Source organism: Xenopus laevis, chromosome 9_10S (assembly GCF_017654675.1).
Source record: "Xenopus laevis strain J_2021 chromosome 9_10S, Xenopus_laevis_v10.1, whole genome shotgun sequence".
NCBI classification, from domain to species: Eukaryota; Metazoa; Chordata; class Amphibia; order Anura; family Pipidae; genus Xenopus; species Xenopus laevis.
Window position 1 is genome coordinate 74,124,859 of NC_054388.1, and position 144,179 is coordinate 74,269,037.

Genomic DNA, 144,179 nt, shown 5'->3' on the forward strand with positions numbered 1-144,179 from the left:
TTTGATAAGCTCAAGGGCGCCAAAATTTTTTCTAAGTTAGACCTCCGGGGAGCCTACAATCTTATCCGTATAAGGCAAGGAGATGAGTGGAAGACAGCCTTCAACACACGTGACGGCCATTATGAGTACCTGGTCATGCCTTTCGGCCTCTGCAACGCCCCCGCTGTCTTTCAAGGCTTCATGAACGATATTTTCCGAGACCTCCTCTACTCCTTTGTTGTCATCTATCTAGATGACATTTTGATTTTCTCCCCTTGTGAATCTCTTCATGTTACTCATCTGAGACAGGTCCTTCAGCGCCTCAGAGAGAATAATTTGTTTGCCAAGATTGACAAATGCGAATTTCATCAGCCTAAGATTTCCTTTCTTGGTTACATCATTTCTGCCACTGGTTTTGAGATGGATCCAGCAAAAGTCTCTGCGGTCCACAAATGGGTCCCTCCTTCTAATCTGAAAGCAGTCCAACGGTTCCTGGGCTTCGCCAACTTCTATAGGAAGTTCATTAGAAATTTTTCCGGCATCGTCCTTCCCATCACCGCCCTTACTAGGAAGGGTACAAGGTTTGTCTGGACCCCTGAAGCACAGAGAGCTTTTGATGACCTGAAACAAGCCTTTTCTTCTGCTCCTGTTTTGATTCATCCAGATGTTTCTCGTCCTTTTGTTTTGGAGGTGGATGCTTCTGATTCCGGAGTTGGGGCCATCCTCTCACAACGGTCTGACTTTCATGGCCCGTTACATCCTTGTGCCTTCTTTTCACGGAAATTTTCCTCTGCTGAGAGAAACTATGACGTGGGCAACAGAGAACTTTTGGCAGTTAAATTGGCCCTAGAGGAATGGCGTCATCTGCTGGAGGGTTCGGCTGAACCTATCACCATTCTTACGGATCATAAAAATCTTGAATACATCTCTTCTGCCAAGAGACTGAATCCCCGCCAAGCACGTTGGGCTCTCTTTTTCTCCAGATTTAATTTCATCATTTCTTTTCGCCCTGGTTCAAAAAACTCCAAGGCTGATGCCCTGTCCAGATCATTTTTGTCAGATGAAGCCCCTGTTCTCTCTCCTACTCCAATTATTCCTCCTGAATTCATTGTGGCTCCTGTTTCTGTCTCTCCTCCAGAATGTCCTCCTGGAAAGACCTTTGTGCCTGCCTCCTCTGTCCCTCAAGTCCTGTCCTGGGCCCATTCATCCAAGTTGGCTGGGCATCCTGGTGTAAACAAGACTTTCGATTTGTTATCCAGGTACTTTTGGTGGCCCTCCTTGAAACGAGATGTCTCTTTGTTTGTGTCTTCCTGTGTCACCTGTGCTCAACAGAAGACTCCTCGTTCCCTTCCTTGTGGCCTTCTTCAACCTTTACCCACTCCCTCCCAACCCTGGGTGGACATTGCAATGGACTTTGTGGTGGATTTACCCAAGTCTTCGGGGATGACTACCATTTGGGTCGTCGTGGATAGATTCTCGAAGATGGCGCACTTTGTTCCCCTCAAGAAGTTGCCCACAGCCTCCACTCTCGCTCAGCTTTTTGTCAAAGAGGTTTTTCGCCTGCATGGCATTCCTTCCTCCATTGTCTCTGATCGTGGCGTTCAGTTTGTTTCAAGATTCTGGAGGGCTTTTTGTAAACTTCTGAACATTCATCTGAACTTTTCCACGGCTTACCATCCTCAGAGTAATGGGCAGACTGAAAGGACGAACCAATCTTTGGAGCAGTTTCTCCGATGTTTCATCTCACAAAATCAGGATAACTGGTCTGATCTTCTTCCTTGGGCTGAGTTTGCACATAATAATCTCAAACATAGCTCTTTAAACTGCTCTCCCTTTTTCTGTGTCTATGGTCTCTCTCCCTCAGCTCTTCCTCCAACTGCTGTCAAAGTGGACGTTCCTGCAGCTGACTCCTTGTTTCGGAACTTTCAGAAGATCTGGACAGATGCTCATTCCGCCCTTGCCAAGGCTTCTTCACGCCAGAAGGTGGCTGCCGATAAACATCGTCGCCCTGCTCCCTGGTTCAAGGTAGGGGACTCTGTCTGGCTCTCTTCTAGGAATATCAAGCTCAAGCAGTCCTGTCCTAAGCTGGGTCCTCGCTTCATCGGTCCTTTTAAAGTCAAGGAAATCATTAACCCGGTGTCTGTGAGGTTGGACCTTCCTCCCAACATGAACATTTCCAGCTCTTTCCACGTTTCATTGCTCAAACCTGTTGTCCAGAACGCATTTTCTTCTCTGGAATCACCTCCTCCTCCTGTTTTCCTGAATGGCCATCAGGAATTTGAGGTACAAGATATTATTGACTCTCGTAGGTCCAGAGGAGGAGTCCAGTACCTGGTCCACTGGAGAGGCTTTGGTCCTGAGGAGAGATCGTGGGTGAGTGCTGCCAATACCCATGCCCCCCGATTATTGAGGACCTTCCATAGGAGGTTTCCGGACAAGCCCTGGGAGCCCCCGGAGGGGTCTCCTGAAGGGGGGGTACTGTAACACCGGCAGTGCGCCAGCGCATAAACGCTGGATCGCGTCAACTTAGGCGCCGGCGCATAAACACCGGTGCATGCCAAAATGGACGCTCCCACCAAAACACTTAGGAGCTATGACATCTAATTTGGGCGCCTGGCTTCCTATTGGTCCCTGATCTGTCTGTCTTCCTCAGCCTGCTCCTGATTGGTTCCTGTCCCCTTAAATACCTTCCTCTTCCTTCTCACATTGCCCAAGCTGGCTTCTGTTTCCACAGTTCCTGCTCAAGTCCCGTTTGCCTGCTTTCCTGTTTATTCGACCCTTGGCCTGTTTATTCGACCTTGTACCTTCGCTGCCCGGACCGACCACTGCTTGAACTTGACGACGCTTTTGCCTTATCCCTTGGTACTTCGCTTCTCTGCTTCCTGAAACCGACCACTGCCTGTAATTGACTACGCCTTTGCCTGATCCCTGGATACTTCGCTTTTGGCTAACACGCTTGGCTCCTTTGCTGACTCCGCCGCAGAAAGTCCGGGGCCCCAAAAGGGCGTCGGTGAAGACCGGAGCCGTAGAGGAGTTCCAGTTGCCATCTGTCCGCCTAGGACCAGCTGTCCTCCTCCGGGATCCCAGGTAACAGATCGTTACAGGTTCCTTCTGTCTGCTATTGCTGTACTCTGCACCTTTCAGTATCAAAACAAAAACAAGCATTAAAGAGGTGGTGCACCTTAAAATAACTTTTAATATGCTGTAGAATGGACATTTTTAAGCAACTTTTCAATTGGTCTTCGTTATTTATTTATTTATTTATTATAGTTTTTGAATAATTGGCCTTCTTTGTCTGACTCTTTCCAGTTTTCAAATGGGGGTCACTGACCCCATACAAAAATCCAAATGCTCTGTAAGGCTACAAATGTATTGTTATTGCTACAGTAAATTACTCATCTTACTATTCGGCTCCTCCCCTGTTCATATTCCAGTTTCTTATTCAAACTAATGCATGGTTGCTAGGGTAACGTGAATTCTAGCAACCAGACTGCTGAAACTGCAAACTGCAGAGCTGCTGAATAAAGAGTGAAATAACTCAAAATCCACAAATAACAAAAAATGAAAACCAATTGCAAATTGTCTCGGAACATCACTCTACATCATACTAAAAGTTAATCTGAAGGTGAACAACCCCTTTAAGGGGTGTGATTTTGCTTCCATTAATTCTCTGGCACTTGCAGCAATCGTAACTAAGACCCAATAGGGTTAGGTGTTCCAACAGTGTAGCTAGACTAAAGCTTCTCTGCCTAGAATGATGCCTAGAATGAATTGCTACTCTGCCTAGAATGATTAAAATGCTAGAAGTTATATTTCACAGTTTCATTTGGGAAATGGGGTAAAATGATTATTTTCTAAAACTTTTTACTAAATGTCTAATATGTATCTTTATGAACAACAAATGACAAAACCAGTTGCTTTGCTTGGGCATTGGGTTCTCAATATTTTTTTTATTCTGATAGACCACCTTGTGAAATAAAAATGATCTTTTTGCGTGTGTTATGTGATAGAGACCTTAGATTGTAAGGTTCACTGGGTCAGTGACTGATTTGATTGACAGATAATCTCTGTAAACACTGCAGAATCTCTCAGAACTATATTATAATAGATAATAATAAAATATTCATTGATACATCCTGTAAACAGCAAATATGCATTTGGTCTTCATGCTAACTATACCTTGTCTATATAGAATGTCCCTGTAAATAAATAGATTGCACAATTTTTTTCTTAAAGGGGAACTATCACAAAAATGAAAATGTAATACAAGCTTCATTGTACTGAAATAAGAAACTTTCTAAATATAACTTAAAAGTTCTGTATCGTTTGTGAAATAATCAAGTTCATGTTCACTATTCCTCTCTCAGCACCTGTTTCTTTTCATTCTGTCTTCATGCAGCAGTTTGGTGTCAGATAGTCATTGACAGTTAAGCTGGCCATAGACGCAAAGATCCGATCGTACGAATCGTGGATTCGTACGATTTTCGGACCATGTGTGGAGAGTCCCGACATTTTTCGTCCGTCGGAGATCAGTCATTTGGTCGATTGGACAGGGTAGAAAATTTCTGTCGCCTGCCGATAATATCTCTGCGTGTATTGCCGATCGTACGATTTTCAGACGGAGACTGTCACTAGTGTTGTGAGACATAAGTATCGTACGATTGCTGTCAGGGGCAGAACATTGGGTGATCTGTTCTTATTTGATCGGAATGGTAAAGACTTTGATCTGAATGGTTAGTGGAGGGTCGGGAGATGGGAAAGTCCGATCGTACGTTGATTCGTACGATCGGATCTTTGCGTCTATGGCCAGCTTTAGATCCAATATATCTTATGTGGGGGGGGGCTTTCCTTCAGATGTATTAGAGTTCACTCAAACTGATTTCAGTACAAACAAAATATAACAAAATAACTGCCTTTTGCACAAATCCTGCATGTGAAGAGATATGATTTCTGGTGAATTTAATAGAGTGAACGCTAATACATCTTCTAGGCAAAAGGAGCCCCACCTATAGATGCCTGGAGAGAAATAGTGAATATTAACTTAACTATTTCAGAAACACTACAGAATTTTTGATTGTATTTAGAAAGTTTCTTATTTCAGTATGCTGATAGTTCCCCTTTAACATTTTATTCCATTCAAAGAATGTGTGGAATATAAGAACCTGGTGACACCTGTTACATACTCACACGCAGAGTATATTTGCTCCCTTCTATTCTTCTAAATATCATAGAGGGAAAGCTTGTGTGTGACTACAGGGCTTGGTAAGGGAGGGGTGGTAAAAGGTGTGTTTTTAAGGCTACCCAGACAATGAGTAGCATCTCTCGTTATTCCAGCCTGTGACACAAGCAACACAGGATCATTTGCAAACACACAGGCTACCAAGAAATCACCTCCTTCTGCTACTTATATTCCCTGCATTACTCTATTACCTTATACAGTATCAGCGGAAAAAGATGGCCTAGATACATTTTCTGAAATTATTTGGGTGACATTTTTGTTAACACTAAATGCATCATATTTATACATATTTATTGTTTCAATTAAATTTTTTCCGAAACCACTCTTGAAGCAAGATGGCTTCGTTTTTACACCAACTCAGGGTTCTCTTATGGAAAAACTGGCTGAGCATCAAGAGGCAGCCGGTAAGTAAATTATTCAATTCATTTTACTTTTTCATTAATAGTATTTCAATATTATTCCATATCAAGTACAGCAGACATTTAACTAGTGATTGATTCTGGGCTGCATTATTACAAGAAGAATCATATTTAATTATTGTGAGGGACACTATAGGGTTCATATATATGTTTGTATTTCATTGTCAGGGTAGCTGGTGTTGACCAGTTATACAATATATTTATAATACAGATAATAAAGAAAGGTGGTTTATCAGCTAAAGTGATACTTTATAAACAGGGAAATACATGCCAAGACTAGTTTTTGAAATGCAGAGGAATAAAAGAAAGAACATTCCAGTATGTGTCCTGAAGAGCTCACAATTAGAAGTGACCAGTTTGCAACTTAAATGCTGAATTAATAAGGTGGCAGTTCATGGATGTACCTTAAAGGGCAAAGGTACTTACTTACAAAGGTCTGAAGCAGTGTGAAACAATGGCACAAAATCTGGTGTTTGCATGGTGTAAAATATCACACACTTTGATAAGTTTGCCATTTGTTTTATACGGTTCCAGTGAATTTTGTTTTACACAGCATAATAAATAGGCCCCTTATTGTAAATCAGACAGTGTGTTGCTGCTTCAGGAAGTGGCATTAGCGTTAGCGGCATCAGTTTGATTCAGGGCAAATATTAATTGTGCCATGTCCTTGTGTCTGAAGTTCTTTAGGGACAGTTACTTACAAGAATTTAATAGTGTATGTAATGCTTGTGCTTTGTTAGGCTGTAATACTGTAGAGTAACATAAATCAATGCACATTTTCTGGTCCCCTGTTTCACTACTTATTTTATTGGGGTTATTTAATATAAGTCACTAAGGGTAAGGTTTATTTATGCGGTTTAAAAAAATGGCAATAACATTTGCCACACATCACCAGGTTCTGCCATGTAAAAAACATGTTTTTTTTCTTAGAGCAACTTCCATCTGAACTTACTTACAATGGTCAGAAGTGGTGTAAAACAACGGTGTAAAATCGTGCCTTCATACAGCGGCAAATAAAACACAACTTTTTACACACTGTTGTGTCTGCGAATTTGATTTAACACATCATAATAAATATGCCCCTAATTTGGCCAGGAGCAGTAACCCATAGCAGCCAATCACCAGGTAGGATTTACTGGCCACCTGTTTTGAAATATCTTATTGGTTGCTATGGGTTATTGATACAGGGCAAACATTGTTTCTTGTATTACATATGGGGGTACTTAATGCAAGAGCATGTATTTACAAAAATATGGGTTAAAAAACAAACCTTTAATGGTGGTCTTAAGCCTTTACAAATGGGTGGAGTTCTGGGCAGTCTCTTTTACAGGAGAACTAAACCCCACCAATAATAAAAAACACTACCCACTACCCTACATAGTCCCCCCTCCTTGCTCTCCCCAGGTGATTACCCCAGAAAGTGCTCCTAATTCATTACTCACATATAGGTGCAGAATAAGTGCAGTGGAGCTCATGAGCGCCATCTTCCAGCTCTTCCATTGGAGAGGCTTCAAACTGTCTTTTTTTGCTTTCTTCTGGATCAACTAGCAGTTAGGAAAGTTATATACAGACTTTAGGTTGAACTTGTGTCTTTGTTCAACCTAACTTACGATGTTAGTATGAAAGTCCTGCAGACTATTGATCTGCCTGTATGGAGCAATCTGGTTATGAGTGTAAAAAGTGTTATTTCATTTTATTGATCTTGAGGACTATGGCATATGGGTTGTAATTTCTGCTTTGTTCCTCTGGAAACTAGCTCTTTCCAGACTAAAATGGTTAGCTTGAATTAAGCTAGTGGAAAATATATACCATGGGCCATCAGCTTAAGGGCTGGTTGGACAGAAAGTCCTTATACTTTTGTCATGTTAAATAATTTAGTAGCAGTGGATTTTCTTCATTTAACAAATGAAGGCTGTATTTTAATTAATATAATGACATATTCAATGTTTTTACTTCCTTTACAAAAAGCTACATGCTTGATAGTATAAAATATCAACAAAAACAGGACTTGGTGCAAAACTTAAAGCAATTTTCAATCAAGCCAATTAAAAAGTAAAATAGTTTTTTTTTTTGCAAAGTCCTGTGAGTGCAGTGAATTTGTTAATATTTTATAGGATGTATGACCCTTAAAATGCTAAACCCACTGGAGCTGTAGGTTGACACAACCTGTTTTTCAGGTGGGGGAAACAATACTGACAGTGCCTGGGGTTGCTTACATAGTTGGACTGGGATTCCTAAAGCTTATCAGAGATCCAGACACGGTAGTGTCCATGCTCACAACACTGGCAAGACAGTGTTAAATGATATAAAAACGGGAATTTAAGGCTAAATGCTAGCATAAGTTATGATGCCCTGAACCACAATACCGGGGAACTCATTAGATATGTGCATATATGGACCCAAATTTGCATGGACATAGCAAGATTTAGTTGTGTCTTTTCCTGTAGATTTGATAACAAAGTCCCTGTATTAAAAATATTGTTTTTCAGTGCCCTGTGAAATTCACCTAGGTGTGTGGTTGTTAAATAGAACACTGTATATTTACCTGTTACTTAAAATGACCCATTTTACTTTCTCATAGCATTTTTCTTCTTTTGTTTCTTAAGCTGCAAACTGCACAGATAAAACCTTCGTAACTATACCAAAAAAATGAGCTATTCGATGTAAGATAAACACATACTGGAATATCTTGTTACAGGGCAAGTTCAAAATCACTGTGTGAACAGAAATGATATAGGTAGTTCCTGCTATAACCTGCACAGCCCTGAGGCAATGGTGACTACTATAGAACACATCCTGCTACTGGGGGGGGATATCACTGTATGGTAGTTCCTTCTCCTAGCCCCTTCTGTTACACACATGCAGCCAGCAGAGGGTTGGGAGGGAGCGCCAAAGGAGAACTCCATTCTCTGGGCCCAGGCTGGGTTTTTTTTCTCATAGGGGGCCTAGTCGATGTTTGTTATGCTACTGCGTAAGGGCCATATACTGCATTTTTTTCCTGCTGTCTAAAGTAAATAGGAAAGACATGGATCATAATGCAACAATCTCAATTAGAGCTGTTAGCAAGGAAGCCTTGACCTAACACTTGCTCTTCTGAGTAACCAGCCTTCCTCGTTTTCTCTCTCCTAGGATCATGGGCACATTTACTTTAGAAGTCAAAAATTCATACACCTGGGGCAGCATCCTTAAAAGATTCACTTTCAAAAGAAATAATGGCTATTTACGTAAAGTGTCAATATTGCTGTACTGTAGTCTTGGGAAATTCTGACATTGTAAAATTTGATAATTTTAATAATATTAATAATTAAATAATTAATAAATTTTAACTATGTTATTGAATGCCTTATTCTTAGCAACTTTGCAACTGGTTTTCATTATTTATTTTTTATAGTTTGTTATTTATTTTTTACACTTTTCAAATTGGGGTCACTGACCCCAGCAGCCGAAAACAATTGCTCTGTGAAGCTGAAATGTTATTGTTTTTGTTACTTTTAAATACCTGTCTTTATATGCAGACCCTCTCCTATTAAAATTACAGTCTTTCATTCAAACCACTGTCTGTTTGCTAGGGTAAATAAGAATATGGGTAAATGCCTTTTCTTGCACACAATTCAAAAGGGTATGTGGCTTTTCATATGTCTCCTGTAGTTCTTGACAGTACCTCATGCATATTTCAAGAGTTTAGATTTTCTGTACTCTCTCTCTCTTACAGTATCTCAAGTAATAATTGTAACTTGAATATAAAACTGTCCGAGAGTAAACTTGCAGTAGCGGATCAATGCACTTGAAATAATGTTCAGCAGTACAGATTTCATTCATTATACATCAGTATGTACTGTATGTAATTGTGCTCATATACAGTAAGCTACTACAGTCTTCAAAAGTATTCCCTTACCTTATTAAAGAGGTTGTTCATCTTTCAACATTCAGTTTTGTTCAATCCAGTTGTTTTCAGAACGTTTATCAGAAATAAAGACTTTTTTCAATTACTTTCAGTTACTTGTTTGTGACCATTTTAACAATAATTTAGAATTGTTTTTCAAATTTTTTGTGTCTTTCTAAAGCAACTCTGGGAAGGTGGTCTCAGATTCTGTAACTGTTCTTAATTCATACATTAGTATTAGTCGATACATTTCTTATCTTTGGCCCTGTTTAGCAAATTTATTTTTAAATCAGCTGTTATAATTGATACAATAGTTGCTAATATTGCAGGGAATCTGTAACTGGATTTCTGAGCAGCCAGACTGAAACACCAGTGATGGGAACAGTAAACTTTAAATTTAAATTTGGACTTCAATTTTTGGAAGGCTATATATTGTAAATGTAACATCTTATTATCAAGCAAAATGCCAAGGTGCTTATAAGCAGTATACTGTAGAACAACTAAGCAGAGAACACCTGCATTACCCAAATAATTCAGTAGATGGTATTTTTTTTATCATGAGTGTATTATTAACATTTATATCAGTACAAAGGTACTATATACTATTAATTTAATTCTGTTGTCTGCTTCCATTATTGCTAGAAATGGTCTGTATTAAATAACCTCTAGTACTAACTTATTTTTATCAAATTTTATTTGTATAAAAGTCATTTTTTCAGTTCTTTCTTAATTGCAGGTTTGGTCTTTGGTCCTCATTTTATGGCCTGTGGTTATATTTGTAATACTTGCAATCACCCGCTCAAAATTTCCTGGAGATATGCAGCCAAACTGTAAGTATGATGTGGATAAACAAAAAAATTAACTAAAGTGTGCAAACTACAAAAATACGATGAGTATTATTAAAACTGAAACATTAATGCAAAGGTAGTTATAATAAATGCAGTGAGCTATATTACGTGTGTAACTCCTTTAAAACATTTTGTTCCTAATAGTAAGTGAGGCAAATAGGGGAGTTAAAGCATTGTCCGCTTAGAACTTCCTCCTGAGCTCAAAAAAATTTTTTCATGCTTATTATCACTTATAGAGGGGAATAATGTAACATCTATAGAAATAGGTCAAATCAACTGGACTATGTTTTTTTCTTGAAGACGTTTCACCAGTCATCCAACTGGCTTTCTCAATTCAGAATAACTTGTACATAGGATCTTGCTAAACTTTATATCTTCTGGAATGTTGCTCCAATCAGCATAATCTCATTAAACTGCCTATAAAACCCCCTGCTCTGCACTTCTCATTGCCCAACGTAGGTCTGTTTCCTGATAGTTTGTGGGTTTGATTCTTATCTGATTATCTGTTCGTGACCGTTGCCTGTTTTTGACTTTGCTGTATCGCTGCCTGAACCAACCCTTGCCCGTTTGACCACTCTTCTGGATCCTGACTTTGTGCCATTACTGATTGGGTTTGAACACGGTCTGTTTATCCTGACTAGGCTCCTTGCTCCATATTTTGTACTGCACTGTCTGACTGGTACTGTTCTAGCCTGTTTATTCTGACTAGCCTCCTGGTTCCTGATTCTATACTGCACTGACTGGTTGGTACTGTCACAACCTGTTCCACGACTTCACTCTCTGTTCTCCTTACCTCCTTTATATATTACAGTCCCCTTGCCTGCCCAGAACTTTCTCCCTGGTCCTTTTACTTTAAAGGGGAACTATTGCGAAAAATTAAAATGTTATATAAGCTTCAGCATACTGAAATAAGAAACTTTCTAAATACAACCAATTAGAAATTCTGAATTCTGACCATTTTTTAAACAATCAAGTTTATCTTCACGCTTCCTCCGTCAGCATCTATTTCTCTTCATTCTCTGTTCATGCAGCAGTTGGGTGTCAAACAATCATTGACAGTTAGATCCAATATATATTTTAGGGGGGGGGGGTCCTTTTGCCTAGAAGATGTATTAGAGGTCACTTCTATTAAAATCACCAGAAATCATGTCTGTCTACATGCATAATTTGTGCAAAAGGCAGTTATTTTGTTAGATTTTATTTGTGTTGGAATCCGTTATTTGAGTGAACTCTTAATACATCTGAAAGGAAAGGAAGCCCCCTATAAGATATATTGGATCTAACTGTCAATGAATATCTGACACCCAACTGCTGCATGAAGGCAGAATGAAGAGAAACAGATGCTGGGAGAGAGATAGTGAAGATAAACTTGATTATTTCAGAAACAATGCAGAACATTTAATTGATTGATTAAATCAGTATTTCAGTATGCTGAAGCTTGTATTAAATTTTCATTTTCGCGATAGTTCCCTTTTAAGACCTGGCGGCATCTGAGTAGCGGAGGGCTCCTTACGAAGCCAAAGGCAGATGCTACAGGTGAAATCGTGAGCTGAGGCTGGGACCTTGGTGTTTGTTCTGGGTCTGGGATACCATACGTGACAATATTGTGTTTACTTTTTACACAATCTGAGCGCCCTTGTACCCCCCCCCCCGCTGCACCATAGCAGTACAGGTTTACATGTCTTAACTATACTTTTCTGTTTCCTTTTTGAAAGCTGACCAACTACAGGATTTAAACACAGGGAGCAAGTAGGTTGCATGTCACATGCTGACATTTTAATAAAAACATTACTTAAATTACATCACATTTTTATTCCAACAAATTATGAAAGATCTGAAAGTACCTTTTTAAATCCTGAATTGAAAGATGGCTTCTAAGCTAACGTGTAGAGTGATCCCCTCTACAGCCCTAACCAGATTCCCTGGGGCCTCTATAATATATTGACAGGAAATCTTTTCATGGCTTCTAAAAGAAATGTTGTGTACCGTCAAATATTGTGCGTCATTAGCACCTTAATGCACAAAAAGAACAACCGGTGAATAGAGAGAAGTTTATTAAAAAAATATCACAATTATGTAATAAAATATCCCTTTCACTCAGGATGTCTTTTCTGTTATAAACCCCGGTCTCTTATTGTATGGCAAATCAAAGCTTAGGAGTGGTTCGCCCAAAAAGAATAAAAGAAGCTGCTGACTAGAATGTCACTGAAAAATGCCTGGGTTTGATTCCTGTTTCATACCGATCTTGGGTTTGATTCCTGTATATATTACGGTCCCCTTGCCTGCCCAGAACTTTCTCCCTGGTCCTTTCACTTTAAAGGGGAACTATCACGGAAATGAAAATTTAGTATATACTTCAGCATACTGAAATAAGAAACTTTCTAAATACAACTAATTAAAAATTCTGGACTGTTTCTGAAATAATCAAGTTTAGCTTCACTATTCCTCCCTCAGCATCTGTTTCTCTTCATTCTCTGTTCATACAGCAGATGGCTGTCAAACAATCATTGCCAGTTAGATCCAATATATCTTTTAAGGGGACTCCTTTTGCCTTGATGAAGTTTTAGAGCTCACTCTATTAAAACCACCAGAAATCAGGTTTACATGTCTCTCTACATGCAGAATTTGTGCAAAAGGCAGTTATTTTGTTAGATTTTATTTGTATTGGAATCAGTTATTTGAATGTGCTCTAATACATCTGCTAGGAAACGGAGCCCCCCCCTACTACACACCCTACACACCCAACTGCTGCATGAAGACAGAATGAAGAGAAACAAATGCTGAGAGAGAGATAGTGAAGATAAACTTGATTATTTCAGAAATGATGCAGTATGCAGTATGCTGAAGCTTGTATTAAATTTTGATTTTTGCGATAGTTCACTTTTAAGACCTGGTGGCATCTGAGTAGCGGAGGGCTCCTCCTGAAGCCAAAGGCAGATGCTATGCTATGTTAGGATGCAATACCAAAATATGACAAATTATAAAAGATAAGCTAACATGTAGAGTGATCCCCTCTACAGCCCTAAACAGTGATGAGCCCATAGCACATCACGGCATGACATTTGATTCCCTAGGCCTCTATGATATATTGACACGAAATCTTTTCATGGCTTCTAAAAGAAATGTTGTGTACTGTATAATATTGTGTGTCATTAGCACCTTAATGCACAAAAAGAACAACAGGTGAATAGAGAGAAGTTAATTAAAAAAAAATATCACAATTATGTAATAAAATATCCCTTTCACTCAGGATGTCTTTTCTCTTATAAACCACTCTTATTGTATGGCAAATAAAAGCTTAGGAGTGGTTCGCCCAAAAAGAATAAAAGTAGCTGCTGACTAGAATGTCACTAAAAAAAGCCTGGGTTTGATTCCTGTTCCATACTCATCTGGTAACCCCTTGCAGTCACAACGTGCAATGAGTACAGATATGTGTTGGCAGCAAGTGCTTGTTGAATGAGTATTAAGGGCCACGATTTTGCGCCACTCAGGGCTTTAGTACTTGCATCTGGCACATCTGCAAATGACACAGTTTATGGGAAGGAGGGTTGTTTCCAGTAGTTTTTTTCTTGGGTCAAAAAACATACAGTTAATATCAAGCAGCAACATACTGCTTATTGGGATGTGTCACCTAATGGGTCTGCCTATGAGGAACTCTGTTCTCCATATGTGCACAAGTAAAACTGCAATTGAAAGGGCTAATAGGAAGTTTCATTACTTATGCAATTCTACAAAAATACAAATCAACTACAATATTTTATGACCCCAAATCACTGCTGATTTGCTTTAACACTGTAAAGTATAGTTAATCAAAATTGGTTGCACCATGAGCATTACACATGCTATGTTTAGTACAGTACCTGTATCATCCCATGACCATGATCAGTTGTATTTCAGAAGGCCATGGTCTTGACCTTGAAAGGTCTCTTACAGGCTACACACACACAGTTAAAGCAAATCCTGGAGACAGAGGCCAGAATCCCTGGATATTGGGGAGACCTCACATGATGAGACAGGGAAAAAAGGATACATTGGGGCAGGGAGCCAAACTGAATGGCATCCACACCGAGAAGCAGTTCCCATAAAGCTCAGCAGTCATTAACCACATCCTAGTCAGGCAATCATTAGCACTCTGATTAAAGCACTGCTGTATTTGTTTGCTTTTTAAGGGATTTTTTTCCAAGATGGTAAAAATTTACACTTCCCTAATATTTAAAGGATCAATCATTTCTATGATTTTCTGGACAAATAGTCAATATCTGTTGCTAGACCATTTTACCAATTTCAGTTACCTATATTTACAATCACACACAATTTGAAGTGTCATTGATGTGACTTGTTGCTTTTGGTTGGCCACTTTTCTGAAAGATACCTGCAATAGTATTAGAGAACCTGCAAACCGGGTCACTAACACCTTCATATGAGCTAGAGAGCGCTAATAAAAATAATTTTTATGGTCATTATTGCTTTCACATACTTTCAGTCAGTTTTATCAGTAATCCATTAACCTGCATGTATGATTTTGGAGCATGGGGGCAGAAACTGGAGTACTAAAGGCAAACACATACAATCACCCTGGGACCCCAGGGCTGCCAAACATCATGCATTGTTAAGTGTAGGGAACATAACGTGAACAGATCTTAGTTATGACTCAGCATAGCATTTAGAAAAAGATTTATACGTCTCTTGCTATTGCTGCTGAAATACAGGTGAACAGGATATTCTTGCTTGTAGTTTTATAGCAGCTGCTATAATATAACATAACAATGATTTCCACCCTGAACAAAATTACACAGATTGTTATATTCTCCATAAATCTGTTGAATAAAGCACATAAACAATTACATAAAATGTGGTAAATAATCCACCTTCTGCAGAGAAAATGTGGTTGAATCAATGATGCATCTCCTTTTTTTACTATTATCTATTAAAGGAAGACATTATATAGTATAAAAGGTGTTCCAGGAGACTTTCCATAAACAGCCAAATGCTAATAAACACTGCTATTCTATAAAGGTATGGGATCCATTATGCGGAAGCCAGTTATCCAGAAACTACTGAATTACAGAATGCTTGTCTCCCGTAAACTCCATTTTATCAAAATAATTCAAAATTTTAAAAATTATTTCCTTTTTCTGTAATAATATAACAGTACCTTGTACTAGATCCCAACTAAGACAAATCCAGCCTATTGGGCTTATTTAATATTTTAATTATTTTCTAGTAGATTTAAAGGGATCCTGTCATCGGAAAACATGTTTTTTTCAAAACGCATCAGTTAATAGTGCTACTCCAGCAGAATTCTGCACTGAAATCCATTTCTCAAAAGAGCAAACAGATTTTTTTATATTCAATTTTGAAATCTGACATGGGGCTAGACATTTTGTCAATTTCCCAGCTGCCCCATGTCAGCACTATTAACTGATTCATTTTGAAAAAAAAACTTTTTTCCCATGACAGTATCCCTTTAAGGCAGGGGTCCCCAACCTTTTTTTACCCGTGAGCCACATTCAAATGTAAAAAGAGTTGGAGAGCAACACAAGCATAAAATAGTCCCTTGGAGTGCCAAATAAGGGCTGTGATTGGCTATTTGGTTGCCCCTATGTGGACTGGCAACCTACAAGAGGCTCTACTTGGTACTATACTTAGTTTTTATGCAATTAAAACTTGGTTCCAAGCCTGGAATTCAAAAATAAGCATCTGCTCTGACGACACAGAGAGCAACATCCAAGGGGTTGGAGAGCAACATGTTGCTCGCGAGCTACTGGTTGGGGATCACTGCTTTAAGGTATGAAGAGCCAAATTATGGAAAGATCGATTACCCCAGGTCTTCTGGATAACAGGTCCCATACTTGTACAAAGCTGGTCTGACCAGTTTAGCAAGATGCACATCACGTTGTCTGGCCATTTATGCCAAATCTGCAGGATTCCTGTGGTAGATTATAGGATGGTTAAACTGAAATCATGCAGCCACTGTAGTAATTAGTCGTTAACTGGGAAATGTAATCCAATACATAAATAAGAAAAACCATGTGCATTTCAGGGTGCAATATTCTTCTTAAGACACTTATTACATTGTACAGTTTATTGAGATCTGGTGTATCGTATGATGCAAAGATTACTGCTTTTTCAGTAAGATTAGTTTGCAAACTCTTTTAGGCAGTGGTATTAGTGGTATTTATGTAAATAATTATGTATGTTCAATATATAATCCCATTATTGTACTGGGCTGCAGAATATGTTGATGCTTTATAAATACACATTATTATTATTATTATTGCAGATGATAATACATAATAATTTATTATTATATTATAATTATAATACAATGCAACGTGCAGTCTTGGGCACACTCGAATTATGTCACAGCCTGACGCTGTGATGTCATACCCCTTTAAATGGTATATGACTTTTATGACATTCACAAACACTCAAAAATGAAAAATAGTGTAATTTGACTGTTGGTAAAATAAGGCTTTTAATATAACAGCAGAATAACTGCAAATTAAGCTTTTATTGTGCGTCCAGTGTGGACACACAATAAAAGCTTAATTTGCGGTTAGTCTACTCCTAGTGCGTGATTCCCAAGTTTACAAATGTACTACTATATAAAAATTCTAGTTTTATTTCACAATACTTGAATCCAAAATCAGGCCTAAAATTTCATGTGGCTGCACCTACGAAGACATTTAAAAAATTAAAAAAACAAATACAATGAAATGTTTAAAAAATAAATTGGTAACAAATATCCCAGGGATCAAGTGCTGGGAATGACAATTATAACAGGATATTTAAAATAGTGTCAGTAACTAATACATCTGTTTTGTTGCTGTTGTATTAAACAACCTTACCACAAACGTCACAAAAGGAATTAGGTTATGTGTTCTCTCTCCCCAATCTAGAAAAGCAGCGTCAAAGTTTGGTGCAGATCATTTTCTTCTAAGGATTATGACATAAAACATGAAGGTGGCACACCCATTTTTTTTACCTGGAATTGTGGCCATCAGATGTTTTATTTAATCCTTGTGCTTTATCAGGTCACATAATCATATATGAGGTTATGATATCCGATAATCTAATATAATAATCTATAAATTGCATAAAGTAGTGGTATGTTACTGTGACAATCGTAAAGGGTGCACAGTTCACCTTTTTCTTTTAGGGACTACAGATACATTTTGCAAGATGCACAAACACTACAGATTTGATTAATTCTGTTAGGGAAATTATTTTGCCTAAGGTAATATTAGAATAAATTTCGGATACGTGTTCAGAATTTCCTAGATGTCATCCTCTTCAGTCTCTCTCTTTACCATGAAAAGGGAGCAGCTCATCCTTATTAACATAAGTGGATACATAAATGGAAACATAATTAGGCCTATGACAGGATTACATCTTGCAAGATATAACTACTACCTCACAGTCACTGATAATTAAAAGCTCACAAAGAACTTCTTAAATAAACGGCAACATCCTCAAATACAGAAAATAACTAATCCTATAGGATCATATTATTTAACTAGACATTAAGCCCGTTAAATTAACGGGTGCTAGAACATATGTAGTTAAACATTTATAAAAACAGAATTGTTCTAGTCTAAAAAAAATTCGCCAGAGACGGTCCGTGGGGCACATGCGCAGTAGCGCAATCCCACGGACACAGGGACTGGACGCAGAGACACTTCAACTTTATTAAATTCGCCAGAGACGGTCCGTTTGGCACATGCGCAGTAGCGCAATCCCACGGACACAGGGACTGGATGCAGAGACACTTCAACTTTATTATTCCGTGGGGCACATGCGCAGTAGCGCAATCCCACTGATCACAGGGACTGGACGCAGAGACACTTCAACTTTATTATATAGGATTATGTGGGGCAACAAAAACCGTGAATTTTGGAAAAGCTAATGCCATACAAGTCTATGGGCGTAATTTTTGCGGCGAAACAAGGTGAAAAAATTTGCCCATCCCTATTTACTATGTTACTATGTATTATTACCCAGTCAATGCTATCGACTCAAGTATATCTGGCTGCCTATTTGGTGCCTTTAGGCAAAAGCAAATGGTAGCCTTTCATATTTTTCAACTCTTTTTGTCTACATATTCACTTTTCAGAACATATACTTTATTTATAGCATATACTGTAAAGCTGAGGTGCAGTCAAGCAATTGAAACTGCAGGTCTATGGCTCATAAAGACAATAAAAAACTTAAAGGGAATGACAAATCCAAAAATAATTTTTTGCCTAATAAATGAAAACATAATTCTAAGCAACTTTGCAATATACATTCATTACAAGTTTTCTATGGTTCTTAAGTTATATGTGTACATGTATTGCTATTGAAAGCAATGTTCCTCTGTCTCTTTCTATGCTCTGCCCTTGTGGGTCAGACTGTTGAAACAATGTAAGACAAGGCAGCTGAGTAACAGACCTGACTTTGCTGGGGAATTAAGACTTTTGCAACATTGTTCAAAAAGTGACAACCAGACATTAAAGGAGTTGGTCACCTTCAAATACTTTTTTCAGTTGAGTTGGTCAGATAGATCATCAGGTAGTTCACCAGAAATAAAGACTTTTTCCAATTTCTTCCTCTTTTATATTTGTGACCATTTTCTTATATTGAAGTGGAAATTTTCATTTTTCAACTTCTTATGTCCTTCTAAAACTACTGGGGGGGGGGGGGTTGTCCACTCTAACCATTCTAAATTGATACATTTAGTTGATACATTTCTTATCTTTGGCCATGCTGAGCAGAATCCCCAAGTTTAATTAAGTGGCTGCTAGAATTGATACAATAGTTGCTATTATTCCTAAGAAACTGCTGAGGAATGTATCAACTAGTATGACAACTAATATATCAAATTGTAACAGTTCAGAATCCACACCTGGATCACTGAGCTGCCAGGCAAACACCAGAGACAGGAACATTAAACTTTAATCTTCAATTTTGGAAAAAAGTCCATGTTTCTTTTGAACAATCTGAAAACAATGTAACAGAAAAAAGTGTATGGAGTGCGATCAACCCAGTTAAGTAAATTCTGCTTTCAATAATATATATTTTACAAACAACTTGAAAAGTAATGCAATTTTTTAATAAATGTATATTGGAAAGTTGCTTAGAATGATGTTTTATTTTATTAGGCAACATTTTTATTTTGGGTTGACTTGTCCTTTAAGAACATAGGAATTTGTTTTTATTTCAAAAATGTGTACATTGAACAGATTCTCCGTAAACTTCTATGGAATGAATGATTTTAGGAGGAGGATACGCTTTTGACACATTAGACTCTTAGGGATCAATAAATCTAAATCTAAAATAAGTCTCCCTCACCACAAAACAAGTCTTTTACCAGTTCAAGATCATATTGCAGTGAGGACCTTGCCTAGCAGTGCAGCTTACCAGTGTGGGATTTTAGTAGCAATCTGGTTGTCAGGGTCTAGTTTACCCTAGCAGCTGTTCAGAAGTTTAAATGAGAGAATGGAAGATGCATTGGAGAGGTACTGAAAAGAAAGAAACATAATAAAAGTAACAATAACATTGCAGAGAACAATAGTTTTTTTGGCTGCTGGGGTCAACGACCCTCATCTGGCAGCTGAAAAAACGTGACCGCTAACAGCTGAAAAAAGATGGGGGAAGAAGACAATTAAAAAATGATTAAAAAAAATAAGACCAACTGAAAAGGTACTACGAATAGGACATTCTATAACATGCTAATTAACTTAAAGTTTTACGACCCCTTTAATGACAGTTCCTAGCGAGGCTCTTTCAGAGTGTCATTGGCCTTGTTATGCTTATCAGGCTCATATATTCCCAAATGGAAAAATGGTGTCACCTCTCATTTATTATTTTTTATTTGCAGGCTACTTTGCTCCACGCAACCTGCAGAGCACAGGGATGATACCCTTTATTGAGACCTTCCTCTGTGACGCAGGGTGTGGAAATACATCCTTCGTGACTACCACAACAAGAAAGTAAGAGGAATGTTTTCACTACATAACATAACTTTGGTAAAACAAAAATGTCAGAATTTTATGTAGGTGGTACCTGATCAACATTAACAAAAATCAGCACTACATTCAAGGGCACAAATGTATTGTTTGTTTTTACTGACTGCAGTAAGCAGGGCCAGGTTTAATGTGAGGGCGCCTGGAGGCCGGCTTCCTAGCACCCGCCCAACTGCAGGATTGCGCTCATGGGCATCCTTTATTTCTACCGGAGTGGCTGCGGAATTAAGTTAACTACTTGTGTGGCTGGGTGGCAGGCTGCCCCTTAATTTATGTCACCCTACACCTGAGATTTTGTGACCTCGCCTTATATCCAGACCTGGTATTAGGTGTAGCCACTGCCAAGGAAAATAATAACAGCTCCCTTTCATATGTACAAATACATTAAAGAATAACACACACCCCATAAATTTCAAGTAAGCTTTTTTTTAGAGCAGACAACTGCCCCTCTTGGTTTTAGGCAGTAATGGGTTTAATTTCATATTACTGATGCAAAATTCCACCAATGCTAATGTTAACAAGGTGTTTGAAAAAGTAGAGACACATCTAATAAATATAGTTTGGTAGGCTGCAGTGTTTGCGATTATGATTATATGCAGATATAGATTTTCTAGGAGCAGTCCATTTTTTCATGATCTATTAGCCTTAAATATATACTTCCTATCAACAACCAATTTGTTAGTTGCTTTCATGTTGTATACTTATAAAATTCAGGAGATAGCCAGAGAGGCTCCTTTGAATTCCCAATATTGCTAGGGGGTTAAGTATCTCTCTGACCTTGAAGAACGTGAACAAGGTCATGTCACTAATTTGCCTGACAGATTTGGTTTGTTTGGATTATTTTCTCGGTTATAATGTTTACACTGTTTTGTTGCCAGATTGCCAAAACGTTCAGTTCAATCTGGAGGTGGAGGAGGAGGTGACGCGTTCCTGATGAGATCAGACAGCATATCAGCTTCATTGGGTACATGCTAGTTAACAGCTTGTTACTTTGTTTGACATATAGATAGCAAACCATATGTAGATGTTAATATTCTGATCATGATATACACATGGTTAATTCAACCAGTATTAAGAGACAGTTTTGTACGCCCACTGATCATCAAATATTAAAGGTGCCTTAAAGGGGAACTAAAGCCTAAATAAAGAAGTAGCTAGAAATGTTGTACATGATATTTTGGTCTTCTGTACCAGCCCAAGGCAACCACAGCCCTTTAGCAGGAAAGATCTGTGTCTCCAAAGATGCCCCAGTAGCTCCCATCTTCTTTTTTACTGATTCGCTGCACATGCTCTTTGCTGCTGTCACTTACTGAGCTTTGGGACCGACTCACAATATACAGTACATATAGAATAGAAATGTCTCAATTTAAGACTGATTACTAATTAATACAGATAATTACTAAATGGCAGCACAGAAATCAGTACAACTAGCATCAGAATTTAATAATCAGCCCTGTAGTCATCATCTTATATTACAGGCCAACCTATTTTTTTGCTTGTGAATTTGCAACGACCCCTAGAGCCCACTGAGCATGTGAGCGTCACAAACAGTTTCCAAGATGGTGACCCCCTGTGACAGGTTTGAAGTCCGGGATCATTGCTGCTACTTAGAAGCTGAAATGTTAAGCTGCAGCAATAAGTTCAGTATAGAAAAGATGGCATTTTAGCCACATTAATTTTTAGGGTTTAGTTCTCCTTTAAAGCACCAGATACAGATGAATGGAATTATTGTATTTCCAGGAATATAAGAAGCCACAATGAATTGTTATGTTATGCATGTGCATAGAATACTGTATTGAAAATATTAATAACATTGAATACTTATTCTTCTTCCACATAGGGCAAAAGTCTGTCGACGTGACAAATCAAAATAACACAAATCCTCTAAGCAGTTTCACTGAAAGTGTAAATACTACACAGGTAAACCATTATTAAATCTATTTCAAGGGCTGGAGAACACAACTGGTAATAGCAGATGCAACCTTCTTTCCTAGAAATGAATAGCAACCAATGAAATATTTGCTATCATTATTGTAATCCAAGGTAGAAATATCTGGACGTAATTTATAGCAAAAATGAATTAACATAATGTTGCTGGGTATAACTAACACTGAATACAAATGAAATGCAACAGAACCAATGCATTTTAAATGCAATCAGCTTACCATCAATACAGGCGTGTAAATGTATTTTTCATTTACACCATTTAAACCATTTAAATCATTCTGGGACTATCTCTGCTATACTGTAGATCTCCATCACCTTCAAACATAAATTTAAATTTGCTGTACTATGTCTACTTATTTGTTTTGTTTGTACACTTACGTTTGAGAAGAGCGAAAGGAGAACTATCACAAAAGTAATAAAACCTTTAACTTTTTATTTCCATGAGATGAAGCTCATAACATTTTTTTATTTTCATGATGGTTCCCCTTTCAAGAAAAACCATTCTGCAAATGTTCTGATTGGCCTATAACTGATAAATAACTGCCTGTTGTGTTGTAATTGCTAAACATTTATGAGCTGCATTACTGCCCATTGGGGCTCATTTATCAACACTGGGCACATTTGCCCATGGGCAGTTTACTAGAGCAACCAATCAGCGATTAACTTTTTAAAGCCAGCTGCAAGTAGAAAAATGAATGCAGCAATCTGATTGGTTGCCATGGGTTACTGCCCATGGGCAAATTTGCCCAGTGTTGATAAATGACCCCCAGTGGAAAATAGACCTATTTTTCATAATATAACCTTTACTTTCTGTGTTCTACTGTTTCTAGATGGTGATACAGAGGTTGCTTTCAGGAGATGTGAATGGAGCTCTTTGCCTTTCTGCTATTTCATTATTATCACCCAAACAAACCAGCAGTTCCCATGACATCTGCAAAAATACATCATTGACACAGTTAATAAAACTGACAATAAACCAGGTACCTTGGAAACAATGGCATTCTAGTGATCTTCGATTTCGATGAATATCTGTGAAACGAGAAATAAAAATTATTTTATTGTTAATGATAACATTGCCCTGGAACCTGCATGAGACTAGATGCACACATGCTGTGTTAAACTTGCAGGGTTTAAAGCAGTGGCCAACAAACCATTGGGCTCCCCCTGATGGTTTATTCTTCACTACCATGGCTTCTGAGAAAAGTCATTTCCTGTTTGATTTGCATTGTTTATATGGGAGCGTAGATAATCAGTATATATTTTAAATTTACTCCCATATATTTTCATATTTAATTAAATGATTTTGTTCTCCCAAGCCTTAGTTATTGTATTAATTTGGAATACAATTGTATATTTCTCTTTAATGTATATCAATTACAAACTAAAATTTTATTTTACCCTTGGGCACCTTGCAGAGTCTTAAATGATCACATTTTTAAAGTGCTCTTGAAATTTTTAACCTTTAACATGAGATTTTTTAATTATTAACAATTTGAGGTTTTATATTTTTAGGGAAGGGAAATATTTGAGATGGATGGAGGAGGATAGGCAGAAAGGTGGGTTATGAGTAACAGTAACTAGCCTGACTCATAACAATAGAAATAGTTAATAGACACCACAATGCCATTCAATATGGTTTAATCAGAAGTGTTTAGACTAGGTCAGGTTGTTGTAGTTTCCTTTTTGAACCTTTAATTTCACATTTGTCATAAAGGTTTAGTGTCATCTCCTCCTTTATAGCTACTTTAGTTGGGACAATGGGTTTCTTCCAGTTTTTGGGCAAGAAGTGATCTGCTTGCATGAATGAAATTTAAGATGGTGTATGTTGTTTATTGAGACCTGGTGGGGTCAAGTCCAGAATTGCTTTGAAGAGAGGGTAGGGTACAGTTAGTGAACTGTTCAATGAATTGTGAGGCCTCTGACCAAAAAAATGTTGCGGAAGGACAGGTCAACGATATGTGAAATAGAGTACCAATGTCCTCTTCAATATTTATTTGTGGAGTTTGGGAAAGCTGCATGTGTCTTGTCTGGAGAACTCTTAACATGAGATTCAAATAACATCCATTCAATCTCTGGCTATCTGAAACAGACACAATTTCCCATATGTACCTTTGCTTTGGAGTTATTGTCTTGCACTTCTGGGTGGCAGCAGCTCAGTCTTACAGAACATGCAATGTTTAAAATAATAGGTGCTTAATTGCACATGTGCATTTGCCATTAGCAATTGGTTTCTAACAGTCTGCTGCAAGCTTTAATTGTTTTTTTTTTCATCTTGAACAATCGTAAATCAAACCCTGTGTGCATTAAAGAACTTAAGGCAGGGGTTTTGGGGAAAAAACCTTGTTAGTTGAGGTGCCTTCCGCTCCACGCTTAAAACATTAGCGTCAGAGAAGGTCAAATGGGGGGCCACATCGCTGGCGCAATGAGCAAAAAAGCTCTTTGCACTAGCAGAGCTGAATTTCCGGTTTAAGAACCAGAAATTTGGCTCTTAAAGTTACAAGAGGTGGCTTTTTACTGCCCCTGGTAAGTACTTCATGGATTGAGCAGCCTTGTACATGTGCTGTAAAGTTCATGCAATAAAGAATGCAAGCTTATATAGGCATAAATTAGTTTGATAAAAAATACTACTTGAACATTGTGATGGTTAACCTGAGCTAAGGGTCAGGGGAGGCGTTTAGGAGAACTCGGTTGCTGCACCTATTTGCAAAGGTTTGTGGTCCAAAACATTGTATTGCTTAAATGGAAAGCAAGTGAAATCTATGATATAGCAAAGGATATCATGCTCAAATTCTGGGAAAAAACAGACAAAAAATGGTGAATTCTGCTGATTTTTGCACTTTGCATGTTGCTCACATCTGAACTTAAACAAACAATATGTAGTTTTAGGCAACACACTAACACATGAATATTTTGTTAACTGTGTATGAATATATGAAAGTAATGCAACTGCTGAAATATGTATGTTCTTTTTTGTCTCATTAAAGATTGGCTTAAATATGTCAGTAATCATCAGTACAATGCAGACATTGTCAACTCAGTTTAAAAAAGTGCAGAATAACACTGAGTTTTGGAATCAGCTTCTTATGTTACCACAATATATCAAGGATCCAAAAAGGTGAGAATATAAAAATTGATTATCTGTAATAATGCACCACTTTGTTAAATCTTAGAATAAACTATGACAATTAATAGACCTGGATCCTGGAGCTTCTTCCAGCCAGGTTTTCTTAGGGTTATGGCATATGGTTGTTTAAACCTCAAACCCATATTTATAAATGCAAATGAACCAGAAAGGAATGATTAATTCCCAGAATAAAGATCGGAAATATTTATTTATGGGGAAATAAGCCAAAGAGGTTTACGGTAATAATAATATTTCTGTATGCAAACTAAGATTGGAAACTGCTAACAATTTTACACGTATATTAAGTGATAATATGTGAAATATTAATTAAAGCCATAATTTTCCACCTCTTACTGCTCCGTAGTAATAGTAAACTATATATATTAGCTTACTTTAACCTGCTTATAAACAATACTAACAAAATCATATTGTGTATGTATCCCTCTGGGTTATTAAAGCTAAACACTGATTACATTTTCCCTTTTTTTGTCCCCCCCCTTCTTAGTTTTCCCTTCGATGGCGAGCTGATTGCACAAGTCCCTTCAGTATTCCAGGAATCTGCAGATATCAATTCCTGCATTAAGTTCATCCTAAGAATAGAAAAAATAGGTAAACAAATGAAAATACCAGGAGTAACTGTATGTAGAGAAATGGGCAGCGATGTACCCAGTACAGTAACTCATAACATCCAAAAAGCACATAGTATTGCATCTGATAGTTACTGTGGTTTACTGGAGTGTTGCCAGATTTTCCCAAGTTGCTATAACCCTACTAGGAGGTAGGGCTATGAAGTTAATGTTGTGGAAAATAAACTGCAGCTTTGCATAAAGAGATCTCAGTGGCAATATGAAAGTATACAAGGCTTGGCCATTCAAAGTCAGATTCTATTTTACAGTACATAATTCTGTTTGTAACTTTGAGTTACTCAGAACTTACAGAGAAAGGTGGAACTTTCATATATAAATTAGCCACAAGACACTCATTTTATTATGGCCAGTTTACATGGTTTGCCAGTTACAAATAATCAGCAATTAGGTTGCTGCAGGTAGAATGCTAATACCAAATATCTGATTGGTTGTTATGGATTAATGCACTGAGGCAATTTGTCCCACTGTAAATGAGCTGGGGAGCTGTTATACATTTGTATTTCTAGGTGCAAAGTGATAGCAGGGCAGAAGCATTACGTCTGTTTTTGCTTTGTAAATTTAAGGCATAATAATATGTAGTTTCCAGTCAGGTGAAGTTGAACAGGAATGTCATGAATGTCAACAGCCTTCTTCAGGTGCATGAAGGCTGTTAGGCTGAAACATGGTGTGCATGACATACCGGCACAAAATACACTATGATGCCATAGTGTGGTGCTCTCTGTGTAACTTTTTTTTAAATTTGGAACTTTGTGCAATACACGTGGGGGTAACAAGCCTTAAGGATAGGCTTGTATTCATTTGAAATTGAGCACGTTGTCTCTATGGAAAAAACAGTATTTTCATTTCCATTATATCTCAGGCTGAGGAGTATGTGACAATAAAGTATGAAGTTTAAATCTAATGGCAGGAATAATTATATGCAAAACAGCATCTTGAGTGTTGCATTTTCCACATAGTTGTTATTCCAGTCAGGTGAAGTTGAGCAGGTTTGTCTGTATGGAAAACCCAGTATTTCACTTTCATTATGTCTTTAAATCTAATTTCAGGAATAATTAAAATGCAGTGGAGTTTCTCCATTGCTGTTATTCCAGTCAGGTGAAGTTGAGCAGGTTTGCTTTAATAGAAAAACCAATATCTTCACTTCCATTATGTTTCAGATGGGAAAAACTTCACTTTTTCTCAGTGTAATTAAAAAAAAAAGTTGACCAAACTCCCAAACCCGAATCCCATTAATTTACCAATAAATCTCCTGCATGAAAAAATTGTACAATTCGAAAATACTATTATCGAATGAAAACCAGAATCAAACGGCCATTATCGAGAATCCTGAAGGCCATTGACTTTTACATGATTTTGACAGGCTTTAGCTGGAGTATTTTTGGATTCAGATTCTTAGCAGCTTTCAGAGCATAATAAATCTCGAAAAATATATGTTTTTTTATCCACTAAAAATGTTTTCCCCCTTTAATACTTGACCATAAAAATTTAGGATTAATAAATAGGCCCCTAAAATCTAATGCATGGAATAATTACAGTATGTGTTTCACATCGATAATAGGTTTTTACTAAAAGAAATGTCTTTTCCAGTGCAAAACAGCACCTTGAATGTTTCTGTTTTTGACCAGTGGGAGACACTGGCAGGTCAGAATCTTACTAAGGAGATTGAAGCTTGCATATCATTGTACAAGGTAAGAACTCATTAAGCAAAAGGTTCTTGTTATTCAACCTGAACTTACTAAGCTTTTTGGGGGTTTCCATATAGGTACACTTTTATTTTGTGGATTTACACATCTGTATCTAGTCCTTTTTCACAGTCATTCATGGCAGGCTGGGTTAAAGGCTGATCTAGAACTAGATCAGCCTTTAACTAGAAACGCAATGGAAACCTCAATCCAAAAGGTTTTTGCATGATGATTTGTAAATTTAAATTTTTTCCATACTCAGATATATTTTATTGAAATGTTTTACTGGATAAGTAGCAAGCCTAAGGCCAATTATTACACTGCTCCCTTAAAGGAGAATGAAAGGCTTGCATGACCTTGGGGGTGCTCCTATCAGCAGAAAACTGCACCAGCCTGGGGTTATACCAGTGAGCACCACAGATCGATCTTCTTCCATCTTCCTCCTTCTTCGCGTGACTGCGCATGTGCAATAGAACGAAAAGCTGAACTTTAACTAAAAAGTAAGCTATTTTGTTCAACTGCGCATGTGTTTGTCCCGGGCAATTTGAACACAGAAGAAGACGTAAATGGATCGCTTTGTGGTGCTCACTGTTCATAACCCCGGCCCGGTGCAGTTTTCTGCTGATAGGAGCACCGGCCCAGAGTTTCAGGTAAGTAACTACAATCGCTTGGGGGTGCCTAACATTTGGCACCCCCCAAGTGCTGCAAGCCTTTCCATCTCCTTTAAAATAATATAACTACTGCATGATTGGGCTACAGATAAGTTAACATGATCCACTTAAAAATCTGGGGCACATTTTAAAAAGTATGTGGCTTGACTAGTTATAAACCTTATATGAAATTCAATTAGAAAGTTTAGCTTTTTCAGAAAAATGAATTTTCAGAATAAAACCATAATACACTGTAGTAATCTAATTGCAATTAATGAAGGGTAGCAGATATTTTAACACACCCTACATGATATATTTTTGATATCAATACCTACAAATATTATGCCGTGACATTGAGATGATCATGTATGCAGTTTAAATGCAAGGGAGATGATACAGGGTCCTGACAGAAAGACTTGTGTGATTTTACAATACCTCTAAAAGGGAAAGACAAAGGAGAACAACTGTTGTAGGTTATTATTAGTTTCTGTAAGGCAGAACAGCATTCCAGTTTATTAGTCAAACTTGTAATGCGGCGATGTATAAATGGGGCCACATTACAGAAATATCCTACCAACATACCAGCTGGTTGAATATCTGAGAATTCGTTTATTTCTTGGCTTTGAAAGTGATATTCAATGGTTTGGTAGAAAATACAAAATAGGAAAAGTTCATTCATGTGAATCCAAATAAACATTCATTGCAAGTGTCAGGAAAAAAAGTTATTTTTAAAGTCCAGTTAGAGCCCATATCAGGGAAATTGGCGCAGCAAAAATCTTTGCTTTACCATGAATGCAGAATAATCATGGTTATCTTACCATCTGTCAGCAAAGTGGATCTTTTTGTTGACAAATGATGTATTATGACTAGAGAGTTAGTTTGTATTCAGTGTTTGTGCTATAATATTTCTCTCTCATATTCATTCCACAGCGCTTGCCATGTGCAAATGGGACTTTTCTTTGTTGGCCTGAATTGGAAAACTTTTTCTCAATGGTGATGTCTCTTAACAGTCCATCTATCAACAGTACTTGTAAGTAAATTGCTCAAACGTAGGGCATACATAATGCGATAAAAGAAACACCCTCATTAGTAATAAAAGCCACTAAGATTGCCCAGGAGCAACCAATAAGATATTTGATTTTAAACTGGAGATTGGTTGCTAAGGGTTACCACTTCTGGTCTAATTTGTGCCTTTTATTACATAACCCCCTAAAACACAAATTAGCTAACATATAAGGGACTATTTTCAAATGCCTCAGATGTAAGTACACAACCTATTGGTGCTTATTGACTCAGCACTTGCATCTGGGGCACAACTGTACTCTGCACTGCGCCAGATAAAAGATCCACACATGACTGGCGCTTAACTTATGGAGCGTGTAGGGGTGGAAAGGGTGACACCTTCATGACTCCCAGCCCGGCCCCTCATATATATATAGTTAGCTTTTGGAATTCAGAACAGAAGATGAATAGAAAAACTGACTGACCAGTGATTATAAATAAAAATAATAAAAATTAAAATAATAAAAATGAAATGTCAGTGAGAAATTTTTTCTTTGGTTGGTAATGTCAGTGGCCACATTAAGAGAGACCATTTTTATTGCATGGAAATTAATAAAAATTAAAACTAGCTGAAAGGTCTCTTAAAATAGGCCCATAGCCCCTAAAGCATAAACCAAATTCTCCTTTAATTGATAATCTATTAATTTTTCTCACATGCAGACTACAGACAAAATCAGTTGCTATGCTTTGACAACAAACATTCAACATTTCAGCTAATTTAAATACTGTACAAAGTACAGAAAAAAAGTGTATTTAATTTATAGAACAATGGATACCTTGAACATAAAAACAAACAAAAAAGAGTTGCATGAAACTCAATGCATAAGGGCACCAGAGTTACATTGCTGTTCAACCTCAGGAGCATCAACTATTTAAATTATAATAGGAGGCCAGAAAGAACCAATAAATGTAGTCATGTCCTTAGTGTCCCTAGTGTGCATTACACAAAAAATAAACTAGTATAGGTATGAGATCAATTATGTGGAAACCAGTTGTCCATAAAGCCCCGAATTACGGAAAGGATGCCTCACATAGACTCCATTTTATCCAAATAATCCAAATTCCTTTTTCTCTTTAATAATAAAATAATAGCTTGTACTTGATCCAAACTTATCAAAAGCAAAACCAGCCTATTGGGTTTATTTAATGTTTACACGATTTTCTAGTAGACTTAAGGTATTAAGATCCAAATTATGGAAAGATCCATTATCCAGAAAACCCCAGGTCCTGAGCATTCTGGATAATGGGTCCCATACCTGTAGTAAGGTTTTGCTATGACAAAATGGATGTGTTTTTTCAAACTCATACATCATTTTACCACAACAGCAACATTTTGGGGTGGACGACCCAGGGCCTAAGTGGGCTACTTATCAGTGGGACTTGACTGATAAGTAGTTGCAATATACAGTATATTTATGGAAAATATCTTGTTCACAAAGTTTAGGGGCCCAATGATATTGCTGTGGGGCCAAAGACTAGTCATTGCACAGCTGAAAAGTTCATGCAGTAGTCATAAGTAGTTAATATACATAATTCTATTAAAGTGTTAATAGGTCAGATGGTCAGTGGATTTTTTTTTTTAATCAGTGTGGAGCTAAAACCCTACACACCTGCCACTGGCAAGCTGCTTTGTCTATGCTTGATATGTAAGCATAGAGGCCAAAAAATAGTATCCCCAACCAAAGGTGTGGGGCTAATAGAGCCCGCACTCTGGTTGGGGGTAACAGTACTTTTTTCTTAAAATTGTCCCCGCCAGTGCTAGGACAGTGGGGGGACAATTTTGAGTGGCCATGTTTTGAATAGCGCATGCACATAATGTGCTTCTCAAGTAATGCACATGTGCATAATGACCAAGTCACAGCATTCGCTCATTATGCTGTGGGTGTGTCCTGATATGACCACTCGTACCGGGCACTCCCTCCCAGTGCAGGTGGCCTAGCTCTGGCGGGGGTGGGGCAATTAAAACAAATTCTAACTACTTTCACCCCCAACCGAGGTGAGTGCTCCGCACCTTTGCCCGCACCTTTGGTTGGGGAAATGTTTTTTGTCTACAGATGCCCTTTAAGTAACATAACATTTGGCATTTTGCTTAAATTGTGTTATTTTAACATGTTAAGTAAATTGTGAAAGAGAGCATTGAGAGGACAAACAGAATATAAAAGAGTACATATGGCGAACAAGAGAAAAACTGAATTTACAAATAAACATATAAAAACCTGATTGCTAATTAAAAATTGGCATATTTTTAATTTCCTATAAGCTTTTTTTTACCTTTTTACTGATATTTCACATACTTTGTTTCCTGATTAGGCATGTCTAGTGTCTCGGAAATGGTGTGCAACAGTTCCATCAACGATTTAGGGAATATCCTAAGCAAAATTATATCAAGTGAACCAGCAGAACTTTTAAGGTGGGAAGATTTTAATGCTCTGATTGTAGTAACAAATTTTGCTGACATTGCAGCAAGTTGAGGAAATAAGAGGCCATAATTTACAAGAAAACAAGTCTCCTATACTACATCTCTAAATATAGAAATATAAATTTGTTTTTATCTAATCTTTATCTAATCTTATTTATGATGTAGAAAACAGGACAATAAAAAGCAATAATGTTTTCTCTATTAAGGCCATTTTTACATTGGTTACTCTTCAGGATTATTGGTTACTTTAGTTCTAGCCATGCTGAAATTAAATTCAGTCACCCTTCTCTTACTAGCATATTTGTCTCTAAAAAAGCAATTTCTGTATGTACAAACTGCTCCTGATACAGGTATTTTTTATAATGTACATTCAGGGATTGTCTAGTACTAATAACATAATAACCACATAACAACAGATGCCCATGTATTAAAGGAAATCTGCATTTATTAATTAATAATTAATTAAATTATAAATATATATATATATATGTATATATATATATATATATATATATATATATATATATATATATATATATATATATATATATATTATCAGGCGGTGCCCGCACTCAGTCAATGACAAAGCCAGAGGTGCACAATCAAGTTTGTAGTAATAATGAATAGAAGATCAGCACACTCTGTAATGTTTAGGTGAAAACAAGTGTTGATTTATTCACCTCTGGCTTTGACATTGAGGAAAAGATGTGTGAATAAATCAACACTTGTTTTCACCTAAACATTACAGAGTGTGCTGATCTTCTATTCATTATATATATATATATATATATATATATATATATATATATATATATATATATATATATATATATATGTATATATATATATATGTATGTATATATATATATATATATATATATATATATATATATAATACATTTTATTTAAAAAAATATATATATATTTATATTTATTTACGATTTAAACAATCAGCAGTTGCAAATATTATAAATCAACTTGGTTGTTTGTATAAGTTATTTTAAACAGACTCATGGTTTTCTTATTATTTCATGATTTCAGATATTTGCCACAAACTTGGATGCTTATGAAACAAAATAACATTGATGAACTTATCAATCAGAAACTTCAACAAGCAATTGCCAGCCAGTATCCTGGTAACCTTCAAGTGCAGCGTACCCTTTCTGGCTTTGTGCAGCTGCTATTTAATTCTACTGATGTACTGGTTAATAAGGTCTCAACAAAATCCCAGATTCTCAATATCACTAGTTACTTGCAGGTACTTCAAAATATATCAAAGCAGTTCAACATTCTTTTTTTTCAAAATCAGCAGGCAGAGTTGCTTAACACCACAGAAACTATTGCAGGTGCCTTACAAATTGCTGCTCAGAATTTCCTGCTCTGGAACAATTTAAGTGACTTTACTTTGTTCTATAATGGATCGGATGAAGCCTTGAAAGAGCTCCAGACTTTGATTAATACCTGGATAACCAGGAGTTCAGAAAATGCTCTTTTAAATGACACCACAATATTTGGGATTCTTTCTATGCTTAACCAGTCATCATTCACGTCAATGAAACAAAATGTTTTAGCTTTTTTGAACTTAGACCCAATGGCAACCAACATAACTAATGCAGTGATCAACATTTTAAACATATTAAGCAAGTCAGTATCTGTAACTAATTCATCAGACAGCTCTTTGCTTGCTGAATTTTACTTACAGCAGATTGCACATTTTATATCTGATAATAATCTACAAAAGAAACTTTTATACTTCAAATCACTTTTCAATTATAGCAGCCAGCTTTCTTTTTTGCAATCTGATAATCTGAAGACTGAGGCTATGGATTTCTTGTTTTATTTTACTCCATCCAACTTATTAAACATTAGTTCGGACCCTACTCATGCAGCACCATCTTTGTTCAATTTGATATCTAATCTTATTCCTGTAGAAGGGCAAGGTATTTTTCAAGAACTGGTAAATGCTACACTGACCCTACTTCAATCAGTTGCCACTTGCCAAAAGAGCAACTCTAACTGTACTGGCACTACCGCAATGTTTCAGCAAATGTTGGTGGAATCTATATCTTTTATCAACTCTCTAAAAAGTGATATTCAGCAACAATATAAAAATCTGTCAGTGCTACAATTCAGCATCCCCAGCAGTGCTGAAATAGATGTCATTAATAGCATTTACAATATGGCGCTGTGTTATCAAGGCAAGTCCTGTAACACCTTCAATAACATCTACAATGAAACCATAAAAATAATAAATACACTAACAGAGTATACTTTCGGAAATGGTTCAAAAACCCTGCCCAGTCCAGCTCTCTTAGAAGAGTTAGAACAAAACCTTACTACCTTTCAACAGGTTCTTCATTCTGTAGATACTAATACGCTGATGACTCAGCTAGAGAATTTTATCAATAGATCCACCTGTTTCAACTACACAGATACCCAGCCAATGAACTGCACTTTAAAACTGTTTTCTTTTCTTATGGGACTAATTCAGAGTTGTCCATTGCCTGAACAAATGAATCACACTGTCCATGTGGCTTCTTCTATTGCAAATTTCTGGGTCCAAGAATTAAATTCATCATTAGATCTGACATACATCTACAAATTAACAAAGCTAACATTTCAGAATAATTCAATGATAGTGGACATTAACACAATGATTACAAACATTGCAAAGACTTTAGAAGAAATTGAAATGACGTTAAACACCAACAGCCAAGAGCCCATGATACTCATTAGAAAGCTGGTGGATATTATGAACTCTGCAAACTCAAATAACACATTTCCAACAACCCTCTTTCTACAAATAGACCAAGAACTGACAAATATAAAAACACAACTTCAGATTGCTCAGTGGTATATAACTTATATAAAAAATATAACAAAAACATTTCAGACCTCTGGAAATATGTATCCCATCGTGACAATGACACGACTTATAATAAATAATATTCTATCCACTATGAAGGAAAATCTCTCCTTGAAGTACTTTACAAAAGAAGTAAATAATACAAATTTCTGGTTAGGACAATCAAATATTATACCTGTTATTCATAGTCTGTTGAGTGCAACATCTCAAGATGGCGTTCAAATCATAGACCAGATTATAAACCACACTATGTCTGTAATGCAGACTATATTTCAAGATAAAAACTTTTGGAATACTTTATTCAATGAAACTCAACATTATGATGTAAACTTTCATGCATTTATAGACTCTCTAAATGTGGTTTTTAATGCCCATAACGACTCAGTGAGTTGGAATGTATACACATCTCTCCATGACTTTATTACCTCTTTACAGTCATCTCTAAATGAAGCATTGTCCAATGGAACTATTGGACCACTGGTAGTAGGTGAAAAGATTACTGCTGATGCAATTGGATCACTAAATATCTTACTGAAAAGGCTAAATGTCACACACTATGAGGACATCTTGACATTTACTACTAACATTGTTCAGCTTTATTTCAGAAGCAGAAACAGTTCCTTTGCCTTGGACAACCTAGCTCAAATGTAAGTTTTTTACATTTTCTTTATCTCATAGTTAATAAAAATCTAGAAATTCAGTTAATAAAAATGACAATAAAAGCCCATTTTCCTTATTTGGTAGAGCTATTTTAAATCTTGTTTGTGGCATTTCCTTCAGGTACCACCTGTCATAACTTGATTTCTGTTTAGAAGCTTGCTCCCTCAACTGAACATTTTTCATCTAAGGCATTATAATGTAGACTGACTCAAAGTACACCATATTTTGCAATGTATTTTGTAATGTACATCAAGTTTCTATTTAAGTGGGTTCTGAGACGTTAACAAAAAATAGAGAATAAATGTAAATTGCAAAGAATTTACAATTTACATTTGTGCTTAAATCCCCCTTCAACACTTGGGTATTTCTAGAGTGCTAAATCACTAAAGAACATCAGCATCGGTGAATGATTTGCAGCAGTAAGGTTAAGGAACCTACTGTGTATATAGACATGTTTCCTATTAATTCAATTGCCAGGGAACAAACAGTCCAATCTAATACTCTGTAACAAGGTGTGTAACAACAGTGTTATTCTTCTAAAAGCTCTAAAGGGGTTGTTCATCTTTAAATTAATATTTAAGGGTATATTAACATTCCAATTTATTTTTTTCACAAATTTCAATCAATTTCTAGTATTTCTATATTTCCATAAAACTAAACAACAACAATTCAAGATTTATTAAGTGTAAAGACCACGAAAAACTGTAATACAAAAATTCACCATGTAAAAGTTGTCAAGGTCTTATAGAAGTCAGTGGGAGTTGCCCTGATTATATTGGACCTTTTTTATATCAGATTTTTTTCCCCTAGGAAATGAAATGACGTTTTAGAGATGTTAGAGGTGTTTGTAATTTTTTCAGATTTTTCAGTGCTTTTTTTCATTTATGGTTTTTAAATTTGGTTCTTTTAATAAATTCCATGGCATTTGAAGCTAGTTTTTTTGTGGTTTCAAAAACCTCTAAACCCTCTAAAACTACTATAATGAGACAGTTAATAGGCCTCCCTGTATGCTGTAGAGAGTGAGATTCTGAGATAATTCGCAATTGTTTTTAATTTTTTATTATTTGTGTTTTCGAGTATTTAGCTATTTATCCAACAGCTCTCCAGTTGCAATTTTGGCAAAGCCATTCTATAATATATTAAAAGTTAACTTAAAGTTGAACTACTCCTTTAATGCTGTATCTAAGTTGAACAAGCAGAAGTAGTAAAAAAAATAATGAATTATCAGCATAGGGAATCCATTTGACCACAGCCATTATTACAATGGAACTATGTAGTGTGAAGTCAACTAGTTTGTTTATTTTAGGAACAGTGCCCAATAATTGTCAATATTAGTGCTGCAGAAAAGATCCTATTGCATCCTAGTGATGATGCCAGATGTCTAAAAAGCGCAAATGTAGTCAAGTTTTGCATGTAATAAAGTAGCTAATGGATTCTTTAATAATTGTTTTTTGTCTGCAGGACATGGAAACAACTACTGGCCTATCTACAACAAAGTGGACTTGAGAAGCTACTAATTCACACACTTCAAAGTCATATCTTCAGTTATATCCCTGAAACTCAAGAAACAGCAAAGATCCTGCAGACCTTACTGAATACTGTGTTTTCCTCCTTTGATGGGCCCTTTTCTGATTTTGGATTCCAAACACACTACCTCAATAACAGCATGATTATAGGCATAATAAGGAACATTGTGGCAAAACAAAATAACACCATATTTCAGTACAGTCTGAATATGGACAGTGTTTCACTGGACTCACAATTTACCCAAGAAGGTGAAATAAATGAAATGAAAAATGTCCTTGAAAACCTGGTAAATGACTGGCTATTAATAAGCACAGGAGAACATGAACTTTCATTCAACTACAGCTCGAGCCTTATTAAGATATTTTATCATTTGTGTAAAGCAAGTAATAACACGAAAGCAATGGAGGCACTGCAGTTTTTCTTAAACTCCAATAACAGTATCATAAGCATTCCCATTCTAATTGACGCACTAAAGAATTTTCACAACTTCAGTGAAGAAACTTCTGCTGACACGAGTACTCTTATTGAACTGTACCTGAAACAACTAGTGTTGTTTGTATCCAACAGTCAGCTAAAAAAATCTCTCCTAGAATTAAGTGCAATTCAGGAGATCCCATTTTTGCACTCTAGCGATGCTGTTATGGATATTTTACAATTTCTATACCCTGATAATCTATACAATATTAACGACCGTCAGAGCCTGATTCAAAATCTTCTTACTACTCTATCAAGCTACATGCCTGCGCAAGACAAAGAAGGTTTTAGAAATATCACCAGCTCAATTTTGTCAGTTGTTGGGGCTCTTAACAACTGCACCAAAGATTCAGAGAAATGTCTGACCTTAGTTTCTGAGTTTGAGAACGTGGTTACAGATTTGATAAATGTTCTTAATTCCTTAGAAAACAATAGCCTTCCCATGGATTTTTCCAATAGCTCTCTGCAGAAGTATGCAACATTTGATCATTCACATATTTCCATTATAAATAATATTTATTGGCTTGCTACACAGTCTCAGGGGATATTTTATAATGATACAGGAGACTTTACAGATGTGTACCAAGAAGTTCTTTTAGCAGTTAAACTCTTTGAAAACATCACACAAGAGCTGAACATAACTGAGCATGCAGTTAGTAAATATCTGCAAAAATTGAAGGTGATTCTGCAAGTGCTAAAAAGAAATAATATGACAGAAACCCTATTCCTGTTTCAACAAGTTGTTCAAGACGCTAACTGTAAAAATCAGACAGAAGCTGAATTTCTCTTGTGCACTTTCAATTTAACTTGCCATATTTTGAATATCCTGGGAAAACTACAACTGCCTAACTCACTGAGTGGAAAAATCAATGATTTGTCCTTAATTGCAACACACTGGATGAGTGAAATGAATACAACTGTAAATATTTACCAGCAAATGGTTTCCTTTTACAATATAACAAAAAGTGTCTTGCAAAATCAAGCAACCCTACAAGCAATTCTCACCAGCGTAAATGAAATTTCAAACACACTGCAAAATATTAAAATAGAAAATGGTACTTCTGTCATCGTACAAAATGTAATTAGTCTTATTGATCTGTTGAAACCAGACACTGTCTTCAGCCTCAACAATATTACTTGCAATGTGAACAGTAGCCAGTTGGAAAATGTACATGCTCAGCTCAAAATCCTTAAATGGTACTTAATGTACATAACAAACAAAACAGAATTTAATAATACCTCCCTCAAATTGTATCCTATGTATAGGCTTACACAGCTTATATTGGCCAATGGTATTCCGACCATACAAAACTTGGAGAAGTTTGTAAATCATTCCCACAATATCACAGAGATCCTTAACATAGCCATACAAGAAGACACAGATAGACTTTTTAAGCTGATCACTGATATTGTAACTTCAAACCAAACAGGTTCAGACTTCATAAACCAAATGGAAACTTGGGTTGGACTTTCAGAATTAATGAAGTCCATATTGGCCAGTGAAAATGGAAGTACTTTGGTCTCATCTGACCTTACTGCAATTTGGCAAAGCATAAACAAACTCTTGAGTGGAGAATTGAACTGGGTCCAAATAAACAGCATAGCAAATGCTGTACGCACAAGCATAGCCAAAGGCAATATTAAAACTGATAAAGATATCATGCAACTTCATGAATATTTATTAAATATTTTTAATCAAACATATTCAGAAGGATACATGAGTTATGTAAATTTAGTTATCTATAATTTAGATTCTTTGTTGAAAACAAATTGCCAGAATGCTTCCACTGTAATTACAAACATGTATCCAATTATACAAAATGTGTTCCCTTCCAATTTGTGGCCTAAAAATACCATTGTCCTAAATGCAACTAAAGACATTTGTGAATTGATACAGGGGAACTCGCAAAATAACTTGGCCACAATTCTGCGCATTCTCAGAACAGTTATCACTGCTGCTAAAGCTGTTACACAAAATGACACAAGAGAGTATGTTATTGCAGTAGAAACTATTGCTGCAATGGCAGAAGATCTTATATCTGAACCAACGCCATCTTATAATACTGTTGTAACTGCTATGAAAATGATACCAAAAATTACTGAATTATTCCATGTTGCAGAAAATACAACCAAGTGGGTGGAAAACACAGTTCTTAATCAATTACTTTATCTCTTGTTGGACTTGGCATGGAGCTCATCTTCATCAGAAGACATAATTCTTGCTAAAATAGAAAATGTTACTTGGGAGACAATACAGTTTGTCCAGGACATCCTCAACATGCAGAAGGACTCTTCCTACAACACAATCCTTTCTTTTTCACTGGAGGTAGTTAAACTTTTCCTCAACAAGACTGGCAATACATCTTCTGAAGACTACTCTGTAATGTCGTAAGTACCTTTTTTATATTTCTTTTCTATTCTTGTAGTTTCTAAGCAGCAGAGACAAGTAGATAATGTCAAACAAAAAGAAAATCATATCTTTGATATAAACGTGTTCAGTAAGTGTGTTTTTGTGTGTGTATCTCAGTTGACCCTTTTAACAGCTATATAAGGGACTTAACTATTTGAAGTAGTGGGAAGAATAAAATACTGCAGCCACCTTATACAAGTAATAGAGTTAATGTAATAACAGTTTGTTAAACCCATAGCAGATGAAAATAGCAATTACTTGTTGTCTGAAAGCAATAACTATGATTGTTATGATACCGTAATACAGTGCTGTCCAACTTCTGTGTTATTGAGGGCCGAAATTTTTCTGGCCTACATGGTGGAGGGCCGATAATGGAAGCCGGTGTTGACCACTCCCTGTTTTTAAACCACACCCACTTTAAACCACACCCATGTTACCACAAGACCATATCCACATTAATTATGGTAGCACACCAAAAAACCAAATGGTTGGTGCTCACTGCAGGCATATCACATCATTATAATATATTATGATATAGTAAATCTGGTTATGCCTATGAGGTGTCTGACAAATTTGTCTGAAGAATTATTATATTATATATTAGATACTGAAATCAGAAAAAAAAAACTTTTCTGCTTTTATAGGAATTGTCTTATTAATAGTGGTATAGTAGTAGTAAAATAAAGTAGCAGTAGTAAAGGGTATGTTTTTGCTGTGTTAGTGGTTCTTAGTGTGTCAGTCACTACTGGGTTAATTAAACCATGAATATGTATACACACCTAAACACACACACATGTTAGGAGGTCTATCACAATATTGTTTGTGTACATTTTACTGTATCTTCACTTTGTACTATGCATTATATTACAGGGTTATTCAAATGTAATGTTTTTTTTTCTGCATGTCCCTTTATCATATCAATAAGACTTGCATTTGTCCAATCAAATAGGTCTTTTTCAAGCTCATTAAAGTTCTCTGAAAAGGGACTTACTAGACTTATATAAACCTTTTTTACATTTGCTTTTTTAATGTATTTAAAAAGTGCATGACAATGAAAGTAATTTTAAGATGCATTTCTCTGAATCCCCATTTGATACATTTTCTAATAGTTTATATTGGAAACTTTGCATTAAAACTGTCAACCCAATAATGTGAGAAGCATGCTAAAATGAAATACTTTATCTTCACAGATTTGTAAAGCAAGTTTGGGATCACTTTAGAGAAAGTGGAACAGAGCATTTGATTACCTCCAGTATCAAGCAACAGATTATACATATGTATCCTGACGGCTCAAAAGACTCTACACTTTGGGACACTATTCTAGATGTTATGATTAATATAACAGACCTGATTCTTTCTGACACCACGCAGAGCCAAAACTATAGTAACACCAGCACAACCATAAAAATTCCACCTGTGGTTTTAGAAACTCTCCAAGATTTGCTGCCACACATTGAATACATCACACAAGTCATTATAGAATCATGGGAAATTCTTTCTAATGTACCTCAGACATTATTTTTCACATCTGAACAAAATGAAACCAGACATATTGGGATGCTAATTACCAGCTTAAGTAACCTTAACCTCGGACATGACATTTTTAATGACACTGCAAAACTGGTTGAATTTTTTTCTGCCATAAACCAGACAGAGCTCATTACGGAATTGTTCCACGCTATTTATAATGCATTTGACAATAATAGCCAATCTGATGTGCTTTTCTTAGATGCCCTCAATATTTTCAAAGACCTTGTGCACTTGTATAATACAAGTGACATTGAAGAACTTTCTACAATCTTTGAAATATACTTTCAGAACCTCTCGGATACCGGTATTGATCTTATGTTGTATTTTAATGAGCTCTTATTGCAACAGTCTCAAGAAGTCAGTAACACAATTGGACAAGTGTTACCATATTTCTTGTCTCCAGAGCTGCAAAACAGAAGCCTTAACACTACAAACAATGTTGCAGGACTCTTTCAATTGATGTTTGAGTATGTTCCAAAGGATGATCAGGATATATTCCAGAAAGTTGCAAATATCACTCTGTTGCTTATTGATGCTTTAGAAACTTGCAGCACTAAACCCGAGAGCTGTTCAAATCTTAATGTAGGAATATGGTATATTGTATCTGATATTACACAGATTCTGGAGGCAATACAGAACAAGAGCTTGGAAGGACATTTTGGAAACAACTCTCTCACTTATTATGACCAGTCACTGACAAACTTGGCCAACGACATTAATTTGATTTGGTATTCTCAAGGACAACCAAATTATACCACAGTAGCACTGATACAACTTTTTGAAGACGTCTTTGCAGTAAGGAGCTTGATTCTGAACACATCACTAAGAAAAGATCTCCATTTAACCATTTCTCCACTTCTACAGAACACTCTAGAGGTTCTAGCATCTACCAATATCTCTGAATATCTTTTTCAAATACATAATCTGCTCACATCAAACTGTATAAACCAGACAGATATAGATCCATTAGTGTGCAATTTAAACCTTGCATCAAAGCTTTCACATCTCTTAAATCTTCTTCCGTTAACAGAAATGGCTCATGACAGGCTCTCAGTAATATGCTCAATAGCTGAACTATGGCTGAATAAAATCAATTCATCTATTTCAACATATCAGCAACTTGCTGATCTATACAATGTTACAATGTTTGCATTCAAACACAGACCTGTTCTATATGCAATAAACAGAACAGCAGAAGATATAGTACAGTTATTACAAAAAACTGAGACTTTCCTAAATTTCAGTTTAAATGGAACCCCACTTCTTTCTAGGATCTTAACATGTATTGTGTTTGATGTCAACAAGTTGCATTTTTCAAATGCATCATTGCAATCTAATAGCAGTGACAGCCTTGTGAACATAAGACTGCAGAGGGATATTGTTTATTGGCTCATGTCCCAAGTGAGAAATATTACTGCTTTTATGAAAACATTGGCAGGTGACTATACAAATCAGACAGTTGGACAATGGATAACCGATAATTACCAATACATAAATCTTATTTTTAACAATACAGAAAGTGTGATAAATGCATTTTCTACACTAAAAGACCTAATACCTATCTCCAATGCATCCTCTGAGAATGAAAAATACAGACTTATACTCTATAATGTTCGAGGACTACTCCAAAATTTGTCAAATGCTTACCTATTTGAAAACCTTCAAAATACCTCCTGGAGAAGTGCAATATGGCTTGTTTTCAATGCGACAGAACTGATTGTTACTGAAGCCTCTTCCAACCCACCATATATTACCACAAAGACAATAATGAAAATTCTGCAGATGTTTTTTGGAAATATTAGTATGTTCTCTTTAGAGAACATACTAATGGGAATTTCAGATTTGCTTCTACAAGAATCAAGGCTCTTCAGTAGCACAAGATTTGTAGCAGATTGGTTGGAAAGCCTTCCTTTACAGAACATCTACTTGTTTTTACCAAACTTGATAAAGAGTTTCTCTTTTGTGGACATGACAGCTGCACAGACGGTGGTCTTGAATTTGGTCTCCAAAGCCCTTGATGCCACATCATACACAGAAGTGATCTCTTCCTTATCTAACCTGACGACATATGTGATGGACACCAGCGGAGCCATTGCTTCAAGTAGCCTCAATTTAACCCCACAGTAAGAATTTCACATTCAGTATCTTATAACATCCTTTTGACACATTTGCTCTGAATTTGTTTGGAGATAAGGTACATATGGGGGGATGTAATTAAACTTGGTAAAGAAAAAAATATTCACAATACAAAAAGTTATGCCTTTGGGGAACAAATTTTCCTTTGTGCCAATTTAAAATAGCTTCTGCAACCCGGAAACTGCTAAGTGACCTCTTCCGACAGTGGAAGAAGGTTTGACCCAAAGCAGGTGAGGGTCCAGTATTAGCACCTGATACCTTCACAGGTGAATACCAAAGGGGGTTGAGCACTCCACATTGCATGCATAGTCGAAGAAGGTTTGTGAATTTTATAGTTTGCGCTAGTGAGTAGTGAATGTAATAAAACTTCTAACTGAAAAAGTTATGTTTTCTCCAGAAGATTATAACACTTTCTAACACTTCTTAAAAGTAGTGAAGGCAGAACTAAAATTTGCAATGAAATAACATTTTAAGGAAGAATATTACATTGCAAAATTTTAATTGTTATTCTTATTTGTGCAAATTATTTTGTTCTTTGGGACTTTTATTACTTCCCCCAATAGAGATGACAGTAATGTGTTTGCATATATTTCATGTGTACTGCACAGGCACCTGTGGGTGAAATAGAATCAATGTAGATTTTTTATTACAGGCTTTTGACTCTTATGGAGGAATTGGAACTCTTACAGAATGTATCACTAGCTGGACCCTATGAAAATGCCAGAAGTTGTTTGATGAATGCTGTCTCCAACCAATCATCAGGTACCCTATCATTTTTTAGTTTGTTGTTGGTGTATAATTATTGTAGGCAATTAGCATGAAGACGGCATTTAACATTTTAATGACATATAATAAAGGACATTTATATGTGTTTGTTAAAATGAAACAAACATTACCAGAACTGTATACTAAAGTCAGATAACATTCTTTTCATATCATGCTGGAATCATGAAAGGATATTTGAATAGAAAGATACAGCTTAAAGCAACAAAATACCACAGGATATTTATGGAATGTATTATATGTAATTATATATAATTAGCATTAGGAACCATGTACATCTTGTATAGACAAGAATGATTTGCCAATTATTTAGAAATAATCCATTTGAAAAGTATAGATTTTGTACAATTAGTGCCCTGTCTAGGGATCTACAGTTCTACATTTAAAAAAAACAATGAAATTCAATATGGATTAGAGTTAAGGGTCCCTGATTAATCTTCCAATTTCCTTAGGTCACCTTGAAGAGATGATTCAGCTCATCCAGGCCGTGTTCTCTCAAAGCAATGAATCCTCCAATGCATCCCTGACTCTAGATTTGCTTAAAGAAAAGGCAAGTTAGCAAACACTAAACATTTAATTTTTACACATCATTGCTTGTTCTCATACTGAAGTTTTTGTGATATTATCAGTAGGGATGGGTGAATCAGACCTATTTCACAAAACAGCAAAAAAATCACCAAATACACTGAAGTCAAGAAGCTTTTTTTTGGACAACAATTTTAAACTTCACAACATTTTTGTACTATCCATTATAGTCAATGAATATTTTTTCTTGGTAAAACATTTTGCTCATCCCTAATTATCAGAGCTCTTTTACTGTATGTTTTATATCAAGCAAGAAAAAAAAACATATTTAAGAAGATGAATGTAAATTACTTGTAGCATCTTTCTACCTTGTCTTGACAAGGCTTTTGTCAGGGAGAGGTAGGGGGTGCTGTGGAGCTAGAGGTGCAAGGCAGGAATAGGGTGGAAGAAGAGTCAGAGTCTGGATGAATAATGATGGAGCGGACAAAAATTAGGACAGGACAGAGCGGGCAAAGACTCAAACAGGAATAGAACAGGACGGTGCGGGTGAAGAGACAGGAGCAGGATCAGGATCAGATCAGGACTGTGCGGGCAAAGAGAGTCAGACAGGAATAGGAACAGGACCAAGAAGGACTGGAACAGGGGCGGATGGAACAGGAGCACGGTCAGGCAAGGCAAGATCAGGACAAACCAAGGCAAGATCAGGACAAGGCAAGGAACCAAAGCTAGAGAATTCCACAGTGCTTAGGTTAGGTCAATGCTCAGGCACTGATTGTGAGGAAGGCTGGCTTTATATAGGGCAGGGTCAGCTCCGATTGGCTGACCCCACCCTAACAATAAAGATGATAGCGTTTGAGGGCTAATCCTGAGACCCAGCCGAAGTATAAATAAGAAATTGCAGGCTGCTCTTCTGGCCCAGCGGTTAGGATGAGCAGCCAGTAACCAGGAGGTCTCAGGATCAAACCCCAGCAGAGCCTGACAGCAATGCTCCTTTTCACATCCAAGTGTTCTCTGCTTTAGATGTCTTCTTTACCCAGTGACTGGTTTCCTACTTTTCATCTCATGTATGGTATTTAACATTCTGTTTAAATGCAAGTAGATCAGCACGACACTTAATTATCTTCTCTTGGTAGTGCATGTTCTCTAATGGCCACTTCCCATCAGTGTACAATATGAAGACAGGTTGAAACAGCACCAAGAAGTGGTTTTGATGTTTTTGAATGTTTTTATTGCACTCTTAGGGCATAACAGCAACGTTACAAGCCATGTGCCCTTTTATCAAGCTGACACAAGTTAACAGTCCTATTCATACCCTTTAATGCTATCTAGTGGTTATTAGTATATAAAGCAATCTATAAAGTCTTCCCAATTTAACAAATTGTACACAGTATCCATATATATCTGAAACATATGTGCTCCATATCATAAAGGAGAATAGTTGATAAGATGTCCATTTTAAATAAATCTGGAAGAGATAAAAATATTCATAATCAATAAAGGCTATAAGGATGAAAGGTCGAGGTGAATTTTCGAATGAAAAAAATTCGAATTTTTTGTGTACTTTGACTAGGGAATAGTCCAAATTTGATCTGAATTTGAAAACAATTTGGAAATTCGAATATAGAAATTTATCATGTACTGTCTCTTTAAAAATTTGTCTTCGACCATTCACCATCTAAAACCTGCCGAATTGCTTTTTTAGCCTATGGGGGACCTCTTAGAACCAATTGGTGGACTGTGAAAAATCAAAGTTTTTTTGAGGAAAAACTTCGAATCGAATTCGATCGACTTCCCTATTAATTTCTATTTGAACTATTCTAATTCAGCTGAATACGGACCTATTTGATCGGAAACAGACCTATTCTACCCAAAAAAACGTAGATTTAATTTCGGTTGGTTTTTTAAATTCAACTTCGACCCTTGATAAATATGCCCCTTAAGTGTATTATATTGTGTCACAAAAGTGACATTGTTTTCTCTACTTTTTGACTTTCTTCTTAAAATTCTGCTCTGTCCTGTTTATTAACCTTCTCTAATTGTGTTTTAAGGAGATTATTTGGATAGACGCTATCTTTAAATTTGCCACACATTTCCGTTAATCTTTCTTCCTCTGTCTCACTCGAGGTCACAATCTGCTTTACCCTAAATCGAGACTTAGGTAAAGCCATCTTCAATTGTGGCAGATGAAATGACCTATAGTGAAGCAGCAGGTTATGGTCAATTGGCTTAACAAATCAATTAACAAACTTCCCTGGTTAATACACTTTGTATCAAGGAATAGGATTTGCATTCAGAGAAAACTTAATGCATTGTAGGGCCCTATAATATCTTGGACAAATATGCTCTAATGCCCTAAGAATACAATAAAGGCATTTTAATTAAAACAAATTTGTGGTGTATTCCAACCTGTGTATTTATCAATCTGCAAATTTATTCAGACATTACTTCAGCTCACTAATTACCACGTATCAGTTGTATAGGCCATGATTCTATTCTCTGCACAGAATAGGTACCTCTCACTAGCTGCCATCTCATATGCCCTCCTATCATTCCCATAACATCTTCTTCAACCTCTCACACATACTCCATTTCGGACAAAATCTTTCAGTATCACATATTCTTGAAAATGCAATAATATTATTAAAAGAGCTTATAATGGAGAGACACTAAACCCATTTTAGATTCAGGTGCAAAATATGTGCTCTGTTTTGTATTTTAACAGGCAAGTCACATTTAAGTGGACTTTAGTTAGTATATTATAGAAATGTTTTAATCTGAGTAGCTTTATTTTTTAAGGTTTTTTTTCAATATTTGCTTTACTCTTCTGCCTCTTTGTAGCTTGCTTTAAAATAGTCTATTTGTTGGGGGTCACTGACCCAAAAAAGCTATTGCTCTTTGAGGCTACCATTTTATATTCATTGTTACTGTATATTATTTATCTTTATATTCATGCTTTCTCCTATTCATCCTGTCCTTGATCCAAAGTAAATCATAGAATTGGTAAATAACTAGTTTATAGCTCCAAAAATGTGTGCCCACAAATTGAATTTCTTGCATGACTTTAAATAACTGTGCACTAGTTTCTAACATTCTGTTTGTTTTTTGGGTTTTTTTTTAGATAATTTTATTGTTATTTTTAGTTCAATCACAGGCACAGTGTAGCTCACACTGTATGGCAGCAAATGCATAACTGGGCATCATACCTGGATCTAATTTCTGTTTTGTATATTATTATTTCCTAGATACAACAACTACAAAATCTGACAACCTTTATCTGCAGTTTTGGAAAGTCGGATCAGTACCACAGCTACTGCAACTTTACATGTCAATATCTAGTTATGCTGAAATCTGCTGCAGACCTTGCAATTTTAGTGACCGGTGACAGGGTTACGACTGTCAGCACCACAAATAAAGAGAAAATAGCAGCTTTTTTTAACAGCTTGCTTCAAAGTCTCCAGGAAGCTCTGTTGGCAGATCTGAGTTCTATGTAAGTGGAACTTAGGCAACAATATACAGTTCCTGAACTGTCCTGCATTAGTTAAACCATACCTCCCATCAATTGCAAGATAAAAAGAGGGACAAAATTAACTGGCGCACACAGCAATTGTATGATAGTGACCTCCGAAATACCTTGCACAGTTGACAAAACACACCCATGGTTACATGGTTGGAAAGGAGTAAAGGGAGCACTACAGTGTCGGACTGGCCCATCTGGATACCAGGAAAAGTCCCGGTGGGCCAAGGTGTCAGTGGGCCTTTATGCTGCTAGACAGTTGGCATATTTCATGGTCATTCCCAAATTCTATGAGAACAAAGAGGCTAAATAGATGGAATAATAGATTATAGTATGTAATAGAAAGAGACTAGGAGAATAGAGGTTGAGTGAGGAGAGGAAGAATAATAGTACTGAGAGTGGGCCCCTTGTCAAAATTTTTTGGGTGGGCCCCTGGAGCACTATGTGCACTAGCATTTTATGACCCCCATATTTTATGACACACTGTGGCCCACAGCATTTCATGACACCATTTGCCCCTCAACATTGAATCACACAATTTGGTCCCCCAAATATTTCATGACAGTGGGCCCCCAATCATTTTATGATAGACAGTGCCTGCCCCCACCAAGACCTACACAAATGTTTACTAGAGCACTTACTAGTGTCCACATAGCTGTCGAACAACTTTATAAAATAATGTGAAATGATGTCTTGAGGGGACATAATGAGAGCAGGACATTAGTAAAACTGGGGCTGTGAGGTAGGAAGGTATGGCTAAAAAAACCAAATGTCTATTATTCCTTTGACTTGTTTTCCAATTTTGTTTCAGGTTTCCAACAAGTATATCTAACATGACACCAGCTCTGAATAGTTACATTAATGGAGCATCCTACAGTTTTACGGGTAATCATTGTGGGGAGTGTGGACAATGTCAACATTTGTTCAGCTTGGTTACAGTCTTTGTAATTTATCCTTCCAGCCATCTCTTTATCCAATTACAAATGTTATGTTTCTGGCCAATGTTCCTTAATTTAATCAGTAACCTTTTGTGAGGCATTGTATCAAATGCTTTAGCAAAGTCTAAGTAGATCACATCCATTTTCACCCCAGAGATTAGGCTTCTGCTCACCTCCTCATATAACATTTGCCTGAGGAGGTGAGGAATTTTTGAATTTGCAAATTTGCGAATTTTTTTCTAATTCAAATAGAATCACAATTTTACAAAACTCAAATGTTTCCATATTTATTAAAAAACGTAACCAAATAAAACCACCAATAGAAACTCAAATGCATTGAATCAATGGGTCTACAAACTTTTTTAAAAACGCAAACATTTCAAATGAAAATAATTTGCATAAATAGTAATGCAATTAATGCTTTTTTTCAGCATTATTCAAACCAGGCCCGGACTGGCAATCTGTTGGTTCTGGCAAATGCCAGAGGGGCTGCTATAAGGTGCCATAGAAAGTCTATAGAAAGTATTTAGTGGGCTGGTGGGGGCTGTTTGGGCCTCTGTGTGGGCTGATTGGGCCTCTGTTTACCTGAAATGCCAGGGCTTATTTTAATTCTCAGTCCGGACCTGATTCAAACTGTTAAATTGCAATACTATGCACGAGTGTTAACTAACTAGAGATTATACTGTATATATATATTCTTTAATTTTCTTTATTTAATTTTAAAGCTACCTTAGGAAACCTGTTCACAAACAGCAGTCACATGGACAATGAACTGTGTGACATTGTGAAAATAAACAAAGAAAGTAGAAGTGCTCTTCTAAATGTGCCAATCCCAAGCAACTTCTCCCAGGTGAGTTCTCATCTAAGAAGATTTGTTATTTACATGTTTTAACAATGGTAAAAATATTGATAGTTTGATGGTGCTAAATGGGGATTTTGCCACAGTAGCTCTTTGAGGGCTGCAGTTGTCAGCGGAGTTAGAAAGATTGGGCTACTTCACCCCAGTCATCTCTAATTAATTTATCAGGCTTGCCAACAATCTGATCAAAATATGGTTGAAAAATAACCTTCCCAGTCTAAATGATATATATATATATATATATATATATATATATATATATATATATATATATATATATATATATATATATATATATATATACACAGTTAGGAGCACTCACAGGTGTAGTGATAAAGAAGTGTCTTTTATTGGAGTGTTACAAACTACCCCACATCAACGCGTTTCGGTTCTCTCTGAACCGTCGTCAGGATATGACTATATATATATATATATATATATATATATATATATATATATATATATATATATATATATATATATTTCGAAAAAATGATGATGCACACCAGGATTTGACGAAAAAGGGTTAAAACTCCATTTTTATTAATTTACATTAAAAAAGAACTGGTCAACGTTTCGGTCTAATCCTAAGACCTTTATCAAGACCCATCAAGGGTAAAAATGGAGTTTTAACCCTTTTTCATCAAATCCTGGTGTGCATCATCATTTTTTCGAAATATGCAGTTTGCCATGGAGGGTAGCACCCAGGTTCTTCACTTCAACGGTGTGCGTTAGGAACTTTTTGGTTTATATATATATATATATATATATATATATATATATATATATATATATATATATATATATATATAAAATATAAGGAGAAATCCAAGGGGGGTGCCAAATGTCACACCCCAAGAATTGTAATGACTTACCTTACCTGATACCACAGGTCAGTGGTCCTGCCTGGGGCACGAGTTAATAGCTGGACTGGATACTCTACTATAGTTTATATAAACAAGCTGCTGTGTATCCATGGGGGCAGCCATTCAAAGCTGAAAAAGAAATAAAAGGCACAGGATACACAACAGATAAGCTCTGTAGTATACAATGGGATTCTTTAGAACTTATCTGTTAACAACTGTGTGTCCTGTGTTTGAATGGCTGCCCTATGCTTACACAGCAGCTTGTTTATATAAACTATAGTGGAGTTTCTGAAGCAAACACACCAATTTTACCAATACAGGGCAACATTACATTATATTGTAATTCCTTTAAACAACTTTAATGTTTTGGTTTTACTGTTCCTTTAACAAAAAAAAAGATGTTTTTTTGCTCTACTGCTTTACTTACTGTTAAGTTTGAGCTCTGCAGGTCTTGAAATTTGCAATATACTATAAGCATTAGCATACTCAGTATAGAATTAGTTCTCCTAAGGCTTTTTGATTTGCTCCCTCATTTCAATTCTTATTTGTCTCATGACTTATTCTCTCTCGGTCTATACAGATTGTCAACTGGTTTGTGACACTGGATAATTGTCGACTCAACATGTCTATTGTTTCCGAGCCATTCCAGGTGTTCTGCAATCTTTCTTCAGAGCAAGAATATCAGATGGCCATCATATTTCTACAGAATGTGGATCTTTTTAAATTGTTCTACAGAGTGAGTTCAACAAAACAAATTGACTAGCTACTGCATTTGCAAATATAATCACAAACATCACCTGACCACAAAGTGTTCAACCAGTGCATTGTCTCAAAACAATTCTCAATATTCCAAGGCATATGTTTTAGTTTTCATCCTTTCCAGGCTTACTGCCATAGAACAGATATAAATGGAAGGCCATTGTTAGAGGGCATTTATTAACTTTGGAGACAAACATCACCAATGATGTTGACCATAGTAACCAATCATCAATTAGATTTGAACAGTCACCTACAAGTTAGAAAATAAAAGCAAAGATCTGACTGTTGCTATAGGCAATATCACTGGTGATGTTTGCATCATTAGTAAATACAGTGGGGCAGATTTACTCAAGTGCAAAGTGGCTAACGCTAGTGTCAATTCGCCAGCGTTGCGTTACCGCTTTTAGGGACTTTGCCGAAGGAGATAGACGCTAGCGGTGATTCGCACTCAGACCAGGAAAAGTGCATTTGAGTGCATAGAACTTCCTCAATCTTCAGTTACTTACATCATATTTTTGGAGAAAAACTTCAAAAGTCCAAAAAATGCTGGCGTATTTTCCTTTTTTCAGGGTGATAGACTGCAAAAGTGTTTAAAAAGCATCTAACATAAAGATGTGCATTCAACTTTAAATTTCCTGCTGTATGCAAATTAGCCTGAGATGCGCTAGGCAGAAATGAACACTAGTGTTTTTTTGCTTTGATTTGCTTGAATTGCGGAAGTAACTCTAGTGAAAATTCGCCAGCTTCCGACACCCAGGGTGAAACTTCGCAGTGTTGTGATGGGTGTGAAGCCGTCCCTGTTGAATTTTTGCCCACGAGTAAATGTGCCCGAGGGAGTCCTCGAGTTACACACATACTTACAGACAGATGATATTACAATAATGCACTGTGGTTTGCTTGGTCTTTATTAGCATTTAGCTTTACTAAACCACTTGCCCCAATCCCCTCTGGCATGTGTTGTCTACTGCAGAGCACAGAAAGGTAAAAATAAATGCTATGTTAAGACAAACATATGTCTTGTTGCATTTAATAAGTAAATGTAATTGTCAACTTACATACAAATTCAACTTAAGAACAAACCTATAGACCCGATCACGTTAGTAACCCGGGGGCTGCCTGTACACCCTTTAGTGTGAACAAGAGGAGGATTCCAGCCAGAACTCCCTATGTGTGCAGTGATAGGCTGATCCTATTTGGGTCTATAACTACACATATGGGATAGCAGCAGGCATGACATTATCCAATGGATCAAACAGCACAATTGACCCTAAACAAATTATTTTGTTAGAATTAGTAACCATTAGTATCTAGGGCAAAGGGTCATGTAACATGTTGCCTGCCTCAATATCAATTTACATAAATATAACATTTAAATATAACATTTGCATTATGCTTTGTATCCCTTTTAGTTACTGGTTCCAACAACATTGCAAACAACCCTAGACCTTATCTTGTCTGCACTGAATAAACTGATTAATGACTGGAATGCAATGTTTGCACATATTCCCCCCGAGCAAGAACTGCAGCAAATGCTTGAGCTTATTAACTCTTTTATGAGCATTTCCATAGAGAGTGAAAATGTAAGTATTACAATGATAGACTGTATCACACTTTATATAGGAATGATGGCATATACCGTGTATAATGCATTATACATGGAAGATATAGGTAAATAGGAAGATTTTGTAAAAGTTCCCCCTCCCACCCACATAGCATTTAAGAAGGGTTTTATTATTTTCAAGTATGCAAGTATTAAAACATATTTTGGATGGATTGTGGGCATAAGTGGGCCATCCAGGATGAGAACCAACAGGGAGACTCAATTTATAGGCAATTATGTTGTTTGTATATTTTTACAACTTTCCCAAACCTTAACCATTTTGTTAAGGCAGTAAAATAATGTTCATATTGCAACCCTATATTGGAGCAATTTTTATACATTTTCTCCAGGCTTCTGCTCCAGTTCAGAAAAAAATTGCACCAGTTCGGTAATCTTTCAAAGTAAGCATTGGACTTGCATCTTACTAGACTTGTGTATGTGCAGTTTAGCAACACTGAATAATATTAGTATAGTGTAGATGCACAGCTCCACAAGTCTAAATAAAGTTCAAGGCAGCCTGGAAAAAAACCTAATAAAATGGCATTGTGGAGTTTCAGTATAAAGATCCCCTAATCTGTACAATTTCTACTAAAAAAGATGTTAGCAATTTAATACATTGGGGGTGTCTAGCATATTGACCTTGTTATTAAATTAGATGTGGACCCTATAAGCAGTTTTATTAATAAGCCCTTGGATTTTTAACTTTTTGCAACCTTACTATTGTTATTTCTTTTATCTTTGAATAGCCAGTGATTATTATTTTTGTTATGTATTATTTTCTTTATTACCCCCTAATCTTAATGTAATGGGCACAGTATATTCCCTATATTTTTATGTTCATAAATGATAGCATTGAGTTGTTTGTTTCGGGTGGGGCATGACTTTGCCAAGTTTTGGCTCACAACCAATAGAACTGGTATCATCTGAGTACCCAATTATATTAAACCTCTAAACTTTCCTCCCCATTGCTTATGGCACAATGGGTTAACCAGTCAAATTCCTTTGCTGTCTTGTGCTTCTCATAGGGCCTCCCATTCTCATAAAGTACATTTCCAAAATGGGCCTAAAAACAGCATCACAGATAAAACCTGGCCACAAAGTGTGCAGTCAGAGCACTGCCCCCATTCTCAGTTGTTCATATTCTAAGGATGCATTTCAGTTTAGCTTCTGCCCAGGCATGCTAGAGCACTGTGCCCTAAAAACATGAAAAGTGAAAGTAATTCTGAAGCACTGCCACCAACTGAAACTCCATAATCTTTGATTCCCACAGCCCCATACCTAGATTGTCAGTTCTGCTTCTTTACCACTGAATCTAGGAAATACTGATGTCTTGGACACCTTCAATTAGTGAATTCTTTCAGCAAATGTTAAACCAAAAGCTGATATGTCAGAAACATTTTGCAATGACCCTACCACACTATGACTCCACAACTATGATCCTTTTGGTACTTGGCAAAATCTAGGGAAGGAATACACGCAGGACAGCAATGTGTTACATGTTTTCATTGTTTGTTATCTTTCTCTTTTAAGACTTCGTTTAGGAGAAAGAGATCCACTGGTACCCCTACTGTCACTATTAGTGATATCTCAAAAAGTATCTGCAGTAAAAACCTCACCACCCTCAGGACAGCTCTTCAACTGCTGTACTCTACAAACACTTCCAGTGCAAGATCAGCAAGCCTCACAAATACATTTGACATTCCTACTGACAGTAAGTAATGAGCAAAGTAATCTACTATCGGTTGTGCCATTAGTATCAGATAATAATACTAACACAGGGGGGGGGGTGTAATATATATAGCAAAGTTTCCACCATGCTTAGTGACCCATATTGACTAATCATTAGGCAGTATTTAGTAGTTCATTGGGTAGCCTGTTTGGCAAACATCTAATTGCTATAACAAATGTGGGGCCATGAGCAATTTCTAATACAGCCACTCCTAGCACTTCCATATAATTGCCTTTGTCCTGCATAGGGATGTAGCGAACGTCGGAAAAAAAGTTCGCGAACATATTCGCGAACTTGCGCAAAAACGCGAGCGGTTCGCGAACGGTTCGCGAACCCCATAGACTTCAATGGGAAGGCGAACTTTAACATCTAGAAAAGACATTTCTGGCCAGAAAAATGATTTTAAAGTTGTTTAAAGGGTGCAACGACCTGGACAGTGGCATGCCAGAGGGGGATCAAGGGCAAAAATGTATCTGAAAAATCTGCCTGTGTGTGCTTGGAAGAGATAGTGTAGGGGGAGAGCTGTTAGTGATTTCAGGGACAGATGATAGTAAGTTTGCTGGCTAGTAATCTGCTTGATACTGCTCTGTATTGGAGGGACAGAAGTCTGCAGGGATTTGAGGGACATTTTAGCTTAGGTAGCTTTGCTGGCTAGTAATCTGCTGTTCTCTTTAAACAACTGCCATACGTTGACCTTGTAGGCATTGTTTGCCCAGTTTTTTTGGACGCAGCCACTGAAGCACAGTTGCCAGAAAAAATATGCCATATAAATGCTGAAAATAGTCATTTTTCGCCATACGTTGACCTTGTAGACATTGTTTGCCCAGTTTTTTTGGACGCAGCCACTGAAGCACAGTTGCCAGAAAAATTATGCCATATAAATGCTGAAAATATAAATTTTTTTGGTTGCAGCCACTGAAGCACAGAGGCCAGAAAAATTATGCCATATAAATGCAGAAAATATGCATTTTTTTGGTCGCAGCCACTGAAGCACAGTTGACAGAAAAATTATGCCATATAAATGCTGAAAATATAAACTTTTTTGGTTGCAGCCACTGAAGCACAGAGGCCAGAAAAATTATGCCATATAAATGCAGAAAACATGCATTTTTTTGGTCGCAGCCACTGAAGCACAGTTGACAGAAAAATTATGCCATATAAATGCTGAAAATATAAATTTTTTTGGTTGCAGCCACTGAAGCACAGAGGCCAGAAAATTATGCCATATAAATGCAGAAAATATGCATTTTTTTGGTCGCAGCCACTGAAGCACAGTTGCCAGAAAAAATATGCCATATAAATGCTGAAAATAGTCATTTTTTGCCATATACGTTGAGTCAACGTATGGCAAAAAATGACTATTTTCAGCATTTATATGGCATATTTTTTCTGGCCTCTGTGCTTCAGTGGCTGCGGCCAAAAAAACTGGGCAAACAATGCCTACAAGGTCAACGTATACACTACTACAGCGGTGGATACGGATTACGTAAAATATATTATGGCTGCTTGAAAAAAGTCACTCCGGTGTTTTTTCTGGAGACGGTAATATTATGGATATTTAGACAGAATGTGAACAAGGTCACACAGCTAGATGGCGGGTTGAAGAAAACACTGTGCAAATAATGCCTACAAGGTCAACGTATACACTACTACAGCGGTGGATACGGATTACGTAAAATATATTATGGCTGCTTGAAAAAAGTCACTCCGGTGTTTTTTCTGGAGACGGTAATATTATGGATATTTAGACAGAATGTGAACAAGGTCACACAGCTAGATGGCGGGTTGAAGAAAACACTGTGCAAATAATGCCTACAGGGCAAATAATGCCTAAAAGGTCAACTTATACACTACTACAGCGGTAGTAAAATAAAAAAAAGTAAAATAAAAAAAAAATGAATATTAAAAAAAAAAATTAAAGTTGGTGCTGCTGAACTACTAGGAGCAGCAGATTAGCACACCAGTCCCACTCCCCAACACTGCTAGACTAATAGCACTGGGCTCTTATAGTAGTAGTAGTAGTAGTAGTAGTAAAACAACAAAAAAATAAATAAAAGCAGTCCTTACAAGGACTACTGTTATTGCAGCAGTCAGCAGATGAGATCAGAAGCAGGACAGCTGCCCACTGCAGCTACATACAGAGCACTGCAGTAGAAGGTAGATTACTAGCCAGCAAAGCTACCTAAGCTTAAATGTCCCTCAAACCCCTGCAGACTTCTGTCCCTCCAATAACAGAGCAGTATCAAAACGATTACTAGCCAGCAAACTTTCAACTGTCCCTGAAATCACTAACAGGCAGCAGCTCTCTCCCTACACTATCTCTTCAGCACACACAGGCAGAGTGAAAAAACGCTGCAGGGCTTCGGTTTTTATAGGGAAGGGGAGTGGTCCAGGGGAGAGCTTCCTGATTGGCTGCCATGTACCTGCTGGTCTGGGGTGAGAGGGCAAAAAAAAGCGCCAACAATGGCGAACCCAAAATGGCGAACGTCGCGCGACGTTCGCGAACTTCCGGCGAGCGCGAACACCCGATGTTCGCGCGAACAAGTTCGCCGGCGAACAGTTCGCGACATCTCTAGTCCTGCATCGTGTTAAGAATTTGTGCAGTGTATCCATTGAAGCAGGGGAACCCTGGAAGTAGCACCACCTCTAAAAATAGCTGTAGCTCCAGGCTACCAACAACAGCCTACATCAATAGACACAGCCAACTTTCACCTAAACAATTGAAATTAAAAACTCCCAACATCTCAGCAAGGTATTGGAAATTAAAAATAATCATGAAAAGAATGAGTTTGCCTGTCATAGGCAGAATAATGTTGCACTTGCAACCTTTCATCATGTTCTAACTTTACTCTTTTTCAGATGCATTCTGCACTCAGCTCTTCATGAATTTAGTTTCAACGACCAGTGGGACTGCCTATTGGCTTCTACTGAAGCCCCTGTTATATGGACAGATTCTTTACACACCAAACAACACACTAACACAGCAAATAATGCAGAAGGTATTTCACTGTGCTGGATTTCTGCATATTGTATATACACAGCCACCCCAAATACTTTGGCAATGTAATCCATTAGGTGTTTCTTACTTTGGACTGGTGTTATCCTCTATCCCTATAGTGTATTAAATTCCCAAAACACTATATAGTACATAAATATTGTAATGCAGATCTCATAATTTCAAACTCTAAGGCTCTCCGTTTATTATGTGAGAAGGGAAAATATGCCCTATAGATACTGTAAGTAACAATTATCTTGGGACACTGCAGTATTTCTTCCATATGCTAATGAAATCTTTACTGACCTCAGAAGACATGTACCACTTAACTGCCTTAAATAGATGATGCCAGTCTGCTGATGTCTACAGAGAATGGCTCAGCAAGCTTAAAGAAGTAGTACAAAAACATCACAATAAATTTAATTATTGTGTATACAAGATGGAGCCTCATAATTGTCTAGATAGTATTAGTTACATGGAATATAAAACAATTTCTGATAACAGTATACTATAACAATGTTACTGTAAAAGTATTAAGCCAGAATTTAGAAAACAAGTAGGCTGGAAAATTTAAATCTTCTTACAGTTCTTCGTTCATTTGTAAAAATGATCTTACTGAAAGGTTGTTTTAAAAAAACTGTTTTCTCTTCCAGGCTAATGCCACCATTCAGCAGGTTTTGGGATACAAAGGCAATGTCAGTAGTTGGGTTACTGGCATCCAGCAGTTACTAAATCAATGGGACACATTTCAGACGGCTGAAACTTTTATTGGACCTCTACAGGTAACATCTAATCAAAAAAAAGTTGTATACCAGAAGTGATGTGGTGGCTCTTTCCACCAGTAGATGCACACCTACTAATATTAATGACACTAAGACATGCTGTGCCATAAGCTACTAAAATGACCTCCCCTTTAAACAAAACAGGGATAGTTTGTCCATTTATTGCAATATATTTAAGCTGGACAAAGTCATCCCTGGTCTGGCCAGTCCTACACTCACTTATTTATTTCAAATGCTCTTTGAAATAACAGCTGTACAACATTACCAGCCCTTCAAAACACATTATCCACTAAAGATATTACAGAGCTTACACCCTACCCAGCACACTTAATGCCAAAGGTGGCACTGAGTTTACACCCTAACCTAACCACTTATATCCACTGAAGCTTGCACAGAGGCTTCACTCTGTAAATAAAATTACCAATAAGTGCCAATGGTACACTAAACTATCAACTGACCAAAACATATTCTCTCTCCAAAGTGGTATCATCTCAAAGCAAACTAAAAGTAAAGAGTCATTGTTATTGCACAGGTGTGGTCACACAAATTTCCACACGTCAGTTGCACAAATAAAATCCCATTCATTATAGATAATTAAGTGCCTTCTTCCTGCCTCCTGTTCTGAACTGAGTACAGTTGCACCTATTTATGCAGGGGAACCCTGGAGCTACCAGCACCTCTGAACCAGGCACCATGCAGTTGCACCCAAAAGAACAGGACACACATCACTTGCATTGGCTTTCCAGATATTGAATTACATACACCAGCACAATCCAACTGTGTAGCTAGCCTGCTGATAAAGTGTCTGTTTTGCTTTTTAGGTACTGCTCAGCGATTCTTTTATAAATAACTTTCTTGAGGAGTTTCTGCATACTGACGCATCTCAAATCAATAGTACAATAAACAGTGCCTGTAAGTATGCTCCTCTTCTCACAAACTCCATGCAGACTTTATTTAGGGGTAGTAAATACAAATAAATGCACAAATAAAATCAGCTTATATCCAGCAGTTAAAAAATAATGCTGCTGCCCTATATGCTGAATAGAAATATGAATATCTACATCATATGAATTGCATATACTTGTATAGGATCCCTTATGCGGAAACCCGATATCCAGAAAGCTCAGCATTACGGAATGGCTGTCTCCCATAGACTCCATTTTATCCAAATAATCCAAATTTTTAAATATGATTTCCTTTTTCTCTGAAATAATAAAACAGTAGCTTGTACTTGATCCCAACTAAAATATAATTAATCCTTATTGGAAGCAAAACCAGCCTATTGGGTTTTTTTAATGTTTAAATGAATTTCTAGTAGACTAAAGGCATGAAGACCCAAATTACGGAAAGCTCCATTATCCGGAAAACAAGGGGACAAGTGTGCTTTTAAATGGACTCATGATTATTATGGACACTGTGGACTTACAATTTTCACAATTTTAACAATTCACATTTTGCATAGTGATGAGCGAATTTGTGATGTTTCGTTTCACAGAAAAATTTGCGAAACGGCAAAATGTTTGCAAAACTTGCTGAATACGGCACCTACTAAGTTTATTTCCCAGCACGCTAAAACTTGAACATTTTTTACTTTTTTTACAAAAGGAGCAAGTGGTCCCTTTCATTTTATCAGTGCTGCTTTATTTAACTCAATCTTTCTAAAAGGACTGAGTGCAGAGTTCTTCCTCTTTTTGACTGTTTTCCACGGAATACCAACTGCTAGCTCTGCCAGATGGAGTGAAGTGGTTTAAGCAGCACCTTGCTCCAGTTTTCTCATGGATTACTTTGATTTACTCTAGCTATCCTCAAACAGACTTTTGTGACATAGAGTATACTGCATGTTCCCACCAAATATGCAAATCTGAGACCAGTGAGGGGAAGCCTTTTACATCTTGTTGCTCCAAACCATTGGCATAGAGCATATGCATAGCACACTTAAATCAGCTGCAAGGTATTGGCTGCGCCCTATGGAACACACAGTTATGTTTAATCTGAGCTTATTGTGCCCTTGAAAATTGAATGTTTAATGGAATGGGATACACTCCTGATACACCAGTGGGCTCAACATAGACATACACCGCTGGTTGCCCTGCTTCTTGCCCAACTCAGTTCAGTGTGTCATTTAACAGAATGTTTTTTTTTTCTGTGCAGTAAATGCTATAAATCTGCTAAATACCAACATCAAGAATATCCAGGAATTCCAGCCTATTGCAATTGTGTTAAACAACTTATTGTCCTGTGTGACCTATAACCGTATCCATCCAATGAACAGCGTAGCAGAAATGCAAGCAAAAGCTGAAGAACTGCAGAAAAACAACCAGTTGTTTGCAGGTGATATAGAAATAAATAAATACTGTATTTATAAGTAGACTTTCTTTTATTTTCTCCGACCCTATATTACTGTTAACGCACTCTTAGCTTAAGTGCCTATCTACACCATTGCTTCCCTGTATATTTGGATCTATATATACAGTAAGTAGAAGGTTTCGCATAGTATGAAGAAATCATTGATGAGTTGTCCCAAAGAGACGTAACCACGGATCCAATATGCAACTAGAGTATCACTATGAAATCATTAGTTGGCCTTAAATTAGAGACACCGTTTCTAATTTAGCTTATTAGTGGATTAAACTTTTTCTCCTTGTGTAACCTATGTGCAAGCTATTTTCTAAGGTAACAAATGGTAAACATGTAGAGATGGCATTTCATTTGTGTGGGAACTATGCATATACTGTATCTTTATAAATCCCTTTTCCCTTCACAGCTGTGGCATTTGATCTTCCCTCTGAGATCTCTGGGCAGAATAAAGCATCATCTAATCTACCCAAACAAATAAAGTACACTATAAGCATGGAGCCCATACTCTCAGAGGACACAAGTACCATCAGAGAATCCTATTGGACCCCTGACGCTGCCAGCACCTTGAACAAATACAGTCAAGGCTTTGTATATTTACAAGAAAACATTGATAGAGCTATTATTGAAATGCAGACAAAAAAGAGTGTTGCTAAAGTTGGATTGCAGTACCAGCCAATGCCCTTCCCTTGCTACAAGAAAGACAGGTACGTTCAATTCTCTACTACCAGTAACATTGAGTTGTAACTATTCTTTAGGCAGGATTCAAAAGAGACTTGATATACATCCTACGGCAGTTTGAGCCCCCTTCAAAATAAAGCTATAACAAAGTTACCAATGATGCTGGCAAAGAGCAGGCAGGAAATATTCCCACAAATGGTTTCCTGAGAAGAAAATGATAAATGCTGTAAGGACTGAAAAGAGGGAGCATAGTCTGCTACTCCCCAGTGCCAAAGTGAGGTTGTTGGAATCTGACATTAATCCCAAAGAAAATCAAAAGATTGACTAGTTCAAGATTGACTAGCAGAGTTCAGCTTGATTTACTAAAAAGGGCAAGGTGTAAAGTACAACATTGTGGAAAACACCATGCTTTTTGCACTCTACTCTTCCCCAGCGAAATTGTATATTTTGCCCACTGACTGTATTTGGCAGCACTACATACATGAGTGGTTGGACACACACAATCCCATAGCACCCTCCTAGTTAGAGTGCAAGCAAGTAGTGCCAGGTGACAACTTCATGGAGCCCTGTACTTATTGTTTCTTTTCACTGTAGTGAAAATAGAGATGTAATATTAATATCACCAAAATAAGAAACTTTACAATTATAATAGTTTACAAATTCTGTACAGTTTTTTAAATAATTAAGTTATTCTTCACTATCTCCCTCTCAGCAATCTGTCTTTCTTTATTCTCTCTTTTGATTGACAGTTAGGTCTTTTGGGCGGACTCCCTCTTTATTCTCAGTCTCAGGACTGATTTATGTATGTTATCTCAATGTGTTAAAATTGTGTGCACTTGGCCTGCTCTAACGCATTGTGTTGCACTGTAAAGGGCAAACAAATTAAATGGGTGTTTCACCTTTAAATTTTATAGAATGGCCAATTCTATGCAACTTTTCAAATGGTCTTCATTATTTATTTTTTATAGTTTTTTTAATTACTTGTTCTGACTCTTTCTAGCTTTTAAATGGGGGTCAGGACACTGATCCCATCTAAAAAGCAAATGCTCTGTAATCCTACAAATGTATTGTTATTGCTACTTTTTATTACTCATCTTTGTATTCAGGCCTCTCCTATTCATATTCCAGTGTTTTATTCAAATCAATGCATGGCTGCAAGGGTAATTTGGACTGTGGCAACTAGATTGCTGAAATTTCAAACTGGAGAGCCACTGAATAAAGATCTAAAAAAAACACAAATAATAAAAAAAACTAAAACCAATTGCAAATTGGTTCAAAATATCACTCTCTAAATCATACAAAAGTTAATTTAAAGGTGAACAAATATAAATATAAATGTAAATATCTATCTTGAGGGTACGTTTCTTTAAGTGTTCCCTTAACAAATGCAACTAACTTGCATCCATTGATGTGCACACACTCTAATGCCATTGTTGATGCGCAATGTTAAATGTAAGCCCATTTCCACAAATGCAGTAAAAAAAACATGCACTTTTGTATTTAAATTGCTTTCAATTTGTTGTTGTAATGGGCCTGCAAAAATGCTGGAATTCTGTTATTTTCTATAAAATTCTGTCATAAAAAAATATTTTATTATAACATACTAAGAACATTTTGACAGTTTAGAACTCTTTTTTTAATTTTAACAGTTTCCTGAGAAGCATGGGCTTCTCTCTGCCAATCGCACTGATGATAACGTGGGTCATCTTTATCTCAGCATTTGTAAAGAAGATTGTGCATGAGAAAGAGATGAGGTTGCATGAGGTATAAGCTTTCTTCCAAAGTGTGTATAGAATGCATTACTATTTGTGTTTGTTTTCCAAAGGCTTCTTTAGGGAACACTCTTCAAATATGAATTGCTGTATCACTCAAAAAACCAAAGTTTATTGAGGGGGAGATAACGGAAAGTTTTATATAGTGTAGTAAAATTCAGATCTCACCTTTAGTGGTTATTTATAACTCTATAACAACAGTGCATTTGTTCACCATTTTTTACTTTCTACTAAGTTATAAAACAAAACAATCCGTGATTGAATTTAATACACTTTTAAAACTGTGAAATCATAAAATCCCCACCAATCACATTAGCTCTATGAGCATAAGGTGCTGTGTGCAGTGATTCCCACAGTGTAAGCGCGTAACTAGGGAGGTGGTGGTATAGCAACTGACCTCTAGAGTCCTAGTGCCCCCAGTTGTATGTTATACTCACTAGAAGTGAGATAAGGCGGGCGTTGGTTAAAATATATTTATTCCCATACTGAGGCTTCTTCTTTATCTGCTCTATGTGGAGAGATAAATGGACATGTGCTGAAGCGTTTTTACAAGTTTAATAAATAATTAAATTCACACTCACAAACATCCGTTGTCAAACCGCATTGAAAAAAGTGTCCTGTGCATTCCATATTGCGCTTTCGGTTCCTCGGTGCCCCTTAGAGTCCAATGCGCATATCAGTGAAGCGCTTCTGCAAATTCAGTGCGACGGCGTCCTCGCTGACGCGTTTTGCCAAACTGGCTTCCTCTCAGAGCGATGACGTCCCCTCCTGCTCGTCACTTATTTATCCTCCACACCTTCTTTAGGGAACCATGTACAGCATCATAGTGTTAGAACAGTGGCTTCATTAGGGCAGAATACCTCCGCAAAGTGCATGGCGTTTAAAATATTTGACAGTGACTTATGTTAACCAATCTGAAGTTTTATTTACCTGATCAAAGCAAATTGCAGACTGGTTGTTATAGATATTGATAACTGTACAAATTTGCTTGGAGTCTTTTGTGTTCCCTGTTAAGGTTGGGTACAGGGACCTGAACATTTTTATTGTCAATATACTTGTTGCAGTATGTTGAAATTTCCGTTTCACCCAACCCCTCCCCCCAAAGTGCAGACATAATGCATGTTCTTTCCCTTTTTCCCTTTTTCTTTACAGTACATGAGGATGATGGGAGTCAACTCTGGCAGCCATTTTTGTGCTTGGTTTATTGAGAGTGCATTGTTCCTATTGATAACACTCAGCATCCTAGTTTTGCTTCTGAAATTTGGCAAAATCCTTCCCAATAGCAATGGCTTTATCCTCTTTCTTCTACTCCTGGATTATAGCTTAACAATTATTGCCATGAGCTACCTCATCAGTGTTTTCTTCCACAACACCAATGTGGCTGGACTTAGTGGAAGCCTGATCTACATCATTACTTTTTTCCCTTTTCTTGTCATTTTCACCAAGGAGCCTATTTTATCCTTTTCTGCTAAGACATTGCTGGTGAGTACATATAGGTAATGGGTTAAAAAAGGACATATGCGGTATGATTATAACATATATGTATAATACAGGTATGTGATTCCTTGCCTGTAAGCCTGTTTTCCAGAAAGCTCTAAATTAGGCCATCTCCCATAAAGTCCTTTTTAAAGCAAATGGTTCTAGTTTTTTGCAAGAATCCATTTAAATTAACAATCCTGTTGGATTTATTTAATGTATAAATGCTTTTAGTAACATAAATGTATGGAGATACAAATCATGGAACGTTCACTTATCTCGAAAGCCCCATACTCCAAGAATTCTGTATAACAGATCCCATTATTCATAGAAAAGAATGCTGTATCCAGAATCTGTATTCCCTTTGGTATTACTAGTACTTTAATGGGAGACTAAAAGCAAACCCTGGGCCAGGATCAGTTTGATGTTGTATAACAGGAAAACTGCATTGTGGTCGATAGGGAAATCAGGAATTTAATTGAAAATACATTTTGCTCATAACATTGACTCAAGGCCATTGTCCTTAGAACAAGGGCTAGACCTCTGTGTTTATTATGGTTCTATGCAAGCAGACTAAGTGACTTTTAGCCCTGTAGTACTTTCGACTGATTTTTGTTCAGTTTACCACACCCTCTTAGTGATGGGCGAATTTGCGCCGTTTCGCTTCGCCGAAAAATTTGCGAATTTCGCTCGAAATTCGCGAAACGGCGAAAAATTCGCGAAACGGCGCCGGCGTCTCGTTTTCGACGCCGGCGCCCGGTTTTGACGCCGGCGCCCGTTTTTCCGACGCCGGTGCCCGTTTTTTGGCGCCGGCGCCCGTTTTTGGCGCTGGCGTCCGTTTTTCGAAAAAAAATTTTTTGACGCCGGCGAATTTTTACCGCGAATTTTCCCGGGCGTTTCGCGAATTTATTCGCTCGGTGCGAATCGCGCAAATTCGCCGCGAATTCGCGCCTGGCGAATAAATTCGCCCATCACTACACCCTCTATAACAAGGCCATACAGGTACAGCAGTTACAGATACTGATTGGAGGTATTTGGGAGTAGAAAAAGAGGATTTTAAAAAGAAGATTTTAGACTATATGTTATTATGGCACTAAAAGGGTTAAAACTGGGTTTATGACAATGATGCATGAATATATCATATACTTAAGTTCATGAATTATACATACAGACTACACGCGTGTAGGATTGCTTCCTTTTCTTAAAGGGATCCTGTCATCGGAAAACATGTTTTTTTCAAAATACATCAGTTAATAGTGCTACTCCAGCAGAATTCTGCACTGAAATCCATTTCTCAAAAGAGCAAACAGATTTTTTTATATTCAATTTTGAAATCTGACATGGGGCTAGACATTTTGTCAATTTCCCAGCTGCCCCTGGTCATGTGACTTGTGCCTGCACTTTAGGAGAGAAATGCTTTCTGGCAGGCTGCTGTTTTTCCTTCTCAATGTAACTGAATGTGACTCAGTGGGACATGGGTTTTTACTATTGAGTGTTGTTCTTAGATCTACCAGGCAGCTGTTATCTTGTGTTAGGGAGCTGCTATCTGGTTACCTTCCCATTGTTCTTTTGTTTGGCTGCTGGGGGAAAAAGGGAGGGGGGTGATATCACTCAAACTTGCAGTACAGCAGTAAAGAGTGATTGAAGTTTATCAGAGCACAAGTCACATGACTTGGGGCAGCTGGGAAATTGACAATATGTCTAGCCCCATGTCAGATTTCAAAATTGAATATAAAAAAATTTGTTTGCTCTTTTGAGAAATGGATTTCAGTGCAGAATTCTGCTGGAGCAGCACTATTAATGGATTCATTTTGAAAAAAATTTTTTTCCATGACAGTATCCCTTTAAGGTCTCTACTGCCAATTATGTAATGGGCGAGGGATGGGTCCAAGGAGTGGCAGAGCCCTGATGTTGCATGGGCAAGGATGAGGGATCCAATGCAAAATAAGTAAATTACGTGAGGGTTTTTTGGGGAGGTCTGTAGGTGGGCCAGGGGCCAAACAACTAGAAATTTACCAGCAGCTATATTGCCCCAGCCTTGGCTAGTATTTTATCAGGTGGCAACCTTGCAGATGCATACAGACTTGACTCTGTTAATCAATCTCCTTTTTTTATATTGTTACATAGTGTATTTTCTCTCCAACGGCACTGAGCAATGCGATCCAGTATGTGGTTCATTATGAAGAACAAGGTGTTGGTGAGTTGTAGGGAAAACAATTCCCACTCTTTTGTAATTTTTTTGTAGTTCCAAGACAATATAAAGGCACAAGGCTGAAGGAAGAGTGCCTTTCTACAGCTCATCTAACTCAGTATCTCCATATTTTACAATAGAAGACACATGATTTATTATAATACACATGTTTCAGCAAGTCATGTGACAAATATTAAATCACTAAGCATCAATTATAACTGAGGACTGTTTTTAGGGATATCATTTCCAGGATACTCTGGCTCTTGTGTACACATATACAAGTTTTTTTGTTGCTCTCTGTGGGGAGCACTTGTAAACAGGCAATACGCAGTTAAAGAAATGCAGGGCACTCAAAAAATTAGCATTATTGCATGTTGAGTTATTATGTAATAATAGAATATATTTTATTTTCATATATTGAAACTCCTAAAACTATACTATACTATTATAGCCACATTTTCATTTATTGTGAACTTGTTAAGGTGGGTTGTAAAAATGCTTTTGCTAGCTGAAACAGGGAGTGCAGAGACCTGTGGCAATTCAGCTACAGTATGTGCAAGTCAGGGTGCAAAGTGCAAAAACATAGTGGACTGCATCTGTTTTCTGTACTCTGCATCCTGCCTTGCACATCATCAATGATCCCTATTATGTGTTTTTTTCCTTTTATTTCTTATAAAGTATCAAAAAAACTCTTGTGGTAAAAAGGCATGTTCCAAATCCTCAAATGATTATAAATGAAGATTATGACCTGCTGTTGGTTCAAGCTACAACTTGTATGCAAAAGCTAATGATACATAAGAGGTTGTTTGGCATATACAATGCTTTCAGATAGGGTGACTTAAGTTCTCATGTCAACACAGCATTTGCTATAGGCCAAGTGTGCCTTATAGTATCCAGCTTTACATTTATTAAATTATATTTTCCCACTCATTATTTTGTTAACTCTATATTATTAGTTCTGTAAGATGGCACAGCAAAGTTTGAATCCAAAAAACCTTTCCATGTTGGTACAATTGTATCATGTGAAGATAAATATGTTTTCTAACAACTGGATTTATTCTGCCTCTCCAGGAATCCAATGGAGAAACATGTACATATCCCCACTTCTAGGGGACTCAATGACTTTTGGGTGGTTATGCTGGCTCTTGTTGATAGATGCCATGGTTTACTTTCTTGTTGGCTTTTATATTCAGATGGCATTTCCAGGTAAAATTCATGTCCTTGATATTCTTACAAAAAGCTGTCTTAAAATTTATATACCTTGAAATTGGTCTTGTTAAAAATACAAATTCTCACATTTCTCTTCAGGCAAATATGGAATCCCAGCTCCCTGGTATTTTCCCTTCCAGATATCATTCTGGCTAAAATGCTGTGGACTTGAATCTCTGTACCCCACAAAATCAAGTGGAATGACGTTTTCCAATATCATGGCAGACAACGTATATTATACAAAGGGTAACTAGCTAGGGAATAAAAGGGTGAAATTAGTATTTTTGGCATATCAACTAACCTTTTAGCTTTATGCAGGTGCTGAGAATGATCTTTGTCTGTTCAATGAACAAGAACCCGATGGTCTTACTGTGGGAGTGTCACTTCATGGCTTAACAAAAGTTTTCCAGTCCAAAACTGCTGTCAACAATCTAAATTTAAATTTCTATGAGGGTCATATAACGGCACTTCTGGGTCACAATGGAGCTGGAAAAACTACCACGCTGTAAGTACATACATAATTCATGTAAAATCAATCTTAAGTTAAAAACAAAGTTTGGACATACCATAATCAATGCCCCAAAGGCTTGCAACCCAAGATCAAAGCTTTCAACAGGTTCCTAAACTATGGAAAACATCTTATTGTAAAACTACAATAGTTGACATTGTATTTTACACTATTAGTTCCTAGTTTGTATTTCTTTGGAAGGGGTATGTAGCCCTCACAATCTAGTATATCAATTGTATTCAGCCATGAGCCAAAGTATCATAAAATATTTACTGTATATCATAAACATATTTAGTTTCTTTTAAATTGGGACCATGTAACGTTTGTTATATACTGACCCAAACACCCATGCTTTTCAGGCTAGTTAGGGGCCCAGTTAAAAAGATAATTCTACTATTCATGTGGATTGAGCATTATCTGTCCTGGCTAAAAATTTCTGTTAGTTGGCGAAAGGAAGTGAAGAAAAGAAGCAGGAAACATAGCAAGGAAATGCTAGGACAATAAGCAAACATAGCAGTAATATAGACAAAGATGGCAGTGTGGTACTCTCAGTAGGCTGCAGCAATAACCTATAATCAGGTGTTTTATTTCAGTCTATAGTTAATGCCAAGATCATTCAAGCAATATGAATGTGTAATGCCCTATGCATGTCTATAGAAAATGAATATGCTCTCAATGAATGATCTAATACATTTTAAATGAATATAAATGGAACTTATAGAAAATAGCATAGAATAAAAAAAAAATAAAATGGTGCCCCTACAACAAATGAATTTGTTTTACTATAGATGCATGTTAGTCAGACAGCCATACTGTACACATATAACTCATATAACATGTCAGATCCTTAAAAATTCTCTTAAGGCAAAACTGTAGCCGTGGTATCCTTTATTGGTAACTGTGCTATTATAGTTAACTAAAGACGATATATTCCTGGTGTTTTGTATGTTCACAATGTATTTTATTGGCATGGGTGTACAAAAAAATGGTTAAATGATTCGGGGACATCATGCAAATTATTTTGATTTATCTAACCACTTTTCAATGCTTTGTTTTGTTTTCCCCAGTTCTATGTTGACCGGTCTCTTCAGTTCCACTTCGGGTACTATTTATGTGTATGGTGATGATATCAGAACACATTTGGATCGTGCTAGGAGCAACATGGGAGTGTGCATGCAATATGATGTTCACTTTGATCATCTTACCGCAAAGGAACACCTGCTGCTTTATGGTTCTATCAAAGCTCCACACTGGACTAGGACACATCTACATGAAGAAGTGAAGAGGTGGGTGGCATTAGATATCAATGGCAACCCTCCTCTATCATGATTCTTTATTGGTGAAGTCAGAGAATATGTATTTCATTAAACAATAGGGTACTCTATTCATTTAATATGACACCATATATTCAAAGGCCACTATTCTATTTTTCCTTTCAATCGCATTAATATAAATACAAGTTAAAACATGTTTATTTTTCTTATTTATAAAAAGAAGTTCTCCAGCTTACTCATACAAATAACAACTTAATTTGAACCCCATAAAGTGAAAAGTGCCAGAAAGGCTTACTACTGGAATCTGTGACCCTCTTCATTCTTTCCCCTTTTCCATAAAAGTTCCTTATGTAGCAAACTATCTTGTTAACTGAACCTTCTATTTAGTGGTGAAGAAAAATTATAGATGGTTGCAAACAGCTGCCCCGTTGCATTTATATTACAAAAGAAAGATCCTGTATTGATTGCAAAATGTTAGTGCTACACATACAATTCAATGTTGGTGCTATATACACATAAAATTCAATTTAAACGCAATTCCACTTTTTCAGAGGCTCCTTCCTTGCCCCCTTCATGCAACACAAGTTTACAATTATAGAATATGTTGGAGAGCACAAAGTATGAATGTATCTAAGTTATTCTTTAGAACTCATAGACAAAAAAAATAAACAGCCAGAAATAGACAAGTACAGTATAGGACTCATTTAGTTACTGAGGTGCAGTGAGCAAAAGTGTAATTTTTAAGTGCAATCATCATGTTTGAGGATGCAAACAGGAGTTTCTTGATGCAATTGTGCTGCTCCTACCAATTCCGATTCCATCCTTTGGAAACTCTAGAGCTACTGCCTGGACAGAAGGAGGTGCTAGCTTCAGGGTTCTGCTTTGTCAATAGCCACAGCAGGGCCCAATTTGGAATGTAAGGCAGGACGCACTGAGAGGTGGCAAGCAAGATTTCAAATGCATTTTGATGCGAGGGCCTTTAGGGCACATGACACATTTTTTCGCTGCTACAAAACACCATAAAATACCTACCATAGACAATACTGATAATTATCTCTACTAAAACATTCATACCATGTAACTGCTCAAACATGCATACAAAGGCAATGAGTGATTTGAGTGTTTTAGCAAAGACAAATGGAACCAAATGTCCCATTCAGAAAGTGAATTTATTTCAACATTTCTGTAAAATGTCTGGTCCCCAAGGTTATTCTTAGTAAAAGTGTATTATATACTATATTATATAGATAGATATAGATATAGCATATACCTTGATAAAATGTTTTGGTTGAATAGGATCTTGAAAAAATCAAAGTGGCTGATTTGAGGCAACATTTCTCCTACTGAGTGCAGAACAAAACTTTATTTTTTGCAGGAATTTGAAAGATACAGGTCTATACAATCACCACCACAAGCCTGTGAAGTCCTTATCTGGTGGCATGAAAAGGAAGCTGTCTATTTGCATGGCTCTGATTGGTGGTTCCAAAGTTGTAATCTTGGATGAACCAACCACGGGTGTAGACCCTTGTTCAAGACGCAGCATCTGGGAGGTCATATCCAAACAGAAGAAAGGTTAGAGAGAAGGCCATGTGTGCCAAGATGTCAATAACTACACACTAACATATATTGCGCCTTATCCAAAACTGTGGGATGATGTAAGACAGGGATTCTTAAGCTACTGTATGAAGCGGGACCAAAAATGGGTGCAATTGTTGTATCTCCATGGTTCCTCCAATTCTTTCACATGCTTAAACATAGTGATTAAAACAAAACAAGGCAAATAAGTGCATATTTTGGCCCTTTTTATTACATTTTGAGGATGTTTAAGAAACTTGGTTTATATAGCAATGAAATTGAAATATTTATTAATTTCTCAATGAACCCAGTGTGTATGTGTTTCTATGTTAGATTTGTGGCATACCTGTTAGGGGGAAACATTGCGAATAGTTGAGATAGAATGGCAAACACTTGGAACTTTTCTGTCATTAATGGTATTGCTTTCTTATTTAAACCTTGGTAAATGACATAAGGTATTTTATTACAGATAAAACCATAATTTTATCCACCCACCACCTGGACGAGGCAGAGGTGTTGAGTGACCGGATGGCATTCCTTGAGCAGGGAGGCCTGAAATGCTGTGGGTCGCCCATGTATCTGAAAGAGAAGTTTGGCAGCGGGTACCACCTTACTCTCACTAAAAAGGTACAATGTGGCACATAAACACAAATTATCATCATGCAATGTCAGCAAAGGTTGTAACAATTCCTTAATTCCAATACATTTTGTAATCTGCAAATGTTTTTAGTAAAAAAGTTCATATTATCGTATTATAATAAATAGTAATACTAATACTATGATAGATATTTACAGCATTTAATAGATCTTCATTTAATTAATAAAAGAAACAGATTTTTACCACTTAGCTACAACCAGTCATCAGTGCTTAGCTGATACTTTCCTTGTACAATTATGAAAACAACCATATGTTATGGATTACTAGATTTTGGCACACTCTGCCCATGTAATGATATAATCCCCTAAAAATATATACAGTCTTTCAGCCAAGAAGATTGTGTTGGGCAGTCAGAGAAGGTAAAGCACTTCATATGTACTTATTTTTGCATGTACAGTATTTTTATGAATGAAAAGTAGTTCTGCTGCATCTTTGAAACATCTTTTAAATTTACAAGGCCCACCTTTTATTTCAGTTCCCAAATCGAGAGAACCAAGAAGAATGCAGTGTAGAGATGGTGACTGGTCTCATAAAGTCACATATTCCAAATGCACGGTTAAAGGAGGATGTTGGAGGAGAACTTGTGTACATCCTGCCTCCATTTAATGCTGACATTTCTGGTGCCTACTTATCTCTTCTCCAAGCTCTGGATTGCAGGATGAATGAACTCCACATTGGATGCTATGGGATCTCAGATACTACCATAGAAGAGGTATTATATTAAAGAGTTAGCCTAATATCAGTAATGCTACTTTACCCACAATATTTTCATACATCTTTATCAGACTAAAATTAATTGAGATTAAAAGAAAAGAATATCCTATGAAACCAATATTAGTACATAAAAAGGACCTTTAGTACAGAAAGAGGACCTTACATTTGAATGTTTTGAAGCCATGATCATGTGCTGAATACATGCTATGTAAATAAATCTGTGTACTAGTTATTCTAGATTTATACATACAATATACACACTGCATACTGCACCCTATCATTTTCTGAACATCAGTTACTGATAGGTGGTTACTGTTCATATATTCCTTTCACTTATACACAGGTGTTTCTTAAACTGACTGATGGCCTAGATGAAGATGAAGAAGATGCAATGGCTTCGTCCAGCAAAAAGACAATGATGCCCATACCTAATGAAGAACATTTGTATGTCCAGGATGAGCAGTTTTTAACCAGTTGTAGATTTACAGATAGAGATGGTATGATACTACATAAACATTTTTCAATTTTGGAATTGAATCATGCTTGTAAATGATAGATTCTTCTTAGAAGATTTTGCTTACAAGATAACATGAAACCATTTCTATATATGGAAACACACACATTTGTGTAATCTCTACCGTTAACATAACATTTTAATCACACTGTATCTTTTATTATGTTATATAGACCAGCCGCTGACCAATGAAGAAAAGCTCACTGGTGTGTCTCTGCTCATCAATAAAATCATAGCCATCTTTATTAAGAGGCTCCACAATTCAAGGCGAAACTGGAAGGACCTAATATCTCAGGTTCTGTTCCCTGTAATTTTTGTTGTCATTGCCATGGGGCTAGGGTCACTTTCCTCGAGTGATGTATCTTTTCCAGAACTCCTGCTGACACCCAATCTTTATGGTACATCTTCACAGTCGGTGGCATTTGAGTAAGTATTGAAATCAGCAATAGTTGAGTCAATAATTTAAAAGAGATTGAATTTTACTCTGTAGTAAAATTAGAGAAACAAACATTTATGATAAACCAGGTGGAAATCAAATGGAGAGTATTCACCATCACCATAAAATACCTTTGCTAAACATGAGCAAATTAAATAGGACTTGTGTTGCAATTACACTTTGCCTATTGTTTTCATTTGAAAATGTTCCTTCTCAGTGGGCAATTAATTTGTTTTATTAGTTCTTTTGAAGTTCTTTGGGTCCAGAAGTGACAGGAAGTACTAAAGTGAAACTGGCTTCATACTGTATTCTTGTTCGTGTCAGAAATAGCAGAAACCATAGATATTTCATAATTAAACCAATTTGCAAAAAGGATTTTCAACACAAGCTCTATTCATACAGCTGATATTCAAAAGGGGTACATTGTATATTGTCACTTTAAATAAGAAAGGCACAAAAGGGATCATTAACCATAACTCTAGATAATTTCCAGCAACATGTTAACACTTTCCTGAGAGAGCATTTAAATAGACAAATTTATCAAAACTGTGGATCAGGTGTGGTAGCAGAGAATGGCATAAAGAAGATAAAGTAATTGTAATGTATTTAAATGCTATGGGTAGCTAGAACAGGAACAAATGTTGTACCCATGTTTACATTACCCATAGTAGAATCTTGATAAAGCTGCAGTGTGTTTATTGTATATGTTAACACATAATCATAAAATGAACATACAAATACTGACCAATACAGAAGGTAACTTGTTTGTTAGCGGGAGAAGGGGTTATAAAACACAGGGTATAAGAAGGGATTAAAATATGTCAATTTAAACATTATCATTGGTTATTGTTGTTTTGCTGATATTGTTTTGTATTTCTAACTCTCATCTTGAGGTTCTAAGAAGATATTTCCTAATTATAAATTGTTCTTATTCATCATTAAGGTTGTATAATGGATCAACTTCTAATCTGGTCTCAGAAATGAATTCGTTCCCTGGCATAGACAACTTCTGCTTGAATCAAAATTCGTAAGTATTTATGTATTGTTGTTTGACCCACATTGGTAGCCCACAAATGTAAGATCTACAAATATTAAAGTCCGATGGTCTAAAAACTCTGAATCTGAAATCCGGCATCTAAAAGCTCTTGAGGTCGTGTATAAGTCAATGGGGAAGGTCCCAGTATCTGCGCTTATGTCCGTTCTGATATCCCATGATTTCAGGGTTTTGGCACAAAAAAAAAATCATCGTTTTTGCAGAAAACTCCGAACAGTTTGCCCGACCCTATTTTTTCTGTCTTTTTTCTTCATAAATAAGTGAATTCGGAGTTGCTTGGAGTTGGATATTAGAAATACTGAGATAAAATTGGACCTTGATAAATAACCCCCCAAGAGTATAACAGAATCAGAACCATTTATTTCTGACCTCTACATGCTATGCCTACTTATGTATATTGGCTGATTTGTCATTGTTGGTATATGTGCAAATTTTAGAGATGAACCAAATCCACAAAAACCAAATCCTCCGCAAAAGATTCACATCTACATTTAAATGTGATCAAAATAGCATGCATCACCAACAAAAAATTGGACAGGTACTATAGTGATTGATTTATACTCTCTGTAAAGCACTGTGGAATATGCCAGCATTAATAAGTATAAACTGAGCATGCAGTGATGCCATTCACAAAGGTATTTGCACCCATATATTCTCTGAACACCCTGTGGTAGCACTTATGTGCCCACCCAGCTTATTATGATAAATTATTTGTCAGTATACACATTGAATAAGCAACTGTTGAAATTTTCAAATACCATGCAATCTGATCTCACTTACAGTTATTATAATGCCTGCCTTGTATTTCTGCCCATCCACTGCACCCTAATTGTTGGCGGGCTTTGATCACATTTACATAGATTCTGAGACGTGTTTGCAGTGCATGCATTGATCTTCCATTATCAGTTTATACATTTAAATCTTTGTGGTTGGTTCTGCAGTTTAAGCAATGTTTTGTCAACTTATGTGACCTATTTCTCTAAATATTAAAACACTTAGGGGCAGATTTATGAAGAGTCGAATAGTAAATAAGAATTCGAATTTTTGAATTTTGTTTTTGGTCAAAACGTTCAAACTCGAATTGGGAATAATCCAAACTCGATTTGAATTTTAATTTGAATTAGAGAATCGAGATTTATAAAACCTTGACCCTTGGAACAATTCAAATTTGATTATTTGCCACCTAAAACCTGCCTAGTTTATGTATGTCAGTGACCCATTTGAAGATGTTAATAGCCTTCCTGACATTCGAGTGTTTTTCGGAGAAAAAACTCGATTCGAGTTAAGTCAAATTTGATTCATGTTTTTGAGGCAGTCATATTATTTTGAGTTTTAGACGTTCTAATTTTTTCTTAAATAACCTCTCAATTGAATTTAAAGTATATTCGAATTTATTAGAGTAAAACAAAATTCACATGAATTCAAATTTCGACCTTTAATAAATGGGCCACCCATAATTGGATAGTATCTGCTTTTTCTTTGTATATATTATAAAGGTCATTGCCTTATATTGTTATATTATAAAATAATTATCCATATGTTTTGATATATGATACTTCTGTTTTAGTAATTGCTTGAGTCAAAGTGGTTTGGGTTTATGGACTTCTGACAACCAGTCGCTTTCACATGCGTCATGCAACTGTTCAACTGGTGCACCGGTAGGTGGAACAAAAATAGCATGTATTTTATTGAATGCCACTACTGTATTGACAGTGATAAAAAGAAGCTTTGAATATCATCAGTAGATCCATTTTAATAAATACATATATATTGTATGTATTATCTGTATTGCCATTTGTAAGATTTATTTTGCTTTGTTTTTTTAAAGAATCTTACTGCTCATTTTACTGCAATGTGCATTATATTAGCATACAATAAAGGGGTAAATCATATTCTTTGTATTATGTAGGTATGCAATGCATATCCAGCTTCTCCATCTCATCGCCGGACCTTCTCTGAGCAAATGCTTTATAATGTCTCTGGATATAATATGGAAAGCTATCTCCTGACCACCAATTTACAGTTTGTCCAACAGCGGTAAGACTCAGCTAAACAAACAGGATTATAAGAATTGCTTAGTTCTTTAAGAGTCAGTCATACTGGGTGCTTTTATGTTGCGTTTTTAAAAATGAGTGGTCTAGCGTAAATATGCACAAAATTAAGCCCTACTGAAAATAATGGAATACACATGTAGCAATTCTCACTGGGGGTTTGCTAGACAACATCCGTCACGAGACAACAGTATTTGCATTTTTTCAGCAAAAATGCCAAAACACCAAGGAAACACCATATTATTGAGCTCTATGGGATCCGCAGGTTTGGAAATACACTTTATTGACAAATGCTGCTTATTTTCAGTACGGCAGCCAAACTCTTACAAGATGGATGGCGCATATAAGTATTTGCAGCGTTGTCTACTGGTGATGTAATTACGCTACATATTGATCAATCTGGCTACATTTTGCATGTTAATTGCTTTTCACAAAAGTTTAATAAAATTCATCCAAGCAGAATCATGGGGAATGACCAAACACAGAAATGCATGTTGGGAACAAAAACAACATGCTGAAAAATGCACATTATCATGCACATGAGGTTTCATTGGTGTGTTAAAAAAACACCCCAGGTGACCTCGTCCTAAGTGTCTAACCTTATGATCTAACCTACTGTATATTAAGCAGAACAGTTAAGGCTGGCTTAGAGGTTCAGTCTTAACAAACTAAATTAGCAGTCCAATTAACCACATTTGTCTGTAAATATACAGATATGGAGGATGGAGCTTTGACATCCCATGGGTCTCAAGTAAGCTGGAAACACTTGCACCTCAAAATCCAGATATGACAATAAGCAAGGTAACTAAGTTAGTAATAATTTATATTACATTTATATGAATGTGTCAAATCCCACATACGGCTTTCATGCATAAAAATGGTAAGCTGTAAAGCACTCATTATCAGGGAGGACATGCCATGAAAGTTTTGTATACTGCTTTAACCATAGTAACATTCAAATAGAACTTATATGAAAATGTAATAAACCAAATTTTAATATAGATTTTTTTGTTAAATGTTTTTGTTAAAAAAAATTCCCAAATATCTTCTAGAATAATAATAATGATAATAAAAAAAAAAAAAAAAAATATATATATATATATATATATATATATATATATATATATATATATGTATATATATATATGATAATTGCCTGTACATTGCTACTTACAACATTTCTGCATGCAATAAATATACATATGTGTGGGTTGCTACTGTAGGTATAGTTTCATATCTTTTTGTCTGGTCTCTCTGCTTGCCCAGGTCTGGTTTAACAACAAGGGTCCTCACAGTCTCCCAGCATTCATTAACAGTTTTAACAATTTTCTTCTGAGAGCCAACTTACCAAGCAACGAATCTGACTATTACAGTAAGTAATACTATTTGGAGTCATAGTACAATGCCTGCTACGGTAATGCCACTCTCAGTATCCCTATCATAGTATAGATGATGGGGGCTATTGTTGAGCCAAGGTTAACTATGCATGAACTAAAATATAGCTTGGAAAAATATAGTGAAGAGAGATTTGGGGTTTACATACTTTAGCATCATACAAGATCATTGTCCCATAGCAGAATTTATGTATTGGTCTTGCAACAACTCATCTTAAATATAAGATTCTGACTGTTCTATGAACAGTCAGATTTCACAGTCAAATACTGTATGCATCAAACTTTATGCCTCAAAGACTTTCTATATAAATGAAATTTGTATGAAATGTTTGTGTTTCACAGTAGATCACAGTGGTCTAGGCATTCAATAATAGCCTCCCATTGAGCTATGGACAACAAGTGATTTAATAAAAGCAACAATACAAACAATAGCAAGGGTGGCGTTAATTCTATGGAATATGATCTGTAGACACTGCTTATTTTCCATAAACACGCTAGATTTAGGCTTATATTTATCCTTTAGTGAGAGGCCATTATTCAGGTCCTGCATTCAATTCCACTGACATAGTTAATTATACCACTATCCATCAAGATCATGGCTTTTAGCTTCGTTTAGAGTCCTGTTGCTTGCTGCCACTGTGCCTGTTGCAGTGTTGCTAAAAATAGTTATTCATTCTTTGGAATACAATGTGTATGAATTGATTTTTATTTGTCAAAGTATTACATATGTTCACTGTTCTGCATATACAATATAAATGGTAGGATTCATACTATACACACTACACACTATAACAACAGGTCAAACAAGAAGGTTTCCAGCTTGGCAAACTAAAGCTGGTCATACACTTTAAAATCAACTTGTTTGACAACCTCAGTTTACTGGATTTGGTCAACGATGTGCCCAGGGCCAAAAAATTGGAACATATTGGGTGCCTTGTAAGACTCATCAGGAGAAGGTCACATCAGTGGCTTGATGTGGTGTCTCCCAATGGAAATTTCTAACTTGACTAATATATATCTGGCTAATTTTCAGCCAGATATTGGTCTGACAGTTTACGAAGGTAATCTTAGCTGGACCAACAATCTGCTGACTAGAGTGCAATAAGAGTCTTCTTATTTCATTCGTTCATGAAAAAGGAGAAAACGTAGAGTAAAAACAGAACAAAACAATAGTTATATCGCCTTGAAATTGCATCAGGTCATGTTTAGGAACTGGTGGAGTAAAATCAGTTGAGTTACAACTATTTTAATAATAATTTTCTTTAAATGGATGATCATGTTATACAAAACACAATGTAATTTGGAAACACTTTGCTGCCTTGAGTATATAATAAATACCATGCAGGGTTCATCTTTACATTTCTCTATAGTCATAATAATTTTGCTATAGATGATGCAAACAAAGTGGTAACCTGTTCACACACATATATAAATGCTACCAGGCACAGAAGGATTGTTCAGTGCATGCGCAGCTGTGGTATTTTGCTAATAAAGACCAAATATGGGTAATATTTATTTCTGCAACTACAAATATGCTAAAATGTTTCATTCCAATACTAGCTAAGATCAAGATTCTACTTGTGTTACAGTATATTGACAACTATTTCAGTCAAATACAAAACTCCGAATGCAAAAATCACGAACAATTTGTGATTTTTTTTTATAAACTCTTATAAATTTTTTTATAACATTTATATTAAAATTTTATAAAAATTTTCAGAATTTATTAAACCCACAGAATGGAAAAGTTAGAATCTGAAAATCCGGCATCTCAGACCTGTCGAGGTTGCATATAAGTCAATGGGAGAAGTCCCAAAGATTTTTTGATGTGCCCTGGGTTTCGTGCAATACCCTGAAGTTTTGGAGTTTTTGGGCAAAAATCCAAAAAAACTTGAAAATCGTATGAAATATCTGAAAAAATCATGAAAATCGGATGAAAAATCAGAAATCATGAATATCTGATTTTTTTTTTCCCTGCAAAGCAAATTTTCTGAAAAATGTAACCGATCCTGTTGGACCACTTTAAATCAAATCACACTTTTAGAGGTTGGAATTGTCAGAAGAACTGGCATTTTTAGAGGTTTTTGAGGTATTAGTATCTTTAGCGCATCTTTCAGAACTTTTTTTTTGGTCAGACTTTTTATATTTGTATTGTTTAATAAATTCAATGACAATTGTAGTTTTAGAGTTTGTGAGTTTAGTCATGGTTTCAAAAACCTCTAAAACCATTAAAATCCGACCTTTAAGATATAAGCCTCCACAATTACTTTGCCAACACAGACCATATTATAAGTGACATAATTTGCATTTCTACTTCAATAGCCACTTCACTTTACTCTGACTTCACTGAAAACTTTTTCTGTTATAGGTATTTCTGTTGCCAGCAAACCTCTCTCTGGAACCATGATGCAGCCATCCACGTAAGAAATAGATCTGCTTAAGACTTCTGTCCCTATTTAAATTTTATTGAGGATGTTCTAGCTGTATCTAGGGTTGCTACATCCTGCAACATTAACTTGACTTGCTTGTGCCAGCAGCATGTACAGTATCTTACACAGACCCAAAGTTGGATCTTTGCTACTTGGCACAAAAAGAAGAGTTCACAGACATAGGGAAAATGTGATGGGTCTAGAGTTGCAACACACACACACACACACACACACACACATTTCTGTATGTTACGTGACTTTGTGATCCTCTGGTTTTCCAGAACCATAAACTCCACTTTCTGTTCGGGCCTTAATGCATTTCTCTACATTACGGTCACAATCCTAATAAGGTTGGAGATATATTTACGTGTCTGTTTTCTCAGGCACAATTACTTATGTTTTTAACAACTGTGTACCAGAATTCTCTATGTTACAGTTCATACATACATCAGAGATGAATTGAGAACTCATGAATTCTACAGTTTGCATCTGGTCGTGACAGTTCACCTCGAAAATATATATATTTATTTTTTTCCTCTCCAGGACTTTTAGCTTGGTGAATACTTTAATTGCTCTCTGCATGTTGGTTGGTTACTCCATCACAACTTCAAGCTTTGCAACTTATGTAGTTAAAGAGCATCACAGTGGGGCAAAGAGACTGCAACATATTGCTGGTGTTGGAGAGACCTGCTACTGGGTGACAAACTTCATCTATGACTCGGTAATTATATTTCTTGCTGGGCCTGTTCTTACGTTAAGTGTCCATCTCCTGTTTATTAATGTGCCTTCACAAAGAATAATGTTATGCCCCATGGACAGACAAAAGCCTACCAGCATTGGATACCATAACACTTATCCACTAAAGCTGGCCATAGATGTAAAGATCTTTTTGTTATCGTGAGACCACGATTATCTTGAAACGATCATTTAAATGTACGATGTGTCCATCAACTAAACAGACCATTTCAGGTGATTTTGCCATAAAATTAGGGTAGCTGCCTGCTTGGCCCTGCAAATTTGCAAATTTACAATTTTTTTAACCTGTGATCACAAACAAAAATATAGTTCACTTGTAATTAATGTTCACTCACTTGTATTACCCAATTTCAGGCTGTGTAGAGGTATATAAACCAGAATAGGGATACTAAAAACAAGAGAAAGCAGTAAAACCCCACACTACCTTACTAAAATTAATTGAGATCTAATTATATAAGTGCTTAGTGCTATTATAAAAATATGCTTAGTTCTCAATCAATTTAGCACCAACATACAATTAATGGTATTAACACAATCGATTGAAATACCATTAATTGTATGTTGGTGCTAAATTGATTGAGAACTTAGCATATGTTTATAATAGCACTAAGCACTTATATAATTAGATCTCAATTAATTTTAGTAAGGTAGTGTGGGGTTTTACTGCTTTCTCTGGTTTTTAGTAATTTTTTTAACGTGGCCAATCAATTTTCCGTCAGATGTCGGACGAAAAATCGTAATAAGTACGATCGTTCCATTCCCAGTAACTTCACGATAATTTGACGGATTGGTCGGATTTCGCTAAAAAATCAGTCATTCGGCAAAGAAAAATCTTTGCGTCTATTTGGACCTTAAGACCCTAATCTCTCTTTAAGATATTTATTTTGCATTTACTGACATCATCAAAGGAATTTAATTCCACTTATACTCTCTACCCTTACCTAAAGTGATAATGTTTTACATAATCCCCTGAACTTTCTATTGGTACATATTGGTACATATTCATTGTTGATGGTAAAATACTCATATCCATCAAGTTCAGCATTACAGTAAACACTGTTCTCATCAAGAGAAAGGCAAATGGTCCTCAAATCAAGACAGCTTGCAGTCATAGCACTAAAGCATTTTACAAGGTTACAGGAATTAGAGCAATCATTTTTATAGAGGATAACAGTGCATGTTTGGGACCTGTTTTTCTGAAACCTATTCTCCAGAAAGCTCAGAATTAAGGAAAGGTTGTCTCCCATAGACTCCATTTTAGTTAAATAATCGTTTTTTGTTTGTTTTTTTTTTAAAAATGATAACCTTTTTCTCTGTAATAATAAAACAGTAGCTTGTACTTGATCCCAACTAAGGTATAATTAATCCTTATTGGAGGAAAACCAGCCTATTGGGTTTATTTCATATTTTAATTTATTTCCTACTGGAACAATGCAAAGGAAATTAGTTCCTTTATGAATATTAACATATTTATCTTCCAAAACAAGGACTTAATGGTATGTGTATATCTATAATGTATTAAGGGTGTTTATATACGGTAATTTGTATCACCATATCTGGTGTTAGCTGTGATTTATTCCTCAGACTAACAATTAACAATGTTTATTTTATGCAGCTCATCTACCTTATACCAGTGTCCCTCTCCATCGCAACAATAGCAATCTTCAAACTGCCAGCTTTCTACACCTACCCAAATTTGGGTGCAATGTCTTTACTTTTTATATTATTTGGGTGAGTAATATTCATATTCACAGTTCCCAAGCAATGTATTTTTTTAATTTGTTGGGCACGATAATAAAATACAGATGTGGCATAAGTGACACATTTATCAACCTTTTCCGTAGCCTATAACTTGTAATGGTGTCATACAGATCTACAGTATTGAGAGGAAAAATCCACTATGAAAGCAAAATATCTACTATAAAAAAGCTTTGAGTCTAAGATGCAGATTAATTAAATATTGAACTAATGAATCCCAAAGGCTTTTGAGTCAGTTCAAATCAATGTGTCAATAATAACTCCAGTTTTAACAATTATGTACCTTTTTTAATGCCAGGTTTTACAACTACAGTATTGCAAGCAACTGGAGCATTATAAATACATGATGTTTGGCAATGTAAACTGTATTTCTGTGCCATAATTTACACATTATAATAGACCCCTAAAATTAGGGCTATGCCATCATTGCTTAATCACAAATCCTTCACAAAAGATTTGGCTGAATTTCAAAACAAATTGGAATACTGATTTGCCTATTTAGATTTGAGAAAAAAATTAAAATATTTTTCAGTCTTGCAGAACTTTAACATTTAACTATAAAACACTTAGGGCAGATTTCTCAAGGGTCGAATTTCGAAGTAAAAAATACTTTGAAATTCGACCATCGAATTAAAATACTTCAATTTTGAATATCGAAGTCGAAGGATTTTTCACCAAATTTGGCCATCGACAGATCGAAGTAAAATCGAACGATCGAACAATTAAATCCTTTGAATCGAACGATTATATCGTACGATTGAACGATTTTTACTTCGACTTCAAAAACTTAGAAAAATGCTGTAGAAGGTCCCCATAGGCTAGCCCTTCGGCAGTTTTAATTTGGCGAAGTATTGAAGTCGAAGTTTTTTTTAAAGCAACAGTACTTCATTATTGAATATTTGAATATTCAAACTATTTTACTTCGAATCTAATTCAAAATAAATTCGAAGTCGTAGTGTCCTATTCGATGGTCGAAGTATCCAAATAATTACTTCGAATTTAAAAATTTTTTACTTCGAAATTACTTTGACCTATGAAATCTGCCCCATAAAATCTGATATCAGCACAGGGAAGATTGAAGGAAATGGATTACTAAGGTGAAACTTGTTTCCACATTCTGTATTAATTTTATGCAGTTTACATTTATTCTTCCTTTCATTTTTAGCTATTCCACATTTTCATGGATGTATCTTCTTGCGGGAACATTTAAGAACCCAGACAGTGCATTCCTTACATATGTTTCCATCAACCTCTTTATTGGCATCAATACAATCATTTCCACCTCTGTAGTTTTTTTCATTTTTGTTCAGAGGTCACCATCAGATAGTGATTACCAGGTAATTTACTCCCTTTTTTACATTTGTAATTTGTATTTGTAATACCAGAAGGGTTTAGAGATGCATTTTAGAATATGCATGTGAATAATCTACTTTGTATATGACAAGAGTTGCAACTAAAACATTTCTATACAAATAAACATACATATGCCCAACCTTGCTTGTTATGTCAAGAACTAATAAAATAATAGAACACACAAATAAAATCACATTTTCAGGAATGTTTTTAACATATTGACAAATTAACAAAAGCCGGTGAATGGCAGTTCAGCAGAAAGTATTTGACTGCTTTCAATTAATGCCCAATGCCAATTCAGGTTTTAACGATTCAGACAGTCTGAATTTCTGCAGAGCAATAAATTGTTTCAGCAGTGAAAAAAAATAAATATTCAATACCAACTAAACTGTTTATAAAAAATATTTATATTTTTCAAGATATTATGGGGGTTATTTTGTAGCATTCATTTCACAATTCTCGAAAATGTGTGGTTTTCCTATATTTCTTTAAAACTCTAAAAATGATATTTATTAAGTGAAAAACCCCTAATAAACATTTGCCAGTTTTTGAGGTTCCATAAAAATCAATGGGAGCTGTACTGATCCTATTTGACCATTTTTAACCAATTTGGTTTATATTTCTTTTGCTAGGAATTGTCTGAATAACTCACATTTTTACTTAAAACAACTAAAATGATGTTGATAAATAAGCCTCTATCATTTATTGTGTTCTAAGATGCATAGTTTCAGCACATCCATGATATCATGGCAATTGTTTTTGGCTGTAAGTAGAAGCAGCAAAAGCTATTGTATATATAAGTTCCTTCTTTATTTTCACTTGTTACCAGGTTCATTTGGTTGTAAAATGCTTCGATGATTTATTTTCTTTTTTTCATTCTAGAGCCTGAATCAGACCTATACTGTCCTCACAGACATTTTTAAGATTTTCCCTCAATTCTGCTTTGGGTATGGAATGATATTGCTGGCTCAGCAGCAAGCTGCACAAATTCAGTTATCAGTCTTTGGAGGTACAAGCACAACCAATATTTTTAGCATGGATATTATAGGCTGGATACTTTCTGCCATGGCTATCCAAGGAACAGTTTTCTTTTTGTTAAGATTGCTAATTCATGATGGAATCATTTTCAGTTTCAAGTAAGTAATGCTTTTTTTTTTGGTCAAAACTGACAAATTAAAATTTATAACCACCAACTCGAATTTGAATGTGAGATTTATCATACCTCAACCTTGGAAACGGTTCTAATTCGACTATTCTCCTCCTAAAACCTGCCGAGTTCATGTAAAGTCAATGGCGAGGTCCCTTGAACTATTTGAAGATGTTAATAGTAGTGATGAGCCAAATTTTTGGCAAGTTTTGCTTTGAAAATGACTACTTCAATGGGAGAAAAATTCTGCACCTCAAAAAAAATTGGACGCAAGTCAAAATATTTGACGCACAAAAGTTGAGGTTTTTTTTTTCGGGGGGGAAAGGCGATTCAAATTTGAGTATTCAATCAAATTTTAGGCTTTTGAATTTTTTTTATAAATAACTTGTAATTCGAATCGTAAATTTATTAGAGTTTAAAAAAATTCACATTACTCTAAAATTCGACCTTTGATAAATAACCCCCTAAATGTTAAAGCTTTCTTTAAATATAAATGCTTTTCTAAAGCATACATGTGTTGGGAAAGACTCCTTCTAAATGCTCAACGAAACTCCAACTGCACAGTTAGCTGTTGACAGGTCAATCCCTCACATACTGAGCCTGGAAAAGTTGATATCCCTATATACGGTAACATGAAACTACATACTGAAACTGACCCAGCTAAAAGTGGTGTTGAATTCTCCCACTTGGATCTCTGTATTCTAAGGCTTTCCATTCTCCTTGATTGACATTAGGGCCCCCCTCTTTATTAGGTCTTCATTAAGGGGTGCCCTGTCTCACTGCCATTCAGTGACTAAAATAATAACTACATTAAACGCCATTTCACAACAAAATATAATGTACTATTAACCCCATACACCCCGCCATTTCTGACATTGCAACATTCTTGCCCTTAACCTTTCTTAAATTTGTAGATATTATTACCAATAAAACACACCAAAGGGTAAAATAAACCACATCATAGCTATTTCCTTCAGGTCTGGGAAGTCCTAAAGCTATTTAGGGCATTCTACTTGCACACCTGGACCAGAACATTGTGCAGTTGCTACTGTAGAGCCACATTTAAGTTTTAATATATTTATTTTAATAATAAAAACACCCTTGTATTAAAGAAAAATATTGAATATTGAGTATTTGGTAAGGTAGAAATCAGAGATAGTGGACCATTTTGGGTTTGATTTACTAATTGTTATTTAAAAATACCATGAGATTTACAAAACTTGTACTCATCATTGGAAGGATTATTTTATTATTAACATGAAAAGGTAGGAATGTATTGGACTGCACAATGGAAACACAAATATTGAAGTTTTATTGTATATGAGTAATATGAAAATATTAAAATCTTTTTTGTTTATTTTTTCCAAGTGCTTTCTTTCTATAAAGATTTGATACAGCTATTTTCTCACTGCACTTATGTCATAAGCCCCTTATAATTCCCAAATGGATTCCAAGGTTTAGCTTTCCATTACAAGAAGCCAGGAAGGGGTGTGCTCTGATCTTTGGAAAATAGTCAGGTGAACAGGGCTGTGAATTAGACTCAGTGAAGTGAGGGTATAGTACCCTGTTAACTATATTCCTGTTTCTTCACTAGGAGTTTCATCAAAAGAAACTGTATGAAGTCTGACCTTGCTGATACAAAAAACCCTGAAGAAGATGAGGATGTCAGGGCAGAGAGAGAGCGTGTAGATTCTGGCCAAGCTGCTACAGATCTCTTGCAACTTCAAGATCTTACAAAAGTCTACCATCATGTTGGCAAAAATATGGTTGCTGTTAACAACATGACTTTAAGTATTCCAGCTGGAGAGGTAGGGACCATCAAGACCTGTCCAACTGTTGCTTGTCACTATATGGAAAAATAAATATGCCTTGACTATAACTAATTATAACTATTATAGCTAATAAGTATGTTGCTGGTATAAATGCACCTGTTTTAAAAGTTTCCATGTCTTGTCCTTGGTCAGTCTTGTCTGGTCAGTTATGTTTGCTCTAAAGATTATGGTTTTACATTTTCTACAAAAATGTAGGATAAAAAGAATGTATAGTGGCTTTTTCATTATTTTTTTTTACAAATGTATGAAAAAAATGTGGCCTTTTCATTTCTAATAGCTCAGCAGTTCACACTGCATGATATATTTTTAATATGCCTTACCTCTCCTTTCCACTAATATCCCTACAGCCCTGCATGTGGAATTTATTTATTTTTTATTTATTTATTATTTTTTCCTTGGAACAGAGCCCCATTGTGGCTGCAACTCCCCTCCCTCTTTGCAACCCCTGTGATAGCAAGCAAATGAATTAATGATCATCCAGTACAATATACAACTCTTTCTTCTGTTCCAGTGTTTTGGCCTTCTTGGTGTTAATGGGGCTGGGAAAACCACAACTTTCAAGATGTTGACAGGAGATGTTGCTCCATCCAAAGGAAACATTCAAGTCAGAAACAGTGCTGGGTATGTTTATCTACTAATTATTTCTTAAATAATGGCCTCCTACCATTCTGTAAAAAATTGTGGTGCTTGGTTTCTGTGTAGTTTTTATGCACTTTCTATGTATAGTGTTATTTTAACTTGCGTAGGTGACACAATGATGACACAAAAACAAATGTGCTGCTCATAATTTACTCTATGAAGAACACCTTAAATGAGCTACGCAATAGCTTATTAACAATTCCGTAACAAAAGTTTACATTGATATATGTAGGGAAGGAAATCACTAAGGGTGATTTAAATAAGGGAAGGCGTATAAAGTGCAAAAAACAGCAGCAATCAGCCATTTTTTTCAGATGTGCAAGAGGGCACACACTGCAATGGAGCCCTGTATCTATCTTTACCTATCTATAGATCTATATATTACAATACAATAATTAATAATAATTTAATTTTCTTTATTTCCGTTACAATGAAGTCAAATCCCATGTATTTTGTTGTAACGAACATGGCATGATATAAAAGCAGCAACAATTAATTTGCTCTTCTTTCCTTTATGCAGAAATTTAGAGAATATCTTGGGCTATAAATCAGACTGGTCAGCCTTTGGTTACTGCCCTCAAGAAGATGCACTGGATGATTTATTGACAGGAGAAGAACACTTGTATTTTTACGCAAGATTACATGGGATCCCAGAAAAACAGATCAAAGCAGTAAGCAAGCCAGTCAAACAGCAGATTGTAATGATTTTATTTCAGTCACCATTATCTTTTTTAATGCTGTACCATACCGTGCTATAATTAACACAATACATACAGGCATAACTACAAAGGAATTATTTGACTCCTGTGGGAAAAAGTATTTTATAATGCAGCTTTTATAAATACTGTATTGGCTTACTTATATTTCTGCCTTTCTGTGTACTCGCATTGATATGGCCCTTTATGACTGTCATTATGGGGTGTATCTGGTTTGAGATGATTGGTTAAGAGGTTTTGCATTGATCGGAATAGATCTCATTCCTCGATTATTTCTCCTTTGTGTCCTGCTTTTATTCATAGGTGTCACTTAGCCTCCTTCAAAAGCTGCAACTTGTGCAATACAAAGACCGAATCACAGCTGGATATAGCTGTGGAACTCGGAGAAAACTCTCAACAGCGCTGGCCCTTATTGGAAGACCATCTATTCTTCTCCTGGTAAACAACTTTTAGACTCTTATTTGGAATGGCAATTCCAAATTTATTTGCATTAATTCATTTTTTCATTCTTTGCACCAAATTTTTTTTTCATTGCTCTTCACCAAAATATTTGCAAAACTACAAAAAAATTAGCGAAAACATTGATGTCAATGGGCATCAACATTTGTTTTACTTGCTGCAAATTTTTATGAATGCAACAATTTTTTTTTGTCACTCCAAATGCATTAAAGTCAATGGGTGTTTTTTCTTATGGCAACTTTTTTTTGTCTCTGCGACAATTTTATCTTGGTGACGTTTTTGTTGTGGCAAAATTTTCCGCAACCGATTTTTGCCACAGTTTTGCAAAAAAAACTTGCAGATGTGGAAATGCAGAAATTCACTGTGAATCCATGCCTGGCAAAAAAATTTGCTCATCACTAATAAAAATATGTTTACTACTACTGCTATAAATGATAGGCTCCAACCTAGAAAGTTGAATAGTCTGTGTTGCAGCGTAGGCATCTCCATGTGTGTCACATTTACCAACACTGGTCACATGGTTGCCATGTCTTTACTGTAAATTTGCCCAGTACTGATACTGATGTGTGACATTGCCGCTTAGATAGTCTTTTGTGAGACTTTTTCTTGCTGATATATGCCTTAGTACCACAATACTGTCTGTGTATTTCAACTAAGTCGTTGTCGAAGACTAATTCAATTTTTATATTTAATAGAGGATATCACCAGGAATCATAAAACTAACACAATTTAATTCTCCCTTGTAAAACAGGATGAGCCTAGTTCAGGGATGGATCCAAAAACTAAAAGGCATCTATGGAAAATAATCTCTGATGAAGTCAAGGAAAAATGTTCAGTGGTGCTGACATCTCATAGGTGAGAGCCAAAGAAGTAAAATGTCAATCTTAGTTGCTTTTTATGAGGCTTATTGGTAGACACATCCTTGTGAAAGCAGCATTTACACAGATATTAAAACATGCATGCCAAATTGGACTCTTTCAATTCAGTTTGTCCCTGAGCTTCCCATCTTATCTGATATGTTCCCAAAGGACTTGCTGGATGAACCCTGTCCATTCCTCAATAGAAGGAAAAAGTAGCATGAAGCCTTGTACTTGTTACACCAGGTGAAGGCTTATGCATGTGCTTATAAAGTTATGTATTGGGCAAAGTTTTCCTGTTCCGGTAACTGCAAACAACCAATTAGATATTTTCTTTTGGAATTCTACATGAAGTAGTCTTGTTAATACAATTTATTATTTGCTGATATTGTAATTAGAGTAGCAGATCTAAATTCTTCTGTAAAAGTTTACAAATGCTGTTGGGTACAGAATATTAACAAGTTAGAAAAGTGGTCCAGGTGCATCAGCCAGAGACCTTAAGCTCAGGGAGCAGTAAACTATTAGCAATACAATATGGGCATGCAGGCACTCCACAAAAGGTCATGAAAGTAGAAAAAAACCCTTTATTTTGAACATCTTTATTCTGAACAAAAACAAGTCTTGTTGTTGGGTTAGACTTTTACTAAGCCCCGTCTTTTCAATTCAATAGAGAATGTTTCAAATTAATACAATTAGGAAAATGTATTTTCATATTGCTGACTTGTGCAAAGAAGAATAAAATTAGCAAAGCAAAAACCAAGATGTCTGTTTACCTTTTGTTTTTCCCAGTATGGAAGAGTGTGAAGCTCTGTGTACCAGGCTGGCTATCATGGTGAAAGGAAAGTTCCAGTGCATTGGTTCCCTACAACACATTAAGAGCAGGTAAGGAACTTACAAGTGGCATCATGAGAAATTCATATATCTCATATTTATAGCCAGTCTGTTCTTGATAAGGAGTAAACATTTTTCAGCCATTTATTGTCTTGTTTATAAATACAGGGTACTGAAAACACACATGCATTATAGTAAATACTTTGGCTAGATTTAATAAGCCTTATACATGTAGCAGCTGAAACACAAATAACCACACTAGTATTCCAATACACAAACTGATTTACAATGAAGTGTTTAATCAGAAAAAACTTTTAAACATTATTGTTACTATGATGGCATACACGATAAACTAAGTATTTGTGAAACAGAAAGAATACAGAATGAATGTACAATAGTAACGTAGTTTAAAAAAAAAAAAAAACGTCCATCAAGTTCGTCCTTATGGTTTAATGAAAGCCACCCAACTGTTTCAGAGGTAGGCGAAAAACCTCTCCTGCAGCCTAACTACCCATCTACTCCAGGATGTCAATCAGATCAGTCCCAGAATTAAATTTCTGCTTAGTTTTAGTAATCAGGACTTTATGTGAGTTATGTAATCAAGATACAAAGCTGGCTAAAGTTTTAATACCTATAATCTAGCAGTATTTACCAGTCACCTGTTTAAAAGCAAACATCTTATTGGTTACTATGGGTTACTGCACCTGGACATATTCCATGCCTTTATAACATATGGAAGTATTTACAGTATATTTAGGGGCATATTTATCAAGGGTCTAAGTGAATTCGAGGGAATTTTCGAAGTAAGAAAATTCGAAGTAATTTTTTGGATACTTCAACCATCGAATAGGATACTACGACTTTGAATTTACTTCGAATTCGATTTGAAGTAAAATAGTTTGAATATTGGAATATTCGATAATCGAAATACTGTCTTTTTAAAAAAACTTTGACTTCAATACTTCGCCAAATGAAACCTGCCAAAGTGCTATGTTAGCCCATGGGAAACCTTTTAAAGCATTTTTTAAAGTCTTCACACATCAAAGTAAAATCGTTTGATCATAAGCTAAAATCGTTCGAATCGTTTGTTTCGAACTATTTAATCATTCGTTTCGAACGATTTAATCGTTCGATCGTATGATTTTACTTCGATTGTTCGATGCCCAAATTCGGTGAAAAATAATTCGACTTCGATATTCTAATTCAAAGTATTTTAAATCAATGGTCGAATTTCGAAGTATTTTACACTTTGAAATTCGACCCTTGATAAATCTGCCCCTAAGTGTTAAAGATGTGATTCTTTGCTATGTAGAATGCCATTACATATATAACCACTGTCTCTCCTATCAACAGCGTATTTCTAGTTATCAGTAGAGATTTCTGGAGACTAAGCATTTCATGCCTAAAAATACTGTTGAGAAATTATTTCCTTCAGAAAATTGATTCTTATTTCTTCATACTTAATTCACCTAAATCCAATGTGGGAATTGTTGTAGAGTTTCTTTTAGCTATAATTACACTATATTACTTTTTAAAATCCTACACACATTCAGTCATTCATACAGGTAAAAGCTGCTTTAATGCAGAGAGATTTCCTCATTAGATACAAATAAACAAATTATGTGAACAATATGTTTCAGATTTGGAAGCGGATTTACAGTGAAGATGCATTTGAAAGACTCCTCTGTCCGTGTTGAGGTGCTTACCAGCTTCATGTGCCATCATTTCCCAAATACATGTCTTAAGGTAAAGAAGCTTGTTTTCTGTTTTTTCCTGTATTGTACCATATTTTTCTTGTACAAATATTTATGGCGTTTTCTCCCACGGTAAATGAAATACATTATGTGCATTGCACAGTTTTCAGATTTTAGTTTTATAAATATAATCCTTTGTACTAGTGATTAATTAATTTTTTTCAGTTCAAGCCACCTTGGAGCTCTAACCATTGGCCAGGGACCCCATTATTTTGTACCAAGGTTAAGGGCTCATTTACAACTTTTCTGCAGGTCTCACTCCGAAATGGTAGCAATAAGCAATAAATGGCTAACTGTGGTCTTTTGAGCACTGTATACACTGTCCTTTTGTTAGAATATATTCAAACATTGGTGTATCTGCTTTCAGCCATAGTTGCACAAATGTTCATCATAAGAGAATAAATAGTAATTCTCCCCAAATCTTATATATATATATATATATATATATATATATATATATATATATATATATATATATATGTATATATATGTATATATATATATAATTAACTAAATATATCTATAGGGTCCATTCCCACCGTTTGGGAACCATTGCTTTATACAGTACCTTCATTACAATCACTAAGAGCCAAATACAGTATCTACCCATGTAACCACCCTAACCCTTCAGAATTTTCCTACTTTCTGAAATGCAGAAAAGTGAAGGAACCAGAAAATGTGGGGAAGAGCTTCCCGAGGTCTACCAAACATCCAGAAGTTTGCTTTAATTTTTTAAGCTACAGTAGGCCAGCAAAACATATATTACTCTTGGTTTGGGTTACTTGACCTGGGCAAACTTTGCCCCTTAACCTCTGTAAATAATATCTTCATTTAAAATTCAAAAATGGCTACTAAATTGGAACATCCTATTCTTTCAAGTAAAGACTATTCCTGAGTCTGTTTTCTGCTTGATTCCATGACAAATAAAATTATTTAACAAAATGTTACTACAGTTGACGTTGCTGATTATTACCATAATCAACCCTGGCAATTTTACATGTAACTTCAATATTTTTTGTTTGCTATTGAAAGATATACAAAAGTATTTGCTGAGAGTGACACCATTTTTTTTTAGAAGAAGCAACACAATTTCAAAAAATAAGAATACTTACCTCCTGTTGATTGTTGACATTTTGATTGTTGGAAGCTATTGTGATGACTGTTCCCATCTTTGTACCAAAAGTTCAATAACTCAATTAGATAAATAGGTTTTGTTGAACTGAATGTGAAAAATGAATATGGAGTGGATAAATTTAGGCATGACATTCCTATTAAAGGAAAGTGAATATTCAGCAGGTTATTGTTCTCTTTCTGGATTATGAGCCTCTTTTGCATTGTAAACAATATGTTTGTGCAGATGTATCTCTATTGTCTATAATGTGTTGGATTAAGAGGGGATGGCAGATGTAATTCAACCCTAAAATAAAACAATGGGCTCTATATTTAACCCATACACAAGCCTGAGATATATTGAAAGCAAGTTTCCTACTTATGGAACTGGGACAAAAAATGTAAGATTATTCACATTCTCTTGTTGGCAAAAGCTGTACTTAGAAGGCTGTGGCTTTAATTGATATTGTAGTGTTCTTGTGCTTTGATTATGTAATACCAGTACTATGATCTGGTTTTTATTTAGAAATAGTCAATAATCAAAACAATCCAAGGGTAAATGTTGCATATTCACTGATTTTTCCACTTAGTAGGAAAGATTTGTATATATAAATCTTGCCAGGGTGATAAGCAAAATAAAGTACATTTCTTTTACAAGATCTCAGTACTGTCAACAGGAACTAAATATTAAGATACGATATAAAGCTAATTATAAATGTGTACAATTGGATGTATAAATATTTAGGAAGAGTCTTTTCATCAAATATATAATGACCATGAAAGGAATGTCAAATGTCTTAGCTATCAAGAAGCAAAGTCCAAACACAGACTAGAAACAGACTAGATACAGAAAAAACACCTATGCATTTGCTTTAAGTAATAATTTTTCATGTGTGGATTACCCTATTAATTAGAGTTTTGCTTCTTTGAAATAAACTACTGAGAAAAAAAATGCCTGACCTGTGAGTGCACCCACATGTTCCAGGCAATTAATATTCAACTTAATGGAGGTACAGTTTCAGTGGTTTGGCACTGACTGAATTGGAAATCCCATGGGTGGCAACATATTGAGAACCACCCTGTGTAGAAAGTAAGTCCATGTTTAGAGTCCCTTTTAAAAGTGTGCTTAAATAGATTTCAAATGTGCATCTGTATTTTGCTTTTAGGAGCAACATTTTACCATGGTAGAATACCATGTACCGGTGACAGCAGGAGGCGTTGCGGGTATATTTGATCTTCTTGAAGCCAACAAGTCAAACTTGGATATCACTCACTTTTCTGTCAGCCAGACTACTCTAGATGAGGTAACTTTGACACTCACAGGACAGATTTATCAACATTTAAATTTGAGCTTTAACACTATTTGTTGTTTGCTCTAAAACTCATGACCATGAATTATAGTTTTAAAAACTTGAATTTCTGAGACTTATTAAGTGGGAATTAAAGAATTCACCCTCTAAAATGAGTTCATGCGGATGTGAATGGGAGTTTTCCTAGGCTTAATGGAAGCAAATTATTCAAGGTTTTCACATTATTTTTTAATTGAAAAATTGAAATCCAAAATCAAATTTTTGATAAATATCCACTAAATTTCCACCATATATTTACGCAATATCCAATTGGTTCAATAATGTGCAGTTTGGCTATACATAGACAGTTTGTACAGACCTGACCAGCTGGTTCTTATTGTTATTTGCCTTATGACACTTTATATGATCTGGTGTGGGGAGGTCACCTGCCAACCAGGTAATCTGTTTTGGGTGGATCACAGATAGTGAGATTGCAAGTTTAAATATATTAAAGCCTCTATTTTGCGGCCCCCCCATGCCTCTGTAAAAAGACCCAAAGAGTACAGATAACTAAATCTTTATCAAAGTACTGCTAATTTAATATATGTACCTGCAATTAAGACATGTTATGCTTAAATATATATATTTTCATTATTATTTCTAGGTTTAGCTGATGTTATCTTCTTACTTTACTTTTATCTAGGTTTTCGTCAACTTTGCTCAATCTCAAGTCAGTCCAGATAATTCCAGTATGAACAGCCAAGAGCTTCAACAGGTTGCCTTTGTCATTGAATAATATTGATATTTAATATTGACATGATCTTTATATACAGTATTTGTATGTACTTTATGACAGAGCCAGTAAAATGTAATTGTTTACAGGGCTTTTGATAAAGTTGTGGCATCTGAAAAACTCACATATTTCTCATCAAAGTTTCCTGCAAAATATGAAGTTTTAATTTACAAATACTAGGTATAAAGAAAACTTCTAGTGAATGGTTCATTACCAAGGTTTACTTGATAGACTTTGGAGCTGCTCTGAAAATGCAATCAATGTTTAGAATGAGGTAAAAAAAAATTTCCTCAGTTCTTTATTCTTCTAAAATAGTAAAGTATTGCAGAGACAATGCAAGATATCAATGCTGGTATCAGACCACTCTTTAGGCTGTGCCTGATCTAAGAACAAACTAAACTAAAAAGTTAGTTTTTTTTTACAAATAATAATTGAATCTGTGAAGCCTTATTTTTATAATTTTTACATTTGAGTAATTTAATGCATTGCCAATTTCTCGAAACATTTCACTATATCTTCCTAATTCTGACGAATGCCTTTTTAAATTCAAAGTCCTTTATACCCTGTACAAAAAAACATCATATAGATCATGCTGGGCAAATTGTGTGAGTTTAGTGCTTCAAAAACTGTTCAGGTTGCTACTTACACCCTAAATAATGCTTTATAACACACACACTGCCTTTGTCAAATAACTATACTGGTCATTTCTATTCAGTTTACACAAAAATGCATTTTAAAAATTCCTGCTGTCTTGCTGTGTATACCAACACTACGGGGCCGATTCACCAAGGGTCGAATATCGAGGGTTAATTAACCCTCGATAATCGACTGGGAATTAAAATCCTTCGACTTTGAATATCGAAGTCGAAGGATTTTAGCGCAAATAGTGCGTTCGAACGATCGAAGGAATAATCCTTCGATCGAACGATAAAATGGCGAACTAGGGGGTCGAAGTTTTTTCTTAAAGAGACAGTACTTAGACTATTGAATGGTCGATTAGTCGAACGATTTGTAGTTCGGATAGTTCGATTCGAAGGTCGAAGTAGCCCATTCGATGGTCGAAGTAGCCCAAAAAAACACTAAGAAATTCGAAGTTTTTTTACTTCGAATCCTTCACTCGAAGTTAGTGAATCGGCCCCTATAACTTGCTATAGGCAAATGTAAGAATGCCAATAATCCTACTGTATCTGTAAGAGCTAAATATTTAGCTCCAAAGTCATCTCCAAAGTAATAATTTGCCTGATGATGAAAGAAAACATAATTCTAAGCAAGTTCCAGTATACATTTATTAAAAAATGTCAGTGCTTTTAAACTCATATGTAAAAACAATTGCAATTCAATGCAGCATTTGCTTAACTCCTGTTAATTTTAAACAATGTTGCAAAAGTCTTAGTTCCCCAGCAAAGACAGGTCTGTTAATCAGCTGCCTTGTCTTACATTGTATCAACAGTCTGAGCCATCAGGGCAGAAAATAGAAAGGGAAAGACAAACACTGCTTTAATATACTAAATATACACATAACTTAAAAACCGTAGAACATTTGCAATTAATATATATTGCAATGTTGCTTATGTAGGCATCACATATTTTTTTGGGTTGACCTGCCCTTAACATATAAAACTGTACAATGTATTACTGAGGTTATTGTTATCAATGATAAGTCTGAAATTACTTGCTGGTCTGACCATTTCAGTGGAAGGGGGAGAACATATTGTATACACTGTGAGCACCCCTTCAATGTGAAGCCCTTGGGTATTGTTACCAAGCAGGGAATTTGCCACATCTTTATCCTTCTGAATTTCTCTACTCACTCAAGTTTATTTCTCATTAACAAATAGTCATGCAGTAAATCCAATTACCAATGTATTTTCAAAGGAAATAGTGGCTACGGAAATAAATTTTTGCACTATATTCAAAACTACCGTAAAGCGCTTAGGTAAAGTAATTGACTTGATTGTCATTTGTGTAGAAATCTTTTATTGATCTTTTGGATGTGCTTTAGTTGATATTTTTGATGCACTTACATGCCAATGTATTTTGAGAATAAAACATTTTTTTGTTTCAATGAATGCAATGTTTCAAGATTGTTTGTCTTACGAAATTGAAAGAATAAATGTCTGTCTTTGGAGGAAATCCCCTCATCAATGAATAACTTTCCAAAATAAAACTCAGAGCGGGATTTTTTAAAACCCAAATTTTTCTCATTTTTATTTTCAATTTTTAAGAAACCACACTTAAGGGCAGATTTATCAAAGGTTGAGGTGAATTTTTGAATGAAAAAAAAAAAAGAATTTCGAGCTATTTTTTGTGTCCAAATTCGATTTGAATTTGAAAAACAATTCGAATATCGAAATTCATAATCTACTGTCTATTTAAAAATTTTACTTCAACCATTCGCCATCTATAACCTGCCGAATTGCTGTTTTTGCCTATGGGGGACTTCCTAGAACCCATGTGGAGTCAATTGGTGCACTTTGAAAATTTTTAGTTTTTTTGGGGGAAAATCTTCGAATCGAATTTGATCAAATGTGCTATTCCTTCAATTCGTACGATTCAAATTCAACTGAATACGGACCTATTCGATTGAAAATTGACCTATTCGACCAAAAAAAAACTTCAACTTAATTTCGGTTGGTCTTTTTGAATTCGAATTTCGAAGTTTTTCAATTCGAAATTCGACCCTTGATAAATATGCCCCTAGAACGTATTTCCACAAATGTCAGTCATTTATCAAAAGATCTCAACTGAAAAAAAGCATGAATGGGAAAAGTTGCAGAAACCTTGACTTGTTTCAGGATAATGGCAACTGTTTCATATTATGGCACAAAAGCTGGTGTAAAACATCCACATTTTTTTCTGTGACTTTTTCGGGTTGTTATGTGACAAAAAGCCTGACCCAAAAAAGTCACGGTTTAGTAAATGCCCCCTATAAACTGGACTTAAAAGATAGATATGTCTAGACAAATGCACAGCCGCCTAACTACTGTATGTGAAGGAAGAATCAGCAATTCTATTTGATTAAAGTTGCTGTTTCTGGACAGAACATCTGGTTTTCTATTGCTTCCTGCCAACACTGTGAAAGGACATCCGAGGAGTTCCTGATCTAGCCACCATTACTTTCACTTTGTAATTGGCTAAAGCATGTCACCATTATGGCATTTCCAGCTGCACATGACTAGGTGTGGTTATCATGGGTCACTAACTCTCTCACACACCTTGCACACAGGTTACACTAATGCAAAAGCATTATACAACAAACACACTTAATTCCACAAACACTAAAGGGTTAACTAGCATACAAAAAGACTAGCATTTCCATTCAACATGCAGAAGACTAAGGGCTGAAACACACAGCGTGGCTTGGTTCAATCCGACGCAATGAGAGGAAACGGATGCAGCGAAAATAAGGTAATATAAATGTCGTACCTTATCGCTGCATGCATCCAACACAACACAACTGGTGGATGCAAACTCTGCACATTGCGTCTTCAGCCGACAGTCGTGTCGTGACGGATGCATGCAGCGACAAGGTCCGACATTTCTATTACTGACCTTATTTTCATTGCGTCCTTCTCGTCGCATCCGTTTCCTCTCATCACGTCGATCTCAAGAAGACTCATTGTGTAGTTTCAGCCTAAGGCTCACAGGTACAAACTTGTGGGCTAGGGTCATTTAGAGCATCAAAGACAAGCTTATTACATTTTATATCCAATATTACAAAAGGTATAACAGTGCAAATTAACAAAAGGATGTTACAAAACAGATATACAGTAAAATATGGAAAACAGTTTAGAAAATAAAAAGGGGAAAAAAACAGAAAACCTATACTTAGCTCCAAATATCTAATTGCTTGGTACTGAAGGCAAGGGAAAACAAACAGGATAAACCCCCATGGAAATTTGTCCAGTAAATCCAAAAGTTTAGTCAAAAGAGCTGACTAATTATCAATATGTAGGGCCCTATAGGGATACAGGCCCTATAGAGTTAATCTTTTCACCATTTCCTTGGGTTATTGGGTAGAATCCCTGTTACAGAATAACCTACAGAGATAGGCTGAGAGATTTGATGACACTGCTCTGACTCACTCCTATATAGTGTGTGCAGGGAGTGGCCACTTCCTCTTTTGCCTCTGGATGTGATTCCAGCTGGATGTGCTCAGGGGGACTGAGTGCAATAGGCCCAGAAGAAGGCATGTGTCCAAGTCGGGGACCAGGAAACCCCGTGAATGAGGAACAGATATACTAGGGCAGACTTGTCATAGTCTCTCTAGGAGAGAAAGGCAGAGAGGATAGAGAGAAAGAGCAGCTGAAGCTCCAACAAGGATTTGCAGAAAGGGAGTAGCTTCCCAGAGGCTCTGTGTGTTGCCTCCAGTCAGGGACCTCAGTGAAGAGGGACTGTAGGGTAGAAGCTGCTTTCCTGACAACTTCCAGGAGGGAAAGGTTGTACTGCAAATTGCCTGTGTACTCTCTGTGTGAGCCTGCCTTTGATCTGTGTGAACTCTCAAAATGCTGTTTTCCTCAACTCCTGCGTGAGTACTGAAACCTGTGGTCATTTGCCCTTTATGGCATAATAAACCGTTCCTGATTGTTAAGAACCTCCTGGCACCCAAGTTGTTTTTGTGTGCACAGTAGCCTGGGGGGGATGTAGTTGCACTACACCATAGAGGGAACACTTCCACTTAGCGAAGGCCCTGCCCTGGGTGTAAGTTGCGTGTAACCCATGCTCTAGTGTTCTAGCTGGTGAATTAACCCCGGGTGGCCCAAATAGGTGTTACAAATGATTTGAGGGGCATCAGGTAACTGGACACTTCCCCTTTCCTCAGGAATGCAAAGGGACATGACCTGCCCTAGAAGGACACAGATTGAGTTTTTCTTATTACCTCCTGTGAGTAGGGACTGGGCAAAGAATATAATAACCATAACTCCTAACAGTGATATAGTGGAAACATGATATTTTATTCATCCAAACACACTAAACATCAATACTGTGTGACCTACCCCTGCCTAGATTCCCACCTGACCTAATCATGTTTAGACTCATTTAAAAGCTAATATTACATTGAATCCATAACCAGTTTTGATGATTAATCTGTTTGATTTACATTATATTGTGACCTCCACATCAACCTTGAGGGGCCTTAAAGGAGAAACAAACCCTTAATAAAAAAAACCCTACCCCCCTACCCTACATAGACCCCTCTCCCTCCTCCCCTCCAGCCTAGCTGCCCCCCAGGCAAATGCCCCTAACTTTTTACTTACCCCTCCATGCAGATTCACGGGCACCATCTTCAGCTGCTTCGGGAATCTTCGGAATGAGACTGGCGTTTCAGCAATTTTCGTGAGTGTCGGCGCATGCACAGTTGTCGCGAAACAGACAACTGCTCCTACGGTGCATGTGCTGCTTTTCTGGTCTCATTTTGAAGATTACCGAAGAGAAGAAGATGGCGCCTGTGAACTCCGCTGGACAGAATCTGCATGGAGGGGTAAGTAAAGAATTAGGGGCATTTGCCCAGGGTGAAAGATAGGCTGGGGGGAGGGGGGTCTATGTAGGGCAGGGGGTAGGGTTTTTTTTAATTAAGGGTTTGTTTCTCCTTTAATGTGAACACTAAATCCCCCCTCCTTGGCCTTTTACCCCTCCAAATGGAACGGTTCTTTTCAGTCAGTCATCAGGGGCTTTGAGCAAGGCATCACTGTAACCCCTTTACACATGGCTGATTCCAGACCTTAGTGAAGAAAGGCCTGTTATGTATCTGATTTTGTTACTGGCAGAATTGTTTTTTTCATGATATCTTGGTCTGTTTTATTAACTCTTACAGGTCTGTAATACGGTTAATGACACTATAGTTTATTGTTATTTTTATTACTTCTTTTTCTATTTAGTACCTCTCCTATTCATATTCCAGTCTGCCACTGAAACCGCCGCATGGTTGCTAGGACCCTAGCAACCAGATAGCTGCTGAAATATTAAACTGGAGAGATGCTGAACAAAAAGCCAAATAACTTCACAAAAATATAGAATGAAACCCAATTGGAAATTGTCTCAGAACATCAATGTCTACATCAGACAAAAAGTTGATTTAAAGGTGAACTACCCCTTTAAGTGCAGAGCATAGCAGTGTGTATGTAGCCCGAGAGTTATATATATCCAGATTACCCGTGCAATCCCCGTTGTAATGAACCAGGGATGAGAGCAATGCCCCTTCTTGGAGTGTGTCACTTCTGATGGAGGCATGGCAGCTCAGTACCATCATTGCTGAGCTCTTTACTGGAGAAAACAACATGTGTTTTATAGATAGATAGATAGATAGATAGATAGATAGATAGATAGATAGATAGATAGATAGATAGATAGATAGATAGATAGATAGATAGATAGATAGATAGATAGATAGATAGATAGATAGATAGATAGAGATAGATAGATAGATAGATACTGTAGATTAATAAATAGATATATAGATAGATGATAGATAGATTGATAGATAGATAGATAGATAGATAGATAGATAGATAGATAGATAATTGATGTATATGAATGATATAAATTGGGTAAAGGATATATATTGTACATTTTAATTTCAGTGGAAAGAGTTCTTTATGTGCTGGAAAGTATTCTAAACAATGTATCTCTGGACATAGCATTTGATAAGGATATTCTGGAAAAAATCGACAACATTTCCAGGGTTTTAAAGAGTATTATTTCTAATACTGGAAATAGGGTAAATAGTAATAGGGATATGATATCAAATATTTCCATTTTGCTGCTACAGAACTGGAATTCAAGTGCACTGTCAATTCTTTATACTTTAGAGCAAAAATGTATAGATTTATGAGACATAGGTATGCAGCGTCAATCAAAAAAACATGACTCCAGCAAGTACTCAAAATTGATCAACCACAGGCATTGTACAAAGTATACAGAAGATACTGAATTATTCCGGCTGTCAAGATTCCTTTCTGCTTTCTGAGAGTACTGATGGCATAACTTTAGTATTATGGAAACTGCTTTGAATTTTTCACAGACAGGAAATATGACTGGGTGCCTGATTGAAGGTGTACATCTTGCAGATGGATTGGTGTGCTTTACTGAAGTACTGAGTCTGAATCTATACTGAGATCCTTTCAAAGCAAATGATGCTCTTGGCCTCAACCTTACATAGATTCAACAACTAAATGAGGAAACAAATCTAGTTTCAAAAACCCTTTTAGAAAACATCAAGACATGCTCAGTGATAGACAGGCACATTCTAAATATATATATAAGGAACAAGTGTTTGAAAGTCAAAATCTCTCTTTGCAGCAGCTACTTTCCTTTATATGGTCATGATCTCCCATTGAATATTGGGGGTGGCTCTGAAACTGTGGAGTTTTATATTTCTCAGCAACAACCAAAGCTTTCCAATGAATTCAGGATTTTCAATGAAACCATATTTTAACTAATACATCTAATCCAGAACTTCCAAAATTCTAGTAGACAGTATGTGGTCTCTGCAGAGTGGAATATTCTGGACAGTTTGCCAATTCCTCAGTGATCTGCACAAAGTTATAAATCTTGCTATCAGATTGGATAGGATCCTTTTGAATAACACTTATCAAAGTCTATTGAAGTCAGTACTGAATGTAACTTCTCCTTAGTTATGTAGTACAGCACTAAAAACTTTTATTGCTTCTAACCATAGTGTGGGCAGAGAGATGGACACACAGTTAATATCTATCATGAGCACCTGGTCATGCAATTTGATGTTTGGCAATATTTCTATAGTAGACTGGATAGAAGAGCTTAAAAACCTTACAGCTACAATAGCAACTATACTGGATAGTCCTTCACAGTATGTCAAAATGGCCCAACAAATAGCATAATATGAGTTTTTCCATTCTGCCTCTGCAGAAAATGTTAATGCGTTTATAAACTGCCTAAATGTGATTTTCAAATATGACTCAGGAAACTGGAATGTTTACACTTTTCTCCAATACTTTATTAACACTTTACAGTCATCTTTAAACAAACATTATCCAGTGGAACTGCTAAACCCCTGGCAATAGATAAAAAGATCACTGCTGATGCAATTCAAAAACAATTAATGCAAATTTTCCGCAATATCTTTCTAAACCAGTCAAACCCACTTTACGCTTTTATTGAATTTCTCATTAAGAACACATATTTAAGTGCTCATACTCTAGATCTGCAACTAGACTGGGCAGAATCATATACTAAAGACAGCTTCTTAACTATTCACTTCACTATTGATGAAATTGATAGCTCCTTTTCTGTTCTGCAAACTATAAGAAGCACTCTCTGTCTTATAAAAAGCCTTTTGGCATGGGCTTCAAAAACAATTCAGATTTGTCTTTATTGTAAGATTCAAACCTTTAATTTCTTTTAAACATAAATAATAACACAGCTGATAACTTTACCCTGTATACTGAATATGAAGCCACTCTGAAACTGGTTTTTAGATTTTCAGAATCCATTTGGGTGGTATTTGATCCAACACATCAAAAATTGTGGAACATGTTCATTTCTAACTTAAGCTCATTGGCTTGCAGTCTCCTGAATTACCAGCCAGGATAGTTCAATGGACTTTTAGAACTGGTGACAATTAAAAATATTTTACATTACATAACATTTTTTTGCTCCAGTGGAGATGACTTACTATTTCACTGCTTCAGAGAAGATTGTTTCATTTTTGTCCGACAATCTAAAATCATCAAATAACTCTATAAAGAACATACTAATGGGCATTTCTAACTTTCTCCTACAAGAATCAAGACTCTTCAATAGCACAAGAGTTGTAGTGGATTGTTTGGAAAGCTTTCCTCTACAGAACATCTACTCACTTTTTTCAAACTTGATAAAGAGTTCCTCTTTTGTGGATGTGCCAGCTCCACAGAGCTATGTTGCCGAGGCAGTGGTCTTAAATTTGGTCCAAAGCCCTTGATGCCACTTCATTGATTGCCTCCTTATTTAACTTGGTAACTTATTTGATGAGCAACAACTGAGCCATTGCCTCAAGTAGCAATTTTACTCAGCAGTAAGTATTTTGCATTCAGTGCTTTATTATATCCAGTTGACACATTTCAGTGTCAGTGTGAAACTGGCAAGTTAGTCTGTTAAAAAAAAAGGCAAGCTAAGCCACATACATGGCAATGTGCTCACTTTTATTGTTGTAAGCAAAATCCTGAGATACTCTATAGGGGTAATTCAAAAAGCAGAGTGCAAAGTGCAATATAAGGCCACAATCTGACATTTTTGAGGTTGCAGAATGGTTACAAACCTGCTGCTAGCCCCTTGCTCCCTGTACTAGGCAGCACTCTATCCAGGAGGGATGGGTGACATTCAAAATTGACACATTTGCACTTGCATTTGCCAATTCTTTAAGAACTGCAGCAGCCAGTCCTGTGAACTGTGGGATTACCACCACCTTGGGAACTGGTAGCTCCAGGGTTCCCCTGGATCAAATGCAGCCAAATAAGTGGCCCCATGACTGCATTTGCTGTATTATATCTCCCCAGTTATATGCTTAGTGAGCAGCTAGTCTTGGTGTTCCTTGCAGGATATCAGTTGTGATTTTGTTAGGATCGCCAATGCTATGTGACATTTTAACATATAGAAGCTCTGCCTCCATTATATTTTGTTTCCCCATCTCTCAGGGCTACATACATTCATGTCAGATGTAATGATTTTACTAAACTTCTTTCAAATGTGTGAATAAGTGCAAATAATTGATAGAGTGACAGTACAGATAGTTATAAATAGATATATTTTGTTTTGCATTTTCTACATATGGGCCTGTGGGTGATATAGAATCAGATTTGTAGATTTTTTTTTTTTATTGCAGGCTTCTCAATGTTGTTGAGTACAGAATACTGGCTGGACCATAGACAGATGCCAAAAGTTGTTTGATGAATGCTGTCTCCAACCAGTCATCAGGTATCCAATCATTTCTCAGTTTATTGTGGGTGTGTAATTATTGTGAGCAATTAGCTGGTAAGTCTTTCAGGTAACCCCTAAAATAAATCATTCATTTTGATTTACCTGGATATGAGGACTGCATTTAACTTTTTAATGAAAATAAAGAAAGCTCTTATTTCCCTGTATTTGTTAAAAATATACAAAATGTCATGAGCTATAACTTGGAAGGGTACATTAATTTAGCATCGTGTAATAGGGTTCCTGATTAATCTTCCAATTTCCTTAGGTCACCTTGAAGAGATTATTCAGCTCATCCAGGTTTTGTTCACTCGATGCAATGAATCAGCTGACACATCACTGACTTAAAGAAAAGTTAGCTAAAGCTATAATTCTATTGTTACACATTGATTGGCTCCAACTACCCCAGTTTCAGCCATACATAGCACTTGGCATGTTCTCCTATTATAACCAGTTCAAACTCTCTCTCTCTGTAGAACTGCTGGTACAGTAGCATCAGCCATCACAAGCACACTCTCCACCAAAGTGGGTACAACAGCTCCAGCCAGCTAACACAAACTCTGTGTGGAGTAGCAGTTCGTCCCATCAGTATACTCCAGCAAAGCAGAAATGCAGCACTATATGCAGTTCATTGGCATATGCTGCCCAGAGTAGCAATTCAAGTATCTATAAACCCTGTCTGAGTGCAAGTGCAATGACTGCCAACCTTGGCCTGGAAATCTATCTATACAATGAATCTCCATTACATAGAAGCTGCTGCCAGATGGAGTAAAGTCATTGATGCAGTACCTTGTTCCACACTTCTCTTATGGATTACTTTGGTTTGCGCCAGCTATCCACCAAACAGGCATTAGTGACAGAGATTATGCTTCATGTTCTACCAAGAAAGAAGCTGACCAGTGTGGGGCAGATGGCTGATGCAGCTAACAGCACTCTAAACAGTCGTATACATGTAACCAAAAAAGTTATCCTTTATTTCGCTGTTTATTTAAAGTTGTTGTTAAACTATAATGCTAATAATTTCTAGCAGCCTAAGAAGAACAGGGCAATGGTGGAAACTGTATTTCATTATTATTTCTGATCACATGTACATCAAAGTCAAAGTACATCAAGTCTTCCAATTAGTAATTAACTTTTGGGGGGGTAGAAATGAGACGTTAGTTTTAACTATAGAAGGCCAAATAGCCACAGCAGCTTCTGCTGCTGAAATACAATTTCATCCACCATCCCCATTTTAACCTAAGGCTGGATAATTGAAGGCAATTGTGGTAAGCAAAATTTTGGCCAGGTTTTGCAGCAAAAAAGACGCCCATAGACTCCATTGGGTGAAACAATATACAAATTCTTTGTGATTTCGCAAATTAACGCCAAAGCAAAACGGGTCAGAGTCGACCATCACTAGAAGGCAACAGTGTGAACAGTTTTAAATAAAACTGCAGTCTGTCTATTGTCCACAAGATGGTGCTGCTTTACCACAAGAAATTATAAATTCATGAGCCCAATATGAAAGTTGCAATGAGGCTGTGACCACAAAATACATATAGACAAATACAAGATTCCTCTGCAACAATTGTGAAAACAAAGATTAACATACTTATTTCAAGGGAGGAAGCAACAAGCATTTCTGTTTTAGATCCTGTCCTGGCTTTACAAACACAATCTTTAGAATTTGCCAACATAATTGAGAGATAATGTTTTTTTTCCTCAAAGAAATGTTTGGCTAATGTGGTTTCTGCTTATACATCAGTTTATTATCATCCCTAGTTAGTTGGTATTTACATATGGTGGATTTGCATTTCTAAAAGGTCCACATAGACCATTCCACAAGGGGCATTTAATACAGTATACTGTATAATACCCTTGGCATTGCAGGTGTGGAATCCCTTTAGATGATGTATTGTGCCTCTACTTGTATGTGTAGAATGTTTCCCTTTGATAATACAATTGCAGTGACAAAAATTATTACAAGGCTAAGTGCTAGAAGGTGTTAGTTTATCTACTTTGGGATCAGTTTTAATATACCCCGGTGCTGATTGACATCATACGTTGATACAAATGGTACTTGTTCAGGTTATTTTTTTTTCACACTGATTCTGCAGTGAGCACTTAATACATTTCAGTGCAACCCTGCACAGAATAGTCAAAAAATAGTCAAAACTTTCTATAATTAAAGGTCAAATAAAAAATATTGTAAAAATATCCTTGTTTGATTAGTTAGGGGTCCCCAAACTTTTTACCTGTGAGCCACATACATAAAAACAGTAAATGTAAAACAATTGGGGAGCAACATGAGCATGAAGAAAGTCTGGGGGATGACAAATTAGGCTATTTGGTAGACCCGGTGTAGACTGTCATCTTACAGGAGGCTATGCTAGAAAGTACACTTAATTTTTGTAAAATTAAAACTTGATTCCAAACCTGGAATTAAAAAATAAGCACCTACTTTGATTCCACTGAGAGCAAAATCCTAGGTGTTGTGAGCTGTTGTTCGCTAGCCACTGGTTGGGGACCACTGGTATAAGGTATATCCAGTAGCTCAATGTTTTACTCCAAAAAACTGTTGGCATTGAACATACACAGTACACTTAAATCATCTGCAAAGTATTGATCCACCCCTTTCATCACACAGTCATGTTTATTCCAAGCTTGAAGTGTCCTTGAAAATAGAATGCTTGATGCAATGGGATAAATTAGCAGCATATACTCCCAGTGTCGAACTGGCCCACAGGGATACCAGGAAAAGTCCCGGTGGGCCCAGGTGTCAGTGGGCCCTCACGCTGCTAAACATTTGGCCTATTTCATGGCCATTCCGTATTTCTATGGGAACAGAAAGGCTAAATAGATGGAATAATAGATTATAGTATGTAGAGAAAAGAGATTAGGAGAATAGAGGTTGAGTGAGGAGAGGAAAAAAATAATACTTAGAGTGGCCCCTGGTCTAAAGGTTTTTGGGTGGGCCCCTGGTGTCCCAGTCCGACACTGTATACTCCTGATACAAAGGGGGGCCCAACCTGGACATACACCACTGGTTTCCCCCGGGAAAAATTCCTAAGCCGGCAACAGTTCCGACACCGGCGACAGTTCAATTACAGACAATTACATGGACGCCCATTGACTTTTATGTGCGTCAAATAGCGAATTGTCGCTGGCGTCAAAAGTCGCATTTCGTGAAATTTTACTTAATAGGTTTTTTTTGTCTTTTTTTGTCTTTAGTTGTCAAAACGTATTATATACTGAGGCTACTAAAAGCAACCAATCAGCAATAAGCTTTCAACAATATAATACAAATTAGAAAATAGCAGAGAACTCATTGGTTACTTTTAGCAACTGCACTAACTTATGAATTTAAGCTTGATGTAAAATTTCAGGGTGCATGAATGGGAACCCAGGAATTAATATATGTTTCAGGGTACCACAAGCTTGTTGCACCAACACAGGCAGCTAACTTGCATCCAGTGATTTACACACTCATGTCATTGTTGATGCCACACATCAGAAGTGAACCTGTATAGAAATGCATTAAGAAAAACATGTGCCTCAACTTGCACGTAATGTACCAACGGCACTAACTTCTGTCTACACTGGTAAATTGCAAGCAAGTTTTTGTACACAATTTTTAACAGGTGCTGGCAACAACACTTATATTCTTGGAAAAAATGCTGCTTTGGTAAATGAGGCCTTTAATGTTTCATGTATTTGTTGTGCTATATTACTGAAACCTTAAGCTGTGACAGTAACTGGATTATGAAGAAAATATGTAATTGCAGCTGAGAACATTGTAATCATTTAGGATTCTTTTCCATTTTACAATTACTGTGATTAAGTGCCATAGGAAAGGCATCCAGAATATCCCCAATATCTCATAGTATGTACAGGCATTGGAATGACACTTATGAAGGAGTACAGTTCTCTAACATAACCACTTCTTGTTGCTGTGTAATTTATTGAGTGTTGCTAACATTACAGAAAATGTAACATAACATAACATGGGCAGGGCCAAATACCTGCCTCATTCCCCCCAACAACTGGCCTAGAAATAATAACCACTTACCACTAGTCTTATATTGGAATCTTTTTTGGCCACAAAATTATTACAAGACATATGCTATAACAATACAGAACCATACATATAAATAATAGGTACATAATAACTGTGTTAACAACATTATTGACAGTGGTATAACAGTAACATAATAGTAATATTCAGCATCTCCAAGGTCTCTGGCAATGAACCAAAAATAGGTGCCTGACAATCGTACCAGGCCACCAGCTGCTTGTGCCCTCCTGCACGGTGGCTACACCAGCTGCATGCTTTAACCAGTGTAATATAACAATTCCCATGGACCAATGCTCAAACTCTGCACTGCCAACTGACTACTACCACTGCCAGGGACCAGCCACCCTGGTTGAGACAACGGCACATTATCCCTGAAAACACTAGTCTAAGCATAATCCGGGAATACTCACCACTGTATCCCACTAACCCCGGCCACAATTGTGACAACTAGCACAAATGGTTAACCCATGGGAGGGCAGTTGGGACTCTGTTTGCTATATCCAAAATAGATGCTTCCCTAGCTACACTTGATGCAAATTAACTACACCCCAGCCCCCCATACTACGTAACTAAACCCAACTACTAACCCCTGCCTTGCAGTTTTGTCCCACCCCAGTCATGAGTCCTCAGTCAGCAATTTGCTGTACCGGGCTTTCCTTTCTATGGGTTATAAAAGTGTAAAAGGGCAGTTGGAAAATGTAGCTAATTTTTGGCAGTATAGTTGTTTAGTTTGATAATTGTGTTCTTACAACTGGGTTTATTTTGTCTCCTCGGGAATCCAATGGAGTAACATGTACATATCCCTGGTTCTAGGAGATTCAATGACTTTTGGCTAATGATGCTGGCTCTTGTTAATAGACTCCATGATTTCCTTCCTTCTTGGCTTTTATATTCGGATAGTATTTCCAGGTAAAATTAATGTTCTTGAGACTCTGAAATGCTGTGGAATTGAATTCCTGCTCCCCACAAAACTAAGTGGATTGACGTTTACCAATATCATGGCAGACAATATACATAATACAGAGGCTAATTTGCTAGAGAATGAAAGGGTAAAATGGGTATGCTTGTCATATCAACTAACAATGTAACTTTTTGAAGGTACTGAGAGCTATATTTGTTCATTAAATGGCTTAACAAAAGTTTTACAGTCTAAAACTGCTGTCAAAAATCTAAATTTAAACTTCTACGAGGGTCACATAACGGCACTTTTAGGGCACAATGGAGCTGGAAAATGTACCGCTGTAAGTACATGCAGAATTTATGTAAAAACCATGTTATGTTAAAAAGAGGCTTACAGTAGATATTCAAAATATCCCAAAGGATTGCAACCCAAGATCAAAGCGTTCAACAGATTCCTATACTATGCAAAACGTGTTATTGAAAAGCTATAATAGCTGATATTGTATTTTACACTATTAATTCATACTTTATATATATATTTCCTTAGAAAGGGTTAGAAACAACCCCCTTAACCAGTATATTAATTGGATTCACCCATATGACCATATGTAAATGACAATTCAAACTAGCTTACGTTTATTCTTCAGGGTGGGGACTAGCAATGCAGTTTCTCATCATCTTAAAATATTCTTTCATTTACTTCTTCTAAAACAGGGACTGAAGTAAAGCTTTCAGTAGGCTGCAACAGTCTCTTATCATGTGTTCTATTTCAGATGGATAAAGCCCAAGATTATTCAAACAATATGCCAATGTATAAGTCTAAAGAAAATGAACATGCTCTCAACACATTGGGGGTTATTTACTAAACTCCGAATGCAAAAATCCAGAAAAATTTGTGGTTTTTTTTTTTATAAAATCATACTTTTTAAAAAATCACAAATTTTTCGGAATTTATTAAACCCAGAGGATGGAAAAGTCAGAATCAGAAAATCCGGCATCCCAGACCTGTCGAGGTTGCATATAAGTCAATGGGAGAAGTTCCAATGATTTTTTGATGCGAGCTGGGTTTTGTGCAATACCCCAAAGTTTTCTGGCAAAAAAAGCACAAGAAATCTGAGTTTTCGGGTGAAAAATACAAAAAAATCGTGAAAATCTAATTTTTTCCCTCAAAGCAAATTTTAGGGAAAATGTAATAATAAATAAGCATGAAACACCCGAGTGGATTTGATTTGAGTTCGTAGCAGAAAATGTTGAGATAAAATCGGACTTTGATAAATAACCCCCATTATGTCATACATTTTAATTGCATATAAATATAAAAAATTGTATATAACTTAGTGAATAGGACCTGTACAGTTAAAATAAAGTGAAATGCTTGCCCTTACAACAAATTAATTTGATCTAAAAAGCAAGGCTGACAGTCATGCTCTACAAGTTTCCTTCTAAATGAAGAATATCAGATCTATAAAACAATAGAAACGATTTTCTATTGCTTACTGCATTATGATTTATAGTTAATGAAGGATGGTGTTTTGTATATTCACAAGGCATTTTATTGGTATGAAATTTATTACATCTAATTTTGCATGAAGTACAAAAAAGAATCAGTCTTGGTTAAACGATTTGGGTCGAAACATTTATCTAACCACTTTCCAGTGCTTTCCTTTGTTTTTGTTTTCCACAGTTCCATGTTGACAGGTCTCTTTAGTGCCACTTCCAGTACTATTTATGTGCATGGTGATGATATCAGAACACATTTGGATCATGTGAGAAGCAACATGGGGATCTGCATGCAATATGATGTTCACTTTAATCATCTTACCACAAAGGAACTGCTGCTACTTTATGGTTCTATAAAAACTCATCACTGGATCAGGACCCAGCGTAGAGGTGCGTAGAATAAAATTGAATTAAATTGCTACGACAACCCATATCCATCATGGTTCTTCATTGGTGAAGCCAAAGAAGCTGTATTTCATGAAAAAAATAAGAACCATAGGCCCCAGTCTTGATTTAACATGGCATAATGTGTTAAAAGGTCACTATTTATTTGTTCTTCCTTTCAATCTGCATAATATGAATGAAAAGGCTCAGTATGTTTTTTTCCCCTTTTGCTTTATTATATAGGAGACTTTCTTTATATCCAGTTAAGGGAGAAAATGCCAGAAAGACTTACTACTTGGAATCCACGATTCCTCTTCTTTTTTTTTTTTATAAAAGTTCCCTGAAGAGGTGGTGATTTATTGTATCAAAACATCTTGTGTCCTGAACTTTCTACTCAGTGGTTCAGAAAAACGATAGATGGTAGCAGCTGCCTCATTGCTTTTATTTTACTAAAGGAAGATCTTGCATTGATTGCAGAATGTTGGTGCTGTACTTTGGAATGCTTAATACACAAAAAAATACAATTTAAATGTAAATTCTTGCCCCCTTCATGCAACACAATTTTACAATGGTTGACTATGTTTGGAGAGCACAAAGTTTGAATGTATTGCCCATTGGCTTCATATTTCATGGGGGTTTTCTGAGTAATCCTTTAGAACTCACAGACAAAAAAATGGTATTGTTGAACAGGATCAGTGACTGATGTGATGTAAGGTTTCCTTTACTGAGTGCAGAGCAAAACTTTATACATTTTTTGTTGCTACAGGAATTTGAAAGATACAGAATTATACAATCACCGCCATAAGCCGTGAAGGTCTTATTTGGTGGCATGAAAAGGAAGTTGTCTATTTGCATGGCTCTGATAGGTGGTTCCAAAATTTTAATCTTAGATGAACCAACCACGGGTGTATATCCCTGTTGAAGACGCAGTATATGAGCTGTCATAACCAAACAAAAGAAAGGTTAGAGAGTGAATAATTTGGTTCTTGTGAAAATAAAGGTTAAGAACAACAGGGGTAAGAGTATTACAAATGCAAGAAAAACACATTTTGTACTTAAATGTATGTTAAATTTATTACCAGAAATTCAATTTACCAACTGAGTAGAGAAAGTTATAGTTAAAGTTAAGTTGATACTGACACTAAAAAAATACTTTTTTAAAATATGAATGTACATTAAAAGTTACCTTTAGGTCATGCTGATTTTTGTTTTTTGCTGAGAGGTTTGTTTTTGTAAGCAATTGTTAGTTGAAATTCCTAAACCTGACTTTTTTGCCAACCTGACTGTCCCATCTCAGCCTGTCAGTTAAAGTTTCTAATGTTAACAGACTCCTGCTGCACAAATATGGCAGCCCCCTAATAGGCGATCACAGGGAGTTAGACAGGGAATGTAAAAGCATTGAGCTAATACGTTATGTCAGAATTATAAGAAGCATGCAAAGTTGATTTTATGGTAGATGCAAAAAAAGGTTGAAACATATTGAGTAAACATTAGATTTGCTATTGGTTGCGATAGAATAGTAAATGCTTACAACTTTTCTATCACTAATTGTGGTATACCCATAAAACCTTGGCAAATGACATTGGGGTACTTTATTACAGAAAAAAAACATAATTTTATCCTCCCACCACCTGAACGAAGCAGAGTGAGTGTTGAGTGACCGGATTGCATTCCTTGAGCAAGGAGGCCTGAAATGCTGTCGGTCGGCCATGTATTTTAAAGTTTGGCCGTGGGTACCACCTTACTCTCACTAAAAAGGTACAAACTGGAAAATAATATACACTAAGGGGCCCATTTACTAACAAATGAATTGTGTCTTTTTCCATGAAAAAAAATATGCGGTTTTCCTATATTTAAAAAAAAAACTCAAAAATGTTTTGAGATTAATTAATTGAAAAAAAAACCCGCGAAAACCTCTAATGCAAAACTAGTGGGAGCTGCACTAATCTTATTGGACCACTTTAAAACTATTTAGACTTTTAGAGGTTTTGGATTGTTTTTTGACAGGAATTGAAAAGATGTAACAAGCTAATTTTACAAATTTTTTTATAGGTTTCCGAGGTATTAATATTTTTTACCGCATTGTTCATCAATTTTTTTTGTTTGCCCTTTTTATGTTTGGTTCTTTTAATAAATTTCAACAATTGCTTAATTTTACAAATATTGTTGTAACCAGTAATGTTTGTAGTGTTTACAAGTATAAACTCAAGTTTATACTTCCCTGCTTGTAATAGACAGGGAAACTAGCGGGTGAGAAACACTATTTATAGAATTTAATAGATCTTCATTTAATCAATAATGAAAAGATTTTTATCACTGGCCTTATGTGATACAATAGGATACAGAAAATGTATCATTTTGGCCAACAAAACAAAAAATCAGCTGTATTGATTTCTAATTTTATGCAAACAAAAAGGTAAAATAAATCTAAAGGGTCTATGAGCTAATGTGAACTCTGCGATCATTGGCACACCTCTGCATTTTTTGTTTGTTTAGTATTCTAGATAAGTTTTTATCACAAGGACATTTGAACAAATGTAAGGAAAGGTACTGATGCATTTTGCATAAATAACCTCTGGGTGCAAGTGAATGTAGCAGCTTCTAAGTTTATTTGTGTAGCCCCAATAATCCTTAAAAAAGAATATTGTGATTGAAAGCAAGAAACAGACATTAATGAAGACTCCAGAGATTTCCAAGGTAATACAATTAGATACAGCTATATTCTCTCTTTCCATGGAGACAAGATGAGAGTTGAACCCACATCGTAAATACAGAAATACTGCAAACCAATGACTGCTCTCATGGTTATGCATTTGGCACATTGGAGATCTTTAAAATCAAAATTGATTTGATTTGAAAACTGATTTACAATTAGGTTAATAAGCCTAAATCTGATAATTATAATACAATGTAATATGGAGCATGGATAAATGTATGCCACCTCCAGAGATAATGCTAATAATCAGTGGTTCACTTTTACTGACCTTGTGCATTTATGAAAACAGCCATTGGTTATGGACTATTGCACTTTAGTAAACACTGCATATATAATTATGTAATCCCCTAAAAAAGAAAAAACAAATAGGCCCTCATCTTAGAAGGTTGCGTTGGGCAGACAGAGTGGGTATCGTTTTTCTTAAACACCTATTTTTGGATGAACAGTATTTTCATGAATAAAAAGCAGTTCATTTTTTATGAACAAGGCCCACTTTTTATTTCAGTTCCCGAATCAAGAGAACCCAGAAGATTGAGGATAATGTGTGTGCCTCCATTTAATGTTGAAAGTTCTGGTGCCTACTTATCTCTTCTCCAAGCTCTGGATCACAGGATAAATGTCTTCCATATTGGATGCTATGGAATCTCAGATACTACCATAGAAGAGGTGTTATATTAAAGAATGAGCCTGATATCAGTGTATCAATGATGTTACTGCACCCACAACATTTTAATTAGACATATCACCGGATATAATATGGTCCTCACATTTAAATGTTAATATGAAGCCATGACCATGTTGCTGAGTGCAAGCTATGAAAATTCACCAGTGTTCTAGACATACTAGACATTATTATTGTTAGAATATGCACACATGGGTAAATTTGTGTAATCTGCACAAACGTCCTCGAGGACGTACTTATCCACTTTCCCCTTCGGACACAACAGCGATGAAAGCGTACATCCAGGAGAATCTCCAATCATCCACCCAATTCTCCTGGTGGAGTGGGGTTCTTCTTTGTCGAGAAAAAAGATGGCAGTCTACGACCTTGCATTGACTACCGAGGTTTAAACAGGATAACCGTGAAAAATCGCTATCCTCTTCCCCTCATCTCCGAGTTATTCGATCAGCTCAAGGGTGCTTGCCTCTTCACCAAGCTGTATCTCCAAGGGGCCTATAATCTCATCCGGATCAGAGAGGGCGATGAATGGAAAACCGCATTTAACACTCACGATGGGTACTCGTCATGCTCTTTGGACTTTGTAATGCCCCTGCGGTTTTCCAAGAATTTGTTAACAAAATCTTCCGGGACTTGTTATGCCAAACTGTAGTCGTTTACTTGAATGATATTCTAATTTTCTATAAAGATTTAGAAGAACATCGGATCCAAGTTTGAGAGGTCCTCTACCGGTTGAGGAGGAATAATCTATTTACCAAACTTGAAAAATGCACTTTTGAAGTTTCTTCTATTCCTGTCTTAGGGTACATTATTTCCCAGCAAGGCTTCAAGGTGGATTCTGCAAAAGTTTAGGCAATTCAAGACTGGCCTCTTCCGACCAGCACCAAAGCTATACAGAGGTTTATTGGCTTTGCCAATTATTACAGACAGTTCCAGTTCATTAAAGGTTTCTCGTCTATAATTTCTCCTATCCTGTCCCTTATCCGAAAAGGGGGAAAACCTCAATGCTGGCCTCCACAAGCGTTGGAAGCTTTCAAGACACTTAAAGATTCCTTCTCGTCTGCTCCGATTCTCAGATACCCTAATCCTCTTCTGCCTTTCTTCATTGAGGTTGACGCTTCTGATGTTGGGGCTGGTGCTGTCTTGTCTCAAAGATTACCGTGTGATGGGAAATTGCATCCATGCGCTTTTTTTTCAAAAAAATTCTCGTCTCCAGAGCAAAACTATGACGTGGGAAATCATGAGTAGTTAGCAGTCAAATCGGCTCTAGAAGAGTGGAGACATCTGTTGGAAGGGTCCAATGGAGCTGCAGAGAGAGTTAATCAAGCATTAGAGCTAGAGAATTAGAGAAGATTTCTTCGTTGCCATGTGTCTTTGTGTCAGGATGACTGGGCAGACTTCCTCCCTTGGGCTGAGTTTGCCCACAACAATGCACTACACGCTTCTTCAGAGAGATCCCCCTTCTTTTGTGTCTACGGTCTGAATCCTCTGGCGTTCTCTTAAGATCTCCTTCTCACAAATGTCCCAGCTTGCAATGACCAAGTCGCCCACATGTCCGCTATCTGGAAAGCCACAAAAGCCAACTTGGAAAAGAGTTCTCTTTCTCAAAAGAAATTTGCAGACAGGAGAAGAGTTTCTTCCCCTCAATATAATCTTGGCGATAAAGTCTGGTTATCTAAAAAAAATATTTGTCTCAGAGTGCTTACTCCCAAATTTGGTCCCAAGTTCATTGGCCCTTTTCCAATTATTGAAATCATAAATTCCGTTGCGGTTCGCCTGCAGCTTCCTGCGGAGATGCAGATTCCAAATGTATTCCATGTGTCCCTTCTCAAGCCGGCAACTTCTTCTTCTTCTCCTACTCCCACTCCTGTTCTTGTTGATGGCCACCAGGAGTTTAAAGTTAAGAGAATTCTGGATTCCCAGGTCTCCAGAGGTGTATTGCAGTACCTGGTTGAGTGGAAGGGGTTTGGACCTGAGGAGTGCTCCTGGGTGAGAAGTTCTGATGTCCATGCTCCTTTTCTCATCCAAAAATTTCACAAGCAGTTTCCATCCAGCCCTAGTCGTGGTGGTCCTGAGGCCCCCCATTAGGAAGGGGGTACTGTAAAGGGAACCGATACTCACCGCCATGCTTCGCTCCAAGATGGTGTCCAAGATGGCGGCGCCCTGCTCCTCCAAGTGGATCCTGCTGGTAGCAGCGCTGTGACGCCAGCGTCTTCTCGCCCGCCGATTGGTCACCAGCGTCAGAATGAACACCGGCATCGGAATGCCAGCGTCAGGATGCCATCCCGTCCAGCTTTTGGTGCCAAAACAGGCCTATTTAAAGGAGTGTGAACACTGCAACATTGCCCAAGTATAGGTTTCACTTTGTGCATTCCTGGGTGTGACTCTAGTATTGTTATATTGATTCCTGTGTACCGACCTTTGCCTGATTTACCGTTTTGACCCTATTCTGCCTGGATTGACCCCTTGCCTGAACTCTGACCATTCTATTGCTGAACCCTCTTGTACCTTGAACTTTGTTTGTTTGAACTCCTTGGTCCGCATTCCAACTGTGCCTATGGGCCCTTACAGTTATATAGACCAGCCCCTGGTGTGTCTCTGCTCCTTAAGAAAATAATGGCCAGCTTTATAAAGAGGATCCATTATTCATGGTGAAACTGGAAGGGCCTCAGATCTCAAGTTCTTCTCCTTATACTCTTCCTCCTTGTTATTGCCAAGGGGCTAGGGTCACATTCCTCGAGCGATGTATCTTTTCCAGAACTCCTGCTCAGCGCCGATTCAGACCTAAGCGCCGCCTGAGGCGGCTCCTGCAATGCCGCCCCCCCTCGCTGACTTACTTGTCGGGAGGGGAGGCAGGAACACTAATGCGGAGAGCGCAATTGCGCTCTCTCGCATTAGTAAAGCCGAATTTCCGGTTTAAAAACCGGAAATTCGGCTCTTAAAGGTGCAGGAGCGGCTTTTTGCCGCCCCTGGAAACCGCTTCGGCGTTGCCGCCTGAGGCGAGCGTCTCAGCTCGCCTCATTGGCGGCGCGCCCCTGCTCCTGCTGACACCCAATCTTTATAGTACATCTTCACAGTCAGTGGCATTTGAGTAATTGAAATCAGCAATGTGTTGCATTAGATTATTATGGGCATACGAGAATTTTGCGCAAATTTTGCGCACTGAATTTTTCAGTGAAGCAAAATGGGAGAGATTCACCAATGTGTTTCTGGAGCAAATACACAAGTTTTACCAACAAAAGCCAACAGTACATTATATATTCATTACATTAAATGGATACTGTCGTGGGAAAATTATTTTTTTTCAAAATGAATCAGTTAATAGTGCTGCTCCAGCAGAATTATGCACTGAAATCCATTTCTCAAAATAGGAAACAGATTTTTTTATATTCAATTTTGAAATCTGACATGGGGCTAGACATTTTGTCAATTTCCCAGCTGCCCCCAGTCATGTGACTTGTGCCTGCACTTTAGGAGAGAAATGCTTTCTTGCAGGCTGCTGTTTTTCCTTCTCAATGTAACTGAATGTGTCTCTGTGTCTCAGTGAGACATGGGTTTTTACTATTGAGTGTTGTGCTTAGATCTACCAGGCAGCTGTTATCTTGTGTTAGGATCTATTGCGGTATTGAGCAAATGGTACAAAGAAGATAAAGCACAATGTAATGTTTTCAAATACTGTGGGTAACGATGGGCGAATAAATTCGCGAAACTGGCGTGAAAATTCGTGGGCGAATCAAAACATTTTGAACACGCACCAGAAAAGTCGCTAGCGTCAAAACTATTGTGCATCAACTTTATTGATGCACGATGGATGGCCATTGACGGATGGTCATTGACTTTAACACTTGCAGGGAGTCAAAATGCGCGTTTTGCAAAATTTTTGGCAAATTTGCCAAATTTTAGGGACAAATCACTAACTGTGGGTTACTAGAACTGGATTAAGAACACATTTTGCCCCCATTTATATATTACGCTCCTCAAAAATCTAAAAGGTACAGTTTGGCAATTGTATAGGTTAACCCTTTAACAATAACAGCTCACAACAGAAGTCTGTAGTTATTTATTTTTTTCCTACTGCAAATTTTATGAATTTATTTATATATATATGCAGGGCCGCCATCAGGGGGGCACTGGGGGTACAGCTGTACCGGGCCCGGGGCTGAAGGGGGTCCCGGCTCGGCGGTGTTACACTTTTCAAATTAGCCGGGCCCCCCTTAACAGCGCCGAAGGTCACGGTGCAGCTGAAGATCCAAAGCCGCGCCAAAGACCTGCTGCTGCTCACGCTGCTGAATTGTCACTCACTAAGTTCCGTGCGGCAAGTACATTCCCCTGCTCTTCCGTGCTGCTGCTGCTGACAGGCTGAGGCTGATGTGGGCGTGGAGAGAAGGAGGGAGGGGGAAAGGAGCAGAAACGTTTAACCCTGTAACTCCAAACTGAGCAAGAGTCAGGTATTGTAACATTGGCACTGGAAGCCTCTCTTTCCAGCCTGTATTTGTGTAATTATTTTAGCACCAGCCTAGTGTGTTGCTGTCATTCTATCCTAGTATGTCTTTTGTACTTATTATTTGGCAGATCTTTCTAGTGATCATGTTGCTTGCTTATTCTATCAGTTAAAAAAAAGTAAAATTTTTCTAATAGAACCGTAAGCAGCCATTACTAAAGAAATAAAAAGCCTAGCTTGAAGGTCAGTTAAAGGGGTTGTTCACCTTTACATTAACTGTTAGTATGATGTAGAGAGGGATATTCTGAGACAATTTGTAATTGGGTTTTTATTTTTTGTGGTTTTTGACTTATTTAGCTTTTTATTCAGCAGCTCTCCAGTTTGCCATTTATATAATCTGGTTGCCAGGGTCTAAATTTCCCTAGCAACCATGCACTGATTTAAATAAGAGGCTGGAATATGTATAAGGGAGGACCTGAATAGAAAGATGATGTTTTTAGCGCTGGTGTCTGTGTGGACTTTTTAATGTGGGGTGGGGGCGGGATCTGGGGTGGGCGGAGCCAGGGGGCCCAGAAAATTTTGCTATGCGGGGCCCCGTGATTTCTGATGGCGGCCCTGTATATATGCATTATAAAACCCTAACATATTTCAGAGGCACTGTTCAATTGAAGGGAGTATACATCAAACAGAAAATTACATGCAAGTACTGATCTATACGTGAGATAAAGAGAGTTCTGCTTGTTAGAATTTACAGTTGAAAAGGAAGAGGTGAAATATGGGATTTTGTTTTATTCATTCTTTCTTTCCAAGATTAGTTTAATTCAAATTAAAGTAGAATTTAAAGTTGAAAAGCAAGATGAGTTACACATCCCCTAATATAAGAAGGGGTTTCATTCAGTCTTTTTATTGCTTTTTACCCTGTAATAATAAAACATTACCTTATACTTGATCCAAGCTAAGATATATTAAATCCTTATTGGAGGCAAACCCAGCCTATTGGGGTTTATTTAATGTTTAAATGATTTTCTAGTCGGGGGTTCTTCACAGTGAGGACAGTGAGGTTGTGGAATGCACTGCCGGGTGATGTTGTGATGGCTGATTCAGTTAATGCCTTTAAGAATGGCTTGGATGATTTTTTGTCTGTTGTGATACTAAGCTCTATAGTTAGTATAGGTATGGGTATATAGAATTTAATTAAAAGTAGGGAGGGGTGTGTGTATGGATGCTGGGTTTTCATTTGGAGGGGTTGAACTTGATGGACTTTGTCTTTTTTCAACCCATTTTACTCTGGATAACTGTTCCCATACCTGTAGATTAAAGTATATCATTGGTTATATCACTGGTGTTGCTTTGTATATAGTATATGTTTGTTAACTCACATTATGGGGCAGATTTATAAAAGGTCGAATTTCAAAGTGCTAAAACTTCTAAATTTGACTATCGAATTAAAAAATGTGATAGTCTAAGTTTTTTTTGTTTAAATTTAGCTGTTTTCGATCTAATTAAAATTGTTTGATTGATCGTAGAAATCGTTCGAAACGAACGATTAGAACGATTTAATCGATCGATTGAACCATTTTCAAAAAAAAAAAAAAACTTTGACTTCTAAAAACGTAGCCAAATGTTGGGTATAGGTTCTAAGAGGTCCCCATAGGCTAACATAGCAATTCGACAGGTTTAAGGTGGTGAAGTGTCGAAGTTGAAGTTTTTTAAAGAGACAGTACTTAGATTTTCAAATGGTCGAATATTCAAAGTTTTTTCAATTCAAATAGAAGTCGAAAGTCGAATTTGGCCTATTTGATGGTCAACGGGGCCCATTTACTTAGTTCGAGTGCAGGAATAGAGAAAAAATATTTCAAATTTCGAATTTGTTTTTGGCTATTTCGACCATCGAATGGGCTACTTCGACTTCGAATCGAACGATTCGAACTAAAAATCATTCGACTATTCGACCATTCGATAGTCGAAGTACTGTCTCTTTAAGAAAAAACTTCGACTCCCTAGTTCGCCACCTAAAAGCTACCGAAGTCAATGTTAGCCTATGGGGAAGGTCCCCATAGGCTTTGCTAGCTTTTTTTGGTCAAACAAAAATCGCTTGATCGATGGATTAAAATCCTTTGATCATTCAATCAAACGAATAGTGCTAAATCCTTCGACTTCGATATTTGAAGGATATCCTTCGACTTCGATATTCGAAGGATTTAACTTCGACAGTCGAATATCGATGGTTAATTAACCCTCGATATTCGACCTTAAGTAAATTTGCCCCTAAGTACCCAAAAATTACTTCGAAATTCGAAGTTTTTGAATTCGAAAATTCACTTCGACCTTTGATTAATCTGCCCCTATGTGGCTGTGCAAAGATATTTACTAATTATAATTTAAATTGTAATCATTCAGGATGTATAATGAATCAACTTCTAATCTGGTCTCAGCAATGAATTAATTCACTGGCATAGACAACTCCTGCTTGAACCAAAACTATTAAGTATTTATGTATTAGCAACCGACAAAGGGAAGATTCATGAACATGAATTGATTCATGACATTGTGGTTTATGTGCACAAACTTATATTTTGTTTTTAAGATCATATAAGCGAAAGTCGGAGTGCCTACAGCATACAGGGGAGCTGGTGAATGTTTAAAACAAGATAAATGGAAATCATAAAACTGATGTTGCCACCATAATATACTCCAATAAGGCATATTTTATTTACCTGTACTTGAGCCAAGTTTTTGGAATTGATGGTATATGTGAAAGTGTTACAGATGCACTAAATCCATGACTCCAAATTCCTCCACCAAATATGCAGTTTTGCACTCATATGAGATTGAAATCGAAATAAATTGCATCGCCCACTAAAAGGCACTGCAGAATACACCAGTGCTAAAAAGTATAAAATGAGCATTGACACCATTAACAAAGTTACTCCTATATGTGCCCTACACCTTGGGGCAGCACTAATGCCCTGCCCAGCATATTCTGATGAATTATTTGCAATAAAAAGCAGTTACACAAGTTACACATTTATCAAAGTGTTAAAGTACAAATCATGACAGAAAAACCCACCCACTCTCTATTCATTCCTATGGGAATTTTAGAAGTGTATTTATCAAATGGTCAACTTCATTGATCACCCTCTGATAAATACGCTTCTAAAAATCCCATAGGAATGAATAGAAAGTGAGTGAGTCTTCTGTGAACGTTAATGTCACACTTTGATAAATCTGCTCTTTAGTCACTATGCCTCACTAGCACATAATAAAACACAGATATTCTATATTGCTGGTAGGTTTTTAACCCCTTGCCTACAATGTATATTCTGTTAAAATGTCCATCTGAGGAAGTCACCTGTAAAAATATCTGACTAACTTTAAAAGTCTTAGGGGCAAATTCATCAAGGGTCGAATTTCGAGGGGTTAAATCCCTCGAAATTCGACTGGGGAATAGAATCGAATAGAATCGAATAGGCAATTCGGGCGAATTTACGCGCTGGCGAATAGTCGAATTGGCGAATATTCGCCAGGCGAATAGGCGCTCGATCGAATATTCGCTCGAAGGATTTTCATTCAAACGAATGCCTTTTTATTCGATCAAAAACTTGGAAAACAAGCCTATGGGACTTTCCCATAGGTTTTTAAAGCAATTCGGTAGGTTTTAGGTGGCGAAGTAGGCAGTCGAAGTATTTTTAAAAGAGACAGTACTTCGACTATCGAATGGGCGAATAGTCGCAGCGTTTTTGCGCTCGATCCAGTACTTCGACTATCGAATGGCGAATAGTCGCAGCGTTTTTGCGCTCGATCTATTCGAATCATTCTACTCAGGCGAATTTACGCCAATTCGATAGTCGAGGAGCACAAAAATTCGAAGTTTTTTTACTTCGAATCCTTCACTCGAAGTTAGTGAATCGGCCCCTTAGAGTACACTGCCCACCCAAGTGCACCCTACTTACTAACACATTTATATTCATTTTGATACTTGCTTGTATAAGTTTAAAAATGTGTGGTTCTGCAATATAGGCAATGTATGGTCTATGTATATGATGCATTTCTTTTGATATTCAAACTCTTATTATTGAGTAAAATCTGCCTTTTCTCTGTTTGATTCTAAAATTTGTTTCTTGGGACATTGGCTCAAGCAATTACTAAATCAGAAGTACCATATTTCAAAACACATACTGATATTTATTTAATAATATAACAATATAAGGTTTGGGTTTATGGACTTCTGGCAACCAGTCGCTTTCATATGGTTCCTGCAACTGTTCAACTGGTGCTCTGGTAAGTACAATCAAAATATCAAAATGTCACTACTGTGTTGACATCGCTTAAAGGAAGCTTTGCATATCATTAATAAATTAATTTCAATAAATACATTTATATTGGATGTATTATCAGTTTTGCCTTTCAGTTTCCATTTTAAATATTTATATAGCTTAGGATGGCTTTGTACCTGCCCTTTTGACTAATATAGCCAGTGTGTTATTTACTAGCTCTTGGCTTATCTGCTTTATTTTTATGAGCCTAAATGGCATTGAAGGTAAATTAAAAAACGTGTAAAATGATGTACGCAAGAGTATAACAAACAAAAGAGAAACAAATTATTAAAAGCTACCTAATGACGATGTTTGTCAAGGGGCGGAAGCACACATCATTTCACTAGGGGGTTACAGGAGATGCGGTTTGTAATCCAAGAAAGTAGTACAGGTATAGGATCCCTTATCTGGAAAGCTGATATCCAGAAAGCTCCGAATTACATAGACTCCATTTTATCCAAATAATCCAAATTTTTAAAAATGATTTCCTTTTTCTCTGTAATAATAAAACAGTACATTGTACTTGATCCCAACTAAGATATAATTAATCCTTATTGGAAGCAAAACCAGCCTATTGGGTTTATTTCATGTTTAAATGAATTTCTAGTAGACTTAAGGCATGAAGACCCAAATTACGGAAAGATCCGTTATCTGGAAAACCCCGGGTCCTGAGCATTCTGCATAACAGGTCCCATACCCATTGGATAATTTAATACACACAGCTGAGAAAAAAATAGAAAGTTGTTTTGTGACATAATAATTCAAATTTAAGGAATGCCTTCGACCAATTAGTCACATATAGTATAGTATTCCTTAAACTGAAAGGCAAAAGAGTTTTACTCTTTTCTTCTTTTCTTGTAATTATGAGGCCACATTTGTAATCCTTATTTGGCTTCTTGAGGCTAATCAATAGGAAAAAAAGGAATAAATGCAGCTTTTCTCATAATGTGGCCATTAAGGCTTTGACTTGGGTGCAGAACACATACCTCAAAGTTTTTTCTTCTACATACATATAGTAAATGAAGCAATTAGAGGCATTCAGGTGCTTAGATTTTCCTTCACCAGCACAGTAAAGATCTAGTAATTACTTGAGAAACAAAGATGAAAGGCCTCAGAATATGTGATATTTCTCTTAAATTTGCTGCCATTCTCGTTAACTCTGTGAGTTTCTCAGAACTCTGGAACTGTGCTGTGGAATGTCTAGAAAATATAGATGCTGCAGTTATTGGTGTAAATTAAGCACAAGCTTTTGCTTCCAACCAGTCTGCAGGACTATGAGATTTGCTGCCCCAATAAGCTGAAATGTTACTCTTGTTACATACTTCTAGTAAAATACTGTGCATTTACTTTTACAATCCTAGTGTCCCTGGCATGACTGCTTTTCTTACAAATAATTGCACCACCATCCATGAAGTGTATAGTCCAATCGAATGATCTTGTACTTTCTCATCAATGTGACACTTCAGACTCCACAGATAATCCCTTACCTTTCTGTGAATATTTTCCTATGGTTCTGTTGTGCTCAACTGTAATTGCCTTGAACTTAGCATGCAATGGTTTTGCATATAAAGTTATAACCCACACCCTAGTCAACATAAACTCTTCCAACAATGTAATCCTGCCATGCACCACTGTTTCAAATCTAAGGAAAACTTACTTTAATACAAGATGTTTTAAAATGTCTCTTTGTATAAAATGGAAAGCTATCTCCTGACCACCAATTTACAGTTCATACAAAAACGTTAATCCTCAGCTAAACAAACAGAATGTCCAGGTGGCCATAGATGTAACAATTACAATCTTTCCTGAAAAAGATCTTTCCAAGAAAAATTGTTCATTTCAATACACACTTGTAGAGCTGAATCTTCATATATACAGGTAGTGGAATTCTACCTGTGCCTGACAATTCAGCATTAATATTGGCTGATGTTCCGGTATCTTCAAAGGCGACCGATCAGCCGTCTGGGCTGATTAACGAGCGACCATTAAAAAAGCCTTCTGCTGAGATCTGTCGGCTCATCTCCTGCCATACATGCACCAAATATTGCATGAAAATTAGTTTTAGTACAATAATATTAAGGCTGGCTCACAGATTCAATCTGAGCAAACTGTATTTCCAGTCTGGACAAGAATGGGCAATGCTCATCTTGATCTCTCCCTGCTGTAGATGAAAACCTATTAATCAGACAGACAGACAGATAATAAATGCAGAAGAAGCCATTTGTAATGTAATGTGTATCGCATGTGGTGGTCCGAATGTTAGTATAGGGAGAGGTATTTTCATGAAATCTGTCACTCATGTCTGCCATGGCCCTAATGGTTATTTTTTTATTGCGTATCTTATAGCAACCAGATAAACATAGCATTTTTTCTACATCATACCAAAAGTAAATTTTATGGTGACCTGCCCCTTTAATGTGGTATGCAAATTAATATAAAGTATTATACCTTATATTTTCTATTTATATAAATGCTATTCACAGTTTGCTAATTGCAACTCACATCACTTATATATGCTGGAAAAAAACATATAGGTATATGTGTATTACTACTGTCAGTCTGGTTTAAAATACTTGTTTGTTTACTGTGTTTACCCTTGTCTGGTTTAACAACAAGGGTCCTCACAGTCATTCAGCATTTATTAACAGTTTCAGCAATTTACTGAGAGCCAATTTACCAAGAAATAAATCTCGCCAATACTGTAAGTAATACTACCTGCAGTGTTGTATTGCTTAGCTAATATCTGCTACTGAAATACCAATCCCTACTATAGCCAAGAATGACAGTATTGTGATTCAGCCAAGGGTAACTAACCATAGCACAGGCATGTCTGGTGGATGGAGATTTGGGTTCACATACTTCAACATCATACAAGGCAATTGTTACATAATGGAATCCATGGATGGGTCTGACAGTTCTATGAACTGCATTTGACTTCACACGCAGAGTATGGATTACGCTTTAGGCCTCCATCAGTGGATCTTGATTACATTTTAAAAAAAAATGCTTTTATGGCTCTTCCATAAAAATGTGTCTGACAGTAGATGAATAATTAGCTTCCTATTCGAAATAAAACCAATAAATATTTAATAAAAGTTTAGTAACTTAGCAACAATACAAACAATAGCAAGGATGGAATTGATTCTTTTGAGGGCTTGTGGTTCTTTCAGTGAGAAAATAAAGCATTTTGATGATCTCTAGACACCGCTTATTTTCCATAAACACGTTAGATTTAGGCTTACATTTATCTTGCAGTGAGAGGCCATTATGCAGGTCCTACATTCAATCCCACTGACATTACAGATTAATTATACCACTATCCATCATGATTACAGCTTTTAGCTTCTCCACCATATAGCCAGGGAGATTCCCTCGAGTCCAGTTTCTTGCTGCCACTGCGCCTGTTCCAGTGTTGCTAAAAATACTAATTTATTCTTTACGATACAATGTGCATGAATTGATGTTTTGTGTATCAATTGCTTGTGCTGTGCATTACATGTGTACACTGTCAGCATATATCATTGCTGGATGCACAGTGGAATGATACTGAGGCAAACAAGATAGCGCTTCAGCCTCAGTTTACCTGATTACCTTTTATACCTATGAGTTGAGTGCTGGATGTGCTAAATTTGTCCACCAAGGTGCTGGGCTTAATCTGGATAATCCAATTGTTTGGAATATAATATGGGCCTAGACAGATTTATCAGGAGAGAGTCACATCAGTGGATTGATATAGGATTTTCTATCCTGATATATATATAGTCTCAGTTGATGCAAACAATAAAGAAATATGGCTATATACATATATTTAGAGGAGGAATATTTGGTGCACACACTAGCTTGAATGGTCATTTACATAGATACTGTAGAAGTGATAAAAGACCAGGATAACTTTGCCATCCATTTTAGCCAAAAACAACACTGACATTTCATTACCAACACAGATCATTTCTATCATTGACAGTATTGGCATTACTATTTCAATAACCACTTCACTTTCTTTCAATAAATTTTTATTCTTTTAAACCACATTTATATACAGAATGCTTTTTACACAGAATCATTTATATTTCCCATATCCATCATACATAATAAACATAAAAACAAATCCATAAGAAAATTCTAACCTGGTGCCCTGAGGCGTGGAGGGAAACCCCAACAGCACGGGACAAAAATTTGGGTTCCATATCTCACCCCCCCTAAAAAAAAAAAAAAAAAAAAAACCACCACACATACCCAAAACCCCTGATATAGTTCCATGAAGTAAGTGCTAATATCTTCTTAATAAATAAAACCACTTCACTTTCATGTGACATCACTGAATACCATTTGAAAATGTATAAATAGCAGATGACAACAGCAACTGTCAATGTGGTTCAAAGCAGTCAAATTACTCTTCTAACCCTTTATGAGGTGCATACTCTCTAAAAATAAATAAGGATTGTTGACGGATAAAAATCATATTCCACATGAATTCCAAACCATTACAGCCTGGTTTTTGAGTACTGCGCACTTTAGCTGTTTTTCGTATGCATTTTGATCACATCACATTCATTTGATCCTCATGTTCAAATAGTCACTTGTTTAGGTAAAACCACTCCTAGGAACAATTTGCTCTAATGACATTGGAAAATTCTGTTTGAGGAACAAACTATACTAATGGTAATAACAGGCTTATGACTCTGATTGTTAATTCTGTAGAGCAAACTATTTGCTGTTTTTACATACAAACAAACTACATATTACCCCCATCCCACTGTGGTGCTTGTTTTTGTTGTTCCCTTTCGAGAAAAAAAACTGCCAGTGGAAATATTAATAGAGATAAAATGCACTACAATAAAAGTACAAAAAAAATCCCCTGACATAAAATGACCAGATAAAAGGGTGCTGCATCTTCAGGGATTTGAAAAGGGATCAAATCTATTTTCAAGGTTTGGGCTTAGCTGTTCTGTAAGAAAATAATAATAAAATTGAATGAAAATGGATTTCTACGCTATTGTATAAATTTGCAGCTTTAGAGTAGAAGACTTAGGCTCTGCACTGCACAGAAAATACAAAATATGGCACATGCGTTATCCCAAGGAACTTAATCTAATCCTTGTGGCTGAGAACGTTTATTTGGATCTTTAGAGTAAATGTTAAAAGGGGTTGTTATTCTGGTTCAGTCAGGTGATTAAAAATTACAAAACATAGATACTGTACATTTTGACACATTTAACAATGCCTTCCTTACCCAATATGTCAAGCACAAGCAAATCAAAATGTTAGCCATAAGACTAGATGATTTGCACATAAAATAACATGACCGGATAAAGATTAGGCAAGCAATCCCATTAGATTTTATTATAGACATTAAAGAGAAAGAGTCAACATAATTCTAGGGCCACACTGGGGGCTGAAATCAGCTAGTTGAAATACGCTGGCTGATTTCAGCCCTACCGCGGGCAGTTGCCTTCTCTCTTTTCTGCATTAAACTGGCTCAGCACAAACAGACTCAGAACGTTTTGGCAAAGAACTGCAGTCTCAGCATTTGGAGCTGAAATCTGCCATAGTGTGTTACACTGAATGCAGAAAAGAGAGGAGGCTATTGCTGAAATCAGCCAGCGTTTTTCAACTAGCTGATTTCAGCCCCATGTGGCCCTAGCCTAAAGCTCTCTGGAACTGTGTTGCAGACATTCATGTAACCGTTTAACTTTTAATTTATGTTAAATTACAAAATATCTGTGCATATTTATAGAACTTGCTTTTCTCCAAAGCCAACAAGATCAGTCATAGCCAACAGGATCAGTTTGAAGGTCTTTCAGATTCCAAAGCTAAAGAATAAAAAAAGACCTAAAATATTTATGTTGATTAAAGCTACTCAGTCCATATTTTGCTACCCTTTGACTGTTTCTCACATGGTACAGGACAGAGAACTCCTTCCTACTGTCTACCTTTCAACATGGCACTTAAAAGATCTATATACTGTGTATATATATATATATATATATATATATATATATATATATATATATATAAGATAATCAGGAAGCCGGCACAGCACGTCAAAAAGTCATCGCTGCCTGGGTGCAATATGCCCAAAAATTAAGTAGAGAAGTGAAGAAGCTCGCACTCACAGGACTTATCAAAATCAAAAATGGTGTTTATTTCAATATAAGTAACTAAGTTACTATATATATATATATATATATATATATATATATATATATATATATATATATATATATACTGTATATATATATATATATATATATATATATATATAATCGATACAAAAAAGCCGCACTCCTAGGTCTTATTCGATGAAAAAAATTCAAGTGTTTATTTATTCAACGTTTCGGCAACAACACACGTGCCGTCTATATATATATATATATATATATATATATATATATATATATATATATATATATATATATATATATATATATATATATATATATAAAGATTCCAAATGGGCAGCACACCACCTTTGTAGCTTACCTCAGGTGCAAGGTAAAATGGGTAGATAATGTAGTAAAGATGACCAGCAACACCGAGTTTTTTGAAAGAAACAAATTGTATTCAAGTTACATGCAAAGCCGATGTGACGTTTCGGTCTACTCAGGGGTAGAGTAGACCGAAACGTCACGTCGGCTTTGCATGTAACTTGAATACAATTTGTTTCTTTCAAAAAACTCGGTGTTGCTGGTCATCTTTACTACATTATATATATATATATATATATATATATATATATATATATATATATATATATATATATATATATATATATATATATATATATATATATATATATATATATATATATATATATATATATATATATATAAAAACAGGAATTAAGCCAAAGAACAAATAACTGCAAAAAACTATTTTAATTGTAATACAGACAACGCAAACAAGTGTAGAAATAGCCACATCCTAGGAACTTACATCACAACAACCAGCCTATAAATCTTGTTAATGCAAGTAGCAACAAAGTGGTTCCTATTCAACCCTGTTATAGCCATGTGGTATAGTGTACATCCAGGAATTGTCCATAGTTAATTTATGAAAGTGTCCATATAAAAAGATGCAATAAAACAAAACTAATTTTTTATTGCAGCCTTTAGAGTTTTATGGAAACTTTAAAGGACTTGAGTATTACTGGTATCGACTGCATCTGGATGACACGTATGTGGTATCTGCTATATTGCCGTATTTTCTGCCGATACCACTTGGATATGGTAGTTCAAACAGTTTTTTATAATGTTTGTTGCCATGAAGTTCTCACAATGCCTCTTTGATCAATACTAGCCTATAGAAAGTACAAAAGTATTTACCTATCATAAACAGTATGTATTTCAGCAGATTTCTACTACAAATATAAGAGTGAATAAAATACATGCTAAACTGTTTACAAATAAGCCTAACATTTACACGTTTGACCTATTTTGTTACATTGGAATATACATTTCTCACTTAACTTGAGGTTTCAGCTAGTCAGAAAAGACAATTATATGTATTATACAGGTATAGGACCTGTTATCCAGAACAATCCAGGAAATCATTTTTAAAATTTTGGATTAATTGGATAAAATGGAGTCTATGGGAGACAGGTTGTCTATAATTCAGAGCTTTCTGGATAATGGGTTTCTGGATAACAGATCCCATACCTGTATACTGCTGGAGGAAAAGAGCAACGACAACCACAGAGCTACCTTAAACTCAGCAGTTGCTAGAAGATTAAACAAACACTAGAATAGACTGAATACTTCATAATATTTGCAAAATGTATTTTTACATGGCTTTGTGATCCTCTGGATTTCAAGACCTCAAAAACTCTTTGTGTTAGAGCCTTAATGCATTTCTGGGCACTATGGTCACACTCATAATTTAGGAGCCGTGTCTCAGTAAGGTGGAAGATATATTTACTTGTTTGTTTTCTGAAGCACTCTTACTTGTGTTTTTAACAACTGTGTATCAGACTTCTCTATGTTGCTGTTCACAAGTAAGTCAGAGATGAGAATTCATGACTTCCATAGTTTGTATTGGAAGTGACATTTGACCTTGAAAATATTTTTTCTTTCTCTCCAGCACGGTTACCTTGTTGAATACTTTAATTTATCTCGCCGTGCTGGCAGGTTACTCCATCACAACTGCAAGCTTTGTAATTTATTGGGTTAAAGAGCATCACAGTGGGGCAAAGTGACTGCAACATATTGCTGGTGTTGGAGAGACCTGCTACTGGGTGACAAACTGCATCTATGACTTGGTAATTATATTTCTTACTGTGCCTTTTCTTTATTACCTTTAGTGTCCATCTCCCGTTTATTAAAGGAAAACTATACCCCCAAATTAAATATTTAAGAGTTTACATCATAGTCTCTATTTTTTTCTGAGATCACCTGGCCAGAAATACTGCAGTTCTAACTGTAAGAGGAAGAAGTGTGGCACAAAAGACAGAGCTCTGGCTGTTAATTGGCTTATGCGACCTAACATGTTTGGTTTGTTTGATTTGTTTGTGTGCAATGTTGATCTTAGGATCCCAGGCGGCAATCCATAGTTCTTAAAATGGCAATTTTATATTTAGGATTACCCAAAGGCACATACTGCTAAAAAGTATATTATTAAGGAAATAGTTTATTTACATGAAGCAGGGTTTTACATATGAGGTGTTTTATGCAATCTTTTTATAGAGACCTACATTGTTGAGGGGTATAGTTTTCCTTTAAATATATTTTTTTCTATTTGAAGTAAGAATAATATATATGGAATATATGGAAAAGTAAATTAGATAAATGAAAACAATTTTTTGTGCAATATATTTTTTATAGAGACCCAGGGTCGGACTGGGGGGCCCGGGGCCCACCGGGACTACTGTCCAGGGCCCCTTCCGACCCGCCCCCCAACCCCTACTGCGACGCGCTGAGCGCGCGCACACAAAGGCGCCGCTTGGCGCACCAGCGTGAAGGCGCCTGGCGCATGCGCAGAAGGCGCTGCGCTGATCGGCGCTGCGGGAGTGCGGGAGGGAAACTTTTTAAAAGATATCTGGAGAGGTGTCTGGCCCGGCGGGGGCCCATTAAGGGTCGGGGCCCACCGGGTATTTTCCCGGTGTCCCGCCGGGCCAGTCCGACACTGTAGAGACCTACATTGTTTAGGGGTATAGTTTCCCTTTAATGTAGCTTCAGAAACAATAATTTTACACCCCAGGGAAGGGCAAAAGCCTACCAACATTAGGAACCATGACTTGTATTCATAAAGACCCCAGCCTTTTCTTTGCATTTGACAGTATCAAGTTATGCACTTCTCTCTCTCCTTACCTAACTTGGTTATCTGGATATAATACACAAAAGCCATGAATATCTTGTAAATTATATCCTTATAAACGCTGAGTTCTGATGTCATCAGTTATAAACGGTGAGCTCTGATGTCATTTCTGTCACATGACTCCCTGAAACTTGTGTATTATAATAAATAAAGTACCCCCAGTTGCAAAATATGAGGATTTTAGAAGTTACCTCGAAGTTCCATGACCTTTGGCCTCGTGTTTTTGTATGGTCATGAAACTCCTCTGTAACTTATAATATCTTTATATTTTACAAGAGGGGTACTTTATTCACTATATAATCCCCTGATGTTTCTATTGGTACACCCTTATATATTTATTGTTGATAGCAAAAGACTCATATCCATCAAGATAAGCATTTAAGTAAACGCTGTTCTGATCAAGAGGGAGGCAAACAGTCCCCCAATAAAGACAACTACCAATTTATATTCACAGCACTATAGCCCTTTACAAGATTACACTACAGAAACATGATCATTTAGTTACAGGAATTAGAGAAATAATTTGAAGATATTTGTAGAAGATAACAATGTAACATTCCCCCAGGGAGTTTAAAATCTAGTTTATTTTCAGCATGTTTTAATCCCTAATTATATTTCCAACTGTTGGAAAAGCCAAATGGACCATTTTGCTGAAAGCATTTTTGTTACTGCAGCCGTGGGCTCTTGTTTAAAGACACTAATGTGAAATGCCATTCAAAGTCAATTTACTTGTCTTCAGTCACACAAAATTTTCCTAAATACGATAATTCCATTACTTATATCAAACACATCATTCATCCCATTCATAGGCATGGCTAAACTCTATGATCAACAATCAAAAAAACAGCTTCAGTTATTTTGCACCATTATCGACTAAGAAGGCTTTATTATAGACTGAGTATAAGCAGAAATAAAGTATTCAGAGAAACTGGGCTAGTGTTGTGTGTGTTGTCAGATGTTAGGGCACAGATCCTTGCAAAGATCTTGATATCTGCCAGTGTCAATGGATGTCACCGATATGGTGCCTTCATGTCTGACCCATTTATTTTGCATCCCTTTTATTGTCCATTAGGTGATTTCCATCATTAATCTAAATGTTTTGTTCATGCAGTTAGCTGAAATTTTTAAAAATACTTTGCAGATAATGCAAGTGAATAGGAATGCATATAATTAAAAATGGTGAATACTTTAGCTATACAACTCTACAATAACTTTACAAGATACCCAAACATAGTGTTACTATTTTAGAATCCGCAAGTGTGTTTTTTTGGGTATATACCGTATATGTAGTTTAATAAGTATCAAATACAGATGATGTTTGTATGTCCTTCTGTGACAATTCAGAGGAAATGTGATTAAGTATGAATTTTAATGTATTTCTTCTAAATCAAGCACCTGGTGTTTTGAAGTTTACTGTATTTATGATGTTCATTGTATTAAATATAAATTGGTATTACCGCATTTATATGTGGTTAAAACTGTGATATATTGCTTAGATTAACAAATAACAATGTTCATGTTATGCAGCTCATCTACCTTATTCCAGTATCCTTCTCTATAGCAACAATAGCAATCTACAAACTGCCAGCTTTCTACAACTACCCCAACTTGGGTGCAATGTTGTTACTTTTTATATTATTTGGGTGAGTAATATTCCAAGTCCTAAAACAACTTGTGTATTTTTTATTTGTTGGGCACTATAGCAAAATGCCGCCATGGCTTAGGCAACACATTTGTCAACTTTTACTGTAGCCTATAGCTTGTAACGGTGTAGTATAGAGTAAAAATCCACTATGGAAGCATATTAAGGGGCTTACTTATAAAATATGTGATAAGAACAGTGTAGAATGCAGAGGAATTAAATATTGAACTAAAGGATGCCCAGCAGTATTTTTACTGAGCTATTTTCTGCCAGGAAAGTTTTTTTTACTAATTTAAACATTTCTCAAAGGAGATCAAGGTCAGTTTATCAGAATGTGTTTGACTACTCTGAGCAGCTGAACACATTGCTTGCTAAGGGGTGTTAGAGCTCACCTGGCTGAATATGTATGCCCTAGTGCAATCTTTTCATTGCAGCAAAAAAGAGATTAATAAATCAGACACATCCATAAATCGCCCCTTAGTAAAAATGATTACATATTTATAAATTGCAGCTGTAATGCAAAAAACAATACAATACTTCACTGGAGTGTAAACAATTTAAAGAGTCGCCACCTGGACATGGCGGAAGTCAATTCTAATCAATGGCACCAATGTTTATAAACTCTGGTTGTCTAAAGTACAAAAATAACTTCCCTAGGGATCATTGGCATTCTGTGGCATTCTTTACACAATTGTATAAGCAGACCCCTAGGGAAGCACCATCATAGCTTCAGCCATAAAAGAGTTGGGGGGCGGGGAAATTCACTAAAGGGCAAATTTTCGCCTCGGAAGACTTTGCCACACTAAGCTTATTCAATAAAATTCGAAGTTGCATCTCAGTAGCAGAACGCTGTCAAAGTTTTGCTAGTTGAAATTCTTCAGTATGAGCATTTCATAGCAATAGCATCTTTCTTTCTGTGTTAATTTGTATTTGTTACTGTTATAACTTTACTGTATTTAATTGCAATGTTTGGCATCCTGTTTGTATTTCTCTGCAATATAATAAATTGTTTAAGACAGGAAAAATGTTTAAATACTAAAGTTCCCTGTTTTAGTTAATTTATAAAGAAATATTTATAGTTTTAAAGATTTTATGATTTATTGTTGTTGACAGGGGACAGTTTCATTATATCATCTATGAACTTTGGGTTCCCATTTTGTTCTATTTTAATCAGTCTCTTTAAAGCACAAAGTGATTACAAGACACAACAAATGTCTAAAATCTGGTGCTCCATTTATTACACAAATCCAAAATGTAAAAATGCACCAAGTTGATCTCCTCAATCCCTTTTAAGTTTTCCAACTTCTGCTTCCTTCTTACTTACTACTAAGTATTCACATCATAGTCAGCACCTACACCTAATAAAGCGCACCTGTTTCACATGAAATAAAATGAATGCAAATTTAAATTTGCTCCACAGAGAAAACTATTTCTCCTGGCAATAAGTAGGAAAGCAAAAGATTTTCTCTTAGATAAGTTCCTTACTTGTGGTTGTTATTTGTAAAATGTTAACATGATTTTTTTTCATTTTTTATTCTAGAGCCTGAATAAGACCTGTCCTCACAGACATTTTTAAGGTTTTTCCTCAGTTCTGCTTTGGGTATGGAATGATGATTCTGTATCAACATTAAAGCAAACAAATTCAATTAGCACTCTTTGTGGGTACAAGCACAACTGATATGTTTATCATGTATATTTTAGGCTGGATCCTCTCTGCCATGGCTATCCAAGGTCCATTTTACTTTCTAAGAGCTTTCATCTCTCCTTGATAGACTATGTAACCTCCTCATGCTAGACAACTACACTGCCGCCATGAGGCAAAGGGGGGGGGGCATTGACTTTTGTTTAGATTCTCATTACAAGAAGCCAGGAAGGGATGTACTCTGATAGTCAACTTATTATCCAGCTCTTTACAGAGATTGCTCATCATTCACATCAGACCTTCCTCTCATCAGACCTACCTCTATTATGTCTAATTTCTCAATATAGAGTAGGGTCAATTTAATCAGTATCTAATTAACTTTCCTCTATGCTTTTGACAAGCTCCAATATACAGCATTTCCTTTTGCTATAGTGTATTCTCCATAGTGTCTTATGTTGTCTCTCTAATAAAAAGACAGTGCCTAGTACCTGATGATAACTAAACTTGCATTAACGATGATGGCACAGCAGTCATAGTTTTTAAATGTTTAAGCAGACCTATGGCATGGTGTCCCAAGCATTCCAGGTAACATATCCATACCTGTTTTTTTTATACCAGTGACATTTCACATAATCATATTAGTGTATCACTAGCTTTACCCATCTGAAGACACGTGAGCAGGGGCTTCCAAAGCACACACTCTGCAGTTTTCTTTTATTCATAACAAGCATGAATATAAAACTGAAGAGTTCCTACTTTATAATGATTGAGACACTAGTTGCTAATATGGCTGTCATTATAGGGAGTATCTGGTATGAGATGGATGAAGAGGTTTTGCATTGATCAGAATAGATCACATTCCTCAAGAGTATTTCTCCTTTGTGTCTTGCTTTTATTCATAGGTGTCACTTAGCCTCCTTCAAAAGCTGCACCTTGTGCAATACAAATAATCACAGCCAGATATAGCTGTGGAACTCAGAGAAAACACTCGGCAGCCCTGGCCCTTATTGGAAGACTTTCTATTCTTCTCCTGGTAAACAGAACAACCTTACAATGTTTATATTCTGGTTTGGAATGGCACATATTCTGAAACTAAAGATTATGTACATCTCTATAATATATTAAAGGGACAGTAACACCAAAACACCAAGGGGCACATTTACTAAGCTCGAGTGAAGGATTAGAATAAAAAATACTTCGAATTTCGAAGTATTTTTTTGGCTACTTCGACTATCGAATAGGCTATGACCTTCGACTACGAACTAAAAATCGTTTGACTATTCGACCATTCGATAGTCGAAGTACTGTCTCTTTAAAAAAAACTTCGACCACCTACTTCGCCACCTAAAACCTACCAAGCACCAATGTTAGCCTATGGGGAAGGTCCCCATACGCTTTCCTAGCAATTTCTGATCGAAGGGAAATCGTTCGATTGATGGATTAAAATCCTTCGAATAGTTCAATTCGAAGGATTTAATCATTCGATCGAAAGATTTTTCCTTCAATCGTTCGATATTCGAAGTCGAAGGATTTAACTTCGATGGTCGAATATTGAGGGTTAATTAACCCTCGATATTTGACCCATAGTAAATGTGCCCCCGTGTGTTAAGTGTATCAAAGTAATTAACATATAGGGGGTTATTTATTAAAGTCCATTTTTTTCTGGTCAGACTTTTAAAGGGAAAAACATTTTTTTGAGATATTTTTTTTGTGATTTATTAAACTCTGATGATGGTGTTAAGACAGAATAAAAAAGTACTCCAACTCAGACCTGCCGAGTTCATGTAGAAGTCAAAGGCAGATGTCCCGTTGACATTTTGAAAATATCCTGATCTGTGCTGGGTTTCATACAATAATATGAAGATTGTCACGGTTTTCCAGCTTCATGTCTGAAAAAGTCACAGTTTTCAAAGACAAATCCGAAAAAATTGTGCAATTTGGATTCTTCACAATTTTATTGTGTCTTTTCCCGCACAAGATTTTTTCTAGAAAATGTATTGATAAATAGGGGATGAAAGTCTGTGCAGATTTGGCCAGAGTGGTTTTCAGAAAACAGTGAGAACATTTCCGATTTTCATAAATAACCCCCATAATGTAGTGTTGACCTGCACTGGTAAAAGCTGTGTTTGTACTTCAGAAATGCTACTGTAATTTATATATATATGCTGCTGTGTAGCTACTGGATGGTACCTCTGGTACTCCTATCAACAGCTAATTTCTTTATGAACGTAACCCTTTCCCATTAATCTTGTAAGCATGTCATTTTTACTTCTATAAAATCTGTTGGGAAATTATTTCCTTCAGAAAACTGCTTATTTTTAATTAGAATTGACTTCATTTAGCTGAAATTACACTATATTGTTTTTCAAATCCTACACACATTCAGTCATTCACACACTGGCAAAAGCTGATTGAAAGCAGGGATATTTCTTCATTAGATACACATGCACTTTTTAAAATTATGCAATCAATATTTTTCAGATTCGAAAGTGGGTTTATGGTAAGAATGCATTTGAAAGACTCCTCTGTCAGTGTTTAGGCACTTACCAGCTTCATGCACCATCAGTTCCCAAATATGTATTTTAAGGTATATTTTTCTTGTATATTTATTTATTGTTTTTCTCCAAAGGTAAATAAAAAACAATATATACATTGAATATAACAGTGGGATAGAACAATTTTAAAATTTTAGTTTGAAAATTATAATCCTTTATACTCATGACTATATTAATTTTTCCAGTTTAAGCTCCCTTCTAACTATTGGTCACTTTATTTTGTACCAAGATTAAGGGGTAAAACAGTGCCAGTGGCTAGCAGCAGGTCTTTTACTCTGAAATGGTCAGCATGCAAAGTGCAAAAAATGGCTAATGTGCATAGTGCCCTCTGCTAGTAATGACCTCTATAGTCAAACATTTGTGTATCAGCACAAGAAAGATCCCTTTATATCCAAGTAGTTGTATCCACCATGTGGCTAAAATGCCTACTTACAAGCCTTAATTAAGGAATATTGCCTGTAGTATTAGCAGATCCTTCCTCTCCTTTTAGTTCCACGAATCCCAATATAGAAAGATATAAATCCAAAATAGTAAACATAATAATAAACACCATTTATTAAAAATATATACTTTAAAGGAGAAAGAAAGGCTAAAATTAAGTAAGCTTTATCAGAACGGTCTATATAAACCCTCAAAGTAGTGCTGCTCTGAGTCCTCTGTCAAAAGAAACACAGCATTTCTTTCCTTCTATTGTGTATACATGGGCTTCTGTATCAGACTTCCTGTTTTCAGCATAACCTCCAGGGCAGGGCTTGAGCATGCTCAGTTTGCTCCTCTCCCCCTCCCTCCTCCCATCTATACTATTGTAGCACTATAGTAAACTGCTTTGCATTTAGCAGTTATAGCTACTTTCCTTTGTGGGCTAATACCACAGATGAGCTCTCTTTCTCAGGGGCAAGCCCTCGCAGTGGGGTGGAGGCAGGGTGTATTGTAACTGTAACTGTGTGCAATGCACAAGAGATTGGGCGCCAGTAGTTTTATTTGCTTAAACATTAAACTGAGTTTATTAACCAAAACCAGAGTTCACAATGGAGCATGGAACATAGAGTAACACATAGATCTATCAATGTAACAAGGTATACTCACTGTATTAAACATAGAAGACTCTCTGCAGAGTAAAGAGTACATGTAGAGAGCTAGGCAGCTTGTTAGAAGGTATCTCCCCAATCTTCAGGTGGAACTCAGAAAACGATATAATTCCCTGAGCCTAACACTTAGGCCCTACTATGGGGTCAGTTATACCCGGGATCTTAATCCCTCTAATATCCTCATCGGAGCTTTGAGCTGCTCAACTACATACCCTATCTATCACTCCTAGAGTGATCTATTAAAGGGTATAACTATCACTTCCTGTACTGAGGCTGAGTCCCACCACCTCTAACCTCTGTGGCCTAACAGAGGAAAGGTTCAGCAGCAATGGCCCCTACCTCATGGCTTTCAAGCCCTTTTATATTATACCACAGTGCCATCTAGCATCCACTGTGAGATCTGCAGGGATGACATAAGCACAAGGTCCCCATAAGGAACCACTGAGGTGTCCATATTACTAGGGATGTGCCTGTCTGCAATGTGTAAGGGTGTCTAAGATTTTCACATCCCTACACTGTAATCTGAGCTCAGAGCTGTAAGTGAGCAGGGGGAGACTCAGGCAGGAAGTGATGTCACACCAAGCTTATATGGCAGCTTCTATCCTAAACAAACAGAGACAGTGTCTAGAGCTGTTTACTTAGGTATGGTAAAGCATTCCGCAGAATAAATATAGCATTCTAGCTTGCACTATTGTGGCTAATCTATTGGCAATAAACTATCTTGGAGCTTTCCTTCTCCTTTAAAAACAAGTTTGCACTCACATTTGTTTTGAAGTAAAATCACATATCAGCATCTGTGTTGCACAGGTTATTACAGCTTCTATGGAGGGGCCCTGCCGGCGTATGTAGCTCCACCGTGGCTCTCCCTGTGAGTCTGATGTGATGTCACTTCCTGCCTTACGCGTTTCGGCAAGGCAGGGCGTGCCTCTGAGGAAGCCAGCTGATTGGCGATACGCGTAAGGCAGGAAGTGCCATAGGCTCTGATCTATTTACAAATCTTGGATACAGCTGAGAGACTGTGTGAAGATCGGCAGGAGAAAGTTAAAAGACTAAAACGATTTTTCATTGTCATTTTTTGTTTTTGTGTCTATTTTAGTTACAAGAATGTTCATCATACGAGAACACACATTCTCCCCAATTCTCAGTTAAATATCCACCCTTCTTACTGCTTCAGACCCCCCTTCCCAGAGGATGCAGCCACTCAGTTTGTGAACCACTTCTTTATACATTAATAATAATCACTAGCAGTAGATATATTTACCCATGAAACCATCCTAGCCCTTCAGAACTTCCATGATTCCTCTAATGTAGGAAAATTAAGGAAACCAGAAAATGTGAGGAAAATTTACACTAGGTTTACCCAGGCTTACCCAGGCCAGCTAAATATGCATTGCTAATGTCTTAGTTTGGGTTTCTTGACCTGGGCAAACGTTTCCCCTTTACCCCTGCTATAATTTTATAAATATCTTCATTTAATATCCAAATAAATTGCTACTTAACTTGAAAATTCTATTCTTTCAAAGTAAAGACTGTTCCTGACTCTGTTTTCTGCTTGATTATGTGGCAAATTGAATTATTTTAGAATATTATGCTATACTTGACATTGGTAATTATCACTATAATTGACGCTGGCAATTGTAGATGTAACCTCAATTTTCCTTGTTTGCTATTCAAAGATATACAGCAGTATTTGCAGAGCCAGAGAGCGACATAATTTGTTTTTAGAATAAGCAATGCAGTTTCAAAGAATATAGAATAATATCCTCCTGTTGATATTTGGCATATTGATTGTTGGCAGCTATTTTTGTGGAGACTTATCCCATCTTTTTGTCAAAAGTTCAATAATTCATTTGGTTAAATAGATTCTGTTGAACTGAAAGTGAAAGAGGAATATGGAATGGGTAAATTTAGGCATGACATTCCTATTCAGGGAAAGTGAATATTCAGCAGGTTATTGTTCTCTTTCTTGATTGTGAGTCTATTTTGCTTTGTAAACAATATGTTTGTGCAGATGTAGTTCTATTGTATATAATGTGCTGGATTAAGAGGGGGTGGCAGATGTGATTCTACCATAAAACAAAACAATGGGTTTGCTTGGCACAAGCACAAAATTTCAGCAAGTTTTCTATTTAACCCATTTTGTGACCTTATTGATATTTCTGACTATAATATGAAATTTTATATCTAGCAAGAGAAACCTATATGTAACTAATTAAAACTTTGGAGAATTGGACATAGACATTTTTGAAAAAAGGTATATTAGGATGAGTTCTTTCATCAAATATACATGAGCCATAAAAGGAAAATCAAGTGTCTTGGAGAAGCAAATTCTAAACACATTCGAAATACAGTTCAAGTATAAACATGTACATGTATGCATTTGCTTTAAAGCGATACTGGCATGTTTCTATAAAAACTATAGGAATGTGTGTATCAATGAAGAAATGCTGCACGCTGGGCTGGAGGCGGTACAATCCTTCCATAGGCTAATTACAAATGAAAACAGGACTCCAGCCTATGAAAGGATAACACCGCCCCCAGCTCATTGTGACTGCAACAACTGTGGAAGATCC

The 144,179-nt window shown here is 36.4% G+C and overlaps 1 protein-coding gene across 1 annotated transcript; it reads left to right on the forward strand.

The window, feature by feature from the left end:
• The first annotated feature begins 5,176 nt into the window (after nt 1-5,176).
• Nucleotides 5,177-97,304, forward strand: abca12.S (ATP binding cassette subfamily A member 12 S homeolog). Its single transcript, XM_018238948.2, has 58 exons — nt 5,177-5,622; nt 10,257-10,350; nt 20,231-20,342; nt 21,254-21,339; nt 22,216-22,295; nt 23,153-23,302; nt 25,307-25,437; nt 25,952-26,055; nt 27,681-27,781; nt 29,356-29,455; nt 31,798-31,897; nt 32,948-35,419; nt 36,894-39,821; nt 41,034-43,496; nt 44,162-44,271; nt 44,745-44,842; nt 48,060-48,304; nt 49,143-49,216; nt 49,995-50,119; nt 51,575-51,730; nt 53,163-53,333; nt 54,884-55,064; nt 57,942-58,081; nt 58,731-58,859; nt 59,681-59,771; nt 61,011-61,190; nt 61,624-61,921; nt 63,545-63,659; nt 64,820-65,149; nt 67,271-67,340; nt 68,406-68,540; nt 68,643-68,789; nt 68,862-69,048; nt 70,119-70,337; nt 71,701-71,897; nt 72,370-72,527; nt 73,034-73,270; nt 73,616-73,769; nt 73,960-74,212; nt 75,166-75,249; nt 76,844-76,934; nt 77,186-77,313; nt 78,041-78,128; nt 78,594-78,699; nt 81,090-81,141; nt 81,694-81,871; nt 83,522-83,637; nt 84,830-85,001; nt 85,900-86,153; nt 87,759-87,972; nt 88,508-88,617; nt 89,156-89,306; nt 89,655-89,789; nt 90,562-90,665; nt 91,457-91,549; nt 93,139-93,244; nt 95,529-95,666; nt 96,355-97,304. The coding sequence occupies exons 1-58, from the start codon at nt 5,554-5,556 to the stop codon at nt 96,445-96,447; spliced, it is 15,603 nt and encodes a 5,200-aa protein (XP_018094437.1). The 5' UTR covers nt 5,177-5,553; the 3' UTR covers nt 96,448-97,304.
• The last annotated feature ends 46,875 nt before the right edge of the window (nt 97,305-144,179 follow it).

Coding starts and splice junctions, on each gene's coding strand:
- abca12.S (XM_018238948.2), top strand. CDS start 5,554: ATGGCTTCGTTTTTACACCAACTCAGGGTTCTCTTATGGAAAAACTGG. Junction 74,213..75,165: donor TCACAGTCGGTGGCATTTGA/GTAAGTATTGAA, acceptor TTCATCATTAAG/GTTGTATAATGGATCAACTT. Junction 91,550..93,138: donor CTACAACACATTAAGAGCAG/GTAAGGAACTTA, acceptor AATATGTTTCAG/ATTTGGAAGCGGATTTACAG.